This window comes from Oncorhynchus mykiss, chromosome 14, assembly GCF_013265735.2.
Source record: "Oncorhynchus mykiss isolate Arlee chromosome 14, USDA_OmykA_1.1, whole genome shotgun sequence".
NCBI lineage: Eukaryota > Metazoa > Chordata > Actinopteri > Salmoniformes > Salmonidae > Oncorhynchus > Oncorhynchus mykiss.
Window position 1 is genome coordinate 10,787,957 of NC_048578.1, and position 139,278 is coordinate 10,927,234.

Genomic DNA, 139,278 nt, shown 5'->3' on the forward strand with positions numbered 1-139,278 from the left:
GCGGTTGCCATACCAGACGGTGATGCAGCCGACAGGATGCTCTCAATTGTGCATCTGTAAAAGTCTGTCTGGGTTTTAGGTGACATGCCAAATTCGCGCCTTCTTCACCACACTGTTTGTGTGGACTATTTGTTTGTCTGATCAAGTCAAATCTGATCAAATCAAGCCTACTACTGTTGTTGTCGTCTGCAAACTTGATGTTTAAGTTGGAGGCTTGCATGGCAACGCAGTCATGGGTGAACAGGGAGTACAGGAGAGGGCTGAGCACGTACCCTTGTGGGGCCCCAGTGTTGAGGATCAGCGAAGTGGAGATGTTTCCAACATTCACCACCTGGGGTTGGCCCATCAGGAAGTCCAGGACCCAATTGCACAGGGTGGGGTTGAGACCCAGAGCCTCAAGCTTAATGATGAGCTTGGAGGGTACTATGGTGTTGAATGCTGAGCTATAGTCAATGAACAGTATTCTTACATAGGTATTACTCTTGTCCAGATGGGATAGGGCAGTGTGATGGTGATTGGACCTATTGGGGCAGTAAGCAAATTGAAGTGGGTCTAGGGTGACGGGTAAGGTGGAGGTGACATGATCCTTGACTAGTCTCTCAAAGCACTTCATGATGACAGAAGTGAGTCATTGGTCTGCGCATGCTCTGAGGACACGGCTAAGGATGCCTTCTGGGGTCTCCTATTCCGTCGGCTATGTATTATCCTCAAAGCGGGCAAAGAAGTTGTTGAGTTTGTCTAGAAGCAAGACGTCGGTGTCTGCGACAGGGCTGGCTTTTCTTTTGTAGTCCATGATTGACTGTAGACCCTGCCACACTTCTTGTGTCTGATCTGTTGAATTGCGACTCCACTTTGTTTCTATATTGACATCTTGCCTGTTTGATTGCCTTGCGGAGGGAATGATTAGTCTGTTTGTATTCTGCCATATTCCCAGTTGCCTTGCCATGGTTAAATACGGTGGTACATTTGTAAGTCTGCGCCTGTTGTTTATGAAGAATGCGATGAATAAAATTGTATTTGAATTCAATTAATTTGCTAAACAAGATGTGGCTTTCCTGAATATGAGTTGACAATGTATGTATGAATGACAACACAACTGTTCGTACTTATACAAAGGTTCTGAATGGAGCAATTGCACCATCATTATCATATTTGGCAAGACATTACATTCAGAAAAACGTCTCTTATGGAAATGTTGAATACAGATAACAGATTGATTGTTCACATGTAGTTCTTTCATGATTTCTATTTCAAAGGCTCTGAGCGGTGCACTCTGAGAAACCCCTAGTCTGGTGACTGTAACCTGATCTGCTAGTTCCCCTAGTCCCAGCTGAACTCACCACTACCACCTTACTACAGTAGGCCAATGTCATACAAGAAAGACAGCAACATTTTATTTTCCCAAAAGATGTAGGATGTTGAATGGATATTTGAGGAGCAGATCCATTTTTTTTTTTTTTCCCAGGGAAGTTTGATCACAGGACTGACTATCATTATCGTTATTGTCACTTAATTGTAAGACTAAGATAAATTGCGTCAATGTAATAATAATATAACATCATTATGCCAATTATATCAATTATAATATCATTTGATCTGCTTGATCGTTGTATATAATCTAAAAGGGAATTCTATCTCAAATCCAATTTTATTGGTCACATACACATATTTAGCAGATGCTATATTGGGTGTAGCGAAATGCTTGTGTTTCTACCTCCAACAGTGCAGTATTATCTAACAATTCACAACAATATATACATGTAAAATAATGGAATTTAAAAATATATAAATAGATGGTGAGAAAATGCAGAGTTAAGGACATTTTAACCTGGTAGTGAATGGGATGACCTTTTCCCCCCTATAAGTAAGCACCCTCTCACAGCTGATCATTAACTCAGAGTAGACAGGAGTTTTAGCCAAAGATGATGGATCACTCAGGCCTATACCATTGAAAATAATGGTCTGTTTCTGTTTACTTTAGGGGGGTGGCTCTCCCATAGGCACCAATGCCATTGCAGCTGGGTCAAGTATACTCAGGCTGCGTTTACACACGTAGCCCAATTCTGATATTTTTCCACTAAATTGACTTAACCAATCAGAGCTGATCTGATTGTTCAAAAGACCAATTAGTGGAAAAAAAATATCAGAATTGGGTTGCCTGTGTAAACGCATCCTTCCTCTTCTGTCTGTTTCAGCTACTCCAAGCTTCCATGCTTTTCACATGACCTTGGGTCCAGAACTCACCAACCAAAAGCTTGGTTGGTAACGCATAATCAAGGTGTGTCAAGTGTCATGTAGCCTACTTAGCCAGCAACCTATTGAATGACATCACTCAAAATTAGCTATTTTAAACCTTGGATAACTTTAATGTTATCACATTTAATATTATAGGCCCGTCTTTCATGTATGATATTAATTAAATGTTTATTTTGAAAGAAATAAATTATCTTGGACACAGGCCAACAACACAGCTGAATTCATGAAGGCAGGACAAATCTCTCAGGCCAGGGGACGTTCATAAAAACATCGTCTCCGCCCACTAAATCCACCAGCGCACCAATGGCATGCATCCTTTCAGCTCCCGCTTTGTCTCGCGAACACAGTGGTATTAAATCCGCTCTCAACTAAACGTATCGGCCATTTCGACTGAGCCGGCATACCTCAGCAGTCATTGGTTGAGCGGGAAGGTTTCTGTGTATCAACGTCCCCGATAACAACACAAAAATGAATGAGACCGTCGTCTCGTTCGCTAAGGACTTCTTGGCTGGTGGTATTTCCGCTGCAATCTCCAAAACAGCTGTAGCTCCTATTGAAAGAATCAAGCTTCTGCTTCAGGTAAGTTTGACTGGCTTTTCAGAAATTAACTTTAGCTATAGTAACGTTACAGTACTATAACGTTATTAACGTTAACACCGTTGAAAGGTATTCGTTTGGTAGTAGCTGGCTAAGTTAACGTAACTCCTCTCGTACTTGCCATTTAGTTTCTATTCTTTTTTTTTTTAAACCTGGGTTACCTAGCTAACTCACTTCTGTAACTTAGCTAATGTCATTGGTGCCTTGCAAGGTTGAAAAGATGCGAGTGACTCGTCCATTTTGGTTCATCTTGGGACTGTCAGTTCAGCAGCAAACCGGTGTCTGTCTTGTCTGGGTATTTGGCTAACGTTAACTACTTTGCTTGCTGCAAATTACAAACGTTATTATGCAACCACGTAACGTTGAGTTTTTAAAGACTCCTTATGTGTCATGCTCATTGTTATTCCTACTTACTAGTTATTTGTTCACGAGCTAGCTTGGACATTGAACGTCGTTGTGTCCTCCGTCATCAAATTACGTAACTAGCGGTTACTAGGCCCGAGAAGTTGCCAAGGTCGTAGCAAGGGGAGGCTTCATCCGCTGTTTAGCTGAGGCCTAGCGAGAACCAATCTAGTGCTGAGGAGGCGCGTCCTTATGGTGAATGGAATGTGGAAAGGCAAAGTGCTTGGTGCTGATGGACAACGTTACCTAGCTTGCTTCTTGTCTACATGATTTTAGCTACTATTAGCTGTGTATCCACAATGTTGCCAACATTGAATTACTATGACTGGTATTGTTAGGGGTGTTGGCTTATTTAGTTGACCTAGTTGGCTAAAGACATTGAATGCTTGAAGCACACCTGTTACACTTTTATTGATACAGGTAGGCCTTGTCCTCTATTTTTGTCATTAAACCGCTGTTTCCTTTTCTCTTCAAAAATATTGTATGAAGACTGAGTGTTGGCTTTTGATGTGTTTGTGAATACAGGTGCAACATGCTAGCAAACAGATCACCGTTGACAAGCAGTACAAGGGTATCATGGATTGCGTCGTCCGTATCCCCAAGGAGCAGGGCTTCCTGTCGTTCTGGAGAGGCAACTTGGCCAACGTCATCAGATACTTCCCCACCCAGGCCCTCAACTTTGCATTCAAGGACAAATACAAGCAAATCTTCCTGGATGGTGTGGACAAGAAACAGTTCTGGAGGTACTTCGCTGGTAACCTGGCCTCTGGCGGTGCTGCTGGCGCTACCTCCCTCTGTTTTGTGTACCCCCTCGACTTTGCCAGAACCCGACTAGCTGCTGATGTCGGCAAGGCCGGTGCTGGGCGTGAGTTCAACGGCCTGGGCGACTGCTTGAAGAAGATCTACAAGGCTGATGGTCTGAAGGGCCTGTACCAGGGATTCTCCGTGTCGGTCCAGGGCATCATAATCTACAGGGCATCTTACTTTGGTGTCTATGACACAGCCAAGGGTGAGTCCATGGACTGCTCTGAGCACAGGCCTCATTCCTCATGTCGGAGAAGAACTGCAAGTGTGTTTGTTTCACAAATCCTAAAGCCTGTTTTAATCTGCTTGGTTTCTCTGTAGGTATGCTGCCAGATCCCAAGAACGCAAGCATCTTGGTCAGCTGGGCCATCGCTCAGTCTGTGACTGCAGTCGCTGGTCTTACATCCTACCCCTTCGATACCGTCCGTCGCCGTATGATGATGCAGTCTGGACGTAAAGGAGGTAATTGTTAACTTTTGAACACTTGTCTGTATTTTAGTTTAAAGTTATTTATTCACTGTCATGCTATTCACCAACAGTGGGCAACTGCTTGAGAAACATTCAGCCAAGGCAGAGGTATGACCTGTTACTTTTGTTTTGCAGGTGACATTATGTACACTGGCACCATTGACTGTTGGAAGAAGATTGCGAAGGATGAGGGCGGCAAAGCCTTCTTCAAAGGAGCCTGGTCCAATGTTCTCCGAGGCATGGGTGGTGCCTTCGTGCTGGTCTTGTACGATGAGTTGAAGAAAGTCCTCTAAACTATTTTTAGATGTCTCCCCATAAATGTTTAAACTGTAACATAACTTGTACATTTGGAAGGACTGTCAAATTCCGCCTTATTTATATAGGGACCAACTAGTATGTTTGTGCTAGTTGTTGTACTGGAGAAATCGGTTTTGCGCTTTTAATTTGCCCAATGTTTTTCTGTTTTCCCCCCAGAATGTCATTCCCATTTAAAAAAATAATAATACTATGCCAGGTCTTCAAATGTCAACCTGTTTCATCTGGATGGCCTGTTTCTAGTCAATACTGTAAAAATAAAGGCAACCTACTGAATGAACCTACAATGAGCTTTCCACTTGGTTTGTGTTTCTTTGGCAGTAGCATCACTGAATGGCATGTAGTGTTACTCCTGGATTCTCCCTGGTGTGGTTTCTCTTGAGAGCCAGCTGGTGTCTTATTCGTTGAGGTGTAATCTTAAGAGCTGGGTTGTCCTTGACAGTTATGGTTGGGCTCCAGCCAAAGTCAGCTGACTGGTGCTTGGACTGGGTGGGTGTAATCTATAAACTGGTGATAAGGTTCTAAACATGGATGGTGAGAAAGAAACTGCTACAGAATCTTGTGGCATGAAGTTGATGGCTTGTTCTGGCTCAAAATACATATTTGAGCAGAATTTACTCAAACGAAGTAACTGACATCCCCTTCTGAGAGGAATGCTAGGATTATCAGTTGCGACGTGGATTACTTCAGGCTTCTAAATATACTCTTCGTTCTCTCAAGCTGGGTGCTGGACCGTTACCTGTATGCAGAGCCAACTGTTTATAAAATGACAATCCTGCTCAAAGATCGACGTTGAACTTGAGTTTGACTGGGTGCCAATCTACACTGCTCCAGCAAATTAGACTGTAGAGAAGCAAACTCAACTCTCCATTTTAGAGTAGTTAGCTGAATGTCAGAATAAAGTACTAGGAAATAGTGGGTGCTGACATGTTAAATCTGAGACTCGATCCTGCACTAGTGACATTGCTGAGAAATTCCTCCAGATCACGGCAGCTGTTAAATGGGAGCCTATCCAAACTCATGTCATCAAGAAGTCAGAATGCGCCTTAACTTTTCACAACTACACCGTTAAGACTTCGGTACATCAGTGTTGGCTGCAATATCCGGTTGTAATCCCGTCCTTGGGTTACTTTCACCAGCTAATGTCAACGTCATGCTCTTTGTAGACATGGTATTGTCTACGATGTTCTTCAATGGAGGACACTCTTAATTTAGCTCTCAGTGCCTCTCAGATTACACATGATTTACGCAGCAGGGTATGGAGCACCTAATCTTCCTTGGGCTGATGGGAGTTAGGAAGTCATCCTTGGCATCAGCATTGCTTTAGTGACACACCAAATATGGTCCTGACTGGTGATTTACCCAAATCATTGGTAAGTAACTTCTGATGTTTCAGCATGCCCTTTCCACTTCTGCATCATTACAGCTGAACTAGGAGGCATATGTGAGTTGCTTAGGTAACACCCATTTGAGGTCATTGGTGAGAGCTCAGATAAGCATGCTTTCAGTAGTACCACCTTTGGACTTCTAAACTTTAGTGTCTTATGGTCTATTGCAGATTGAAAGCGAACCACACTAAGACCAATATTACAATTACTCACAGCATGGGCTGTTATGTAAGAGGCAGATTATTGCAGTGAGGTTATTTACAGGTGAAACTGGTTTGAGCTGCCCTTAACTGTCAACCTAATGTCAAACAGAGCCTGCTGATGGATCACGTGGTTTTAGCATATACTCTGCTGCGGTTTCATAATCCTTTCCTGCTGAATGACGTCATTTACACGTCTCTGCTCGTCACTGAAATGAAAGGAATGTGATTATGGAACCGCAGCATTGGTTTCAAATCAGATCGATGATAGATTAAAAAAAAAAAAAATATCCAATTAGCTGCTTCACTACAGCACCTTAGACTTAAGTAAATACATCCAAAAACATGAGAGAAACACTGGATAAGAGCCAGGGGGTGCTCATTTAGACTACTTAGTTCATATTTTAATTATACTCCATATTTAAAATGGCATTTTGAATGTTAAACATCACGTAGGATCTGAACGTCTTATGCACCGTTTTACCATTGCCAGTATGGTTTATGGTTACCTGCCAGCTCATCGAAATGCAGAGAGTGCCATCATGTGGTGATTCTGTTATTTGCGTTTTATCTATTCCCTTTACACACTGTTGGTAGAGTGGGTCACCAACAACAAAATCGTAAATGGAGCAAAAGCATTCCTTGACATTTCGCATTTTATTTATATGATAAATATATAGCACTCAAATGAAATTCCTTGAGAGCAATTTTTGGGTTTTCAAATTTATATCATTTTACAAAGTCATGACAAAACAATGGTCCTTAGTTTTTGGGTTATGATAAAGAGTTGTGCTAGTGAGGTATCTTATTGAGAAAGGTATAGTTAGTGTGTAACAGATTCCCAGGATTTGAACTTGCTCAGGATTTGGTATGCTTAATGCAGCCATTAAGCATACCAAATTTAAAAAACCATGCCAACTTTGGTTGGCCTGGTGATCAGTGGCCTCCTTCAAGTTTCCGTGAAGCTGCACTTGTACAACTGTTCATTTAGCCATAACACGTAATTGTTTTCATAGGTCAGATCAGTACCCAGTTCAGGCTGCACATCCTGAACAGTCTCAGATCTCTGTTTGGCATTACACTTGCAATTTGTGGTTAATTAAACAAAAATACTACACAGGCTTGGATCCACCAAGGGGGGAAAAAAAGTGTCATTATGGTCGTAATATCCAATTAACTTTAAAACATTGACGGGAAAACATAAGGATTTTTTTGGGGGAAAAACAAAGATGTTATCCCCCTGTATGTGAATGTACTACTAGACATGGATTTATACGGTATTACAGCCTAACCGAGGTAAAATCTGATTTATTGGATATTTGGTTCTCTTGTCAATAGCTATTGAACCAAGCATGCCATGACTATGAAGATGGTATTTTCTGAATCGGGTGGATGGAGAACAATCCACTTTTTAAATATTTTATTACTATAAAAAGATATTCTGAATCGGGGGAAGATTTACATTTTTTTGTTTTCTATTCTCCCCTGATTGAGAGTATCCTTTTCAAAGTCATGCTTTGTGACCCCCTCCCCAAATAAAAAATATACAAAAGTATGTAGACACCTCTTCAAATTCACTCACACTCACTACCAAGTTCCAAACTGCCTCTGGCAGCAACGTCAGCACAATAACTGTTTGTCGGGAGCTTCATGTAATGGGGTTCCATGGCCGAGCAGCCGCACACAAGCCTAAGATCACCATGCGCAATGCCAAGCATCGGCTGGAGTGGTGTAAATATCGCCACCATTGGACTATGGAGCAGTGGAAACGCGTTCTCTCAAGTAATGAATCACGCTTCACCATCTGGCAGTCCGATGGATGAATCTGGGTTTGGTGGATATCAGGAGAACACTACCTGCCCCAATGCATAGTGCCAACTGTACAATTTGGTGGAGGAGGAATAATGGTCTGGGGCTGTTTTTCATGGTTTGGGCTAGGCCCCTTAGTTCCAGTGACGGGAGAGCTTAACCCTACAGCATACAATTACATTTTAGATGATTCTGTTCTTCCAACTTTGTGGCAACAGTTTTGGGAAAGTCCTTTCCTGTTTCATGACAATGACCCCGTGCACAAAGCGAGGTCCATACAGAAGTGGTTTGTCGAGATTGGTGTGGAAGAACTTGACTGGCCTGCACAGAGCCCCTGACCTTAACCCCATCAAACAACTTCAGGATGAATTTGAACGCTGACTATCCTCCTAATTCCTGCTTACAAGTAAAAATGAAAGCAGGAAACGTCTCCAATCAAAAATCTAATCTAGAATCGGCTTTCTATTTCGCAACAAAGCCTTCTTCACTCACGCCACCAAAATTACCCTAGTAAAACTGACTATCCCACCGATCCTCAAATTCAGCGATGTCATCTACAAAATAGCTTCCAACACTTTACTTAGCAAACTGGATGCAGTCTATCACAGTGCCATCCGTTTTGTTATCAAATCACCTTATACCACCCACCACTGCGACCTGTATGCTCTAGTCGGCTGGCCCTTGCTACATATTCATCGCCAGACCCACTGGCTCCAGGTCATCTATAAGTCTATGCTAGGTAAAGCTTAGTTCACTGGTCACGATAACAACACCCACCCGTAGCACACGTTCCAGCAGGTATAGCTCACTGATCATCCCCAAAGCCAACACCTCATTTGGCTGCGTTTCCTTCCAGTTCTCTGCTGCCAGTGACTGGAACAAACTGCAAAAATCGCTGAAGTCTGAGACTTATTTCCCTCACCAACTTTAAACATCAACTATCTGAGCAGCTAACCGATCGCTGCAACTGTACATAGTCAATCTGTAAATAGACCACCCAATCTATCTACCTCATCCCCATACTGTTTTTATTTTATGTACTTTTCTGCTCTTTTGCACACCAGTATCTCTACTTGCACATCATCATCTGCTCATTTATCACTCCAGTGTTAATCTGCTAAATTGTAACTATTCTTTCCTATGGCCTTGTTATTGCCTACCTCCTCATGCCTTTTGCACACACTGTATATTGACTATTTTTTCTACTGTGTCATTGATTTGTTTTGTGTTATTGGCTTGTTTATTGTTTACTCCATGTGTAACTCTGTGTTGCTGTCTGTGTCACACTGCTTTGCTTTATCTTGGCCAGGTCGCAGTTGCAAATGAGAACTTGTTCTCAACTAGCCTACCTGGTTAAATAAAGACTCCAGCCAGTCTAGTAATAGACTGTTACTTTTATTTCTTATTCTTATCTGTATTTTTTTTAAACTGATTTGTTGGTTAGGGGCTCGTAAGTAAGCATTTCACTGTATGGTCTACACCCGTTGTATTCGGCGCATGTGACTAATAACATTTGATTTGAGCCGGGCCTAATCACCCAACATCAGTGACCGACCTCACTAATGATCTTGTAGCTGAATGGAAGCAAGTCCCTGCAGAAATGTTCCAACATCTAGTGGAAAGCCTTACCAGAAGAGTAGAGGCTGTTATAGCAGCAAAGGAAGAACCAACTCCATATTAATGACCATAATTTTGGAATGAGAAGTTCGACAAGCAGGTGTCCACATACTTTTGGTCATGTAGTGTATATACAGCAAATTCTGAAAGTATTCAGACCCCTTATTACATAGTTTTTTTCCTCATCAATCCACACAATACTCCATAATGACAAAGTGACAACAGTTTTTTTGAAATTTTTGCAAATTTAATACAAATTCCCCACAGATCTGGGGAAGGGTACCAAAACATTTCTGCAGCATTGAAGGTCCCCATGAACACAGTGACCTCCATCATTCTTAAATGGAAGAAGTTTGGAACCACCAAGACTCTTCCTAGAGTTGGCCGCTCGGCCAAACTGAACAATCGGGGGAGAAGGGCATTGGTCATGGAGGTGATCAAGAACCCAATGGTCACTCTGACAGAACTCTAGAGTTCTTCTGTGGAGATGGGAGAATATTCCAGAAGGACAACCATCTCTGCAGAACCACCAATCAGGCCTTTATGGTAGTGGCCAGACAGAAGCCACTCATTAAAAGGCACATGACAGCCCGCTTAGAGTTTGCCAAAAGGAACCTAAAGGACTCTCAGACCATGAGAAACAAGATTATCTGGTCTGATGAAATCAAGATTGAACTCTTTGGCCTGAATGCCAAGCATCTGGAGGAAACCTTGCACCATCCATACGATGAAGCATGATGGTGGCAGCATCATGCTGTGGGGATGTTTTTCAGCGGCAGGAACTGGGAGACTAGTCGGGATCAAGATGAACGGAGCAAAGTACAGAGAGATCCTTAATGAAAACCTGCCCCAGAGCACTCAACCTCAGACTGGGGAGAAGGTTCACCTTCCAACAGGACAACAATCATAAGTACACGGCCAAGACAATGCAGGAGTGGCTTTGGGACAAGTCTTTGAATGTCCTTGAATGACCCAGCCAGTGCCCGGACTTGAACTCGATCAAACATCTCTGGAGAGATCTGAAAATAGCTGTGCAGCGACACTCCCCTTACAAGAATGGGAGAAAGTCCCCAAATACAGGTGTGCCAAGCTTGTAGCATCATATCCAAGAAGACTTGAGGTTGTAATCAGTACCAAACATGCTTCAACAAAAGTACTGGGTAAAGGTTCTGAATACTTATGTAAATGGAACATTACAGTTTGTTGTGTTTATTTTTCATACATTTGCAAAAATTTCCAAAAACAGTTTTTGCTTTGTCATTGTGGTCATTGGATTGATGCGGGGGAAAAAACAATTTAATGTAACATAACAAAAAATATATATTCTATATATAAAAACGGGGATATTTGTTTTTTATCTCTCTCATATATATATAAAAAAAATGTTTTACACAAACCAAAAAGGTCCACACGTCATATAGAATATACCATCTTTATAGTCATGGCATGCTTGGTTCAATAGCTATTGACGAGAGAAACCGGAATATCCAATATAAAACACATTTTACCTAGGTCTCTGACCTAGAGGTCCAGAATTTAAGTACTCACCCGGGGGATCACTGGATTAAGCCCCAGTCCATCTGTTCCAAGTTTGTGGTAGGCAAAAAAAAAACTTGAGAAAGAAATTGAAAAGAAATTGAGCCGGGAAAAATGTGATCTTAAATGTTTTAGTTGTGTTGTTTTCCATTCGCCTCTGAAAAAAATGTGGCGCATGCTACATCAGAATTACCTTTGTCAGTCGTTTTAAATTATTTTTTGAATTTTAACAAATCTTGGCAAGCTCAGTTGATCCAACTATAGCCAATAAATAGCATGCCATGCTATAATCAGTTGCAGATACCCAAAGAGTAAAAAGCATCACTCTGACCAATCAGTGCCCTCCTCTGGGTGCACAGTTGTTTTTTTTCTTCTTAATGTTTTTTTTTTTTTCAAGACGAAGGACAAGCAAATTGAAATGGCTTTTGCCATATCTCCATGAATTAATGTTTTTGTTGCTAAAGATATATATTTTAAGGCTGAAAAGCTACACGAATGGAAACTTCGTAGTGGAAGGAATGTTACTGGTGTCTTGCAAAGATAGAAAATGTACCTTTGGCGCTTCTCTGTCGCCATGATTCTTGGGCTTGTTTGGTATTTCTCGGACTGCGGACAGGTTGTGGCTCAAATAGTTTTGTGTTTACTATTTTGGCCATCAACCCCTAATTTCTTCATAAAGACCGGACGGGAAAGCGGCACTCAAACATACGATGTGGCTGAAGACAACTCATTTCAGGTAATTTAAACCGTTATATACATTTCATACGATTGACTATTCAATTGCAGTTATTTTTTCGTCTGTCTTAGAAATCATCGTCGCAACAATGTAACGCTGGTCACGAGAATCAATGTAACATGGCGTGAGCCATGCACGTTACTTCTGTTTATAAAATGACACAATGAAACAAGCTTATGAATCATGTCATTAATACCAACACACATTTTAATATTTCAACGGATTGTCAGTCTGTGATCTATTACAAATCGTTAGACCATGAACGATTACTGTTGTCTAGTAACTTAGTTGTGGGGTCAAGTGACACTAAACTTATGACAATTTTAATGACATGTTCTTGACATGGACCTCCTCGTGCCCTATAAAGCTGGTGGAAAAATGCCCATATTTTTGCAAGTGGACGGAAAATAAGGTGAGTTGAATATACACATTGGCAATGAAAGGAGTGCTATGACAACAACTGAGAAATAATGGTGTCCCTCATGGTGTAGCCATACACAAAGGTGAAGCTCTACCTTCCATGCACATTACTCTTTGTAGTTTAGCTGGTTTCTTGCTGTGTACTCATGCTATAGGGACTGGACTTGTGCCATCTTTCTACTTGGTTTAATCTACAAGGTAAGGAATGAATGATGTCAAAACACTATAATCCTTTCTGAATTGTTTTACAGGAAACACTAAAGGATGAACATTTAGGTTGTGGTGTGACTGATACAACAAGCACTAAAGCTAAAACATCACAGGAGACACAGTTTCCCCATGTGAAGAGGTCTCTTCAGCAAGGTGTGTAGTTGTGCTCAGCATGAGCTGAGGGCCTTACAGAATTTGCCATTATAATGTAGAAAGTTTTTGTAAATCATCCTGTCAGGCTTTCTTCCAGGGTGAAAGATTTGTAAAGAAGTGTCTGTTCTTAAGATCAGTTAGTAACAAGACAAGGACACATAACGGAAACATTTTGTGCCGAGATTCTGCCTTTTGTGTTAGTGATATATGGTCAGCCAAATGTAGGTCTATATTCTGCGACAGTTGAGTAGGACAGCAAATGCGGCTGCAGACATCTGACGCTAAATGATCTGGGAGGGGCTTGGGTATCAAATATGTTGGGGGAATAGACATTCCACACCCTTTTCAATGTGCTATGTTTTGGAATATGGAAAGCGGAGGTTTTACCAGGTTGTGGTTGTGCATGAAAGAGGAAATGGAACAACGTTGTTTGCATATTTTGTATAAGGCATACTCAGTCAGGTTTGGACTGTTTTCTGTCAGGAAGTTGTTTTGACAATCCTGCTAAAATGAACACAGCTTACTTCAAACTGCACAATGTGTAAGTACAATAAGTAGTCTAGCTTATTGCTTACAATACTCAGGGCTCTTTTAAATGTAAGTTATTTTTGTCCATGGCAGCTGTTTTTTGCTTTTGGGTTGATTTTTGAATGTGTGTTCTCAGTGTTTGAGTGTGCCTACGCCCAGCTAGTCCTCCCCTGGTACTGCGTCCCTGAGCCCTGTGACAGTCAGCTCCTGCACGGGGTGCTGTGGAGGGAGTTTGACCAAGTCATTGATCAAGTCATCAGCAGAGGCAAAGACTTTGATGTCTGCTCAGCAAGTGTGGGCTGCATTCGCATCCTGACCCAGCACCTCCATAGTGCCAAACAGTCTGATAGGTAATGCGGCTCTCCTGAAGTCACTTGTAGAATAGGTATTAAGTTGCTGTTCTCCAGCTATATCACTTGCCTATACTGTTGAATTGGTTTATGTATATTTTAATGTTTAGGATAAATCATTATCAATCAAAGTTCTGAAATTCATTCTTTTTTTTTATTGGGTGTAATGCATGTTTTTGATAGATTTCATGTGACCAAGCTAGGGAACTATGTATGTTTGCACATGTTGGAACAATGGCCTGTATTTAGGTGATAGAATTTATTGCTAATACGTTTGTAATACTCTGTCCTAATGTAATTTATCTACATAGTAATACTCTGTCATTAGTCCAAAAAGGCTATTTTTATTGACTTTGTCTCTGTCTGTTTGGCTCTTTTTGTCTCAGAGAACCATTGTTCAGCTCTAGGGGAGAGGAGGTTGAAGTTCTAAGAGTTTTCTCTGAAGCACTGGTGCGAAACCTTTTCCCTCAGTCTCTATGGGGACTGGCAGTCAGCCACTGTGCCTTAAATGAGATTGTTGCCTTAAAAGGTAAACCCCACAACATAAGCCTATCAGTGCCTCAGTTTTCTCTCATTGCTCAACTTTTGAAAACGAGAATAAATTAGCATCAAACATTATCATTCCATCATGGATAGAGGTACTGCACATACTGTGCTACAACTAAAATAAGGGCTCTCCTTAGAGGACAGCTAAAACAGTGTGTTATCATCGAAACCTACTGATAATGGTTCATGGCTCTGATCACAGGAGTCAGTGAAATGAGTTGAACCATTACTAAGCCATAAATGTAATTGTAAGGGATTTTACTGTTGTAGATAAAATATTAACTTCTATATTCTGTATCTGTAACTTTTATTGGATTAAATGAGCCTCGAAGTGTATCACTTTTTTTGTTGCCCGGGAGACATGGACAGTGGTGGATACTGGAGGTGTCCATTAGTATAACAGTGAAACCAGTGGAAAGTGTCACAGTAATTCTGAGACTAAGTGTGTGTTTTTTTTCCTATGTATATTGAACATGGCTTTGTCCTACCATAATGGTTTACTCTGTATAGCCCTTCACATTGACTTTGTCATCCATGCCCTAAGTGCTGGACCTGCTGGTGCGGTGGCTATCAGACCCAGACAACCTCAACCAGCTGGTGGTGAGTCAGCTGGATGGAGTGACCCCCAAGAGCTCTGTGGAAGAGCTGTGTGAGTCTAACTCTGACGGGGCCTCTCCAGCCGCCCTGCAGAGCCAGACCAGTGACGCGTGAGTGACCCTTTTCTTACCAGGCTGCTTCTCTTTTTTTTCTTTGGTAGACACGCTTCAGTGTTAGGGTGATGTGCCGACAACACCAATAAATAAATTGTGCTCTGATTTTGTTTGGTTGCCATTTTAGAGCACTGGAAGAAACCGAGAATGCTCAAACCGGTGACGGCAAGTCCAAAAAGAAAGGTGTGGGTGTGTTTATTTGGAACAATAACTAGGCTAAATTGAAACACTTTGTTTGGCACAAACAACATTCAATGGACCAAAATAAAGTGAATTTAGTTTGTGTCCAGTTGTTTCTGTTTGTGCCGGGATGTTTTAATTTTTTATGTTTGTTTTTGTTTCCCCTGTGCCTTAATGTTGTTGCAGTTTGCAGTCAACCTGTGACACAGTAAAGGCCACGGAAATGTGGACACTTAGCTAATTGGATATGTGTTGTTTTTCCAGCCAACAAATTGAAGGAAGGCTGGTCTAAAATCCTTGACAAGATGAAATCGAAGAAAGATAAAAGGAAGAAGATGAAGAAAAAGGAGCAGGTGCTGGTGGTCAGAGCCAAGTCTATCCAGGATTGTCCATCAAAGGAAAGTGAAGGTAGTAGCCGGGAGTGTTCCATCCAGAGCCAGCAGGACCCCGACAGCGTAAGGACACTGCACCAGATAGAGCAGGTCTGCAGTCAGCACTGCACTATTCACTCTGCTCTAATCTTTTTCATAGTAAATGTTATAGATTTTATCAGTTTTATTTGATATCTTACAGACAGTACATGTTTTGCCGTCTATCCAATAGAAGGTAAACATGAAAGCCTTATTTCTGGATGCCCTCTGAGGTTGAAACGTAACACGGCTGACATTAGGTTTTGTAATTGTTTTGGTTCACCAGGAGGATGGTGATCTTGAGAGCTACTTGACCAGCGTACAAGAAGAAATGATGGAATTCAAGCTGTCATATGAGATGTGGCGGGTTGGCCACTGGGCTGTCAGCGTCCCTCATGTGAGTCACAAATCACACACAAGTCACTGGAATGCAACTACTGCTCAATATGAAAGTGAGTTTTGTGAAGACATGTCCTTGGTCGTTCTGTGATCTAATAATGATTGTGCCAGAATGGTGTGTAAAGTAAGATGTTACTGTCTGCAGATGGAGAGGGAAAATGAGGAGATGTGTTTTACAGTTCACCTAGAGGAGAGGGATAACCCTGAGAACCTTCACTGGGATGTAAAGAAGACCCAGACGGACATCATCCATTTCCGCAACCTATGGCAGGTTAGAGATGGATGAAGTGGGAGTGCTGTGCTGTGCTGTTGTCAAAACAGACTGCTGTAAAAGTTTGGAATGCATCAGATACTGCACTGTTTAATTTCATCTCTGACATCTTATGGATGTTGTACAATTAGATAAAAACATTGCAGGTTCTAATAGTCTGAGTGCACCCTCTTTTGACAGTAGTCTCTTTTGCATCCTCTATGGAGCCATATCATATAGTTATGTCACACATCATTCTTAAATATCTTTCATGGTTTGTGTTTTTTGTTTTGTAGGACTCTGCTAATTTACCCTCCTTATCCGTGTTAGAGGCAAGCACTGAGAGTAACAGCGAGGATTTTAGAGAAGCCAAAACGTCCCTCAAGGTCTTCTTACAGGTACACTGGCACACTTCAGACACGAGCAGAAATGCACATGGTATAATAAAAAATGCATGTCTTAATCTCCATGCCCTCTCCAGGAGCTGGTCTCTGATGCTCTGATGGGCCACACTCAGCCAGTGTTTCAGTTTCTGTGTCCTCTGGACAAGCTGCTGAGTGAAGAGGAGCATGTGGGGGGAGTGTGGGGTCTCCTCAGTGGCCTGGCCTACTTCCTGTCTCCAGGGCAAGAGGAAGATGAGGTAGGCATTTTAATTACATGTTGAGCAAGGCCTTCAAGATCATCTTGTATCATAATGGGTCATCACAAATGACAAATAATGCCCTCTGCTGGTGCATTAAGAAATCACAGCAGCTGTGAATCTTAAGCAGTCAGTCCGTATTTGTAAAGGTATTGCAATGCACATTGCATTTTTCAGGACAAGCACAACACTCTTCAAAGAGGGACCAAATCAGATGATTCCAACACAACTGAGAATGCAGACTCAACTGCAACTGAGAAGCTGAATGAAAACATTGGTGATACAAGGGATGGTTCTCCTTCAGAACCAAGTCCCATTGAGTGCTGCAGAGGTAAAGTGATGGTGCCAGTAGAGAAATCAGACTGTTTGGTTAATGCAGGAAAAACCGAGGACAAAAAAGAGGAATCGGAGAACCCTGTAACTTCTCACCTAAAGACGATCAACAAAGAACTATCCAGATCAGAGGAGTGTCTGGCCCAAGCAAAATCAGACAACCCTGAAGACCAGACCGACTCTGTCTGTAGGCCACGACATTTCAGTCAAAATGGAGGCTCGCAATATGACCTCACTGACAGTCCGTCATGGTGTTATTTAGTTGGAAAGTCAAATAAAAAGGATAAACTCACTTTCAAAATGTCAGGAGGGATCCACAGGAGTAGAGGAAAGGACATGGGGAGTCAGTCAAAATTAGAAGACTCGCAGTGTTTGAAAAAGAACCAATCCAGCTGGGAGCAAATGGAAGCAACCAAAGCCATTTTTGATTTGTTGAAAGCAATATCTGGTTAGTTTTCTCTTCCTAATTTGTTTGAAATTGTAATTTTGGATGTTTTATATTTTAATCAGTCACCTGTAGTAGTGTGTAATAATCAGCGCCCTACTTTTCCCTCCAGGTAATTCCATCCTGCTGAACATATTTGATGCGATTCTGAAACCCGTCATGCCGATATTGAAAAAGTAAGAGGTGAAATATTCTCCCATTTTCCACTGCAGTCCTGGTTCGTCATAGTGACAGGGTAATAAGATGATCTACATTTGGCCTTTTGAGAATCCCAGCATTACTTTTTATAATCTCCTCTAGGAAAGTGAAAAGCTTCTTGAATAAGATGAACCCAACGGATGCCCAGATGGCCTCCTATATCGATAACCTATGTGACAAACAGTGGCCTGAGGGCTCGCCAGAGGTGACCAGCCCTAAACCCCACCGCAGCAGTCAGGAAAAGAACGAGACCAAAGACCGAGCTCAGCACCTCATCAATGCCAGATGTACAGGATATACGCTGTTTTTCACTCTCATCAACACAGCTGCTAGAGTTATGATTTTCATTCTAAGACGGAGATGTGGGAATTGTCCCAGTTCACTAACATCATGTTCTCCATTATAGATTCAAACTATTTAATCTTGAAGAAGACCGATATGGAGACAGTGTTTAAGCTCTTCCAGGACTGTGAAGAAAACAAGAAGCTGGTCTATGTGAGTGTTTAGCCTCTTGAGTTTCTGTGGCGAGCACTGGAAGAGATGTCAATGTCCTCATTAATGTTGCAGCGCACGCTCTCTATATTTGATGTTTGTCAAATGTCATGAAAATATGTCTAGACTTTCTTGTACAGTTTGGTAGAAACATTGACTCAACTTTTGCTTCTCTTTATTTCCAATAGATGCTGCTTTCATTCCTTTTGAGAGAGCTTCTGCCGGGTGAGGATGCTCTTAATGTGAGTGCCATAACCCTGCAGAAAGTGAACGCCAACTAACTCATTTTAAGATGTTCACAGGTCATGCTTTTAAATTAACTGTAGTTCTGATGTTTTAGAAAATGAAACAATTTATTTGATTGGTTGTCATGCCTTAACAGTCCCATTTAAGTCTACACTTGGTGGGAGTATTATAATAAAGAAATCTTATGATGCATTTCCAGAGAAGTATATTTTACCTCATACATTAAACATGCTGTGAATCATGCCTATTATTTCAAATGTATCATATGTTGACGTGTTATGTATTTGGCAATATCAGCACACTAATGTGTGGTTATTAAAGTTAAAACATCCTCTACCGGTGTAGAAAATAGAAACATTTGCTATCAAGATGATAACGATGTACTCCATTGTCAATCTCAGAGGGGGCATAAATGTACTTTGATTTCACTGGTAGGGACACAGAGCACTTTGAATAAAATGTTGAAGTTTTGACCTAAAGGGTTTTGAGCACTTTGAGCACTTTCATAGTTGATGGGGTTGATGTGTTAAATAAGAAGCTTTTGAGGAAAGTTGTTCATATTTTGTTATTGGGTTTTGAGAATTTCCAGTAATTACACACGCACCTGCCTTCTAAAAGAAAGCTTGCAAGACACTGAATGTGAAAATTAAGTGCCTTGTTAATAAAGCTATTTTATATATATTAGATTTTCCTTGCTTCTTTGGCTGCGTTTACACAGCAAGCCCAATTTTTTTTCTTTTTTACCAATTGGCCTTTGACCAATCAGATCAGCTCTGAAAAAAAGAGCTGATGTAATATGATTGGTCGTAAGACCAAATCACGGAGAGAAAAAATACAGAATTGGGCTGCCTGTGTTAACACAGCCTCAGACATATGCCTGGTATGCTTTAGATTGTGTGGTAGGTATATTCTGACTGTTGATTCTTCCAGTCCTGCCATATAGGATTAATGAGTTTTAACGAGTTTCTCTATGTTGAGCATTTTTATGTTCACAAAAAAATGGATCATTAACTGTTTAGCGTTTCCAGATGTCTATGAAATAGAACCTTTAGAATATTAGTGAAATTGTTTTCCTTCAAAAATGTAAGAATATTAAAAGGCAGCTTTTCTTTGTTGGGATACTGTGTGCATACTCCATCAACAGAATGGTGTGGGCGTATACCGGTTGAGAGAAATATCAACCCATGTAGACGGCTGATTGGCCAGTTCATCCTCTTCAGGAGGATAACATCATCCTCTGAGTAAATGGCAAGTATTTTTAAACTGTCTGAGATGTGGATTCGAAGTGCTTTGGCCACATGAGTATAGGATGAGTCAACAACTTTATTTGGGTATGAGTTAACAGAATATAAACTTATAAAAGTCAGATTTCACTGAACAGTTTCTTTAAAGCCCACATGCAGTCTTTTTAAAATTATTTTTAAATCACTGTATGTGCATGAAAATAACTTTCTTATTAACTTTAAATATATTTACATACACAGCCCTGATTGGCGGATATAATTGTCTAGGCCATGGTTTTCCAAACTCTTATCTGTGAAAGTTTTGGGTTTTGCCCTAGCACTACACAGCTGATTCAAATAACCAACTCATCAAGCTTGAACTATTTGAATCAGCTGCGTAGTGCTCGGGCAAAAACCAAAATGTGCACCCAGGAGGGGCCACAGGACCAAGTTTGGGAAGCCCTGCTCTAGAGAACTGATTCACAACCTTTTTTGGTTACTGTACCCCAAATCACATTACATTTGCTCTGTCTGGAGAACCCACAAAGTACCCCCTCATGTTCATGTTACCAGTAGTCCTATGGTCACTCATGAGTTTTCCCGAGTACTTCCTGTGGATAGCACAAGTACCCCAGGTTGGGAACCACTGCTATAAAACCAACCCTGCTTACCCCATTGAAGAAGGAGGATACATATGCAAATAAAAGATGACTGGTCATTGGTCTGAATAATCAGATCATATTGTGATGTCATGCTGTGGACCAAAAACCCCATCTCACCTGAACTGGCTGAATTATAACATTTTTGCTCGAAAAACTCTTACACTAAAAGAGCATTATCAAAATGTTACAAATTCCAGAGTGTTATTTCTACCTCATAGTGTGGAAATGTCATTAAAAAAATGGAAATCACATTGTTAACTGCACTGCACCTTTAATGCTATGCCTAATGATGATACCCAAGTAATATTTGGGTATCATCAAAATAGTAATATTGATCTAGCTACTCTGTTCAAGCCAGTCAGTGTTGTTTTGAATCTCTTTTTTTGAATGAGAAGAAAGTATCTGAAAATAGTAAAAATACTTCTGTTTTAAACAGCTTCTTTATTTTATTTGAGTATTGTTCTGTTTAGTGCTCCTTTACTCTGCTGAATGTGCAGAAGGGCATGAGACAAAAGGAATGTGTAACATTAGGGAAAGTAGTGGTATGTGTTAATTGTAGGGGTGCCCATGGGGCTGGGGATCAGAAATATGAAGTTCGCACTTCATATTTCTGAGAGGCAGGTTGAGGTTTCCAGGGTTAGAGTAGTGCATACGTTTTCATATGCTGAGGCAGTGAAGAAAGAGGAGGAAGATGGGTCAAGGGGAGGGATCCTGAGAGGAGTGGTGTGAGTAGTAGATCTGTATCAGTACAGAGGGATATGCCAATAAGTGATTTGTTTCAGTAAGATTGGATTTTTAGCATTAATAGCAATGGTTATCAACTGTACTGCAGGGATGGAATGTAAGTCACAGAAAATTGAGGTTGTGGTGGCAGCTGCAGAGTTATTGGGTGTGTGAGACTTGAAGTCAGAAGAGTTACAGGTTGTGTTAAGTGGTGGTGTTCCATCCCTTCAGGTTGTTGACCTGAGGTAGGACTAAATAGATTTAAGTAGTGGAGTAGGGTGGTGTGATTTTTATTTTATATTTGTGAGTCTAGTGTTAGATGGTAGGGTATTTGTTTATATAAAAAAAAATTCAAGCAAAGTATAAGGGGCTTGCTTGGTGGTGGTGGTAATGCATATGGATGCCAACCGCCGTTAAACCTCATCGAAGAAGAAGATGAACGCGATTCCTGTTTCCCTCCAACACAGTAGGTGGCGTGCTCACCAGTATGTCTGGTTAATCCAAGATGGCTGCGCCCTGATAATTAGTTACAACGTGAAGGTTCTTCTGCTTTGGACATTGAATAACGGATAGGTATGGTACAAATTACAATTTGTTACTTACATTGAAGTGTCTGCTAGCTACGTTTTTTCTATTTCGTCATCTCTAATGTGTAGATTTATTTCGCTAGCTTGTTTCAATCGTGCGATTGCTAGCTAACGTTATTTCCTATTCCGCAAAGTAGCAAGCACAAGCTGACACTAACTTGCGAAGGGTAACGTTATTAACTAAATGTTGTATGAGTGTCTGCAATAATGCTCAAATCAGTATTTCCCACGTTATTCATCTTCCTTTTGTTGCAGGCTTTGGTTTTTCCATTTATGTTTTGATGTTGGACTTTAGCACATAGGGCCCACTGATCTGTGTCACCTCGTTGACATCTTGTTAGTGGGAAGGTCTTTCTCTCCCTATTTGATTTATAGAAAAACATTCATTTGTCTGCCCTGTCTTTCGTTTTGATTAACTTTTTGGTTTGCTTCCCATCTTTAAGTTTGGTGTGGGCTTTAATTTTGTTTGTTAGTAGGCACATTTAGTGGGCGCTCATGGCGGGTGTCTTATTAGGTTCCCGTTGTTACAGAGGTTTAAAAAAACAGTTTCAGGTTGGATATTCGCCTGTAGTTTTCCTTACGTCCACCAACAGCAGCTAGGGACCGTCAACATTGTGACAAATCACATTTTCAAATTTCAATAGTTATTTAACCAATACTCCTAAAACTTTCACAACTGGTTCTAGCTAACCCGATGGCATAGACACACATTGCACACTTATTTTTTGTCAGTTTGCATCTCGCACTATTTTAAATTGATTAATTTACATGTTTTTATTCCAATAGGTCATGTGACCTCGCCTTCTATATTGCACACCCTTTAGTTAGTCCATTTTCATCAAGATTTTACATGAATTTTTTACAATGTAACATTTCAATAGCTCCTTGGTCATGTGACCTAGAGACTTCAAACAAGGTTCAGAATGTCCACTTAGTGGGCCTACACATTGCTCATCCTTTGGTTAGGCAATTTTCATCTCACACATTTTTACATGAATTTTTCCAAATGTAAAATTTCAATAGTCCCTTGGTCATGTGACCTACTGACTTCAAACATGTTGCAGAATGTACCCGTCTATATTGCACACACTTGTTTGTGTACTGTAAAATCACATGGTTTAACATACATTTTTCATAGTTTTAAATTTCAATAGCTCCTTGGTCATGTCAATTACACACCTAAGAAGCGTTCAGTGTATATACACCCATATTGCATAACCTCTATGTCTCTTCTATATTGTTGTACATTAAAATTAGTTTGACAATTAGGGGGTTCAGTCCAGTGTTTACCCTTTCCTTTAATATTTATCTATAATAATTGGTAGTTCTTAGTTCTTATTTTCCCTGTTTTTTTATTTTTCCACAGTATTTAACAGCGGTACACAATTGGAGACAGACAGATATTATCTCTTTTCGTTGTTAATATCAACCATAAAGGGAAAAGTACAAGAGTCATGCTATTAATTGTCCAAAGCAGGGATGGAGAGTGAGTCAGTAAGGTCGGCTGCAGTGGGTTTGCTGGTCAATACATATACTGAACATGTAACCACAGTAATGGTGGCCAGTAAATCAATGAAAAAAATGGAATATTGACAAATTAAACTAATTGTAGACCTTTAATCTTTTCCAACATGTCAACAGACACTTAACTTCAAATAAGAATGAAACATTTCACAGTGTTAACTTTCCCTTTATCCCTGGTTGATGTACATTTCAGAGCCTCTTCAGTGTGGATGGGGTATAGCATACATTTTCAACAACAAAGGACTGCACTTCCAGTTTGTGTTCTTTACTTTGTTGAACTATTTTGTCTTCATTCCTTGTTACAGCACATGAAACCAACGTTGGCGTGCATAACATTCAATCTAAAACTAAACAAAGCGTAACACTTCATAAATAATATCAAATATCAATGTAGTCTGACAAATGACGAATTAGCCATCCATTGTGTTATATCATAAATTACATACCAGACATATTTAGTATATCCTCAGCCATTTCTTTTCGCAGTTGCGCCATGTGTTTTTGAAGATTCCATATCAATTTGGGAGGGGATGTTGGAGAAGTTCTGTGCGACTTCCTTGGCCATCTACACCAAAAAAATAAAATAGAGTTTTGACCTAATTGTCACATAACAGCTAACCATTCATTATTGCAAATGTAACTATCAAACCTGCATTACAAAGACCCCCCAGCTGAAGGTGTCCTGCTGCATGGTGTGAGTTATTTCCCCTCCTTTACACTTTATGTCCACCCAGTCGTCTTTTCCATGGCAGGATCTTCTCATTTCGAAGTATTCTCTTTTTTGTGTAAAAATAATGGAATTCTGATTAGTTATAGGCAAATGAATACACAAGCCAAATTTGTATGCTGTTTTCCTTATCACTATAATCTAGTAGTAATTTATTAGTAGAGGTAATTTCCTTTATGCCCCATTCTACACACACACAGCCTAAATTATAGGCACTGAACCATTTACAGGACAATAATAAAAGTAGCATATAGGATCCAACCCTATCACAGAGTGAATAAATGTAGAGTGTTTGTAGACTTTAAGAAAAAAATATTAAGTGACAGTTTCATCAGTACGTGCTTAAAGAAAGTTATATCACAAAGATGACAGTGCCCACCAAATCTATGACAATAGAGATTGAATTGATTGAAAATGTCAGCTATTTGCAATAGCAATTTATGATATATGCAGTTGAGGAATATTCCATGTACCAACACTAAATGTAGGACGGACATAAGACATTCCCACATGAAGGATTTTTTTTTTCTTTTTTTTTCTTTTTTTTCTCACCTTTATTCAACCAGGTAAGCCAGTTGAGAACAAGTTCTCATTTACAACTGCGACCTGGCCAAGATAAAGCAAAGCAGTGTGACACAAACAACAACACAGAGTTACACATGGAATAAACAAACGTAGGACAGTCAATAACACAATACAAAAGTCTATATACAGTGTGTGCAAATGAAGTAAGATTAGGGAGGTAAGGCAATAAATAGGCCGTAGTGGCGAAATAATTACAATTTCGCAAATAAACACTGAGTGATACATGTGCAGAAGATATACTGCGGTGCAAAGGAGCAAAAAAAGTTTTAAAAATATATATATTCAGTGCCTTGCAAAAGTATTCGTCCCCCTTGAACTTTGCGACCTTTTGCCACATTTCAGGCTTCAAACATAAAGATATAAAACTGTATTTTTTTGTGAAGAATCAACAACAAGTGGGACACAATCATGAAGTGGAACGACATTTATTGGATATTTCAAACTTTTTTAACAAATCAAAAACTGAAAAATTGGGCGTGCAAAATTATTCAGCCCCCTTAAGTTAATACTTTGTAGCGCCACCTTTTGCTGCGATTACAGCTGTAAGTCGCTTGGGGTATGTTTCTATCAGTTTTGCACATCGAGAGACTGAATTTTTTTCCCATTCCTCCTTGCAAAACAGCTCGAGCTCAGTGAGGTTGGATGGAGAGCATTTGTGAACAGCAGTTTTCAGTTCTTTCCACAGATTCTCGATTGGATTCAGGTCTGGACTTTGACTTGGCCATTCTAACACCTGGATATGTTTATTTTTGAACCATTCCATTGTAGATTTTGCTTTATGTTTTGGATCATTGTCTTGTTGGAAGACAAATCTCCGTCCCAGTCTCAGGTCTTTTGCAGACTCCATCAGGTTTTCTTCCAGAATGGTCCTGTATTTGGCTCCATCCATCTTCCCATCAATTTTAACCATCTTCCCTGTCCCTGCTGAAGAAAAGCAGGCCCAAACCATGATGCTGCCACCACCATGTTTGACAGTGGGATGGTGTGTTCAGCTGTGTTGCTTTTATGCCAAACATAACGTTTTGCATTGTTGCCAAAAAGTTCAATTTTGGTTTCATCTGACCAGAGCACCTTCTTCCACATGTTTGGTGTGTCTCCCAGGTGGCTTGTGGCAAACTTTAAACGACACTTTTTATGGATATCTTTAAGAAATGGCTTTCTTCTTGCCACTCTTCCATAAAGGCCAGATTTGTGCAATATACGACTGATTTGTTGTCCTATGGACAGAGTCTCCCACCTCAGCTGTAGATCTCTGCAGTTCATTCAGAGTGATCATGGGCCTCTTGGCTGCATCTCTGATCAGTCTTCTCCTTGTATGAGCTGAAAGTTTAGAGGGATGGCCAGGTCTTGGTAGATTTGCAGTGGTCTGATACTCCTTCCATTTCAATATTATCGCTTGCACAGTGCTCCTTGGGATGTTTAAAGCTTGGGAAATCTTTTTGCATCCAAATCCGGCTTTAAACTTCTTCACAACAGTATCACGGACCTGCCTGGTGTGTTCCTTGTTCTTCATGATGCTCTCTGCACTTTTAACGGACCTCTGAGACTATCACAGTGCAGGTGCATTTATACGGAGACTTGATTACACACAGGTGGATTGTATTTATCATCATTAGTCATTTAGGTCAACATTGGATCATTCAGAGATCCTCACTGAACTTCTGGAGAGAGTTTGCTGCACTGAAAGTAAAGGGGCTGAATAATTTTGCACGCCCAATTTTTCAGTTTTTGATTTGTTAAAAAAGTTTGAAATATCCAATAAATGTCGTTCCACCGCATGATTGTGTCCCACTTGTTGTTGATTCTTCACAAAAAAAATACAGTTTTATATCTTTATGTTTGAAGCCTGAAATGTGGCAAAAGGTTGCAAAGTTCAAGGGGGCCGAATACTTTCGCAAGGCACTGTGTATATATATACACAGACACACACACACACACACACACAGTGGGGCAAAAAAGTATTTAATCAGCCACCAATTGTGCAAGTTCTCCCACTTAAAAATATGAGAGAGGCCTGTAATGTTCATCATAGGTACACTTCAACTATGACAGACAAAATGAGAAAAAAATCACATTGTAGGATTTTTAATGAATTTATTTGCAAATTATGGTGGAAAATAAGTATTTGGTCAACTACAAGCATGATTTCTGGCTCTCACAGACCTGTAACTTCTTCTTTAAGAGGCTCCTCTGTCCTCCATTCGTTACCTGTATTAATGGCACCTGTTTGAACTTGTTATCAATATAAAAGACACCTGTCCACAACCTCAAACAGTCACACTCCAAACTCCACTATGGCCAAGACCAAAGAGCTGTCAAAGGACGCCAGAAACAAAATTGTAGACCTGCATCAGGCTGGGAAGACTGAATCTGCATTAGGTAAGCAGCTTGGTTTGAAGAAATCAACTGTGGGAGAAATTATTAGGACATGGAAGACATACAAGACCACTGATAATCTCCCTGGATCTGGGGCTCCACGCAAGATCTCACCCCGTGGCGTCAAAATGATCACAAGAACGGTGAGCAAAAATCCCAGAACCACACGGGGGGACCTAGTGAATGACCTGCAGAGAGCTGGGACCAAAATAACAAAGCCTACCATCAGCAAGAGCATTGAAGATAAAACGTGGCTGGGTCTTTCAGCATGACAATGATCCCAAACACACCACCCGAGCAACGAAGGAGTGGCTTCGTAAGAAGCATTGCCCAGCAACAGCCTCAAAACATCACTGCTCTAGAGGAGATCTGCATGGAGGAATGGGCACAAATACCAGCAACAGTGTGTGTGAACCTTGTGAAGACTTACAGAAAACGCTTGACCTCTGTCATTGCCAACAAAGGGTATATAACAACGTATTGAGATACACTTTTGTTATTGGCCAAATACTTATTTTCCACCATAATTTGCAAATAAATTCATAAAAAATCCTACAATGTGATTTTCTGGATTTTTTTTCTCATTTTCTCACATAGTTGAAGTGTACCTATGATAAATTACAGGCCTCTCTCATCTTTTTAAGTGGGAGAACTTGCACAATTGGTGGCTGACTAAATACTCTTTTGCCCCACTATATATACAGTGGGGAAAACAAGTATTTGATACACTGCCGATTTTGCAGGTTTTCCTACTTACAAAGCATGTAGAGGTCTGTAATTTTTATCATAGGTACACATCAACTGTGAGAGACGGAATCTACAAATAAAATGCAGAAAATCACACGGTATGATTTTTTAAGTAATTAATTTGCACCTCTGGTCGAACACCACATACAGCCATTTGCAGATCTTTCCAGTGTCCATGTAAAATATAGTTATTGCGAGGCTGGAATATTTGTTAACTTAAAAAAAAAAATTGAACACCCATGTGAAATGAAGGCCTGCGAAGCTTACAGATTTAAGTCTAATAGCATGATATGAAAGTAGACAAACTTAAAGGTGTGCAATATAGAAGGGTAGTCAGTGGACATTCTGGACCTTGTTTGAGTCAAGTAGGTCACATGACCAATGAGCTATTGAAATTCGAATGTAAAAAAAAGTTTGTACTTTGTTTACGCTCCCTAACTAATTAAACTAGGAATACACAATGCTGCTCACATTTCCACATGTTTATTAGCTTTGGAAAGCAAATTAATGTCCAAATCATGAAAATAATACCTGTGCAATGTTGTGCGCAATTTTCTTCAACATAATGGCACTTATTTGGAGTCTGTGGCTCAGGTGGTTTGAAAGCTATTGAGGTTTGAAAGCGCGAATATCTAACTTGAAATTGTCTTTACCTCGGTGTTGTTGTTGCTACTTTCAGTGGACACCCCCATGCGTGTCTTTCAGAATCACTCCTAACACCACCTGTTTCGTTTTGGTGGTTGTCAGTGACTCTTTGTTAGTTCCCCCTTCTATTTGAGCGACATATTTTTTCTTGCTGTGGAACATAACAGAATGAGTGCTCGTCTGGGATCTTGTTTCCTATGAGTATGGTAGTCGCTCTAATCGCCTATTCTGAAGCTCCAGATATTTGGGTATTCTACGACACTTTTGTGTTAGAATTCCTGTCACTGACATCCAACTAAAAGTATTTAGTCAGCCACCAATTGTGCAAGTTCTCCCACTTAAAGATGAGAGAGGCCTGTAATTTCCATCATAGGTACACTTCAACTATGACAGACAAAATGAGAAAAGAAATTCAGAAAATCACATTGTAGGATTTTTTAATGAATTTTTATTTGCTAATTATGGTGGAAAATAAGTATTTGGTCACCTACAAACAAGCAAGATTTCTGGCTCTCACAGACCTGTAACTTCTTCTTTAAGAGGCCTCTCATCTTTTTAAGTGGGAAAACTTGCACAATTGGTGGCTGACTAAATACTTTTTTTGCCCCACTGTAAAACGACCACAAACATAGCACCCAGTAGTTGTCCCTACACAAAAAGCAATCCAGAGATTCAGTCCATTTCTACAGTGCCCAAAGATAAAGATCCGCAGAAAACAGGTTTGTCATTACTGCCGTGAGAAAGGGCACACTGTCTCTGTGTACTAAATTGAAGCAGAAAAATTAGAAGGGGAAAAAGCTGTTAATTTTTGTGGGAGCACTCCAGCCCATTAAGTCTCTGGTTGGGATATCTCCTCAACAAGATTTTGGATCAATGTGATTTAGTGTTGTGTTGTCTCGCTTGTTGTGATGTGTGTTTTGTCCTATATTTATATTGTATTTATTTATTTTAATCCCAGGCCCCCGTAAATAAGTATTTGGTCTTAACTGAAAAGCCTAGTTAAATAAAGATATGCATGAACCCTTTGTTTCAGATGGCTTTGTGTGTTTGTAGAGTGGTGATGCTGTTAAGCAGCCAGTGAAGAAACTGAGAGACACTGGGGCAGCCCAGTCCTTCATTTTGCAGGGTGTTTTGCCTTAGTCTGACACTGCAGCAACTGGTTACAGTGTGTGGAGATGGGTTGCATGGAAGGTCCTTTGTATAATGTTGAAGACTGATTTTATTTCTGGTTCTGTTGTCGTTGGAGTGGGGCCTAGACTCCTGGTGAAGGGGGTCTCATTCATTTTGGGAAACAATTTGGCTGGAGGGAAGGTCGTGCCAAATCCTGTCATTTTGTAAGGAACCCAGATTAGAAGTACCTGATGGGTTATTAGAAAAATATTAGGGATGCACAATATATCGGTGAACATATCGAAATCGGATGATATTAGCTAAAAATGCCAACATCGCTATCGGCGAATGTCTAGTTTAAAGCCGATGTGCAAAACCGAGTGAAAGCTGACGTGCATACCTATATAACGTAACATGACGCCATGTAAAAATGTTCACTACACATGCAACGCAGCATTCCTAACTTAGCCCACAATGTCTGCTGTGTGGATCGAGCAGTCATTTGAAAGAGTAAAAACACATTTCAGCGAGACAACTCAAAGGCGAAATCCATTAAAGCCAGGATAATGGAAAGCTAGCAACACCAGCAGTTGCAGTCGAACAACCTGAATATGCCAAAAATGCTGGGCCAATTGTGCGCTGCCCTATGGGACTCCTGATTTTGCTAAACCTCCTGAGTTGACCTCTCCTTTGAAAAACCCAAATGTGAGTGAGTTTGTAGGACCGCTGAAGGAAGAGGGTCCTCACAGTTGATACTTAGATGTCTAGAAAGCAGCTGATTGCAGAACAAAGATGTTTCCCTCTCCCCTCTTTGCTGAGATGCGTCCAGAGGAGGAGTTTGATGAAGTTCATGTAGGTTACTTTGACAGAGATGGTGTTCTAATGAGGAAATTACGTTCTCTCGCCACTTCTGGGCAAGACGATTGGCCCAGTGTATCTTAAATTGTTATAGTTATGCTTCGACAAGAGATACTGAGGTTTGGTCATGATGGTAGTCTGGCAGGCCATCTTGGGGTCAACAAGATGTATGGACCGGATCTTGCATAACTTCTTCTGGTCTGAAATAGGATGTTGTGGCTTACTGTAAAACCTGTTTGTGAACCAAGCTGTACTGGTTGCACCTTTGCAGCCTATTCCTGCTTTTGATGAACCTTTCAGCAGGTTTATGTTGGCTTGTGTTGGTCCTTTGCCCAAAGCAAGCAGTGGTAACCAGTTGCTTTGGACTATCATGTGCGCTATCACTAATTTCCCTGAAGCCATTCTACTGAGGAAAATCCCTAGTGGAAAGTTACTATGGATATTACAGGCGTTTTGACCTTGAAATCAGGCATGTCTGTGTTAAGGACAATTTGGTTGTTATAGAAGAGTACGTGAGTTTTAGGCAGCAAGAAAAGTGGGGGGTGGGGGCCTGTTTTGTCTTGTATTTAGTTGTTGAAATCCACTAGATGCCATTTTTATATTGAAGGCAACGCGTTTAAGTAGTGACGCATTTAAGTTGGCTATGTTGTGCAATGGAAGTTGTTGTTTTCTGTTGGTGATGAGAACTTGTCCAACAAAAATATAGAATATATGTTTGTCTTAAGGGGGAAGGTGTTACAGGCTTTGGTTTTTCCATTTATGACTTGATTACATAAGGCGCACCGATTCATGTCACCTCTTTTGTCAGTGTGCTGGTTGCCATCTCGTTAGTGGGAAGGTGTTTCACCAGTGCTGACCCAGGTGTGGAGGATCAACACCTTTTATTTGGCACTCCCTATTTGATTTTCTAGAAAAACTTTCCTTTGTCTGATCTTCCCTGTTTTTTGTTTGTTTTTGCTACACATGTTGGTTTGCTTCCTGTCTTTAAGTTTGGTGTGGGTTTTAATTTTGTTTGCCTGTTCTTGGGAAAATGTAGTGGGCACTCATGGTGGGTGTCTTTTCGGTTCCAGTTGATGTTGCTAGTGAACTTTCCGTGGACAACCCATAGTGTCTTTTAGGTTCCAGTTGTTGTTGTTGCTAGTGAACTTTCCGTGGACAACCCATAGTGTCTTTTCAGATCCTCTCCTAAAAGCCTACCTATTTCATTTTGGTTGTTGTCAGTGACTTGATTAGTACCCCCTTCTGTTTGAGCAACATTATTTGTTTTTCTTGCTGGGGAACGTAACACTATGGTTGGTGTCTTGTGCAGTCCATGGAATTGCAGGACCACAGTGTTTCAGTTGACAGTGGTCCACAAATGCATTGGTGAGTAGCTAGCTATCCCATTCATAGACGCTAGCTACCTAACATGCTGACCAGGCTGCCAGCGTTGCGTGGGCGAGCGTTGCACAATAAATGTACACGTTTTGTTCTGTCATTTCATCCAAACTGCTTGCGCGTCAACGGGCGACTGCTTATACACTTGGTTCTATTTTAGAAGCTTGACGCGATTGAAAGATGAATGAGGTCCAAACTCAATCCAGTTCTTCTTCAATGAGGATTAATGTCAGTTGCTGTCCAATAAATGTTGCATTACCTTCAACTAGACAGAGGTATCTTACACTTTGCATGGAAAAAGGGAGGGGGGAAAATAAACAAATACCCTACACTCATTATAAACACACCACCCTATTCCACACTACTCCACAATTTAAATCTATTTAGTCCTACCTCAGGCCAACGGCCTGGAAGGACGGGACACCACCACTCAACACACCCTGTAACTCTTCTGAAGTCAAATCTTGTACACCCAAATACTTCTATGCAGCTGCCACCACAACCTCTATTTTCTGCGGTACAGTTGAGAACCGTTGCTGTGAATGCTAAAAGCCAATCTTACACAAGCATATATCACTCACTCATTGCCATATCTCTCTGTACTGGCACAGATCTACTACTCATACGAATCCTCTCAGGATCCCTCCCCTTGACCCAACTTCCTATACTTTCTTCATTGCCTCAGTATACGACACCCTCTGCACTACTGACCCTGTTATTAAACCTCTCGCACCGGACATTTCTGATCCCCAGCCACACATACTGCTTCTTTCCCCCAATACTACACATTCCTTTGTCTCATGCCCTTCTGCACACTTCTCACACCTAGGAACTTCCCTCCTACACTCTGCAGCCACATGCCATAAGCTTGACACCTGTAACAATGTAATGGATTTGGGACGAAAGCTTGTACGGGACAACTGAAATATCCTAACATCACTTTGTCAGGCAAAGACTCAACATCAAAACTCAAAAGAACAGACAATGACTCTTCTGTTTCACAACTCATGCCACCCTTTCTGCGTCGCAACAAAAGACAAGCATCACAAACACTGGGCATCTTTCGTTTCTGTTGGTCTACTTTCACATTTACTGGCACCCTTTTGAGAGCAAAACGCAATTATCACAAGACCACTTTCGGTTACCTTCACTGATTCCACAGCACCCAACTCTGTTTTCACCCACCCTGAAACACCATTAGGGATCAGCAAAAGGCAGGAGTCCGTTTTCTCGAAAAATGTCAATCCTACCGTCACAGACTACGAGAACTTCACCACACCTGCCACCGCTGTTAGTTTACCCTCATTCATTTCCATTTCACCTCCAAATCCACGGAAGAAAAATAGATTAATTAACAAGGATAAATTAATCAATGAACTAACTAAAAACTAATGACGTTTTCCCTTTTATCGGTGGATTAGTTGTCGGAGTAGAGAACAAACGATTTTGTATGACTCAATGGGTAAAAATCCAGCAAAAAAAAAAGGAACATGCATTTCAGGTAAAATAACAACCCAACATTTACCTTTGGCATTTGGAAATTGCTCCCAAGGATGAACCAGACTTGTGGAGGTCTACTATTGTTTTTCTGAGATCTTGGCTGATTTATTTTGATTTTCCCATGATGTCGAGCAAAGAGGCACTGAGTTTGACGGTAGGCCTTGAAATACATCCAAAGGTACACCTCCAATTGACTCAAATGATGTCGAGTAGCATATCAGAAGCTTCTAAAGCCATGACATCATTTTATGGAATTTCCCGAGCTGTTTAACTTAAGGTATAGGGGGCAGCATTTTCACTTTTGGATAAATTGCGTGCCCAATTTCAAATTCCTGCTACTCATGCCAAGAATATAAGATATGCATATTATTCATATATTTGGATGTAAAACACTCTTTCTAAACAGTTTCTAAAACTGTTTGAATCATGTCTGTGAGTATAACAGAATTTATGTAGCAGGCAAAACCCCGAGGACTAACCGTTCAGATTTTTTTTTTTAGATCTCTGTCTGTTCACTGAGTTCTCATTGGCAAACAATATTTCTTAGGAACTTGTTTTCAGTTCCTACTGCTTCCACTGGATGTCACCAGTCTTTGGAATTTGTTTGAGGTTATTCATTTGTGCAATGAAGAAGTAGGGCCACCTAGGAACTGCGTAACACTGTTAAGAGTTGCGCAAGACTTGAAAAGTAGCTTGGTTTGTTGTCTTCCTGTATTGCACACAGATAGACCCGTCTTCAATTTGATCGATTATTAACGTTTAAAAATACTGAAAGTTGTATTACAAGAGTAGTTTGAAATATTTTTCCAAAGTTTATAGGCAACTTTTGAAATATTTTGTAGTGACGTTGCGCATTTTGGAAGCTGTTTTTTTTTCTGGATCAAACGGGTCAAATAAATTGACATTTTGGATATATATGGAAGGAATTAATGGAACAAAAGGACCAATTGTTATGTTTCTGGGACATATGGGAGTGCTAACAAAAGAAGCTTGTCAAAGGTAAGGCATGTTTTATATTTTATTTCTTCGTTTTGTGTAGCGCCTGCAGGGTTGAAATATGCTACTCTCTTTGTTTACTGTTGTGCTATCATCAGATAATAGCTTCTTATGCTTTCTGCTTTTTTTTTGAAAAGCCTTTTTAAAATCTGACATGTTGGCTGGATTCACAATGAGTGTAGCTTTAATTTAGTATCTTATGTGTGATTTAATGAAAGTTAGATTTTTATATCAATTTATTTGAATTTGCCGCGCTGCATTTTCCCTGGTTTTTGGCCAGTTGGGATGCAAGCGTCCCCTATACCATAAGAATTTAAAGGCACAGTAAACTTCTGACCCACTTGAATTGTGATACAGTGAGTTAGGAGTGAAATAATCTGTCTGTAAACAATTGTTGGAAAAATTACTTGTGTCATCACAAAGTAGATGTCTAAACCAACTTACAGAAACTGCAGTTGAAAAACGAGTTTTAATGACTCCAACCTAAGTGTATGTAAACTTCCGACTTCAACTGTAGGTGCTCATTGGTGTGTCTAGAACGGTACTTATTGTTAATGATGTTCATAGTGGAGAGAAAAGACTCACAACTGTATGTGTAGCCAAACATGGTCAAGGTGTGTAGTGCTACTTTGTTTTCCCTGGTCTCACCAGCCTGCAGACAGAAAGTGTCATGATCAGTTAGTTGAAAGTGCTCTCTCTGCAACATTTGCTTGCAGATCAATCAGTTCCATCTGTAGAGATCCAGCATGTGCCCACTTGAAGGTCTGTGTCACCTCCTTTTGAAAATCCCCTGACATCTGTGATGAGGAATGGATTCTCAAGTAGAAGAAGGAGCTGTTGTCCAAGGCTGAAGCTGTCAAAGCCATTTTTCTGAAGTTTCCAATCAGTGTATCTATGAAGTCAACATGAGGAGAAACATCTCTCTCACCCTGAATCTGTTCCTGCACTTTTGGGGAGTGTGCACAGTCTCCTTGTTTTCTCTGGAAGGAGCTGACTGATGTCATCAAATCACAAACGGAATTGTTCTTGCCCTATAGTTTCACGTTGAGCTCATTAAGGTGTGATGTCTACCAAAAAATCAACATCAATTTTGCTCTCGTCTTGCAAAAAAAGTTGAAACTGTTGTCTTCTGACTCCTGAGCTGTACTACGAAAGCTGTTATTTATTTTCGAATGGACCACAATGTTCCAACACCCTGCCTTTACTGAGCCATCTTACGTTGTTGTGCAGCAGTACTTCATTTGCCTCAACTTCTTTCAGGAATTTTCTCAGCAGGTGATGTTGATGAGGTTAATGAGTTTCATCACTGTATTCATCACTTCAGCATACTCTTCTGACATATTGGTGAACAGGACAGACTGAATGATGCAGTGGTAAGCTGTGAGATCAGGGTTGTCCTCTTTCAGCTGTGCCACAGCTCCTCTCTCCCTGTCATGGCAGGGGCCCCGTCTGAGGTGATAGAGATCACCTGTTTTAGATCTATCCCCCTCTTTCTCAGCATCTCCTGTATGGCCATGTAGATGTCCTTTCCTCTTGTGTGTCTTGAGTGGAGTTACACCTAACAGATCTTCACATAATTCCTCCTCCTCTATGTGGTAAGATCTAATATACACCAGAAGCTGGTCATTATCACTCACATCAGTAGATTCATCAACAGCTAATGCTCTTTTAAATAATTATAGGCCAATCTCAAATAGAGGTCGACCGATTATGATTTTTCAACGCCGATATCGATTATTGGAGGACCAAAAAAGCCGATACCGATTTAATCAGCCGATTTTAAACATTTCTTTTTTTTTAAAGTAATAATAATAAATAATAATGATAATTAAAAAATAAATAAAAAAATGCTTTTGTAATAATGACAATTACAACAATACTGAATTAACACTTATTTTAACTTAATATAATACATCAATAAAATCAATTTAGCCTCAAGTAGATAATGAAACATGTTCAATTTGTTTTTTTATCATGCATAAACAAAGTGTTGTAGAAGAACGTAGAAGTGCAATATGTGCTATGTAAGAAAGCTAACGTTTCAGTTCCAAGCTCAGAACATGAGAACATATGAAAGCTGGTGGTTCCTTTTAACATGAGTCTTCAATATTCCCAGGTAGGAAGTTTTAGGTTGTAGTTATTATAGGACTATTTCCCTCTATACCATTTGTATTTCATTAACCTTTGACTGTTGGATGTTCTTATAGGCACTTTAGTATTGCCAGTGTAACAGTATAGCTTCCGTCCCTCTCCTCGCTCCTCCCTGGGCTCGAACCAGCAACACAACGACAACAGCCACCACATCAAAGCGTTACCCATGCAGAGCAAGGGGAACAACCACCCCAAGGCTCCGAGCGAGTGAAGTTTGAAATGCTATTAGTGCGCGCTAACTAGCCAGCCATTTCACTTCGGTCACACCAGCCTCATCTCGGGGGTTGATAGGCTTGAAGTCATAAAAAGCGCAATGCTTGACGCACAATGAAGAGCTGCTGGCAAAACGCACGAAAGTGCTGTTTGAATGAATGTTTATGCGCCTGCTTCTGCCTACCACCGCTCAGTCAGATACTTAGATACTCTTATGTTCAGTCATATATGCAACATAGTACACGACACGCTAGATATGCAACACAGGACATGCTAGATAACATCTAGTAATATCATCAACCATGTGTAGTTAACTAGTGATTATGATTGATTGTTTTTTATAAGATAAGTTTAATGCTAGCTAGCAACTTACCTTGGCTTGCTGCATTTGCGTAACAGGAAGTCTCCTTGTGGAGTGCAACGAGAGAGAGGCAGGTCGTTATTGCGTTGGACTAGTTAACTGTAAGGTTGCAAGATTGGTTCCCCGGGGTAACAAGGTGAAAATCTGTCTTTCTGCCCCTGAACAAACTCACTGTTCCTAGGCCGTCATTGAAAATAAGAATGTGTTCTTAACTGACTTGCCTAGTTAAATAAAGGTGTAAAAATAAATTAATAATCGGCAAATCGGCGCCCAAAAATACCGATTTCCGATTGTTATGTAAACTTGAATTCGGCCCTAATTAATTGGCCATTCCGATTAATCGGGCGACCTCTAATCTCAAAGCTGTCACCCTGGTGAAATTACTTGAAACCCTTGAGTGAACAGCTAAAATAGTTTTTATTTACTAACTATCTTATCAATGGACCAATCGGGCTTCAAGAAGAAGCATAGCACAATTACAGCAGCCATGAAGGTTTAAATTATATCACTGAAGCCCTTGACAAAAAACAGCACTGTCTCACTTTTTATTGATCTCTCTAAGGCTTTTGATACAGTTGATCATGCAATACTAAGCCAGAGATTGTCGAGTGTAGGTCTTTCAGAGCATGCAGTTGCATGGTTTGCTAACTGTCTGATAGAACTCAGTGCACTGAATTTGATGGGCTTATGTCTGTTAAATTGTCTGTCTTTAATGGAGTGCCCCAAGGCTCTGTACTTGGTCCTCTCTTATTCACTATTTATATAAATGATTTAGACAAAAATGTCCAAAATGCGCAACTTCATTTTTATGCTGATGATACTGTTATTTACTGTTGTGCCTCGTCTCTTACAAAAGCTTTCCAGAACTTGCAAACTGATTTTTTATACTGTTCAACATACCTTGTGTCAATTGAAGCTTATCCTCAATACTGACTAAACTAATGGTGTTTTCTAAAGAAAGAAATAGACCTCTGAACCTTTCACCTATTACTACCTGTCAGGGCAAGGAGATTGAGGTTGTAACCTCATAAATATCTTGGGATTTTAATTGATGACGGCCTCTCTTTTAAATTGCATATAAACAACTTACAAAAAAATTGAGGCTGAAATGTGGATTTTATTTTAGGAATAAGGCCTGTTTTTCTTTTGAAGCCAGAAGGAGGCTAGTAATCAGCTACATTTATGCCTTTACTAGACTATGGGGATATTTTATATATGAATGCTTCCGCTCAGTGTTTGAGATCAATTGACACCCTTTACCATGGCATTTTGAGATTTATTTTAAACTGCAAAACTCTTACGCACCATTGCACTTTGTATACCAGGGTTGGCTGGCCTTCTCTAGTCACTCGTAGGCTCAGGCACTGGTATACTTTTATTTACAAAGCCATTTTGGGTTTACTACCTTTTAATTTGGGCATTTTTATTGTTCAGAAATGTGGTAGGTACTCTCTTCGTTCGCTGGACTTTATCCTGCTAACTGTTCCAAATGTCCGAAGTGAATTTGGAACAAGGGCTTTTATGTACTCTGCGCCATCGTCTTGGAACGCCTTACAAAATACTTTTACACTGGAAGAACTTGTCCCGATTGGTATTTTTAAATCACTGATGAATGATCTTGAGACTGATTCCCTGACCTGTCAATGTTTTTAATGAGCTGTTTTTAATTTTGTTACACTCTTGTGAATTCTGTGGGTTTTTACTAGATTACGTGTAGTTTTCATGTTGTTTGTCTGTCATTTTTATGACTTGGTGCTGCCTATCTTGCCCAGGACGCTCTTGAAAAAGAGATTTTTAAATCTAAATGAGCCCTTCCTGGTTAAATAAAGGTTCAATAAAAAAAATGCTATGCATGGTGCCCCCCAAATAGCTTCATCAAGCTGTGTTAATACATCCTCTGCTAGTATTTCACTCTTTCTTGCTGCTGATGTACGTGACATTGGGATTTGCTTGATCTTTTCACACTGCTCGTCTTTTGGTTTACCGTCAAGTAAAGTTTCAGCAACAGCATTCATGCACTCCATCCCCACTCCCCCATCATTAAATTGCTCTTGGTGTTGACCCAAAATCCAAGCTATTTTTAGTGAACATTAATTTGCATGTTGTTGGGCAGTGAATGCATGGAAGAGGACTCTGGTGGACCGATCATACTGGGCTTTGAGTTTGTTTATTTTATATGCCCTCACCTCAGACTGCTGTGGATATGTTTGCTCAACAGATCTGCTTTGTCTCGTAGTGGCGCTTAACATTGGCACTTTTTATTACAGCCACGGCCTCTGAACATATCAGGCAGAGTGGTTTGACACTCGCTGCAGGAATGATAACGGCATATTTGTCTGTCCACCCTGAAAGCTTGACTTTTCTGACTTTTGCGCATGCCATTCTATAATTTCTCTCGATTTTGCTTCTCTCGCTGTCTCGCTCTCTAACATAACTCTCCTAACATGCATTGTAAAAGCTTTGATTGGCTTTGTTTTGGGAAGTGATTTAAATAAGGCACGTGATTTGAACAACACACAGTAGTATGGAGCGCTGTCTGGGACCTTCCCAGCTGCGCTGAGCCAGCGCAGTATGTGACATTGGAAAAAAGGGTTGCTTCATCAATATTTAATTGAACAATTATTTATGAGTAATGTGTCGAGGTCCGGACCCGGACCGAGGCCCACCAATTGTGCACCTCTGTCCTAGGACAAATTGGCAAGCAATAGCATGCTAGCTAAATGTCAATTAATTTGTGTTTTGATGAGTTATATAAACCCTGAATTGATAATGCTATGTATTAGCCATTGAGAGGCTTTGAAGCCACCAGTCAGCCATATTGGCATTTATTTTTACAGTATTTCAATTAAATATTTCAATGACAAAATGACATGTATGTATTTTTGTTGTGGGCACTGTAACATTAGTATAAACTGTTTTTTTGTTTTGTTTAGTTTCCATAATCTAGTTTAAATATATGCATTAAGATGTCTAATGGAATAAATGTATCAAAAGCAGATGTACACTTTAATAAATGCATTTCTATAGCTTCCAAAATAACTTTTTACAATTGAGTAGGGGTGCCAAGATGGCTGTGCGGTGGCTTCAATACAGCGCCCCCTGTCAGTCATCCACGGTTTATACAAATCATTGGTTTTGACCTGTCCCCAAATTATATTGAACAAAAATATATAAACGCAGCATGCAACAATTTCAAAGATTTTAGTTAGTTACAGTTCATATAAGGAAATCAGTCAATTTAAATAAATAAATTAGGCCACTAATCTATGGATTTCACATGACTGGGAATACAGATATGCATCTGTTGGGCACAGATACCTTTTTTTTTAAAAAGTAGGGGCATGCATCAGAAACCAGTCAATATCTAGTGTGACCACCATTTACCTAATGCAGCGCGACACATCTCCTTTGCATAGAGTTGATTGTGACCTGTGGAATGTTGTCTCACTCTTCAGTGACTGCAAAGTTGCTGTATATTGGTGGGAACTGGAACACGCTGTCATACACGTCAATCCAGAGCATCCCAAACATGCTCAATGGATGACATGTCTGAGTATGCAGGCCATGGAAGAACATTTTCAGCTTCCATAAATTGTGTACAGGTCATTGCGACATGGGGCTGTGCATTATCATGCTGAAATATGAGGTGATTGCGGCAGATGAATGGCACAACAATAGGCCTTAGGATCTTGTCACGTTATCTCTGCATTAAAATTGGCATAGATAAAATGCAATTGTGTTCGTTGTCTGTAGCTTTTGTTTGCCCATACCATAACCCCACTGTCACCATGGGGCACTCTGTTCACCACATTGACATTAAAAACTGCTCCCTCACACAACGCCATGTACGCTATCTGCCCGGTAAAGTTGAAACCGGGATTCATTCATGAAGGGCAAACTTCTCCAGGGTGCCAGTGGCCATGAAGGGGATCATTTTCCCACTGAAGTCAGTTATGATACCAAAATGCAGTCAGGTCAAGACCCTGGTGAGGATGAAGAGCATGCAGAGGACCTTCCGTGAGACGGTTTCTGACAGTTTGTGCAGAAATTATTTGGTTGTGCAAACCTACAGTTTCATCAGCTGTTCGAGTTGCTGGTCTCAGACGATCCCATAGGTGAAGAAGCTGGATGTGGAGGTCCCAGGCTGGTGTGGTTACACATGGTTGTAAGGCCATTGGATATACTGCAAAAGTCTCTGAACAACATTCGATTCTCTGGCAACATTCAATTCTCTTGTGGCTTCTGAATGGCGCAGCGGTCTAAGGCACTGCATCTCAGTGCTATACTTTTGCAGTATATCCAATGGCCTTACAACCATGTGTAACCACACCAGCCTGGGACCTCCACATCCAGCTTCTTCACCTATGGGATCGTCTGAGACCAGCAACTCGTCACTACAGACCCGGGTTCGATTCCAGGCTGTGTCACAGCTGTGATTGGGAATCCCATAGGGCGGTGCACAATTGGCCTAACGTCGTTAGGGTTTGGCCGGGGTAGGCCGCCATTGTAAATAAGAATTTGTTCTTAACTGAGTAGTTAAACTCCTAGTTAAAATACAAATATTCCTGCAGTCAGCATGCTAATTGCATGCTCCCTGAACTTGAGACATCTGGGGTATTGTGTGACTACAACTGCACATTTTTATTGTCCCCAGCACAACACCTATGTGGTCGTGCTGTTTGATCAACTTGTTGTTATGCCACACCTGTCAGGTGGATGGATTATCTTGGCTAGGAGAAATGCTCACTAACAAGCAGTGGTGTAAAGTACTTAAGTAAAAATACTACTTAACTACTTACTAAAAGTACTACTTAAGTTGTTTTTTGGGGTATCTGTACTTTACTTTAATATTTTTGACAACTTTTACTACATTCCTAAAGAAAATGATGTACTTTTTACTCCATACATTTTCCCTGACACCCAAAAGTACTCGTTACATTTTGAATGCTTAGCAGGACAGGAAAATGGTCTAATGCACACTTATCAAGAGAACATCCCTGGTCATCACTACTGCCTCTGATCTGGCGAATTCACTAAGCACATGCTTCATTTTAAAATGATGTCAGAGTTGGAGTGTGCCTGCCCCTGGCTATCTGTAAATAAATAGAAACTAGAAAATGTGGCTGTCTGCTTAGTATAATGAATTCGAAATTATTTATACTTGTACTTTTGACACTTAAGTACATTTGAGCAGTTCCATTTACTTTTGATACTTAAGTACATTTAAAACCAAATACTTTTAGACTTTTACTCAAGTAGTATTTTACTGGGTGACTTACCTTAATAGAAAATGACTCAAGTAAAAGTATCTCTTTACGTGTTCTCAAGTATGACAATTGGGTACTTTTTCCACCACTGCTAACGAGGATGTAAACACATTTCTGCAGAACATGTTTGAGAAATAAGCTTTTTGTGTGTATGGAACATTTCTGGGGTCTTTTTATTTCAGCTCATGAAACATGGGACCAATACTACATGTTGCGTTCATTTTTTTGTTCAGTGTATTATAGTTAGTTCACAGTTGGTTTTGGTATTTTAACCTGCGTGTCATGAACTCGTCTCGTGGGATAGACAATTAACATCCGTAGACGCATGCGCAGAGCCGGTTTGGTCAGCATGTTGGAGCCTACTGATGAAAATATCTATTTACTGGGGGACTTAAGTTGACATGCATCGCTTGCAGTATGTGTTGGAAACATAAGGAACTTATCTATCTTATCAGCGAGGAAAAATAATTAAAAGGTTAAATTATTACATACTAGTGTTGGAACGATTGCTGGAGCTACGATGCAGTTTTCAAAGCACTACTGATCCAACACAATGTACGGATGCTCGTTTCAAAGTAACGTTATCAATGACGTCCGAAGCTTCGTTTGATCACGTGGTTTTTCAAACAGTTTTGCATAAGACGAGATCCCACCCAAGGGGCCAGGGTTCCGGTCTAGAAGCACGTTTTCCATCGCTCCTACTGTTCCGCTTCGGTACTGCAGTTTAACTGACGCCCGGCCTAGAAATACAATTTCCATAGACCGCCACATAGGGAAGTCATATTTAAAATTCCTATAAGACAATAGTCATAACCCTTGTGCACAAAACATCCTATGTATTAGTCAAATTGTCGCAGAGGCAGACATCACTCACAGCCGAAGATACTAACATTGTACATCAATACAATGTCTGCCATATTTTTGGATGACATCATCACTGCTCACACTGCTCTCTGTGCTCACTATGTGCTAGTGTGGATGTGATGTTGGTCCTTATAAACCGTATGCAACCCGGATATACAGTAGACAGTCCATGATGATTACTCTGCGTCCGACCGTTGTTTTCAGTCTCTAGTTCTTATTATACCTAAGTGGATCAATCAAATGTATACTGATTAAAAATGTAACGCAACGTGCAACAATTTCAATGATTTTTCTGAGTTACAGTTCATATAAGGAAGTCATTCAATTGAAATAAATGAATTTGGCCTTAATCAATGGATTTCACATGACTAGGCAGGGGCGGGGCGCAGCCAAGGGTCGGCCTGTGAGGGCATAGGCCCACCCACTGGGGAGCCTGCAGGTGAAGAAGCCGGATGTGGAGGTCCTGGGCTGGAGTGGTTACATGTTGTGAGGCCGGCTGGACGTACTGCTAAATTCTCCAAAATGACGTTGCAGGTGGCTTATAGTAGAGAAATGAACATTAAATTATATGGCAACAGCGCTGGTCGACATTCCTGCAGTCAGCATGCCAATTGCACGCTCCCTCAACTTGAGAGATCTGCGGCGTTGTGTGACAAAACGTCACATTTTAGAGTTGCCTTTTATTGTCCCAAGCACAAGTTGCACCTGTGTAATGATCATGTGGTTTAATAAGCTTCTTCATATGCCATACCTGTCAGGTGGATGGATTATTTTGGCAAAGGATAAAATGCTCACTAACAGGGATGTAAACAAATTTGTTCACAAAAAGCTTTTTGTGAGTATGGAACATTTCTGGGATCTTTTTCAGCTCAAACATGGGACCAGCACTTTACATGTTGCGTTTTATATTTTTGTTCATTGTGTTTTATAAAGCCTTTTTTACATTAGCCCATGTCACAAAGTGCTTATACAGAAACCCAGCCTAAAACCCCAACGAGTAAGCAATGCAGATGTAGAAGTATGGTGGCTAAGAAAAACTCCCTAGAAAGGCGGGAACATAGGAAGAAACCTAGAAGAACCAGGCTCTGAGGGGTATCCAGTCCTCTTCTGGCTGTGCCGTTGGAGATTATAAGAGTACATGGCCATTAAGTTGAGATCCTTCATCAAGATGTTCATAGATGACCAGCAGAGTGGTTAACAGGTCAGCACCTCAGGAGTAAATGTAATTTGGCTTTTCATAGCTGAACATTGAGGTCGGGACAGCAGGTGTGGGAGAGATGGTTGAAAACAACAGGACTGGGATAAGGTAGCAGGTCCGCTGAACAGGTCAGGATTCCATAGTCGTAGGCAGAACAGCAGAAACTGGATCAGCAGCTCGACCAGGTGGACTGGGAACAAGACACCCAGGAGTCGTCAGGCCAGGTAGTCCTGAAGCATGGTCCTAGGGCTCAGGTCCTCCAGGAGGGGAGCGAGAGAGAGATGGGAGCATTAGAAGGAGCATACTTAAGATCACACAGGACACCAGATAAGACAGGGGAAATGCACCAGATGAGATCTCCACCACCACACAAACCCGGTAAGACCGGACAGGAAAATAATATCAGTGACACAACCCACTCAAGTAGAGTATAGAGAAAAAAGCCTGGCAAGTCATGATGCACCCCCTCCTAGGGATGGCATGGGAGAGCACTACCAAGCCAGTGACTCAGCGCACGGGGCATTTCGACTACTTTGAAAAAATACTTTATTCGGAGTTGTGCCTGTTGTCATTTTTTTAGCATTGCCATTGACAGCGTCCAACATTTTTAAAGTAGCCAACTGGGTGGGGATGACTACTTTAAAATGGTGATAGCGTCAATGATAACACAAAAACAATATGGTGGCTGCCTATTGGAAAATAGCTTTTTCCTGCTTCTCAGCTCATTCTCATCAGTGTAGATGAGGGAAAGGAGACTAGGAGGAAGCCTGATGTGCACACGTAGTTATAATATCTGATCAGGACCCCTTGGGCTTGTTCAGGTAATAGAAACATGCACAGCATTGCAGATGGAAATTTAAACTGCTGGAGCAGCCCCTGGAGGAGACATCCCATCCCCGCCCCATGAGGTTGTTTCACCTAGCTATTTTAAGATTTGTCGCTCTGATTAAGAGTGTATGCTAGATTACAAAAATTAAGTCAATATTTTAAGTTTAGGCTTGGTAGAGTGATCTATGGCCTTGTCAGTGAACATTTTAGAGGATTTCTTCAAAACTTTACTTCTGGGGTGCTTTGTCTTGTATCCAGACTGCCTGACACTTTGACTTAACTGCAATCGATATTCATCTTTGGTGCTGGAGAGTTTGAACTTGGTCTGAATGCTAATGTGTGACAAGGCAAACCGAATAGTTATCTTTTAACTTGACATCTTAAGACAGTCTTATCAGGATAGCATCACAATATCAAATAGGTACAGCATATGCTAGGTGTGTTCACATGTGTTTTGAAATGGCCAGTTTGTTGTTTTGATAGACCATGCCATCTGTGCCAAAATCCAGATTTCTTAGTTGACTTTGAAAACCACTGATTTTGAGTTTAAGTGTGTAGATCGTGACCGCTCTGGTCATCACAGTTTAAACTTCGATGCAAGCTGTATGTCTGGGGATAACATGGCATGGACTGCAATGAATTGTGATGTACTCAATGATGCCCCAACTTGTTTGTCAGTTCCCACTTCCAAATCAGTTGCAATATGGCTTTAACAAAACAGATATTGCCACTGACACCTAGACTAGTTGCCTCAGTTTCCTGAAGTTCTCATCTTGGTCGTCTGCCAAATTCAGAGACTAAAATGGCAGGCTGTCAAAATAAGTTTCAGGCATTTTGAGGTGGGAGAGACCATATAAAAGACTAATCTCTTCACAATATTGTTGTCGCTTATCTCTGTTTTCACCTTACCCCTAAAAAGTACTTGGCGAAATCAGGCTTTGATGGATTTCGGTTTGAAATGTGCTGCTTATGCTATTTCTGTCTTCAAATAGGCAATTGCCTGAAAAATGGGTTGCACTTGGAACAAACTTGTAAGCAGCTGGGGGTTGGTGCCCTTGCATTTGATGTGCTCGTTTGTGGAAATATAGCCTAGCCTGCAATCTACAAACTACAGCTTTCAAGGGGAATTTACCAGCGGGATTACTTTGTAATTGGTGGTTTGTCGCTATTTTTCTTCTGTGCACTATTATCAGCTTTTAATCATGATTATTCTCTTCTGCATTTTGTCTATGTTCGTATCTGTATATATCACAAGATCTCCTTTTAGCCTTTGTTTAGTCCAATCTTAATCTCATCTAGACCTATTGTGTGACTCATTGGGGTTCTATTGACTTTCAGGCTCTGCATAACGTCACAGTGTTTGACTTGCAAAGCTTTTTTCCTCTGAGGACATATGAAACTGGTGTCCGTCTCTCTGCCTTTGACTGATTACTAGGCTAAGAGGGTACAGGCCAAGTTCACATTCCTTTTGTGTGTTATTTACAGAAATTAGAATATTCAGACCCCTTGAATTCTTCCAAATTTTTACTCTAAAATTGTTTAAATCGTTTTTTCCACCTCAACAATCTACACACAATACACCATAATGACAGAGCAAAAACAGTTTTTTTAGAAATGTTTGCTAATTTAATATTTTTTTAAGCTGATCACATTTACATACGTTTTCAGACTAGAGGTCGACCGACTATGATTTTTCAACGACGATACCGATTATTGGAGGACCAAAGATGCCGATTTAGCTGCATTTATTTATTTATTTATTTATTTATTTATTATTATATATACACACACACAGTTGAAATTGGAAGTTTACATACACCTTAGTCAATTACATTTAAACTCAGTTTTTTGCAATTCCTGGCATTTAATCCTAGTCAAAATTCCCTTATCAGTTAGGATCACCACTTTATTTTAAGAATGTGAAATGTCAGAATAATAGTAGAGAATTTATTTATTTCAGCTTTTATTTTTTTCATCACATTCCCAGTGGGTCAGAAGTTTACATACACTCAATTAGTATTTGGCAGCATTGCCTTTAAATTGTTTAACCTGTGTCAAATGTTTTGGGTAGCCTTCCACAAGCTTCCCACAATAAGTTGGGTGAATTTTAGCCCATTCCTCCTGAAAGAGCTGGTGTAACTGAGTCAGGTTTGTAGGCCTCCTTGCTCGCATACACTTTCAGTTCTGCCCAAAACTTTTCTATAGGATTGAGGTCAGGGCTTTGTGATGGCCAATCCAATACCTTGACTTTGTTGTCCTTAAGCCATTTTGCCACAACTTTGGAAGTATGCTTGGGGTCATAGTCCATTTGGAAGACCCATTTGCGACCAAGCTTTAACTTCCTGACTGATGTCTTGAGATGTTTCTTCAATATATCCACATAATTGACCTCCTCATGGTGCCATCTATTTTGTGACGTGCACAAGTCCCTCCTGCAGTTAAGCACCTCCACAATATGATGCTGCCACCCTCGTGCTTCACGGTGGGGTTGGTGTTCTTCGGCTTGCGAGCCTCCCCCCTTTTCCGCCAAACATAATGATGGTCATTATGGCCAAACAGTTCAAATTTTTGTTTCATCAGACCAGAGGACATTTCTCCAAAATGTACGATATTTGTCCCCATGTGCAGTTGCAAATCGTAGTCTGGCTTTTTTATGGAGGTTTTGGAGCAGTGGCTTCTTCCTTGCCGAGCGGCCTTTCAGGTTATGTCGCTATAGGACTCGTTTTACTGTGGATATAGATACTTTTGTACCTGTTTCCTCCAGCATCTTCACAAGGTCCTTTGCTGTTGTTCTGGGATTGATTTGCACTTTTCGCACCAAAGTACGTTCATCTCTAGGAGACAGAACACGTCTCCTTCCTGAGTCTCAAATTATGTCAATTAGCCTATCAGAAGCTTCTAAAGCCATGACATCATTTTCTGGAATTTTCCAAGCTATTTAAAGGCACAGTCAGCTTAGTGTATGTAAACTTCTGACCCACTGGAATTGTGATACAGTGAAATAATGTCTGTAAACAATTGTTGGGAAAATTACTTGTTTCATGCACAAAGTATATGTCCTAACCGACTTGCCAAAACAATAGTTTGTTAACAAGAAATTTGTGGAGTGTTTGGAAAAACAAGTTTTAATGACTCCAACCTGAGTGCATGTAAACTTCCGACTTATGTATGTATGTATGTATGTATGTATGTATGTATGTATGTATGTAATAATGACAATTACAACAATACTGAGTGAACAATGAACACTTTTCTTTTAAAATTACTATGCCTAAATAAAATCTATTTAGTCTCAACTAAATAATGAAACATGGTCAATTAGGTTTAAATAATTTAAAAACACAGTGTTGGAGAAGAAAGTAAAAGTGCAATATGTGCCATGTAAAAAAGTTAACGTTTAAATTCCTTGCTCAGAACATATGAAAGCTGGTGGTTCAATATTCCCAGTTAAGACGTTTTAGGTTGTCATATATGATTTATGACGCGTTGACTATTTCTCTATACCATTTGTATTTCATATATCTTTGACAATTGAATGTTCTAATAGACACTTTAGTATTGCTAGCCTAATCTCAGGTGTTGATAGACTTGATGTCATCAACAGTGCTGTGAATCAAGCATTGCTAAGAGCTGCTGGCAAACTCAGTAAAGTTTGAATGAATGCTTACGAGCCTGCTGCTGCCTACGACCGCTCAGTCAGACTGCTCTATCAAATATCAAATCATAGGCTTAATTATAATATAATTAACACAAAAATACTAGCCTTTGGTCATTAATATGGCCAAATCCGGAAACTATCATTTAGAAAACGTTTATTCTTTCAGTGAAATACGGAACCGTTCTGTATTTTATCGAATGGGTGGCATCCATAAGTCTAAATATTGCTTTTACATTGCACAACCTTCAATGTTTTGTCATAATTATGTAAAATTCTGGCAAATTAGTTGGCAACTAGCCAGGCGGCCTAAACTGTTGCATATACCCTGACTCTGTGTGCGATGAACGCAAGAGAAGTGACACAATTTCCCAAGTTAATATTGCTTGCTAACATTAATTTATTTTAACTAAATATGCAGGTTTAAAAAAAAATACTTCTGTGTATTGATTTTAAGAAATGCGTTGATGTTTAGGGTTAGGTACATTCGTGCAACGATAGTGCTTTTTTTCACGAATGCGCTTTTGTTAAATCATCCCCTGTTTGGCGAAGTAGGCTGTGATTCGATGATAAATTAACATTGATTACATGCAACGCAGGACAATCTAGTTAAACTAGTAATATCATCAACCATGTGTAGTTAACTAGTGATTATGTGAAGATTAATTGTTTTTTAATGCTAGCTAGCAACTTACCTTGGCTCCTTGCTGCACTCGCGTAACAGGTGGCCAGCCTGCCACGCAGTTTCCCCGTGGAATGCAATGTAATCGGCTTCCAAAAAATGCCAATTACTGATTGTTATGAATCGGCCATGCCGATTAATCGGCCGACCTCTAATTCAGACCCTTTTAATCAGTCCTTTATTGAAGCACCTTTGGCAGCGATTACAGCCTCGAGACTTCTTGGGAATGACGCTACAAGCTTGGCACACCTGTATTTCAGGAGTTTTTCTCATTCTTCTCTGCAGATCCTCTCAAACTCTGCCAGGTTGGAAGGGGAGCATTCCTGGGCCTAGCACCCTGCACAGTCATGTGAAATCCATAGATTTCAAGTCCGGGCTCTGGCTGGGCTACTCAAGGGCATTGAGACTTGTCCTGAAGCCACTCCTGCGTTGTCTTGGCTGTGTGCTCAGGGTTGTTGTCCTGTTGGAAGGTGAGCCTTCGCCCCCGTCTGAAGTCCTGAGCACTCTGGAGCAGGTTTTCATCAAGGACCTCTCTGTACTTTGCTCCGTTCATCTTTGCCTCGATCCTGATTTGTCTCCCAGTCCCTTCCGCTGAAAATCATCCCCACAGCATGATGCTGCCACCAACATGCTACACCATAGGGATGGTGCCAGGTTTCCTCCAGATGTGACGCTTGGCATTCAGGCCAAAGAGTTTCATCTTGGTCAGCCTATAGCATCTTGTTTCTCATGGTCTGAGAGTCTTTATTTGCGTTTTGGCAAACTCCTAGCGGGCTGTCGTGTCTTTTACTGAGAAGTGGCTTCTGTCTGGCCACCCTACCATAAAGGCTGCAGAGAGGGTTGTCCTTCTGGAAGGTTTTCCCATCTCCACAGAGGAACTCCAGATCTCCGTCAGAGTGACCATCGGGTTCTTGGTAACCTCCCTGACCAAGGCCCTTCTCCCCCGATTGTTCAGTTTGGCCAGGCGGGCGGCTCTAAGAGGAGTCTTGGTGGTTCCAAACTTCTTCCATTTAAGAATGATGGAGGCCACTGTGTTCTTGGGGATCTTCAATGCTGCAGAAATGTTTTGGTTCCCTTCCCCAGATCTGTGCCTCGGCACAATCCTGTCTCGGAGCTCTACGGACAATTCCTTTGACCTCATTGCTTGGTTTTTGCTCTGACATGCTCTGTTAACTGTGGGACCTTTTTATATAGACAGGTGTGTGCCTTTCCATATCATGTCCATTTTAAATTGAATTTACCACAGGTGGACTCCACTCAAGTTGTAGAAACATCTCAAGGATGATCAATAGAAACACAGGATGCACCTGAGCTCAATTTCTAGTCTCATAGCAGGGTGTGAATACATATATAAATAAGGTATTTCTGTTTTTATTTTTAATAAATGTGTTAACCTCGATAAACCTCCTTCGCTTTGTCATTATGGTGTATTGTGTGTAGATGGCTGAGGATTTTTTAAAATCAATGTTAGGTTAAGGCTATAACTTAACAAAATGTGGAAAAAGTCAAGGGGTCTAAATACTTTCTGAAGGCCCTGTATCTTCAAATTATGTGCCAATGTGGCTGTTCCATTGAGGTTATTGCTCCCCTTTTTAATCAGTGTTTGGCCAGAGAAAACACATTTCATTCCTAATTTGGTAAGGATTATCCATCCTCAAGTATTTTAGCATGCTCATCAATGGTAGGTTGACTAGTAGTAGTTGCAGAAATAGCAATAAGTATCACCTTCTAATAGTGTTTCAGCTGCCTAGCTCTAAAATAGAGAATATTGAGTCAAATATGATTTCGGAATGCACAATGCAGTTCTGTGAAATGTGTTGTCAGTTGTTGCCGTTATCTAGGTCAGTGCTTCAAGAGCCCTCTGCGCTTGGCCTTCTGATAAACAATTTCATTTTGAGAGGGAACTGCTGTTTTCATTATTCATACTCTGGAGTTGTGGTGTATCCACAGTGGTACTTGAGAAGACTCCATTAGACCATAGGCTTACTGGTCAAATGCACATGAGGGGATACTTCAGGGGTACTCCGAGCAGAGCAATTTAAATTCATTTGGTGGTACAGTAACCGAAAAGGTTGTGAACCACGGCATTAAAGCATGACACCTAATTTCCACATACTACAAATGTATACTGAACTAAAATAAAAACGCAAAATGTTGGTCCCATGTTTCATGAGCTGAAATAAAAGATTCTAGACACTTACCATATGCACAAAAAGCTTATGTCAATCAAATTTTGTGCATATGTGTTTACATCCCTGTTAGTGATCATTTCTCCATTGCCAAGATAATCCATCCACCTGACAGGTCTGGCATATCAAGAATGATTAAACAGCATGATCATTATACAGGTGCACCTTGTGCTGGGGACAATAAAAGACCACTCTAAAATGTGCAGTTTTTTCAAACAACACAATGCCTCAGATGTCTCAAGTTGAGAGAGCATGCAATTGGCATGCTGACTGCAGGAATGTCCACCAGAGCTGTTGACAGAGAATTGAATGTTAATTTCTCTACCATAAATCTCCTCCAACGTCGTTTTAGAGAAAATGGCAGTACGTCAAACTGACCTTACAACCTCTGACCACATTTAACCAGGCCAGCCCCGGACCTTCACATCCAGCTTACTCACCTGCGGGATCGTCGGAGACCAGCCACCTGGACAGCTGATGAAACCGAGGAGTATTTCTGTCTGTAGTAAAGCCCTTTTGTGGGGATAAACACATTTTGATTGGCTGGGCCTTGCACCCTGCACAGTCATGTGAAATCCATAGATTTGGACCTAATTCATGTATTTCAATTGCTTGATTTCCTTATGAACTGTAACTTAGTCATATCGTTGAAATTGTTGCATGTTGCTTTTCATTATTTTTAAGTATAATTCCCAAATTATACAAATTACACATTCACTGCCATTCCTAATTTATTTTCTATTATGTGGTAACATAATTCCACATCTTGCCTTGCATTTCACCGGCTGGTCAATGTGTGTTGGCGTTTGTGTATCTCAGGTTGAATACCATTCTAAGGCAGTTTGTCAGTTTCAGCACTCGTGCTATTTCTTTGGTCATTGCGCATTGCTTTTTTCCCAACCTGAAATTGGGGAGATTACCTTGCTCGTTGATGCATGCTGGACTCCTCTCGATTTCTGACTTGTTCACAAATCGATTTAAACTGCTACATGATTCTTTAACAGTGGAGTTGCAAGTTAGATGAGTTGCACAAAATTGACTGCTGAAATGTAGTGGCGGACGTGAGTGACATTTTATAGGCAAGGGGTAGAGTTTCATTCTTAAAACTTAAAGGGTATTTGTTGCCCCAAAGTTAGCCAACCAGTTTAATGCCATTTAACATTTTTTACAAAGCCCCACAATTACTTTTCACTTCAACAACTGCAGCTAGAATACATACAACCACAACTTCTTATTGGAAAAGTTTCTGCTACTTTGAAACACCAAAGCGCTCAGCTGTATCTTTTCGATTGTTTCTGCTCTTCATCTCTTCTTAATCTAATTGGTTACCCTCTGTTGCCCAAACTGAATTGTTTTTAGGTCTCCTCTCCACTCCTTTGAAGCTTTAACTTCTATTGAATGCGGGTCTCACCCGATATCACCTGGCTAAACCTTAAAATTCCCTACTTGTCTCTTGTCTACACCCATTGATCTCTGGGTTTTTACAGCTGTGGTATTTTCCAAGTGGGGATTACAGTCTACAGGCTTGCTATTTATGTGTTCTGCCTCCTTCCGTGGAGCAGAGCCAAGAGTTCAGCCCACTCTCCTCACTCCACTAACGACTGGTAATTTGGTAAATGCATTTGAAGGTGGAATGAAAAAGACCCCTCACTGTGGAGTGATGATGCCTCCAACTCCTTTTTATTAATTCTGTCACTTATCCGCCTGACCGTGTCTTGGCTGGGTTCCAAATGACCCCTGACCTCTGCTGGTGGGGGCTATGCAAAAATCAGTATAGAAAGACATGGTGGCTATAAGTCATACAGGCTACGTGGTTCTATACTCTACACTGCTCTGGTAGTGGTATCAGATTAGATGCAGTGTAGAAAGTCCTCATCCCAAGGCCTATATTTTCATTCAGACACTTACTGATCCACATCACAAACGCCCTTCAGGAAACCAGGTGACTCTCGCAGGGAGATCGAATGCAAAGATTTGTTTAATTACTCGACTGCTACGAAATAGAAAACCAGGGTTTAGCCCAGGGGTATATCCTATCGATTTGGACTGTGTGGGATATTTTAATGAACCCAGCATGTTTGTAAATTAGTTGTTTAAAAGTCTCTTTGGTGGGTGAAGTTGATTGCCTTTTCTGCTCCGGTTTCTAACTCTGTAGTCTCTGTTTCTCCTTACAGACGGGCGGATAGAGAGCGATCGAGACAGACCACGATGTCCAAGATCTCCAAGGCCGCTAAGGCCGTGAAGAAGGTGGACATGGGGGGTGTGATCCGGGCCATCGTGAGGTCAGGGCAGGCTGCCCCCGGACCACCTCTGGGTCCTGTCCTGGGACAGGTAAACTCCCTGTTTAGACTTCCCTTCCTGCCTCTCCTATTCTATTTTCTTCAAAACAAAAAGAGAAACATAGTGTCAAGTTCTTTACGCGTCTCCTCTTGAATGTCTTCGAGTGTCAGGCTCTTGTGCGTCATCGGTTGGCAGTTGCGCTTAAAATATACTTGTAAGTTCCAGACAAAAATAAGTGGTGTTGGTGCCTTTTGAGAGCTGAACCATGTTGAATGATTTAGATTCCCTTCTGTTAAGTGTATCCCTCTCCCACACAGTGGGTTGAAGAGCCCAGGAAAAGATGAAGAGCATGGTAATGAGGTGAGACGGGTTGCGTCCAGGCAAAGCCCAGCTGTATGTCTGAAGGGACCCTCTTTTTAGAGTGGTTTGGTATGCCATTGTTGCGGCGCACCGTGCGAGTGTGTGTTTCTTTGCTGCCTTGCTCCATCAAGCTCGGAGTGTGTATGTGGTAGGCTAAATTGTAAATAAATGCCAGTCGGCAGCCGATCTGCTTTAGGCACCGGCCTTTTGGCCCTAATCTTCCCTCTCTCCTTGTTTTTTTCCCTTCCTCTCCTCTGTCTAACCACCCCTGACAGAGGGAGCACAAAGAGGTAGGTTGCCTGTCGGCCGCAGGGCATATTTAAACAAACGAGAGCAATAAAAGGGCGAACGGGAGACAAAAGGGAGAACCTGACGGCTTTGGTGGGGGAGAAGTAATTACAGTCCAGAGTGAAATTAGCACACCCCAATGGAGGCGAGTAAAGAGGGAGAGGAGGAGGAAAGAAGAGCGGCGCCACTATATCTTCGGAACCTCAGGAAAATGCTGAGGGTTGTACATGGGGCTTAACAGGTGTAACAAATCCAAGGAAGTAGTCATTTGCTGAAGCGGCGGCTGATGTAGTTCCTGACGTTATATTTGAAATATGAGACAAGTTGCCCAACGGGGAGGGCATCCACAATGTGTAGTGTTTGAAATGGAGAGTGAGTGAGAGATGAAAGAGCGCGAGACGGAGAAGCAGACTCCCAGCCTACTCTAGTTCACATCCCTGCCGATTCTCTCAGAACTACAGAGAAACTCCCTGGAGGAATGGCCTTACTGTGTGTGTGTCAGGGTTGGGCTCAATTCAGAATTTTGGAATTGACTTCTGTTATGGAATGGGTTAGGTAGTATAGGTTTTAGGAGTATAAGTAGACGCAACATACTACAAAAAATGACATCCTACACTTCCACACCTCATCCCCAGGGGGCAGCAGCAACCAACCGGGTCAAGGGCTGTGCTTTGCTAGGAAGCCTTGATGAGCACGTTAGGTGCTGCCCATTAAGGTGATTGACCGTCAATGTCCCAGCTGGGAAATCTGTGAGGTTGATGGTTTTCTTTGGTGGCCACGAGGCCTATCGTTTTTTTTTTTTGTCTTTTAGTTTGGCCATGCCTTTGGTATTTATTCCTTGTTATAACAGTTTGATCCACCATCTGAACAAATAATAATCTGCTTGGACTGGCTGACCAAGAGGTCAAGAGAGACGAGCTGGTGTCTCCTGGGTAAATGCATTCAACACCTGGTCACATACGCTTGTTTGTCACATTAATGGACACGTCGAGTCAGATTACAGAACCGTTAGACATGCCTAGAACCCCCTAGACTTATCGAGCACCGTGTTCACAGTTAGCTGTCTAATCGGTTTCGTAACACTCCCATTCAACTCCAGTTGAAATTCTAATTAGAATTGGCGACCCCGCAGGATGCAACATTTAGGTTTGAGTGACATGAAGTAAAATTAAATTCAGTGCAATTCAAAGAAATGAATCTCAGTCATAGAACATGAGTTTAATTGAATCTGACGGGTCACACTTTCAGATAGTAAAGAATATCACTTTTCTCTGTAAACAATGTTCATGTACAGTTTTTGTACTTTTTTTTTTACTTTAGTGCTTAGAATAGCCAATTTATGTTTCCACCAACCAATTTAATTTGTTTGGCTTCTTTTTTTGAAGGCCTCGGGTGAACTTGAAGGTTAAACTAATGCATTCTGGGAAATGTCACTCACCCCCCCATATTGAACAACATTTAAGGGATTCATGAAATATGCCTTTAGAATATTAGCATACATATTTTGTTTTCCTCATTGATTCACTTTGAGAATGTTCGATTCTCTTTTCTTTCATTCAAATTGCAATTCTGTATCCTGCTAACTACTTTAACTCTAATTCAAGAATTTAATTGGAATTTGAGGCATTCTCAATTCAATTCTGAATTGAGCCCAACCCTGGTGTGTTAGCGCATTCTGTAAATATGCCCTGTAAACCAAGTATAAAGCTATCTAAGCTATTAGCATTTAGACAAATAGGCCCCAATTTCAATTAATAATAGCATTAATGGTTAGAGCGGAGGCAGACTGGGTGCGGAGTGCATTAGGAACCGCTGATGGAGATTGAATAGACCCTTGCCTATCCTCAGAACAGCACTTCCTCTCACACACACCCTAGCCCATCTGCAGGCTCCCCTGTTGAAACATTCAAGTCAGACCAGCAGACAAATGGCTGGCTGAAGGATCACTGCATGCCTACCAGGGCTGGTGCTACTGGTTAAATTGTGATTATATGATAGCTTTTCCTCTCTGTCACTCTGTCCTCATAGCACATTACGCTGCTGCACTGCCTGCCTCAGATGTGCAGAGAGTTGGACAGCTAGTATGTCCCCTAGCTGTGATTGATCGACCTATGATCCTGTTTTCTCCATTTGTGGTGACAGGCTGCCAATACCCTCCTACACATGGCCAATAAAGTGTCGGAGCCTGGGAGAATGAAAAACTTTATTTCAGTTTGTAAGCTGTCCTGGAGGTGTCGCTGACAACAGCGCTGGAAGAGCTTTCACAGGAAACACACTGACAAACACCACGGGATTATGTCCCATATGACACCGACGTCTGTGTGGAACCAGTACTAATTGTAGCTCCTTGGAAAACAATGCAGTTCTTCGCTTTACATTTCTCACGCCGCCCCAGCCCTCTCTCAAATACTACACGTGTCCGGGACTCAGGGGATGGATAAATCATCCCTTTAACCAAAGTGAGCTAATTGGATGAGTTACTGCTGTGATTGCCTGGGTTGGTTGCCTGTGGTTTTTAGTTTCTTTCTCAGTGTGAGCCCAACCGTCTTCTCTTCAGTACTAAATGCTTCCCTGACCTGAGAGCTCTGATGAGCTTGACGGCTGATGCCGAGCTATCTTTCTCTCTGGTCAGTTTCTAGAGTTCATGGGAGATGGAGGGGCCCATGGAGGTCTCTGTGGGATCCAGACTGACGTGGGACAGGGAGTAACCGTGGCTGTGGGAGTGGGACGGTATGTGGTAGCGGGAGGGCGGCCCAGGGGTGGTTTTTCCTGTGGCTTGGTCCTCCGTCTGCTCTGAGCTCTGTGTTGCCAGGGTGGATTCCCCCCCTGCCTCTGCTCCGTCCCCAGCCCCCATCCCTCTGTCCCCACCCTGCTTGTGCCTCTCCCAGGCTGAGCTCAGCTTCACAGCCAGAGCCAGCAGGTTCTTCCCCAGGAACACTGTCGAGACCCGGGGGTCCCGATACCACAGCATGCCCGTTCCCCTGAGGGCCAGTGTGAACACGTTGATGGTGACCAGGCTGAGCCAGGGGTACAGGGGCTCCTTACGGGCCCCCCTCTGTCCCGGCATGGCGGCGGCCCCCAGCTCTGTGAGGGCCACACAGGGCAGCAGCAGCAGCAGGGCGTAGCAGTAGAAGAACACCAGGCCTTCGGCCCACAGGGGCACCCTCAGGTCAGTGGCCCCTGCGTGGGCTTCCCACAGCCCGGCCTGCAGGTCCAGAACGTCCAGCAGGTCCACCACCACCCAGAGCAGCCTCCCTCGAACCTCCTGCTTCCTCCGCATTGGTGTCATGTTGTCAGCCCCAGTCAGGATGAGGAACAGGGAGGGAAGGCAGATAGACAGCAGCAGGGTGAGTGTCTTCCTGGCCAGGGGGTCAGGTGGCCGACGTTCCGTCCGGTAGTTCTGGCAGACGAAGAAGAGTTTGAGCTGGAGCAGGGACAGGAAGAGGAACCAGAGGGCGTTGGCGAAGCCGCGGCGGGGGGAGAGCGCCTCCGACACCACGCCCGCCGACACGAACCGCAGCGCCAGCAGGAAGCCCAGGTCACCTAGCAGCACGGCGGCGCATGGCCACACGCTGGGCCCTGCCTTGCCGCGGGCTCCCAGCATGCTCTGCTCCAGCAGGTAGAGGTCGACCACTGCCATTGTGCTCACTGTGACCAGGGTTGATACGCACACCTGGGGCGTAGGCACCATGCCTGGGAGAGGAAACAGAAAGATGACAAGTCAAGACAAAATGTACTATATTCAGAAGAATGGCTTTAGACTATGTCCTCATTCACCAATGAGAATTTCACTTGCATGATAGACCATCTTTCTTCAAGATGCTTGCTTACCTAACAGTGATGCCAGTCATACTTTTTTGCTTGTTGCTATGGATAAATATCATTTTAATGCCAATTCAGCGGTGAGCTTTTCCATCTTTCAGTCAGAGGCTGTTCTTCCTTGACCATGCATGCTGAGGAACTGTGTACATTTTCTCACTCCTCTGTAGATATGTTATTTCAATGTGGCTCTTCAGCTATGTAAGTTTTAACCCTGCTCGGCACCTTGTCTAAAACTCAAAATTACCCAGGTTTTCTGCTGTGGCGTTTTGCTTGTGTGCCCTTACCTTATTCATTAATAATGAATTGTGTTGAAGTGCAGCCAGGCAGGCAGCTTGTCTACTTGTTTTCCTTGCTGTTTAGTCGGCCTCATTGTTGCTGCGTGCTGCAATCTTAAGTCAGCGGAAAATTGCCTTCTCATTTGGGAGGAATATTAATAATGCTTCTCTTTAAGATTTGTTCTGAGGATGTTTTTTGACGGTAATTGCTTGCTTGTGTGTTCATGAACACGTGTTTGTCACCGTGCGTGTGTCCCTGCGTGCAGGCCATTCTAATGGGCTCATTTGCCCATTTATGGAATACCAATGTGTACATTCTTTTGTGCGAAGCCATGTTTTAAGTGGACTGTATAAAACCCCAGTATTGATTTGGGAGTGAGAAATGATCACTGATTTTTGTACGGTGAAATGCCTCTCCTTGACGTATTGAGGCTAAGAGACTGTAGCGTATGGTTCTCAGAGCAGACCCAGCCAGGAGCGCTGAGGAGAAGTGTTAGCCATCTGCCTACAGCACCACCAAGGGTGTCAACCACTCCACGGGATCGATGGCATTTTAATATGAAATCATTACCACCTCCAGATATGCCATAATGGCAACACTTGAGTCTGATCGAGCGAAACGATTGCGGGCTCTGCGGCCAGCGAGGAACAGATGAACAGATCTGCCTTTTAATAACGTGTGCTAACGTGTGCTTCTGATTGACGACAGGCATCAATCTTTTCAATGCAGCACTCATCTGAGCCCTGTCATCCATGGCGCGAGAGAGACTGTCAGTGTCTGCAGGAGAGACTTGTGGGAGAGAGGGAATTGAAAGTAAGAGATTGATGCTCTTGGCTGTCCACATTCCTAATAAAGTATTACTACAACATAACAGTTCATAAATTAACTCAGCCTGGCAAGGAGGGGAGATGAGCGCAGGATGGAAGGTAAAGTGAGGAAGACGAAGCGGTAGACAGAATTTGGTGGGAAAAATATACATGGTTTCTTACGCGAACTCTGAGATCAGAAGAAATGAAATGCATTACTACTTCTTGTGGAACAGATAAGTGAAAATGGATGACTGAGGAAACAACCTAGACTGACTGATCCTCCGAGGGGCATGGTGGAGGAGGAGCCCAGATGTCAGAATCACTCATATATGATTATCAGATGACGGGTTTTTTTGTTTCGCTGCAACCCACAAGCTGATTTATCATTGCTGGAAGTGAATGGATTCTAGTGTATCAATTCGCTGACTTTGAGAATATTGGAATTGAAAATGGTGCTTTAGCTGAACAACCCCCCCCCCCCCCCCCCCCCCCAGTGGTGGGAGAAAGGTAATCTGCCACCCCAGATGGTGTGTTTTTTTGCCTTTCTCAATCCCACCACGCCTCTTGGTGATTCCATATGCGTCTAAAATTGTACCCTGGAACCCCGGCGTTCCTCTGTCAGCCTGTGTTTGTGTTACGGCTTGACAACTCTCCCAATTGATTCTGTTCTGAGTGAGCGTGCCGGATGACGGCTATGAGTGTGCTCACTCTGCTCATCAATAGTGACCAAATTCATCATCACTATGATTAGAAAAGGATACTGTAGCTGATCCAGGCTTTTCCACTGCACCGGTAAGGAAAGGGCCTGTAAAGGTGGACAGGTAAATGATTTGCTTGGGATTTCTCAGCCCAAGGTGTGTAATAGGGCCAAAATAAAGGCTACTTTGTTGTGTGTATTGTGTGGTGGAGAAAGGAGTGTTTTCACCAATTACCCAGGGTAATCTGTTATGGCTTTCGAATTGCCTCCCTCACACACACACACACACACACACACACACACGTATCATTTTGAAATCAGGCTCGCCTCCTTGTTTGTCACTTGTGTTTTTCTCTTTATATTGGAGGTCTACCAGGTGTGCTGGGCTGAAGGTAAAAGGAATATGAATAGCTCTAGACCTGTAATTCATCTATAAAAACATTCTGCCTGGAATGTTTGTCTTACTACAAACTAAATCAAATGCTTGCTTGTACCAGCAAGGGATGTGTGAGTGAGTCTGAGAGGACTGCTTGTTAGAGAGAAAGAGGTGATTAGGTGTGTGCAATTAAACTGGATGAATGAATGGGGGTGAAATCTGTAAGTCTAATGGAAAATCCTGTCTAATCCTGGTGACTGAGTTGCCCTTGAGCAGTAACATCTGATGCCTCAAGAAGCGTTTGTAAACCTGTGGGAACAGCTATTATAGGATTTTACACGTGTAGGGGGTGAATATGTGTTGGTGCATGTCCTCCAAATGTAATATTTATTTTCCATGATAATTTCAACAGATCTGTTTTAAATCCCTTCTCTATGGGGGATTTTGTCTTCCATTATGTTGATGCAGCCCCCAAAATTTAACCTAATCATCTAGTCTTATGCAAAAATGTGATGCACCACCTGTAACATAATGACCTTTTTTATTAGTAGATGGATACATAATTCAACTCTTTGAAAGTGGGGGATAGTTACCCAAAGCATGCGTTCTTGCTTTGCCTCTCCACTTGGCTTGATTGAGATCCACTTCGTCTATTAGTAGAAGTCGAGTGGTCCCTGGATGAACATGAAGGTCCAAACTGATTCCTTACATCGATTGCTTTGTTTGTTATATGTCCCAAAATGTTTGAAATGGCTCCCTCTCTGCTATGATGGTCTTATCCTGTTAAACAGGGAAAAGTCATTGCCCTCTGTCGATCTTTGAGTTTGTCCAAATTAAGTTCACATTTAAGCAGTCAAGACTCTTTTCTTTCTTCTGAGTCGGTCAAATAAGCTTGTCATTTTGCTGAATTATTCCACGGTCACCGCGGCTGCAGAATTCTCCATCTCTCGGTATGTCCGTCCTGAATTTGACACCTCGGGTCTGGCAGCCGAAGATCCAGTGAGTCACGAAGGAGCTGTGCGGGCTTATTGGCCGTGCTCTGAGCTGTCGAAGTCGCTCAGAAGTGGAATACTGCTTGACGCGGAATCATTATCAGGAATAGACGACCCCCCCCCCCACCCCCCAAAAAAAATCCACATAAGGAAGTATCGACTGTAAAGCAAACCTTGAGGACACGAGAGCCATGAATAAACTCACCAAGCCACTAGACTTTGATAGTGGTGTTCATTTGTAGGCAGGTTACGTGCTCTCAGCTCTCCCTCTCTTCCTCGCTCGTTCTCCCTGCTCAGCTCTCCCTCTCTTCCTCGCTCGTTCTCCCTGCTCAGCTCTCCTCTGCCACCTCCTCCTTTTTACCATCAGCTCAGCTGTATAACTTTAAGATCCAGACTGGAATGCATGAATATTTAGGAGCCCACGGTTATGTCCATCGGTTATGGTAATGATCATGATGCCACTTTGCTGAAATTATAACTAGCTTAATGGCTTTGTATTACATGGAAGTAGATTATGGCTTTGATTGCCCTGCCAGTAAAATATCAGATATACACAATGAACCCTTACTGAAATGTCACTCAGATATATGGAAGCAAGTAGAGCAAGAGATGCCTGTGGACACGCTTCAAAACCATCCTGTCTTTTTGTTGTACTGTACATTTGAAACGGGTCCCAGTCGGCTGCAGTATAGCCTAAGGGTTTCCGAATGGAAGTCTTTTAGTGTTGGAGAGATTGTTTTGATGGTCAAGGAGAGTAGGTTTGCGTCACCTTGTCATTGTGTTCCGTTAAGTGCATAGGCAAATCATCAATCTCCACCTTCTCAGGGTCACATCTAAATTCAAAGACTCATTTGTCCCCTCTCCCTCTTATTCTCTCTGTTCTCCGTGTGTGCGGGTCATCTCCAAGTGAGAGCTTTAGTCAGACCAGTGAGAAAGGGGAAGGAGAGTCATATATTTCTTGTCACAATCAGCTACGCGCTCCACTGGCTTCCACAGAGATTTCCATTCCCTGGGTTCAATTTGAGGTTTTTCCTCTATCCTTCTACTCTCCTGTTCTCTCTCTTTATGCCCTCCAGTTCCATTCACTCTACCTCTCCTCTCTATCATTCCTCCCTCACTCTCCCCCTTTTCCTTTGGTTCCCTGTGGGTGTGGTTGAAGGTCACCCGGCATTGGCTCTTTCAGCGTGGAGAGGCTGAGCAGGGTGGGAGGTGGAGACAGACAGAGGGAGGGAGAGGGAAGGCAGCCTGTCCACAGCACTGCGCAGTCATCACTTCCCCTAGACATGAGTGGGGAAGGATGTGGGGTAAGAGACCGTCCAAGATTCCTAAGGACTGATTGGTACCAAGCTGATGTCCACCAGTGGCAGAGGCCACCAGTGGCAGTGTCTCTCTCTCTGCTTTCATGTTTCCTTTCTGTCACTCCTCTAACTACTGCATAATTTAGTTTAATGTGGCAATTGGAGTGCTTTCTAAATCAGTTATTTGAAATAAATTCATTAGGCCCTAATCTATGGACTTCACATTACTGGGAAGGGGCGCAGCCATGAGTGGGCCTTGGAGGGCATAGGCCCACCCACTTGGGAGCCATGCCCAGCCAATCAGAATGAGTTTTTCCCCACAAAGGGCTTTATTACAGACAGAAATACTCCTCAGTTTCATCCGCTGTGCAGGTGGCTGGTCTCAGACGATCCCGCAGGTGAAGAAGCCGAATGTGGGGGTCCTGGGCTGGCCTGGTTACATGTGGTCTGCGGTTGTGAGGCCAGTTGGACATACTGCTAAATTCTCTATAATTATGTTGGAGGTGACTTATGGTAGAGACATTAACATTCAATTCTCTGGCACTAGATCTGGTGGACATTCCTGCAGTCAGCATGCCAATTGCACACTCCCGCAAAACTTGCCATCTGTGGCATTGTGTTGTGACAAAACTGCGCATTTTAGAGTGGCCATTTATTGTCCCCAGGACAAGGTGCACCTGTGTAATGATCATGCTGTTATATCAGCTTCTTGATATGCCACACCTGTCAGCTGGGTGGATTATCTTGGCAAAGGAGAAATGCTCAATAACAGGGATGTAAACAAATTTGTGCACATTGTTTGAGAGAAGCATTTTGTGTGTACAGAATATTTTGGGAATCTTTTATTTCAGATCATGAAACATGGGACCAGCACTTTACATGTTGTCAAAAAGAAAGGAGCACCAAGGCATTCTAAATATGATTTAATAAAAATATCTTTATTTGTATGGCATGTTCAATGGAAACAAAGATTTAAACTCCTTCTACTGTGCTGCTGCTTCTACTGCTGCTGCTACTGTACTACTACTACTAGTAGTAGCAGCATACTGCCACTTCACTCCAGTGAAACACTCAAGTCAATAGCCCTGTAATACAGTTCCTGGCTCTCCCACTCGCTCCTCCAGAGTTCCTGATGCGTCTTGTTGATGCCTCCAGTAGACCATTCAGCCTGCTGCTGCCGCTACACATGATTAATCATGAGGCGCACCACCGCCTCGCGTGTGAGGAGAACGTAATGGAGTTGAGAAATACCATGTTTTCTTTGCTATGATGTAATCACCTTCTTTTTTTTTTGTCCTGCCCTGCTGCTCATCTGATTCAGCAGGTTCTCTGTAGTGTATAAACTGTCCAAGACCAGGCCAATATATATACATCCTTCGAGGAGAGCGGTGTTGCTGGATGATGCTCACCCATTTCACTTGTTATGGAGATGAGCTCTTTGGGAGTTTGGCCAGCACTGTCCGTTGTCATCTTCCTTGTCATTTGGAAAATGTGCTTGAAGTAGCCATTTCTATTTCAGTACGGTATTGTGTCAAGAGTTGGCTGTGACTCAGAGGCCCTGTGCTGATATGATTTTGTTGTCCTATTTTGCGTACCTTGAGACATCCATGTCTTCATCACTGGAAAAAGATAAACAAGTTGAGTTTGTCATTTTAAAAGCTTACAAACAGGTTTGTTTGATGGATGTCATAGAATTCAAATGTAACTTTAAAGTTGTACCACAAAGATGGTTGATGGTCAACACATCAGAGAACGTTGACTTGAATGGAAATATTTGTTAGTATTAAATTTCAATGGTGCACCAGCTAAATTGCAGTGGTCTGACTGAAGGGATTGGGCCATTCTAAAAATTCTGTTTCTATGATGGAAATGACATTCAAGAACGTGTCTCAACCGAGGGCAGGCACAACATTAACACCTGATGTGAAATGGTCTAAGCTACAACATGTGAATATAAAAATGGACATTCATTTTTTTTTTTTTTTAAGTTTTATAACGCTTTTAAGTAAAATCAAACTCAACCGTTTATCATTTCCAATGATGAAGACATGGATGTCTCGTAGTAGGGTCAGATCTGCAAAATGGGTCAACTTTGAGCACCTCTATCTAAATGTTTTGCCGTTCAGGTCTAAAAAGTCACTTTCTTGACACTTCTACCATTGGCAAACACGTATGGAATTTGTTTTTTAGGATCAATTTTTGTTGCAAAAGGGATGCTGTCAAGTGATTGAATTCAAATGGATTTACCCAGCAACGATTTGTTTCTGAAAGATACACATTAATATGACGTATTAGGACATTCGCTCTCCCTCTGATCGTCTTGTCAGGCTCAAATGAGGGTAGAGACACACCCATATATATGAGTATCTCCTGTGGCACGTCTGTCTTCTCCCCTTGTTCACCTTGGTCAAATGAACCTTTTTCATTGTTCAAATATTGACGATGAACACTGTTCACACCGAACACTCAAACCTACCTCCCAGCCATCTCTTCCTCTGCTTTCACTCTTTTCATTCTGTCCATATACACTCACAGCCATCCTAGCTCGCTCATGTCGGTGCTCGCTATATCTTGTTAAAAATAGTTAGTGAAGCTGAAAGGCCAATCACATTTTAACTTGAGGTGTGCCAGAAAGAGTGGAGAATAGGGTGTCAAATCAAATCAGATTTTAATCGCATATGCCTAATTGCTCTCTTAATTGTTTATCATAACCCTCTGATCTGGAAATAAATTGGAGCAATTACTCACTGATGTCGCTGTGGAGTTAGACTGCTGAAATACCGCCGTAGATTAGCAGTTAATCCTGATGCACAGACAGGATCTCAGAGAAACTCTTTGAAGGTGCGGGAGTTAAATACTCCTTCCACTAGATAATGTGTCGGCCCGCCTTGGGTGATGGGCTGCTGCCATTTTGCACTCTGGAGCCTAATCAGTCATGGTGCAGGAGGAGAGGATTTAGCTGGCTGCTCGTCTCTTACTGTGGGATGATTAGATGTTCAGATGGAGTGGAGCAGGGCCAGGGTTGGCTATTTGACCAGGGTGCAAATGCTCAGTGTCTCTTCCGCGGCCGTCAGTTGCTCTCCCTCTCTCTGCTATAAATGTCATGGGAAGTCAGGGAGCCAAGCGAACCTTGCTTTCATGGCATGCCAGACTCCACTGCCAGTTTAAAGAGCCTCATTACAATTACCATCACGGCTCAATCCCAATAATGACTTCAATTAGGCTATTAGAAAGTGCGGGGGCGAGAAGGACACAAGCTCACCCTGTCATCGTCAAACGCCCCACTGACTGGCCCCTCATGTAATGTATTAATTAAAATGATTACCTGATATAGTTTACCTTGTGCCCACCTTCACTGTCTGCCATTTCATTGTCTGGTCAGTCAATTTGCCTTTAACTTTCCAGAAGTCTGTCTGCTCCAGAGTATTATATATATTTTTATTTTACTAGGCACGTCATTTAAGAACAAATTCTTATTTACACTGACCGCCTAGGAACAGAACAACTGATTTGTACCATGTCTGCTCGGGGATTTGATCTAGCAACCTTTCTGTTACTGGCCCAACACTCTAAACACTGCGCTATCTGCCTAGTGGTTAGAGCTTGTCCAATTTGGAGCTGAGATTCCCATAGGCTGGAGCATCGACCTTCTTGCCCGCTCCAGTAGCGCTCACTTTAGGAGCTCAGGGCACGCCCGGCCAGCATGCATTTGTAGTCTGCTTGTGTGCTGCTTGCTTTAGCTACTGCTAAATATTTTCATAAAGAAACTGATAAAACACACAGGTGCTAAATCAAGGTGACTTACAAAGATGAGAAGCAAGAGAGGGACTGGGGTGTAGTGTCCACAACTAAAGAATCATTGTCTGAAAAGACATCCCAAAAGCATGATGGTGTACTTACTACGTGCACATGCTAAAAGAAAGGAATTAAGGTGGGTAGATAAGTGTCATCGTAGCAAGGTATTTATAAACTAAACATCTTTTATTTTTAGTTTAAACGAAATGTTTCATTCATTTTTGTTCTATTATACTAGGCCATCATTGATTTTGGCCCAATAGGCCTGGCATATTCCCACGTTCAAGGAGCTTTCTGTTTTGATGAAGTTATTTTGCCTAAACCTTTAGGCCTAAATATAGAAACATTTTAAAACAACTCCACATCCCTGCCCAGCCTGGTAAGTGTGGCCAAAAGGGTGTTTAGCATCCCCAGTGGCTCTGCAAGTGTGGAGAGGATATTCTCCACTGCTCACCTGGTGTGACAAATCTCCCCCCTGCCAGAAGTCTCCCGTCCCCCCCCCATCACTCATTTTCTTAATTTTGTAAACATCAATAAACATTTCAGAACAACTATGGCTGAATTAGTATCCTTACACTTTCAAAAATACTAATCGAATAAGACATGGGAGAGATGACGAATTTTGACAGAGATGTATTAATAGACTAGTACAAAATTCAGTAGCAGATTTAGGTACGGGCGACTCTGACAGTCGCCGGGGTCGGCACGAGGCGCCCCCTGGTGCGGGCGGGCGGGGACACTAAGGACGGGGGTTCACCCAGCACGCCTTACAAGCTAGAACCGCCACATACACTTGAAACAAATAGCCAAACCAAATCATTCAGTGTATTTCTTGGTAGACTATAGCCTTGAAATAATACAGCCTAAATAATTCATTTTCATTCCTTCTAGGCTCCCTGTCTGGCTCCTGACCTATATGGAGTGTTTACATGCTGTTTAATATGACATGTAGCCTTCTCATGTTAATTCAAATACTTTACATTCAAATCCATATGGTTTGGTTTCGATACTTAAATACCAATTGGTAGGTCAAGGTAGTCACAAAAATAGATGGGTGTTGGTTAAATTGTGATTTTTAATGATTGGAGCGAATTTGGAGGGCCAGTTTTTTTTTTTTTTTTTTTTTTTTTCTTGTGTGTGTGTAGAGTGGTTTTTAGTGGAGCGTAGTAAAGCACATGGAGCGCCGCGCAAGCACCTCTCCATGAGCGTTGTTTCCAACTGCTTAACTCTGCTCACATGCTCCCTCTCTCTTTCTATATATACCGTTGAAGTCGCAAGTTTACATGCATTTAGGTTGGAGTCATTAAAACTAGTTTTTCAACCTATCCACAAATGTATTGTTAACAAACTATAGTTTTGGTAAGTTGGTTAGGACATCTACTTTGTACATGACATAAGTCATTTTTCCAACAATTGTTTACAGGCAGATTATTTCACTTATAATTCACTGTATCACAATTCTAGTGGATCAGAAGTTTACATACACTAAGTTGACTGTGCATTTAAACAGCTTGGAAAATTCCATAAAATGATGTCATGGCTTTAGAAGCTTCTGATAGGCTATTCGACATAATTTGAGTTGTACCTGTGGATGTATTTCAAGGCCTACCTTCAAACTCGGGACCTCTGCTTGACATCAGGGAAAAATCTAAAGAAATCAGCCAAGACCTCAGAAAAAGAATTGTAGACCTCCACAATTTCCAAACACCTGAATGTACCACGTTCATCTGTACAAACAATAGTACGCAAGTATAAACACCATGGGGACCACGCAGTCGTCATACCACTCAGGAAGGAGACGCGTTCTGTCTCCTAGAGATGAACGTACTTTGGTGCGAAAAGTGTAAATCAAACCCAGAACAACATGCTGGAGAAACGGTTACAAAAGTATCTATATCCACAGTAAAACGAGTCCTATATCAACATAACCTGAAAGGCTGTTCAGCAAGGAAGAAGCCACTGCTCCAAAACTGCCATAAAAAAGCCAGACTACGATTTGCAACTGCACACGGGGACAAAGATTGTACTTTTTGGAGAAATGTCCTCTGGTCTGATGAAACAAAAATATAACTTTTTGGCCATAATGACCATTGTTATATTTGGGGCAAAAAGGGGGAGGCATACTCAGTTACACCAGCTCTGTCAGGAGGAATGGGTCAAAATTCACCCAACTTATTGTGGGACGCTTGTGGAAGGCTACCAGAAATGTTTGACCCAAGTGAAACAATTTAAAGGCCATGCTGCCAAATACTAATTGAGTATATGTAAACTTCTGACCCACAGGGAATGTGATGAAAGAAATAAAAGCTGAAATAAACCATTCTCTCTCTTATTCTGACATTTCACATTCTTAAAATAAAGTGGTGATCCTAACTGACCTGAGATGGAATTTTTACTAGGATTAAATGTCAGGAGTTGTGAACCTGAGTTTAAATGTATTTGGCTAAGGTTCATGTAAACTTCTGTCGTGTCTTTGGCTGTGCCGGATTAAGTGATATGACATGCTTTTCTATAAAATAATTTCTCTGTAATTAATATTACCTGATTGAGCTAATAATGTACATGTAATTAACTAGAGTCGGGCACCACGAAATAATATTTATAGAGCTGTTATCTTCCGAATAAACTCTTAAAGACCTAGTAATATTTTACGTGAATAGCAGTCAATATTAATCATCATCTTAATTCAGTCTCATCTGAAAGTTGTATCTGCACGAACCCTGGCTAACAAGTTGAATCAGCAATACAAAATTGGGTTTAATTATTTATTTACTAAATACCTAACTAATCACACAAAATTACACATACACATATTTAAATCATAACTTGATTACAAATTACGTCATAAAGGAAAACGTCCCTAGCGGGCGGAACAGATATGACAGCTGGTTACACAAAAGAAAAGGGGCTGGGTTTGAGTGAAAGAGCGGGAAGACTGAGGAACAAAGGGCGAAGCTGTGCCATCATAAATACAGTATCATTTGGAAAAGGAAAATGCAATAAATATTTACTCTGAGCTGCGCTTCGGTAGGTTGGTGGTAGATGGAAGGCCGTGTTGCCCAACCAAGTCCTTTGAAGAATGTCTCTGCTGGTAAATTGAATACGTTGTAGTAAGGTCGTTGTGTGGTAGACGGGATACTCTGTCTGTTCCTTCCTTGCTAACTCAACGGCTAGGAGGTATCACTTCTGTAGTGAATAAGAGTTCAAAGTTCATACCATTCGCAACCAAAGCTCATGCTGATGTTGGCTTCGTTCTGTAGTTATTATCTGAACCATTCTGACATAGGACCGTCGTTCTCGGAACAGGATGTTATATTGTCGTCAAAGGCTTTTATAGGAAGGGAGAAGAGGGCCTATTTGAAAAGTTTTATAGCCCATGTCCCTTCACAGGGGCGGGCCACTGATAGGGCTCAGCTCAATCTTATGAAAACCCAAATCTCACATTTTAGAAGCTAAAATCACATTTCATCCCATCACGAATAATTTCATATTCAAACATTTAAATTGAACAACAATTCCTTGTGAATCCGATAACTCTGATGTGTAGACTTTCCACTGTAGAGTTTGTCATCTTATCATTGATGAGAATGTCTCAGATGACAACCGAACTGACATCATATTCATTAAGTACCACCGCATATGTTCCATTGGTCGGATTACCAGAATATAGTTCATTTCCCCCCACCTTCCGATGTTCCCAGAATCTCTATGTTAACCAAGGGTTTTGCAAATGTAACATCATTAGGGTAGAGAGAGGAAAAAGGGTGAAAGAGGTATTTATGACTCATAAACCTACTCCCAGGCCAACATCATGACACTTCCGACAACTGTATCTATCGCTCGGCAATTCAATTTAAGGGCTTTATTTGCATGGGAAACATATGTTAACAATGTCAAAGCAAGTGAAGTAGTTAATAAACAAAAGTGAAATAAACAATAAAAATGAACAGTAAACATTACACCCCCAGACGTTCCAAAAGAATAGACATAATGTCATTATGTCTATTTGCAGATTGTTACAAGTACCATAGGGCAAATAAACATATGGACTCTATTTACCATGGTGTTTGTTCTTCCCTGGTTGCCCTTTTCTTGTGGCAACAGGTCACAAATATTGCAGCTGTGATGGCACACTGTGGTATTTCACCCAGTAGATATGGGATTTAATCAAAATTGGGTTTGTTTTTTAATTATTTGTGGATCTGTATAATCTGAGTGAAATATGTCTCTAAAATGGTCATACATTTGGCAGGAGGTTAGGAAGTGCAGCTCAGGTTCCACCTCATTTTGTGGGCATTGTGCACATAGCCTGTCTTCTCTTGAGAGCCAGGTCTGCCTACAACAACCTTTCTCAATAGCAAGGCTATGCTCACTGAGTTGGTACATAGTCAAAGCTTTCCTTCGGTTTGGGTTAGTCACAGTGGTCAGTTATTCTGCCGCAGTGTACTCTCTGTTTAGGGCCAAATAGCATTCTAGTTTGTTTCATTTGTTTTTTTTCAGTGTGTCAAGTAATTATCTTCTTGTTTTCTCATGATTTGGTTGGGTGTAATTGTGCTGCTGTCCTTGGGGCTCTGTGGGGTGTGTTTGTGAACAGAGCACCAGAGCCAGCTTGCTTAGGGAACTCTTCTCCAGGTTCATCTCTGTAGGTGATGGCTTTGTAAGAGACGATTTGGGAATCGCTTACTTTTCGGTGGTTGTAGAATTTAACGTCTCTTTTCTTGATTTTGATAATTAGCGGGTATCGGCCTAAATCTGCTCTGCATGCATTATTTGGTGTTTTACATTGTACACAGACATTTTTGCGGAATTCTGCATGCAGAGTCTCAATTTGGTGTTTTAACCCATTTTGTGAATTCTTGGTTGGTGAGCTGACCCCAGACCTCTCAACAATAAAGGGCACAACAATATGAGTTCTATAACTGATTCAAGTATTTTAGCCAGATCCTAATTGGGATGTTGAATTTTATGTTCCTTTTGATAGCATAGAATGCCCTTCTTGCCTTGTCTCTCAGAGCGTTCACAGCTTTGTGGAAGTTACCTGTGGGGCTGATGTTTAGGCCAAGGTATGTGTCGTTTTTTGTGTGCTCTAGGGCAATGGTGTCTATATGGAATTTGTAAACGCAGCAAAAAAAGAAATGTTTATGACCCTGTCTTTCACAGAAAATTTGTAAAAATCCAAATAGATCTTCATTGTAAAGGGTTTAAACACTGTTTCCCATGCTTGTTCAATGAACCATAAACAATTAATGAACATGCACCTGTGGAACGGTCGTTAAGACACTAACATCTTAGAAGGTAGGCAATTAAGATCACAGTTATGAAAACTTAGGACACTAAAGAGGCCTTTCTGCTGACTGGAAAAACACCAAAAGAAAGATGCCCAGGGTCCCTGCTCATCTGTGTGAATGTGCCTTGGGCATGCTGCAAGGAGGCATGAGGACTACAGATGTGGCCAGGGCAATAAATTGCAATGTCTGTACTGTGAGACACCTAAGACAGCACTACAGCAAGACAGACAAACAGCTGATCGTACTTGCAAGACCACGTGTAACAACACCTGTACAGGATCGGTACATCCGAACATCACACCTGCGGGACAGGTACAGGATGGTAACAACTGCCTGAGTTACACCAGGAACACACAATCCCTCCATCTGTGCTGTCCGCAATAGGCTGAGAGAGGCTGGACTAAGGGCATATAGGCCCGTTGTCTGGTGAGGACCTGCCTTACATCACCAGCAACAATGTCGCCTATGGGCACAAACCCACCGTCTCTGGACCAGACAGGACTGGCAAAAGGTGCTCTTCACTGACGAGTCACGGTTTTGTCTCACCAGGGGTGATGGTCGAATTTGTGTGTATCGTCTTAAGAAATGAGCTTTACACCGAGGCCTGTACTCTGGAGCGGGATCGATTTGGTGGTGGAGAGTCCATCATGGTCTGGGGTGGTGTGTCACAGCATCATCGGGCTGAGTTTGTTGTCATTGCAGGCAATCTCAACGCTGTGTGTTACAGGGATGACATCCTCCTCCCTCATGTGGTACCCTTCCTGCAGGCTCATCCTGACATGACTCTTCTGCATGGCAATGCCACTAGCCATACTGCTTGTTCTGTGCGTGATTTCCTGCAAGACAGGAATGTCAGTGTTCTGCCATGGCCAGCAAAAGCCCAGATGTCATGTCTGGGACCTGTTGGATCGGAGGGTGAGGGCTAGGGCCATTCACCCAGAAATGTCTGGGAACTTGCAGGTGCCTTGGTGGAAGAGTAGGGTAACATCTCACAGCAAGAACTGGCAAATCTGGTGCAGTCCATGAGGAGGAGATGCACTGCAGTACTTAATGCAGCTGGTGGTCACACCAGATACTGACTTACCTTTGATTATTCCATTCCTGTAGTCACATGTCTGTGGAACTTGTTCAGTTTGTCTGTTGTTGAATCTTATGTTCTTACAAATATTTACACATGTTAAGTTTGCTGAAAATAAATGCAGTTGACCCCCCCCCCCCCCCCCCCCCCCCCCTTTGTTCAGGGACACATTATTCAATTTCTGTAAGTCACATGTCTGTGGAACTTGTTCAGTTTATGTCTCAGTTGTTGAATCTTGTTATGTTCATACACATTTTTACACATGAAAATAAATGTAGTTGACAGTGAGAGGATGTTTCTTTTTTTGTTGACTTTTTTTGGTCCTGGCAACTGGACCTTTTTTGGGACAACATTATTTTTGTCTTGCTGAGATTTACTGTCAGGGCCCAGGTCTGGCAGAATCTGTGCAGAAGATCAAGGTGCTGCTTTAGGCCCTCCTTGGTTGGGGACAGAAGCACCAGATCAAGCAGTTGATAGTTGACTTCAGATTCTAGTAGGGTGAGGCCGGGTGCTGCGGACTGTTCTAGTGCCCTCGCCAATTCGTTGATATATATGTTGAAGTGGGTGGGGCTTAAGCTGCATCTGTCTCACCCCACGGACCTGTGGAAAGAAATGTGTTTTTTGCCAATTTTAAGCTCACACTTGTTTATGTACATGGATTTTATGTCGTATGTTTTTCCCAACACCACTTTCCATCAATTTGTATAGCAGACCCTCATGCCAAATTGAGTCAAAGGCTTTTTTTGAAATCAACAAAGCATGAGAAGACTTTGCCTTTGTTTTGGTTTGATTGTTTGTCAATTAGGGTGTGCAGGATGAATACATGGTCTGTCGTATAGCAATTTGGTAAAAATACAATTTGACATTTGCTCAGTACATTGTTTTCACTGAGGAAATGTACCAGTCTGTTAATGATGACGCAGAGGATTTTCCCGAGGTTGCTGTTGACACATCCCACGGTTGTTATTGGGGTCAAATTTATCTCCACTTTTGTGGATTGGGGTGACCAGTCCTTGGTTCCAAATATTGGGGAAGATGCCAGAGCTAAGGATGATGTTTAAGTATAGCCAATTGGAATTTGTTAGTATTTTATACTTGATTCTAAGATTTGTATTTAGTCATATGTTTTTGCTCTTTGTTATAGGGCCAAAAAGATTGGAGAAGTGGTTTATCCATACATCTCCGTTTTGGATAGATAACTCTTCTGTTGTTTGTTCTGTATTTTCTAATTTTCCCAGAAGTGGTTAGAGTCTATGGATTCTTCAATTACATCGAGCTGATTTCTGACGTGCTGTTCTTTCTTTTCCCCTGCTGTATTTCTGTATTGTTTTAGTGATTCACCATAGTGAAGGCAAAGACTCAGGTTTTCTGTCTCTCTGTATCTCTCGCTCTCTCTCTCTCTCTCCCCTTTAGTATGTTGCTAACACCATGGGACAGCATCTCTGCCGGTCTGTGGACCCTTTCATGTCATCCTCTGTGTCGATGTTAAGCAGAAATGCTTATCTGTCTGTCTGACTCGGTGCATGTCCCTCTGTCTGTGCTTAAGCACTTTATAACCACATTAGACCCATCTCCTCTACTCCCTGCTAGTCTGTGTGGATTTTCATGTCATTGTTCCTTGGCCGTAGAGTCTCTGATGGATCATTATCTGCTGGGGGAGAACAGAAGAAAGGGGAGCCCGGATCTGTGTGAGGCAGCGCCTTGCTTCGACTTGCTCCCCAACATCCCAACCTTTTATAGTAATCCATATTTAATTAGACATTCTCTCTCCATCCTTCCTTCCTCCCCATTTGTTTGTTTAGCTCTGTTTTTTATACGGGGGGCAATAGATGGCAGTGAGGTTGGCATGGGATTCCTCCTAATCAAATCAGAGGGAGAGGCTCCAGCGACTTTATGGTTTCATTTCATGAGAGATATAATTCAAATGGGCCTCATCTGCTCTGAAACAATATCAGCCGTGAGAAAGTTGTGACTTCATTCAGGTTGGGTTTTTTAAAGGCTGAGAGAAGATGCATAGAGGCAGTAATATTGATTGGATGGATTGACAGATCAATTCACACAGGAGTTTTTGAATGTCATTTTTTATGGAGTGAAGCTAAAAATAGTTTTTTTCTGCTCCTTTAGTCCCAAATAAAGGTCATACTCCTCCTGTCATTGAATAATGTCTGTTGGGATGAATGGCTTTTCATTCGAGACATTTAAGATCTGCAGGCAGTGTTCAACACGGTCCATCACGGCAGCACATAAGCTCCATTCAACTGTAAAACTCTGTTTTTCTCGTTCCTCGCATACTCTGAAATGAACATTTCAATCAGAGCTTGTGTGTTGCCCTAGGATAAGGATGGCGGGTGGTCAGTTTACATTTCAGCAGCGGTAATTAGATTGCTTTATATTCATTGCCTCCCAATGCAACTCTGAGGAATGGCTTATTGTGCTGTGTTTGAGTGTGGAGGTAGGCTAGGAGAGTGTGGAGGTAGGCTAGGAGAGTGTGGAGCTAGGCTAGGAGAGTGTGGAGCTAGGCTAGGAGAGTGTGGAGCTAGGCTAGGAGAGTGTGGAGCTAGGCTAGGAGAGTGTGGAGCTAGGCTAGGAGAGTGTGGAGCTAGGCTAGGAGAGTGTGGAGCTAGGCTAGGAGAGTGTGGAGCTAGGCTAGGAGAGGGAGTGGGGGTGCTCGTCGACTTAATGTCACCCATCCATTTCGCTTTCTCTGTTTGCCTGGCAGGCACTGGAAACAGGAGGCTCATTTATCACATGGTCTCCCAGGCACCGGCCAAGCACATGCATTCTGTCATACCCTGACATACACACACACACACACAGTTGAGTACACAACCAACACAAAAACAACCACCCCCACAAAAACTACAGAAACAATGACTCAACCACACTTGCAGATGCTCTCACTCCCCGGGGCAGCCATGCGTGCTCATACACTCAGCCCGCTCTGAGAAGCCCTGTGATTGATTGACAGACCCAGGCTAGTCATTGGTATTCCAGCAGCTCGCTGCATCTACCGTAAGTGACACTCTGATGGATGTTTGCGGCTCCAGACACCTCATCCATTTAAAAAAATGTTTGCCCGTCTCGGTCTGTCTTCACTGTATTCTCTCCTGCTGTCTCCATCAGAAGGGCATCCCCATCGGCCAGTTCTGCAAGGACTTCAACGACAAGACCAAAGAGCTCAAGGAAGGAATCCCTCTGCCCATCAAGATCCACGTTAAGGTGTGTTTTATTTTAAAGTTGTTGTTTTTTATACCAGACTTAGGGCCTGCAACCTACTCAGTGTACCCGCCCCTGCCCCCTACAGCGTGCCCTTTCAGAGATCCTGCCTGATTTCACTGGCTGCATACATTACCCAAGAACCTCCATTATTCATACTGTTACACTGAAGAATGCTTTTCCATTTGCATTCATTAAGCAGTATCCAGGGGGATGTAAAAGTCGCACAGAATTTAGAGCATATAAAAGGATAGAATCATTTTTGCTACTCATGGGCTCCATCTGCTGGTCACTACCAGCATCTCCTCAATACACAAATGTCCTTTTGTGAACAGTAGAATTTCCCTTGCCATGTCAATCTCCACAGAGTAATTATCATTCATGCACTTTGTTTGGCTTCATATATTACACTATATATACATAAGCATGTGGACATGCCTTCAATATAATGGATTTGGCTATTTCAGCCACACCCGTTGTTGACAGGTGTATGAAATCAAGCACACAGCCATGCAATCGCCATAGACAAACATGACTTTCAATGTGGCACCGTCATAGGATGCCACCTTTCCAACTAGTCAGTCAGTCAAATTTCTGCCCTGGTAGAGCTGCCCTGGTCAGCTGTAAGTGCTGTTATTGTGAAAACATCTAATAGCAACAACGGCTCAGACGCGACGTGGTAGCCACACAAGCTCACAGAGCGGGCCGTCTGTCCTCGGTTGCAACACTCACTACCGAGTTCCAAACTGCCTCAGGAAGCAACGTCAGCACAATAACTGTTTGTCGGGAAGCTTCATGAAATGGGTTTCCATGGCGAGCAGCACACAAGCCTAAAATCACCATGCGCAATGCCAAGTGACATTGGAGCAGTGGAAACGTGTTCTCTGGAGTAATGAATCATGCTTCACCATCTGGCGGTCCGACCGACAAATCTGGGTTTGGCAGTTGCCAGGAGAACGCTACCTGCTCCACGATGCATAGTGCCAACTGTAAAGTTCGGTGGAGGAGGAATAATGGTCTGGGGCTGTTTTTCATGGTTTAGGCTAGGCCTTAGTTCCAGTGAAGGGAAATCTTAACGCTACAGCAGAGCATATAACTTTGTGGCAACAGTTTGGGGAAGGCCCTTTCCTGTATCAGCATGACAATGAACCCGTGCACAAAGCGAGGTCCATACAGAAGTGGTTTGTCGAGATCGGTGTGGAAGAACTTGACTGGCCTGCACAGAGCCCTGACTTCAACCCCATCGAACACCTTCGGGATGAATTGGAACACCGACTGCGAGCCTGGCCTAATAGCCCAACATCAGTCCTGACCTCACTAATGGTCTTGTGTCTGAATGGAGCTAAGTCCCAGCAGCCATGTTCTAACATCTAGTGGAAAGCCTTCCAGAAGAGTGGAGGCTGTTATAGCAGCAAAGGGGGGGACCAACTCCATATTAATGCCCATGATTTTGGAATGAGATGTTTGACAAGCAGGTGTCCACAGACTTTTGGTCATGTGTGTGTATGTATGTAATATATATATATATATATATATATATATATATATATATATATATATATATATATATATATATATATATATATATATATATACATATACTGCTCAAAAAATAAAGGGAACACTTAAACAACACAATGTAACTCCAAGTTAATCACACTTCTGTGAAATCAAACTTCTGTGAAATCACACTGTCCATTTAGGAAGCAACACTGACAATAAATTTCACATGCTGTTGTGCAAATGGAATAGAGAACAGGTGGAAATTATAGGCAACTAGCAAGACACCCCCAATAAAGGAGTGGTTCGGCAGGTGGTGACCACAGACCACTTCTCAGTTCCTATGCTTCCTGGCTGATGTTTTGGTCACTTTTGAATGCTGGCGGTGCTTTCACTCTAGTGGTAGCATGAGACTGAGTCTACAACCCACACAAGTGGCTCAGGTAGTGCAGCTCATCCAGGATGGCACATCAATGCGAGCTGTGGCAAGAAGGTTTGCTGTGTCTGTCAGCGTAGTGTCCAGAGCATGGAGGCGCTACCAGGAGACAGGCCAGTACATCAGCAGACGTGGAGGAGGCTGTAGGAGGGCAACAACCCAGCAGCAGGACCGCTACCTCCGCCTTTGTGCAAGGAGGAGCAGGAGCACTGCCAGAGCCCTGCAAAATGACCTCCAGCAGGCCACAAATATGCATATGTCTGCTCAAACGGTCAGAAACAGACTCCATGAGGGTGGTATGAGGGCCCAACATCCACAGGTGGGGGTTGTGCTTACAGCCCAACACCGTGCAGGATGTTTGGCATTTGCCAGAGAACACCAAGATTGGCAAATTCGCCACTAGCGCCCTGTGCTCTTCACAGATGAAAGCAGGTTCACACTGAGCACATGTGACAGACGTGACAGAGTGTGGAGACGCCGTGGAGAACGTTCTGCTGCCTGCAACATCCTCCAGCATGACCGGTTTGGTGGTGGGTCAGTCATGGTGTGGGGTGGCATTTCTTTGCGGGGCCGCACAGCCCTCCATGTGCCCGCCAGAGGTAGCCTGACTGCCATTAGGTACCGAGATGAGATCCTCAGTCCCCTTGTGAGAACATATGCTGGTGCGGTTGGCCCTGGGTTCCTCCTAATGCAAGACAATGCTAGACCTCATGTGGCTGGAGTGTGTCAGCAGTTCCTACAAGAGGAAGGCATTGATGCTATGGACTGGCCCGCCCGTTCCCCAGACCTGAATCCAATTGAGCACATCTGGGACATCATGTATTGCTCTACCCACCAACGCCACGTTGCACCACAGACTGTCCAGGAGTTGGCGGATGCTTTAGTCCAGGTCTGGGAGGAGATCCCTCAGGAGACCATCCGCCACCTCATCCGGAGCATGCCCAGGTGTTGTAGGGAGGTCATACAGGCACGTGGAGGCCACACACACTACTGAGCCTCATTTTGACTTGTTTTAAGGACATTACATCAAAGTTGGATTCGCCTGTAGTGTGGTTTTCCACTTTAATTTTGAGTGTGACTCCAAATCCAGACCTTCATGGGTTGATAAATTTGATTTCCTTTGATAATTTATATATATATATATACAGTGCCTTGCGAAAGTATTCGGCCCCCTTGAACTTTGCGACCTTTTGCCACATTTCAGGCTTCAAACATAAAGATATAAAACTGTATTTTTTTGTGAAGAATAAACAACAAGTGGGACACAATCATGAAGTGGAACGACATTTATTGGATATTTCAAACTTTTTTTAACAAATCAAAAACTGAAAAATTGGGCGTGCAAAATTATTCAGCCCCCTTAAGTTAATACTTTGTAGCGCCACCTTTTGCTGCGATTACAGCTGTAAGTCGCTTGGGGTATGTCTCTATCAGTTTTGCACATCGAGAGACTGACATTTTTTCCCATTCCTCCTTGCAAAACAGCTCGAGCTCAGTGAGGTTGGATGGAGAGCATTTGTGAACAGCAGTTTTCAGTTCTTTCCACAGATTCTCGATTGGATTCAGGTCTGGACTTTGACTTGGCCATTCTAACACCTGGATATGTTTATTTTTGAACCATTCCACTATAGATTTTGCTTTATGTTTTGGATCATTGTCTTGTTGGAAGACAAATCTCCGTCCCAGTCTCAGGTCTTTTGCAGACTCCATCAGGTTTTCTTCCAGAATGGTCCTGTATTTGGCTCCATCCATCTTCCCATCAATTTTAACCATCTTCCCTGTCCCTGCTGAAGAAAAGCAGGCCCAAACCATGATGCTGCCACCACCATGTTTGACAGTGGGATGGTGCGTTCAGCTGTGTTGCTTTTACGCCAAACATAACGTTTTGCATTGTTGCCAAAAAGTTCAATTTTGGTTTCATCTGACCAGAGCAGCTTCTTCCACATGTTTGGTGTGTCTCCCAGGTGGCTTGTGGCAAACTTTAAACGACACTTTTTATGGATATCTTTCTTGCCACTCTTCCATAAAGGCCAGATTTGTGCAATATACGACTGATTGTTGTCCTATGGACAGAGTCTCCCACCTCAGCTGTAGATCTCTGCAGTTCATCCAGAGTGATCATGGGCCTCTTGGCTGCATCTCTGATCAGTCTTCTCCTTGTATGAGCTGAAAGTTTAGAGGGATGGCCAGGTCTTGGTAGATTTGCAGTGGTCTGATACTCCTTCCATTTCAATATTATTGCTTGCACAGTGCTCCTTGGGATGTTTAAAGCTTGGGAAATCTTTTTGTATCCAAATCCGGCTTTAAACTTCTTCACAACAGTATCACGGACCTGCCTGGTGTGTTCCTTGTTCTTCATGATGCTCTCTGCGCTTTTAACGGACCTCTGAGACTATCACAGTGCAGGTGCATTTATACAGAGACTTGATTACACACAGGTGGATTGTATTTATCATCATTAGTCATTTAGGTCAACATTGGATCATTCAGAGATCCTCACTGAACTTCTGGAGAGAGTTTGCTGCACTGAAAGTAAAGGGGCTGAATAATTTTGCACGCCCAATTTTTCAGTTTTTGATTTGTTAAAAAAGTTTTAAATATCCAATAAATGTCGTTCCACCGCATGATTGTGTCCCACTTGTTGTTGATTCTTCACAAAAAAATACAGTTTTATATCTTTATGTTTGAAGCCTGAAATGTGGCAAAAGGTCGCAAAGTTCAAGGGGGCCGAATACTTTCGCAAGGCACTGTACATACACATGTATTGATGAGCTTCACCCTCTAATGCGATCTCCCAGACAGACCTGGTTTAGCTAGTGTAGTGGATGTGTCTCTCCCTAGCATGCCACAGTGCGTTTGGAACCTTTGCAGCCTTGATCTGTCTTGTGTTCATTTCTCTTTCCCCGTCTAACTCATCCTGTTCAACAAAAAGAAAGAAGTAGCAAATCTTATTTTACAAAGTCACCATCCCTAAATCAAGAGTAATTATTGAATGTCTACCGGATCCATGCCAGGATCATTGGGCCGTCCCAACTAATGGCTATTTCATAGATGGGGACAAATGGTGTCATTTCAATGTGAAGTCGCTAATGATCGATCATTCCATTGACAAGGTAATGCAGAACCGAGGTTGGGAGAGCAACTTTCCACTTCATAAAGCGTCCATTCCTCTTTTGATCACACCTTGATTGATGGATCAAAAGGCATCTAAAACTCTGTCCCTCACCATCTCTCCCCCTCCCTGCAGCCTGACAGGACGTATGACCTGACGATTGGCCAACCCACAGTGTCCTACTTCCTCAAGCAGGCGGCTGGCATCCAGAAAGGAGCCAGCAAAACAGGTAAGGTTTGGACCTTGTTGACTGGTGCCACTCTGTTCTTCCGTTTACTCCATCGCTGTAAATATCTGTCTGTCTGAGGCCAGACTAGCCCTGTACCGGAGGGACGGACAGACAGACGACGTCTCCCACAGGGCGTTAGGGCTGAGATTGAATGTCTTTGATTGATGATATATTTATGATCAACGGGGGAACTTTAAGCCAGGCAATTACAGGCAGGAAGGTAGTGGGAGAGGTGGTGGGCTGAAGAAAGAGAATTATGGATTTCCCCCGTCTGCACCGGCTACTCCCTCCCTCCGATCGCTCCTTCATTTCCTCCCGCACTCGGCTCTCCTTTGCTCCCCAACTTTTCTTTCTTCCACCCTCTGCTCCCCTTGGTTTCTTGTCTATCGTTTCCCCTCAGTTTCTTAATCTTATTCCCATTCTGGACTCCATCTCTTTCTCCATCTCTAGGCCATGAGATCGCAGGGAAGGTGTCTGTAAGGGCGGTGTATGAGATTGCTCAGGTCAAGGCCCAAGACGAGGCCTTCAAGATGCAGAACGCTTCTATAGAGACTGTCGTCAAGAGCATCATCGGCTCGGCTCGCTCGTTGGGCATTGAGATCGTCAACGAGTAAGACCCTCCTCTCTCAAAGTGCCCAGTGTCATTGATGTCATAAATGTGATTCAGCACTAAAGCACTGTGACGCACACATGAATAATATTGGTACAATACATAGTAATGAACAACTATAGGGTCATACTCTATAGAGCCCCACAGTGGAGTTGTCATAATACCCATAAAACCTTGTGGTCTAACAGGGAAATGGTTCCAATCAGTTTTCCAACATTAATTTTCCCCATAGGGAATTTTAGAAACACAAATAAGGGCTGTGTTTCGTGTAGACTTACCTTAGCATGACGTGTTGATAACTGTGTAAATCTCTGTCGGACAAGGTGACTTTTATCAGTATATAAAGGTTATATTTACTCTGATTTGAAAATGCTAATTAGCATCATCATGCAAGACAAATCCCTGCAAGCTCCTGCACGTCATCTCTAGCTGACATCTTAGCTAACAGGTATTTTGTCAATTTAAGACTTGCACAAGACAGTTTTCAGATTTGTCCATTTCAGGAAATGTAGCCAATTTATGAATTCCTAATGTAGATAACATTAGTTAATCCAGAGATTCTTACCTTTGCCTCGATTCGGCAGTCTCATTCAGATCATGGCATTTGTAGTTCTTTATGATGGCCACATTAGCAGCTAATTTGCGTTTCATTTCTGGGGGGTAAATACAGGCGAATATATTGGTAAAAGTTGCCTTGTCCAAGAGCTTTACAGGTTATCAAAACATAATGCCAGGGTCAGCCTACAGGAAACACAGCCCTTATTTTTAAATGTTTTTAAATCCCCTATGAGAGAGATGAATGGTGGGGGGGAAAATTGGAACCATTTCCTTGTTTGACCGCTAGGTTTTATGGGTATTATGACTCATAATTTGGTCCTCTATTGTACTCTCATATGCATTGATAGACTGGAAATAAGTGTCATTGTCATCATTGGCACTGTTATGGTTCTGTTGTGACGCACCGTTATTCAGTTAGGACTACTTCATTTTTCCTCCCCTCTTTTGATCCCTCTCTCCTTCCCTCCCTCTCATCCCACCTGCAGTTTATCGGCCGAGGAGTACAATACTTTCCTGGAGGAGAAGGAGGAGAGGTTGAGAGCGGAGGCAGCAGCTGCAGACGAGGCAGTGTCAGTGAAGAAGAAATGAGAGCCGCCCTCTATGCTACCGATGTGTATATATACTGTCCCTGTAACCTACACATACCACTCACACACATTCTGTCATAACTGTCATTCTGCTCTGTATTGCTAAGCGTAATAAACGTCTGTTATTATGAATGATTTCAAGTGTATGACTGTACTTATGCCAGTTTTCTCAGCAAGATTCATGTTTTGCCTCCAGAGTTTAAATATTTGATTTAAGGAATGCATCTCCTCTCTTGATAAACCAAGCCCAACCAGTTTTATTAAAGGAGTTTGTTATACAAATTGCTGCATCTTCTTTTGCTTGCCATCTGTCAAACCTGAGTGTGTGTGGCTAATGGCATTCTGGCTGTGCTTCTGGAGCCATGTATTTGCATTCCCACCACAGCGTTGTACTCTTCACACCGTTTGATGAGGGTATCAAGGAAGGAAGAGGACACCTTGAACACGGATGGATCTGGAAACTACTGTACTTGACCAAACATTAAGAACACCTGCTCTTTCCCTGACTGACTGACCAGGTGAATCCAAGTGAAAGCTAGAATCCCTTATTGATGTGGCTTCTCCAAATGCTGCAAGGTATTTAAAAGTGTACTAATTTTCTTGGCCACAAGATGACAGGCGATAGCTGAACTGCTCCATTGTCTCTGCTGCGCTCACATCCAGGCGGCTCACTGCAGTGACTGGTATGGTGCTGGAACAAAATGTTCGGTTGCAGGAACCAGCATGGTATGGCAGGGCTTTGTCTCTCCAGGTTTAGTTTTTAAGGTGTTGAAGGTCTCCTATTTGTACCCTGTTCCTGCAGCTCTGCTGCTGAGATTAGGTTTCAGGTACCTGGGGGGTGACTGTAATAAATGTCAAAGGAGACGAGAGAGGTGGCAGGATTCATTTACACTGTAACATTGCCATGCCCATCAGTCATCTAATGATTTTTACCCAAATGTACCCTCCATGATGTGAAAAGCACAGTACTTGCACTGGGTACTAGTCAGTGATTGATAGTACATGATTTATCCACCTGCTGTATAATTAGGTTCTGAAGCATTATTTCTTCATAACTGTCCTCTCTCTCCCATCTGAATTGGAGGCTGAGGAAAGGGAGGGCTGCTTGGATCAGAGCTCTGACAGGAATGCCTATATATGGAGTCTGAAACCATCACAGCGCGCTGTCAGTGTAGCAGGTACATTGAGTGAGTGTGGGCAGCTGCTATTTGTAAAGGGGGGGGGGGGGGGGGGTCCTATTGTGTGGGTGTCTCAACGTCAGCGCAAGCACGCCTGCTTAAGTGGGAGGCCATGTGTGAGTGAGAGCCTCGGTGTGGAGCGTGTGCGTCAGTCTGAGTCAGATGGTATGAGACACTGTCTCCTCGTGTGTGTGCGTCAGTGCTGTTGCTGAGCGGAGCTCGCTCCAGGGGAAGAAACGAGGAGAGAGGAAGGAGGGATGATGATTGTAGGTAGGAGGATGAGGAGGACTGACAGTGACGACAAGAGATCCAACCGCTTTAAGTGCACTTTAATATAAATGCATTTGTTTGACAATCAAATACACTTATCAGCAACACAAAAGAACACTGATCCACAATGTCCATTCTTCAATATATCACCATGTGTGTATATAGACCCTCTTAAACAATAGAAATGTCTATGTACAGGCTGATGTATTCATACAAATGTACAAATGTGTACAACCCTTCAAGAAAACGGTATGTGCATATATCCACAGACATAATGCTTTATGCATTGAACATCAATAATTGTTTTCAATATAACACATACAATAATATACCTACACTTATGTTCAACTTAGCATTTAATAGCTAGAACGTAGGAATCAATCCTTTACTTGACCGTAGACAACTCTACGTTAGCATGTTGACACCATGGGAATAGTACCATTCTCAACCCGTGTCACTTAGGAGGAACTGAATAGAAATGGCACCCCATCACACTATTTTCAGGTCATTTTTTAAAACAAAACTTCCATTTTTTTTTTCTTCCAACCCCTCTCAAAAAAGAAGAATCACATTGTCATTCACGTAGTCGTGTTGTGTCTCACTACACCGTAACTCCATTCGAGCTATGATGTGACTGTCCATTGGTTAATGGACATGGAGAAAGAGTTCAGTTAGAGTTCAGCAGGCCATGGCCATGCCAGGCACACAGGAGCCGCTATAAACTGCCAGCATTGCAAATATTAATGCTGCAAGAAAATCCAGCAGAGCTGCCCTTCAAGCCAAGCCCAAGAGAACGGTGACCTAAAGAGCCCACATTCAGAGTCTATTGTACAATGTGCTGGTCCTGTACACAACAGAACCACACACAGTTGTTGAGTAACTTCCAGACGATTTCCATTCGGCAACACCTAATAAATACCGGAAAACCTTTGTCATGCGTTCCTGCTTGTGGACATTCCAAGATCTCTTGTCTTCTTATGTTTTGTATTGTATTTTCTTTGCACATCACATTGATACACAAGTTTGTAATGGAGAAATAACATGAAGTCAAATGTTTTAAAATGTGCAGCCTGCAAACTCAAAGCTCAAAGTGTCTGAAGTATTAGCTTAGTTTGACTACGGTATCTGTACATTTTGATATGACCTTAAAGGCCATGACTAGAGAGGAGTACCAGAAGGTCAGAGTAGAACTATGTGTCTCTCTGTGGAAACTAAATATTGAAGATGTGAGTGAGGAAATCGGATCCCCTTTTGTCAGCTACTGTCAGCGGTTGTACCAGGTCAGTAGAGTTTTTGTAAACATAGACTTTCATCACATTTGTGATTTGGGTTTGCGTTGCTGCATTACAAGCAATAATGCTGTTAAGTCATTTCCCTATTGAAATGTCAAGGAATGTGTTCTTTTTTTTTGTTCACAACAGGTTTTTCACTACGAGTGAATACAAATGCGCGTCTGGAAGTTAAACGGGGCTTTACAAGGTCAGAGGTTTTGTTTACGTCTCTGTCTGATCCAATCTGAAGCTCATGTTACAGAAAAGCTGAGAGGCACCAAATGGACCCAAAACTCAGTCAGTTGTGGGTCCATTCGGTTGGTAAATGTTGCACCATTATGTATATATTGCACCATTATGTAAACGTTGCACCATTTGTTGAAATAGAAATACAGGAATGAATGAATGAACAAAAATATGAAGTCAATCTTTGTTCTCGGTAGACATGTAGGAGTTCAAGTCCTTCAGTAGTATACATTATGTATATATTTATACACTTAAATCATTTTTACTTTTCAGTAAAATAGCTCCACGAAATATGACAATATGCCATACTTAATGAAGTAAGTCACAGACTTATTTAGAACGGGGGAACACTTCCACTCCCATCTGAAAAACACAAGAGACAAAGAGGAAGGGGACATTAGTCTGGTATGTTCAGGTTTAAAACATCTTAATTCATTTCTCAAACAGAGAAAGACGGTAGAACAAGTGAACTGGATGATTCTCACCTTTGTGGAAGCACTGTGGCGGCTGGTGACACTGGAGTTGATACAACTCAGGTTGTTGACCCAAGCCGGGGGCGATCGAGGCACCTGCCCCAAACATGGGTTCCAGGGCGGCCAGCTCCTCCAGGAGGGACTGAGCGCAAGGCACGGCGGGTGTAGAGTGGTCGACAGGCGTGGAGGGGGCGGAGGTGGGGGAGGCAGTGAGTCGCAGGGGAGGGGATGCTGGGATGGAGGAACAGGAGGACAGAGGTGATGACGCCACCTCAATCTCCATAGGCTCCTCCACCAGCCCCTCCACTTCTGCCATCGCCCCGGACTCGCCGGCCAACGTCGCCCCGCACCCGGCCGTGGGGTTACAGTGCGCCGATTGGACGCTACAGAAGTGGCTGACCCCCTCAAAGTGGGAGGGTGAGTGCCAGCACATTGGGTTGGGGGGAGAGGACGGGTTGGGGGAGAGGGGCGGAGGGGTGGAGAAGTCCTGGAGAAGGGCTTCTAAGATGCTCTCTTCAAACAGAGATTCATCATCATGGAATATGGGGAAGTCCAGGCCTCTCCACGCTTTAACCGGGTAAAACTCTCCCAGCATGTGGCTAGAGTCAACACCAGCGGTGTCTAGGGATGGGGAGAGGGAGGGGGAGGGAGGGGAGGAGGAGGGGGACATGGAAGGAGGGGATAGCTTGGATAAGAGAGGATCCAGGTAGAATCCCTCTGCTAAGGAGCTGATGTGCTGAGCTAAGAGGGAGATCTCTGCTCTCTCCTTCTCCCTCTCTCTCTCCAGGGAGAAGAAAGAGAGACAGGGCTGTTTACCGGGGGAGGCCTCTGGGGTGAGGAGGCCCTCGAGGTTGTAGTGAAGGGACCCTAAAGGGACATCTACATACAGGGGTCCCCGAACCTCAGGCAAGGTCATCACTGTGCAGTCCCCATCCCCAGGGCTGTCAGGGGTGGGGGGTAGCTTCTCATAGAGAGAGCCACTGCAGGGATCAGCAGGGAAGAACAGGTCGGTGGAGGGGCCAGTGAGGCACAGGGAGGAGGGGGGAGCAGGACTGGAGGCTGTGGTGGGTGGGGCGGGTGGGGCGGAGGGGGAGAGGGAGGTGGCAATGGAGGTGGTGGCTGTAGCTGTGGTGGTGGAGGGAGGGGGTGTGGTGGTGCCAGTGGGGTCGAAGCTAAAGAGGGGCTCGCCGAACAGGAAGCTGCCACCGCCCAGCTGGGGTGTGTAGGGGGGCGTGCACACAAACTCTTTGGTCTGCTGCTCCTGAGAGGTGGGTGCTGGGGGGAGGGGCAGGGGAAGGGCAGGCAGCGGAGGTTCGAGCTGGAAGGAGGGGGGCAAGAGAATGTTCTGAGTGAGGAAGTCCAGATCTGCTACCGTGGCAACGGTAACCGGGGTGGGGGAGGAGGCAGCGGATGGGCTTTGGACAGGGGCAGGCATCTGCTGCTGCTGGAAGAAGCTCTCCTCCTCAATAGAGGAAATACTGGAGCGAGGGTCACCCTCCACTTGCATGGGTTCAGTGGTGGCACCCCCTGTCTCATCGGAGGAGCCTACACTCGACACAGTCATGCTGAAGTCAAAGGACTGGGCTGAGAGGCCACTGCTGCTGGGGGTGAAGACTTGGTCTGGGCTGGACAGGCTCAAGCTGTCCTGGCGGGACGTACTAGTACTCAGTACCAGGGTCAGCTGGGTCTGCTCTGTGCTCAGCTGCTGTCTCACTGACCACCCCTCTGCTTCACTGAGAGAGAAACAGAAAGAGTGAGAGATGAAAATGGTTAGTAAGATTCCCTTATGCTTATTGCAATCCGTCATCTCCTTTATATCTCTTAGCGATGTGTTATGATGATCTGTCATAGGGTAGAGCTAGTACCTAAGTATGTAGTTGTTGCTGCTGATGGGGCTGTCTCCTGCCTCCAGCTGCATTACCATGTAAAGCCAGACCCAGGACTGGTCTGCAGACTCCACCCGTACCACCATCTCAGATCTACCTTCTCCTCCTTCTCTCACTGTGGGGGAACAAAGAGGGAACAACAACATCAGACATCGGGTGTAAGTGGATACGGTGTAATTGTGTGGTGGTTGTGTGGTATCACTGAATTGGTACTTACACAGGCTGCAGTGCTGAGCAGAGGCGTGTGACAGGTCCTGTGGGTGGAGGAGGCTGTACCAGGAGCGAGACCTCAGGGCTGACACATCGAGACCTAGGTAAACACTGACACTGCAGGGAAGATGGAGAGAAGACATGGTAAGTTTATGATATTTCAGAACTATATTATCACTCAGAAGATCTAATGGAACAGTTGGCGCTGCCTTGTTAGTGGGTGTGACCTCACCTGTCCTGTGCATTCTGGAGCCTCATGTCTCGGCTGTGTTGAGACTGGAACGAGGCTAGGAAGAAGTTGTTCTCAGCAGCAGGAGGGATCAGAGCAGGAACTTGGTCCCCCCCAGGGCCAAAGCGGGTGGGGATTGCCTCCAGAGGGGAACAGAAGCACATCCAAACAGGGTTGGATGTCCAGTAGGAGCTAGGGGTGGAAGAGGAGGAGGGAGGGGACAGGCAGCGCGCCCGGATCAGAACCAGCTTGTTCCCGGCACTCTGCCTGCGCACCGACTTGGAAGTGTTGAAACGACAACGGAATAGACGATCTGAGGGAAAGAAGAGGCAAGGAGGGATTGTGAGTATCAACAATGATCTGAGGGAAATAAATGCAAGCCATTGGTAACGCTGTTCTGTACCACTGGAAATATGGAGGCATGTCTTACCTGTGTCAGGTGACGTAGGAGGGGCCAGGTTGGTCCTCATGATGAAGTGGTCAGTAGAGTCAATGATATCATACACACTGTCACCCTGGGCAACCAAATCCACCTGAAAGAGGAGTTCATATTAAACATATTGTCATTAAATTTTTATTAACTTATGAGCTTAATTTTGAGACATTATATGGTCTCCCGTGGACCCACCATGGAGTGGCCGAGGTGCTCGGAGACGCTGTCTGACAGGTAGAGCAGCTTGCCTTCCCCGGTCAACAGGAGCAGAAACCCAGGTAGCTCCTGCACCAGCTCTGACAGCTCGTGGAAAGACAGGAACCTCGCGCTTTCTTCGAGACTGCCAGCAGATCCCGATTCTAAAAACAAAAGATTATGGGAAAAAAACTATTATCGTTTCTGTCTAGCTAATGGATGTCATCATAGCACCAGTGCAACCGGTTCTGCTCCCAGCAATAGCTATAGAACAACCGCATTAGATTTCAGTCCCATGGATAGCGATAGAAGCGTTTCAGAACTGGATAGCGACACACGGCTCTAAAAGCGTTTTTCACCCAAGAACTTCAAACCAAACACAATAATGTTCCATTGTATGTATTTCTAAATGACATTATTCCCATGTAGATATGAAGTTCATTAACTGTCTCTTTCGACAATACATATGGCACCTGTTGATTCAACACATAAAGCTCACGGTAGCATGCCACTAGCTCAAACAGATTGAAGCAAAAGTCTGTCAGTATATGTTTCATTCACAAATGTTTGTAGCTATGTATAGGTAGGCTATGGATTATACAGTGAGTTTGAACTGTCGATTATAAACTAAATCGGGCCTTACCTTGAGAGAAGAAAACCGATTTCCTGGTGTACATGCTGGCAAGGGACATTATATGTAGGTATGAGAGTCGTGCCTTGTCCGCATCGGAGATAGGAAGCAAGTCCTTCAGGTTCCGAATCTCCGCGTTGATTTGGTCCCTCCGAGCCTTTGACGCTCCCTTCGTTGATCGATACATTGTAGACTGTGATGGTGATTGACTAAATTCCCTGCAGTTTAAATTGTAACTTAATGGAATAGTATTGACCGTGGCGTCAGATGAGGTCTGGGTATTTTTCCCTCAAGATGAGGTGTCAGAGATAGGCTAGTAGTAATAACCTTGTCGTAGTACTATTGGACTTTCATCTCAGCTCATTCCAGAGTAAGGCTTCAGACCTTCTCCTATCAGTTATTTTTTCCTCTTCGGTTCCGCCACAGCGTCCAGCAAGGTTGCTGGCTAGCCGTTGAATGTATCTCCCCCGTTCAGAGTGTGAGTGATTCGGCGGCTGTAGTAGCCGTCTCTCGCCCAGATGTCCGGATCCCGTAAATCTGGTGGAGGGACTCTGCTCTCGAGTAAGTTATATAGGCCGGGATTCCGGTGATGAAGGGGGGCTCCCAACGCGCCAACACCGACGTAGTAGGGAGAAGGGGGGCTAGAGGGAAGGGTGGACGAGGGGGATTCAATGCTAGCAATGGTGAAATTCTCTGCTTCTGCCGCTCCCCCTCCCGCTCATACCCTCTCCCTTTGGTAGCTATTTTCTGACGTCAGCCCTTCCCTCTACCAAGTGATGACGTTGGTTTGATTTCGGGAGCTCCGGCGACGCAAAAAGCCCGATTTGGACAAAACCGAGGAATGGGCGGAGACAAGCGTAAAACGTAGACGGAGTCACCGGACCACTGTGTACTGGGGGAGGGGGGGACTGAGATGCATACGAAAGAGACTGTGTGTTTCTATGTCTGGCACCCGAGGAACAATTTATCCTCTCTGAAAAGTAATAATTCCTAATATAGTGTAGGTTTGGTTATCAGTAGCCTACATGATGCAAATGCGTCCTTTCCTAGCCAAACTGGCTCATAATATGTTTATGTGATTATGAGATTATGAAGGATGCGATGCATTTCGTAAAACCTTCCACCGTCGATCTCTAGGGTAACACAGATGCATGCCAACGTTATCCATTAAATATGCTCCAGCGAAAAGCTAGTCTGGCATGGGTGGAAGTCTGCTTGAGGGAGAAACGCGGGGCAGAGTTACAGCAACAAATTCAATCGCTTTTTATGAATGGAATCCACCATTCTGACTGTAATTCAGTTGTCAGGCAGCGCAGTGCCTCCAGGGCTAACAGAGGAGGGGGTCGGTAATCCTAAAGAGCATACTGTAGGAGAGGCATCGGCTAATCGCGCTGTATAGTCTATATCTTACATAAACTGCAACATCCTTCCTTATAAGGCAATTTGAGCGGAATGTGTAGCTAAGGGCGATGCTGAGCCATGTCTAGTCTTTGCATCGAACCCTGGCTGGTAGCATTTTAGTTTGAACAGATAAGACCAGAGTTTGATCTTACCCAAAATACATAATTTTCAATGAAACTATCATACAAAACGTCGCCAAAATCATAGTCTTGGAAGGCTTGGAGATGTGCAGCATGTATTCGTATCTACGTGTAAAAATCTGTGACAGACGACAGTCAGATCCAGTAAATTGTGAAAGCTCAATTTGAGATGAAATGTGATGTTTTCTGAAACAATTTGAAAGGAATTGTATGAAGGTATGTTGCAAATGTTTTGCCATGGTGTTCTTACCACGTGTTAAAGTTGAGCAAATAGTCTATGTAACACTTGAAGCATACAATCTGTTTTGTAGTCTTAAATATATTTTATATGATGCTCGAAGAGTAGACACACACATACACACATACACAAGCACACCTGTTGCTAACAGTGCTTGAGTGCAGAGATGAATCTCGTTGTTTCTATAAATAGCTCTCACCGGTGACTGACATATGCACTCAGTGGCGCACCCCCGCTTACATCTCCAATCGTCCCTATTTTTTACCACATTTCTTCCTATTTTTAGACAGATGTTTTTGTTTGAGGCTCAAAATAGACATATATTTACGAGTCATAGGTGTCACGCGTCTAACATGTTGCATGTTCACAAACTTTCACGATTTCACGGACCATTAATGTGGTACATTTGGAAAGGTGCAGTAACAATGTTGTGACAAAATAGCATAAACAGCTTCCCACAATTGGATTGACATATATACGTTTGTATGTGGCTAAAATATGCCATCACATCCTTACCTCTCCCTGCAAGTACTTTAGAGCGACCGCAATAGATTTCAGCACCATGGACAGCGACATAGCTTTTTCAGCACTCCGTAGAGATTCACCGCTCTCTATGAGCGTTTATTGTGCCTAAACATAAAAAACACGATCATTTATTTATTCCTAAACAGCAATGTTCACATAGAGCGATGAAGTTCATCAGATGTTGCTTTCTGCAAGGCATATGTACGATCCAATGGATCTGCATTGCATCATTGGTCTTCTTTATTCATACCTTCCTCTCTAGTCACACCTTGCTTTCCCCTAACAGACTGTTGACCTGTGATGTTGTATTGTGGATAAAATCACAGACAGTTCTCTGAATTAAGATAACTACAACCCCTACTTTCAGCACTGGGTAGAGTGAAAAGGGATTTTTCTCCCATGTAAGTTACTAGGCTGGTAGGCGCAGGTGTCTCGCATCCCGAAATGTTTGAGGAATCTATGCTCTGGTCTGTTGGTTGTTGGTAGGTTTCTATGGATTTTTACTCCAATGTAAGATCTTAGGAAGTCCTTTTTGGATCACAATTATTCAAAATACATTTAATAGATATTTTTATCCCATATTTCACCCAAAATATTAGTCATCTCTATGCATGTACTCTCAATGTAAAATTACACATTGGCCTACACTCAAAGTTGTTTTTTCTGCCAGGCAGTCTCAGAAGCACTTAACGTGTCCCACACACTGTGTTAGCTCAGCAGTGGCCCAGACAAATGGCCATCATTTCCATTACTGTGCTTGTCATGATAATGGAAGCCATTATGAGATGGGCCTGTGTAGGTATCACTGGTGGGTGGGAGACGTGAACCAGAGATGGAAGAGGAAGCGAGACACCTCACTTGCTTCTTTCTTCTGGTTCAAACAGTCAATGAACTACGCAGACCAGACCCAGCTGCTAACGCATTGGTGCCCATGGGAGAGCCACCCCTTAAGCAGACCGGAATTATGACAATTTCTTTCAATGGTAAACAGCCCGAGTGGGACATCTTCACCATTTTTGACGGGAACATGGCTGTGCCAGGCGGTTGTAAGAGGGGAGGAGGGTCACAGGGATGACTGGCCTGTCTCTTAGAAATGACTTCCATTAGGCCGTCTCATGGCTCAATGACAGACAGTGATGCCTCCACATTGACAAACTAACACATACAGTGGGGCAAAAAACGTATTTAGTTAGCCACCAATTGTGCAAGTTCTCCCACTTAAAAATATGAGAGAGGCCTGTAATTTTCATCATAAGTACACTTCAACTATGACAGACAAAATGAGAAAAAAAAATCCAGAAAATCACATTGTAGGATTTTTTATGAATTTATTTACAAACAAGCAAGATTTCTGGCTCTCACAGACCTGTAACTTCTTCTTTAAAAGGCTCCTCTGTCCTCCACTCATTACCTGTATTAATGGCACCTGTTTGAACTTGTTATCAGTATAAAAGACACCTGTCCACAACCTCAAACAGTCACACTCCAAACTCCACTATGGCCAAGACCAAAGAGCTGTCAAAGGACGCCGGAAACAAAATTGTAGACCTGCATCAGGCTGGGAAGACTGAATCTGCAATAGGTAAGCAGCTTGGTTTGAAGAAATCAACTGTGGGAGCAATTATTAGGACATGGAAGACATACAAGACCACTGATAATCTCCCTCGGTCTGGGGCTCCACGCAAGATCTCACCCCGTGGGGTCAAAATGATCACAAGAACGGTGAGCAAAAATCTCAGAACCACACAGGGGGACCTAGTGAATGACCTGCAGAGAGCTGGGACCAAAGTAACAAAGCCTACCATCCTTAACACACTACACCGCCAGGGACTCAAATCCTGCAGTGCCAGACGTGTCCCCCTGCTTAAGCCAGTACATGTCCAGGCCCGTCTGAAGTTTGCTAGAGAGCATTTGGATGATCCAGAAGAAGATTGGGAGAATGTCATATGGTCAGATGAAACCAAAATCTAACTTTTTGGTAAAAACTCAACTCGTCGTGTTTGGAGGACAAAGAATGCTGAGTTGCATCCAAAGAACACCATACCTACTGTGAAGCATGGGGGTGGAAACATCATGCTTTGGGGCTGTTTTTCTGCAAAGGGACCAGGACGACTGATCTGTGGAAAGGAAAGAATGAATGGGGCCATGTATCGTGAGATTTTGAATGAAAACCTCCTTCCATCAGCAAGGGCATTGAAGATGAAACGTGGCTGGATCTTTCAGCATGACAATGATCCCAAACACACCGCCCGGGCAATGAAGGAGTGGTTTCGTAAGAAGCATTTCAAGGTCCTGGAGTGGCCTAGCCAGTCTGCAGATCTCAAGCCCATAGAAAATCTTTGGAGGGAGTTGAAAGTCCGTGTTGCCCAGCAACAGCCCCAACACATCACTGCTCTAGAGGATATCTGCATGTAGGAATGGGCCAAAATACCAGCAACAGTGTGTGAAAACCTTGTGAAGACTTACAGAAAACGTTTGACCTCTGTCATTGCCAACAAAGGGTATATAACAAAGTATTGAGATAAACTTTTGTTATTGACCAAATACTTATTTCCCACCATAATTTGCAAATAAATTCATTAAAAATCCTACAATGTGATTTTCTGGATTTTTTTCTAATTTTGTCTGTCATAGTTGAAGTGTACCTATGATGAAAATTACAGGCCTCTCTCATCTTTTTAAGTGGGCGAACTTGCACAATTAGTGGCTGACTAAATACTTTTTTGCCCCACTGTACGTAATGCACACCTGTATAACAAACACATAACTTGTAGATAAAGAACAAGTTGTAGCCTACATGTTGGTTATGTGAACTGCAGTCATACACTGACGTGTTTAATGTCCATAAAGGGCCAAATGGTTCGGCATCACCCATGGCAACAAGTATCTCTCTGCAGTTTCCACAGTGTAAATATAATAGGGAGAATGTGTTGATTATGGGATAGAAAGCAAACCTACAATCTCTCTGGTCATCTGACCTAAGAAAATAATTTGTAGTTCACCTGTCTTCTCAGAATTATTGTTTAACCAAGTATTTAAAAACCAAAAAGAGAAGTGTTTATGGAAGAACTGTTAGATAAGTTGTTCGAAAATAAATTACTCTTACTGTCATAGATTATTGTTACTGAAATAGCGATATCTATAGAGTTATCTATATTCCATGACTGTACGTGCATTATGTCTCACCTTCTCTGGGAAAGTAGAGTTTTTTTTTTTTTTACCAGACGCTTATATCCAAGGCTACTTACAGTCATGCGTGTACACATTTCACGTATGAGTAGTCCCGGGAAGCGAACCCACTACTCTGGCATTTCAATAGCCATGCTCTACCAACTGAGCTCCAGAGGATCACAGCAAATAACTGTCTGGGGAAAGACAATGTGCGCCTCTAATAGCAGAGGTGAAGGCTACTTGTCCTTTTCCTTACGACTCTTTCTTTTCACTGGTGTTTATTTTTACACCCAGAGAATCAAGTTCTGCGCTTCGCTTCTTGAAAGAAAGGAGCTAATCTGTCGCCTAGCAACACCTCCCACTCCTGCGTCGAAGCCCAAGCGAGAGAAGATAGGGAGAGAGGGAAGGAAGGAGTGTGGATTAAAGAGACTGTGGGACGTACAGAGAGGTTTAGGGCTACAGCAGTTAAGATCAGGTATGATGACTTGGAATATTGACGTAGTCTAATAGGACAGAAGACAGCGATATGGCTGGACAGTCTGAGACATGCATGGTAGCCAGAGTGTGTGTGGTGGTTAATAGGATGTGTGACACCATAAGCTTTTATAGTACAGTGCATGCTTTCACATGTATAGCATGCAGGTAAAGTTGTCTCACACAACTTCTGCATGTTTGTCTGGTGTAAATGCAGCCAGATTCATAAACAGTACCAACCAGTAGAAGTGAAGCGAACAAACGCCCACGCACACCCACTCTCTGCTTCCAATCCCCCATCCTCCCTCAGCCCCCCTCCCTTCCTCTGTTGATGATGATGCTTCCAGAGCCTGTAGCCTTGTACTTTTTTCTTTTTTCTAGTACTCAGTTTATTTTTAGAAGTTTGGTCTCAGAAGAGCGGGAGCAGTCGCCTAGTGCTGGGGGTGTCAAGCTCATCCTCTCTACCCCCTCCCCTCGTGGTCTTTAAGCTATCTGAACCCACAGGGAATCACGAGGACAATAGTTCTGATGATATAGTTTGAACGAAAATATAGTTATTTTCCATTCTTTGTTCTTCCACCATCATAAAGGGTCTTATAACTAATACTTTCTGGATACATTTCATGGTAAATATGAGTATCAGAATGATTTGTCAACATTATTATATTCTAGAAAGACCATCAATATGATTGTTAGCATTGTGATGAGCACTGACATTAATGAGAGAAAATGTTCACCTGTATTGTGATTTAATTGAATTTGTGCAATCCACATTGTATTATAATATGTAATATGAAATGCATATGTATATATTATGTAAAACCATCACACTGTTACATACCACCACAGTCCATAGAAATAAAATAATTATATTTCTATGCCACAGACATTCTCATCCTCTCTGTCTCTCTCCTTTTTTAGTAAGTTGGTGCTGATGCTGGGTTGCTATGGTGATGTGATGTAGATGTGTGACATCATCAGAGACCTCCTAGCAGCAGTTGTTTTTTTTCATTCACCCTCTGTCAGTCTTTCTCTCTATCTTGCACTTATTTTGGACAAAAGGTTAGGAATGGGCAGACATGCAGTGGACCAGAGATGATTGTGTATTTGCTTATTGACAAGAAATCTGATGTTCACTAAATAGTGAGAGAGTTGGGAGGAGAGGGCCAAAAAGGGGAAACCAATGAAAAATTCCTGAATGTTTTGTCTTCCATTTTCTGTAAATATAAAAAAGTCAGGCAAAGACATGTAATCAACAATGAGAATCAGCAAAAATGGTGTTGGTGTTGTCGAAATGTTGCAGAATTGTTAATGGAAGAGCGAGAGTGTGTAGTCAGAGAGGCACAGTACAGACAGGGGAAAAGAGAGAGTGAGGAAGGAAGAGAGATACTAAAGTGCACTTCATTTTGGCTTTAGAATGAAGATCTTCTTTTTGAATTTGTCATAATTTTACTCGAGGTGCAGTGATAACCACCTTTCTATTTGTCCAGTTCACTCATACACTTATTCATTCACACAGAACATTCTGTATTTTCATCTCTCTCTCTCGGTGCCCTGACCAGATGCATGAATGGACTGAGTCAATTACTTTTCACCCCCCCCCCCCCCCCCCCCCCCCCTCCCTCCCTGTTGACAAAAACACAGTGCCCACATACTCTCCTATAAGCTTAACGTTGCATATAGGCATCTTGTAATGATGACTTACCTTTTAACTCGTTCTATCCATCAGCACCCTTCTCTCTCTACAACCTGCTCATCATTGCCATTGTGTTTTATAACTGATATTATGGTGGAAGTGATGAAACCTGAGAAATAACCACTTTAGAGGTGGATACTAAATTGGCCATTGATCACGGTAAGGATGTTTGTGTTGTGTTTGTACAACAGCCAATATGGACATTTACAACACTGTCAAAGGGTATCAGAATCGTTTGGCAGAACTAAGGGGTGTCCAGTTGGTGCGTGGGAGACTGGCATTCGTTCATTCTAGAGAGGTGCGCCTCTCATCCCTATTGATAGACTACTGATTTGTCTAGGCAAAGTGCAAATGACAAAAAAAAAGTTGCATTCTCTTTTAAGTGACATTTTTAACAGGGTCTCCAAATCCATGGTGAAATGTTCAGGGGGACTATATGGATATCCAAGCCAGCGATTTGTTTAAGGTATCAACTGAACGTTTGCACTCGTCAAAATACACTTCAGCTTCCTTTCAATTACATATCTTTCATAACCGTTTTTGTTTTCTGTTATGTATTCCTGTATAGCGGAATATTCTTTCAGCTCAAGCCCTTTTGCCTCCATACGCCCACGTGTCCATAGCAACTCGTTGTCGTATCTTAGTAACCACGTTTACGCACGGAGTAAAGAAATGGAAGGTGGGGTAGATATGGAATGGGTTATTATTCAAAGAGACCACTATGAAGGTTGGAAGTATTTGCAACGTTTAATGTCTGACCTTGTGAGGGAAAGGGAGAAAAGTTATGAAAACCTTTTCTCAAACCAGCGAGAAAACACGAGAGGTGCAGAAAGGTGTGTGAATAAAACCTAACATCCACTCAGAGGTCCCTAGTCACATAACTGTATGAATCTCAAATTCACTGGTGTACTGTAGAATTTTAGTATGTTCTGTATGTTATTCTCTGGTATTTTTCTCCATCTAGCTGGTTCCAATCCCGTACACTGGACAGCTGTGCACATGGCCTCTTAATGCATTGGTCCATTAACTTCATTGAGATATTCAACGTGTGTTCAGGATATTACACTGACCTTGTGTAATTAACATATACAGCAATTAAATCACTAATTGGATAAAGGTGATGAGCTAATGGGTTACAAATTAGGGAGATTACTTGTTGTTAATGTCATTTGTAAGCCCTAGGCTATGTGGTATCTAGAGGTCAATTCAATTCTCTACAAACGAATAGTGCAATTACCTCTCACCAACCGGTCTATCTTAGAGCAGGTTTTTCTATTTGACCTCACAGATCCATTCATGGCTGCCTACCTTAATGAAGTTTGAATACAGATGAAGGCACATCTACTTAAGAAGATAATGACCATTCAATTCATCCGGATTCAAATTCATTAAGCATCTTTTGATTTGGTTTTAATTTACTTACCTGGTTGCTATTTTTAGATAACTATTCGTGATTGTTATCATTTTGGGTATCTATATAGGAGTACTCTCTCTATATATACAGGGCCATAGAGACCCCAAAATAGAATGATCATTTCCTGTCCCACCCCCCTACTCATTCAGAGTTGTTTGTTTGTGTTGTCATATGTAGCCACTATTATTTATGACACTCACAGATTCCATAGCACTCTCCTGATTTTTATTAATGGACTCATTTCAACGATAGGGCGGGGGCTGAGGGCAATGACATTACCTTCCCTTCCTCCCCTATTGATAAAAATATCCACAACCATAGTGGTTAAAGAGAGTAAGAGAGTGAAATAAGTTGCAATATCCAATGAAGCTGAAAGGCTTTGTTCTATTTTACTTTTCAGGGTTTGTGCACAGAAGATGGTATCTTATCAATTATGCTTAGTTGGAGTTTATGTCTTTAGCCTGGGTACAGAGCAGGTTATGTCTTTAGCCTGGGTACAGAGCAGGTTACGTCTTTAGCCTGGGTACAGAGCAGGTTACGTCTTTAGCCTGGGTACAGAGCAGGTTACGTCTTTAGCCTGGGTACAGAGCAGGTTACGTCTTTAGCCTGGGTACAGAGCAGGTTACGTCTTTAGCCTGGGTACAGAGCAGGTTACGTCTTTAGCCTGGGTACAGAGCAGGTTACGTCTTTAGCCTGGGTACAGAGCAGGTTATGTCTTTAGCCTGAGTACAGAGCAGGTTATGTCTTTAGCCTGGGTACAGAGCAGGTAATGTCTTTAGCCTGGGTACAGAGCAGGTTATGTCTTTAGCCTGAGTACAGAGCAGGTTATGTCTTTAGCCTGGGTACAGAGCAGGTTATGTCTTTAGCCTGGGTACAGAGCAGGTTATGTCTTTAGCCTGGGTACAGAGCAGGTTATGTCTTTAGCCTGGGTACAGAGCAGGTTATGTCTTTAGCCTGGGTACAGAGCAGGTTATGTCTTTAGCCTGGGTACAGAGCAGGTTATGTCTTTAGCCTGGGAATAAAGCAGGTTATGTCTTTAGCCTGGGTACAGAGCAGGTTATGTCTTTAGCCTGGGTACAGAGCAGGTTATGTCTTTAGCCTGGGTACAGAGCAGGTTATGTCGTTAGCCTGGCAATAGAGCAAGATATGTCTTTAGCCTAGGTACAGAGCAGGTTATGTCTTTAGCCTGGGAATAGAGCAGGTTATGTATTTAGCCTGGGTACAGAGCAGGTTATATCTTTAGCCTGGGTACAGAGCAGGTTATGTCTTTAGGCTGGGAATAGAGCAGGTTATGTCTTTAGCCTGGCAACAGAGCAGGTTATGTATTTAGCCTGGGAATAGAGCAGGTTATGTCTTTAGCCTAGAAATAGAGCAGGTTATGTCTTTAGCCTTGGTACAGAGCAGGTTATGTCTTTAGTCTGGGTACAGAGGAGGTTATGTCTTTAGCCTGGGTACAGAGCAGGTTATGTCTTTAGCCTGGGTACAGAGCAGGTTATGTCTTTAGCCTGGGTACAGAGCAGGTTATGTCGTTAGCCTGGCAATAGAGCAAGATATGTCTTTAGCCTAGGTACAGAGCAGGTTATGTCTTTAGCCTGGGAATAGAGCAGGTTATGTATTTAGCCTGGGTACAGAGCAGGCTATGTCTTTAGCCTGGATACAGAGCAAGTTATGTCTTTAGGCTGGGAATAGAGCAGGTTATGTCTTTAGCCTGGCAATAGAGCAAGTTATGTCTTTAGCCTAGGTATAGAGCAGGTTATGTCTTTAGCCTGGGAATAGAGCAGGTTATGTCTTTAGCCTAGAAATAGAGCAGGTTATGTCTTTAGCCTGGGTACAGAGCAGCTTATGTTTTTAGCCGAAGTACAGAGCAGGTTATGTCTTTAGCCTGGGAATAGAGCAGGTTATGTCTTTAGCCTGGGAATAGAGCAGGTTATGTCTTTAGTCTGGGTACAGAGGAGGTTATGTCTTTAGCCTGGGAATAGAGCAGGTTATGTCTTTAGCCTGGGTACAGAGCAGGATATGTCTTTAGCATGGGTACAGAGCAGGATATGTATTTAGCCTGGGAATAGAGCAGGTTATGTCTTTAGCCTGGGTACAGAGCAGGTTATGTCTTTAGCCTGGGTACACAGCTGGATATGTCTTTAGCCTGGGAATAGAGCAGTTTATGTCTTTAGCCTGGGTACAGAGCAGTTTATGTCTTTAGCCTGGGAATAGAGCAGTTTATGTCTTTAGCCTGGGAATAGAGCAGTTTATGTCTTTAGCATGGGTACAGAGCAGTTTATGTCTTTAGCCTGGGAATAGAGCAGGTTATGTCTTTAGCCTGGGAATAGAGCAGGTTATGTCTTTAGCCTGGGTACAGAGCAGGATATGTCTTTAGCATGGGTACAGAGCAGGATATGTATTTAGCCTGGGAATAGAGCAGGTTATGTCTTTAGCCTGGGTACAGAGCAGGTTATGTCTTTAGCCTGGGTACACAGCTGGATATGTCTTTAGCCTGGGAATAGAGCAGTTTATGTCTTTAGCCTGGGTACAGAGCAGTTTATGTCTTTAGCCTGGGAATAGAGCAGTTTATGTCTTTAGCCTGGGAATAGAGCAGTTTATGTCTTTGGCATGGGTACAGAGCAGTTTATGTCTTTAGCCTGGGAATAGAGCAGGTTATGTCTTTAGCCTGGGAATAGAGCAGGTTATGTCTTTAGCCGAAGTACAGAGCAGGTTATGTCTTTAGCCGAAGTACAGAGCAGGTTATGTTTTTAGCCGAAGTACAGAGCAGGTTATGTCTTTAGCCTGGGTATCAAGCAGGTTATGTCTTTAGCCTGGGAATAGAGCAGGTTATGTCTTTAGCCTGGGAATAGAGCAGGTTATGTCTTTAGCCTGTAAATAGAGCAGGTTATGTCTTTAGCCTAGGTACAGAGCAGGTTATGTATTTAGCCTGGGAATAGAGCAGGTTATGTCTTTAGCCTGTAAATAGAGCAGGTTATGTCTTTAGCCTAGGTACAGTGCAGGTTATGTCTTTAGCCTGGGAATAGAGCAGGTTATGTCTTTAGCCTAGGTACAGAGCAGGTTATGTCTTTAGCCTGGGTACAGAGCAGTTTATGTCTTTAGCCTGGGTACAGAGCAGTTTATGTCTTTAGCATGGGTACAGAGCAGGTTATGTCTTTAGCCTGGGAATAGAGCAGGTTATGTCTTTAGAATGGGTACAGAGCAGGATATGTCTTTAGCATGGGTACAGAGCAGGATATGTCTTTAGCCTGGGAATAGAGCAGGTTATGTCTTTAGCATGGGTATAGAGCAGGTTATGTCTTTAGCCTGGGAATAGAGCAGGTTATGTCTTTAGCCTGGGTACAGAGCAGGTTATGTCTTTAGCCTGGGAATATAGCAGGTTATGTCTTTAGCCTGGATACAGAGCAGTTTATGTCTTTAGCCTGGGTAAAGAGCAGGTTATGTCTTTAGCCTGGGTACAGAGCAGTTTATGTCTTTAGCCTGGGTACAGAGCAGTTTATGTCTTTAGCATGGGTACAGAGCAGGTTATGTCTTTAGCCTGGGAATAGAGCAGGTTATGTCTTTAGCCTGGGTACAGAGCAGGTTATGTCTTTAGCCTGGGTACAGAGCAGGATATGTCTTTAGCATGGGTACAGAGCAGTTTATGTCTTTAGCCTGGGAATAGAGCAGGTTATGTCTTTAGCCTGGGAATAGAGCAGGTTATGTCTTTAGCCTGGGTACAGAGCAGGTTATGTCTTTAGCCTGGGAATATAGCAGGTTATGTCTTTAGCCTGGATACAGAGCAGTTTATGTCTTTAGCCTGGGTAAAGAGCAGGTTATGTCTTTAGCCTGGGAATAGAGCAGGTTGTCTTTAGCATGGGAATAGAGCAGTTTATGTCTTTATCCTGGGTACAGAGCAGGTTATGTCTTTAGCATGTGTACAGAGCAGGTTATGTCTTTATCCTGGGTACTGAGCAGGTTATGTCTTTAGCCTGGGAACAGAGCAGGTTATGTCTTTAGCCTCGGTACAGAGCAGGTAATGTCTTTAGCCTGGATACAAAGTAGGATATGTATTTAGCCTGGGTACAGAGCAGGTTATGTTGTTAGCCTGGGAACAGAGCAGGTTATGTCTTTAGCCTCGGTACAGAGCAGGTTATGTCTTTAGCCTGGGTACAGAGCAGGTTATGTCTTTAGCCGAAGTACAGAGCAGGTTATGTTTTTAGCCGAAGTACAGAGCAGGTTATGTCTTTAGCCTGGGTATCAAGCAGGTTATGTCTTTAGCCTGGGTACAGAGCAGGTTATGTCTTTAGCCTGGGAATAGAGGAGGTTATGTCTTTAGCCTGGGTACAGAGCAGGTTATGTCTTTAGCCTGGGTACAGAGCAGGTTATGTCTTTAGCCTGGGTACAGAGCAGGTTATGTCGTTAGCCTGGCAATAGAGCAAGATATGTCTTTAGCCTAGGTACAGAGCAGGTTATGTCTTTAGCCTGGGAATAGAGCAGGTTATGTATTTAGCCTGGGTACAGAGCAGGCTATGTCTTTAGCCTGGATACAGAGCAAGTTATGTCTTTAGGCTGGGAATAGAGCAGGTTATGTCTTTAGCCTGGCAATAGAGCAAGTTATGTCTTTAGCCTAGGTATAGAGCAGGTTATGTCTTTAGCCTGGGAATAGAGCAGGTTATGTCTTTAGCCTAGAAATAGAGCAGGTTATGTCTTTAGCCTGGGTACAGAGCAGCTTATGTTTTTAGCCGAAGTACAGAGCAGGTTATGTCTTTAGCCTGGGAATAGAGCAGGTTATGTCTTTAGCCTGGGAATAGAGCAGGTTATGTCTTTAGTCTGGGTACAGAGGAGGTTATGTCTTTAGCCTGGGAATAGAGCAGGTTATGTCTTTAGCCTGGGTACAGAGCAGGATATGTCTTTAGCATGGGTACAGAGCAGGATATGTATTTAGCCTGGGAATAGAGCAGGTTATGTCTTTAGCCTGGGTACAGAGCAGGTTATGTCTTTAGCCTGGGTACACAGCTGGATATGTCTTTAGCCTGGGAATAGAGCAGTTTATGTCTTTAGCCTGGGTACAGAGCAGTTTATGTCTTTAGCCTGGGAATAGAGCAGTTTATGTCTTTAGCCTGGGAATAGAGCAGTTTATGTCTTTAGCATGGGTACAGAGCAGTTTATGTCTTTAGCCTGGGAATAGAGCAGGTTATGTCTTTAGCCTGGGAATAGAGCAGGTTATGTCTTTAGCCTGGGTACAGAGCAGGATATGTCTTTAGCATGGGTACAGAGCAGGATATGTATTTAGCCTGGGAATAGAGCAGGTTATGTCTTTAGCCTGGGTACAGAGCAGGTTATGTCTTTAGCCTGGGTACACAGCTGGATATGTCTTTAGCCTGGGAATAGAGCAGTTTATGTCTTTAGCCTGGGTACAGAGCAGTTTATGTCTTTAGCCTGGGAATAGAGCAGTTTATGTCTTTATCCTGGGAATAGAGCAGTTTATGTCTTTGGCATGGGTACAGAGCAGTTTATGTCTTTAGCCTGGGAATAGAGCAGGTTATGTCTTTAGCCTGGGAATAGAGCAGGTTATGTCTTTAGCCGAAGTACAGAGCAGGTTATGTCTTTAGCCGAAGTACAGAGCAGGTTATGTTTTTAGCCGAAGTACAGAGCAGGTTATGTCTTTAGCCTGGGTATCAAGCAGGTTATGTCTTTAGCCTGGGAATAGAGCAGGTTATGTCTTTAGCCTGGGAATAGAGCAGGTTATGTCTTTAGCCTGTAAATAGAGCAGGTTATGTCTTTAGCCTAGGTACAGAGCAGGTTATGTATTTAGCCTGGGAATAGAGCAGGTTATGTCTTTAGCCTGTAAATAGAGCAGGTTATGTCTTTAGCCTAGGTACAGTGCAGGTTATGTCTTTAGCCTGGGAATAGAGCAGGTTATGTCTTTAGCCTAGGTACAGAGCAGGTTATGTCTTTAGCCTGGGTACAGAGCAGTTTATGTCTTTAGCCTGGGTACAGAGCAGTTTATGTCTTTAGCATGGGTACAGAGCAGGTTATGTCTTTAGCCTGGGAATAGAGCAGGTTATGTCTTTAGAATGGGTACAGAGCAGGATATGTCTTTAGCATGGGTACAGAGCAGGATATGTCTTTAGCCTGGGAATAGAGCAGGTTATGTCTTTAGCATGGGTATAGAGCAGGTTATGTCTTTAGCCTGGGAATAGAGCAGGTTATGTCTTTAGCCTGGGTACAGAGCAGGTTATGTCTTTAGCCTGGGAATATAGCAGGTTATGTCTTTAGCCTGGATACAGAGCAGTTTATGTCTTTAGCCTGGGTAAAGAGCAGGTTATGTCTTTAGCCTGGGTACAGAGCAGTTTATGTCTTTAGCCTGGGTACAGAGCAGTTTATGTCTTTAGCATGGGTACAGAGCAGGTTATGTCTTTAGCCTGGGAATAGAGCAGGTTATGTCTTTAGCCTGGGTACAGAGCAGGTTATGTCTTTAGCCTGGGTACAGAGCAGGATATGTCTTTAGCATGGGTACAGAGCAGTTTATGTCTTTAGCCTGGGAATAGAGCAGGTTATGTCTTTAGCCTGGGAATAGAGCAGGTTATGTCTTTAGCCTGGGTACAGAGCAGGTTATGTCTTTAGCCTGGGAATATAGCAGGTTATGTCTTTAGCCTGGATACAGAGCAGTTTATGTCTTTAGCCTGGGTAAAGAGCAGGTTATGTCTTTAGCCTGGGAATAGAGCAGGTTGTCTTTAGCATGGGAATAGAGCAGTTTATGTCTTTATCCTGGGTACAGAGCAGGTTATGTCTTTAGCATGTGTACAGAGCAGGTTATGTCTTTATCCTGGGTACTGAGCAGGTTATGTCTTTAGCCTGGGAACAGAGCAGGTTATGTCTTTAGCCTCGGTACAGAGCAGGTAATGTCTTTAGCCTGGATACAAAGTAGGATATGTATTTAGCCTGGGTACAGAGCAGGTTATGTTGTTAGCCTGGGAACAGAGCAGGTTATGTCTTTAGCCTCGGTACAGAGCAGGTTATGTCTTTAGCCTGGGTACAGAGCAGGTTATGTCTTTAGCCGAAGTACAGAGCAGGTTATGTTTTTAGCCGAAGTACAGAGCAGGTTATGTCTTTAGCCTGGGTATCAAGCAGGTTATGTCTTTAGCCTGGGTACAGAGCAGGTTATGTCTTTAGCCTGGGAATAGAGCAGGTTATGTCTTTAGCCTGGGAATAGAGCAGGTTATGTCTTTAGCCTGTAAATAGAGCAGGTTATGTCTTTAGCCTAGGTACAGAGCAGGTTATGTATTTAGCCTGGGAATAGAGCAGGTTATGTCTTTAGCCTGTAAATAGAGCAGGTTATGTCTTTAGCCTAGGTACAGTGCAGGTTATGTCTTTAGCCTGGGAATAGAGCAGGTTATGTCTTTAGCCTAGGTACAGAGCAGGTTATGTCTTTAGCCTGGGTACAGAGCAGTTTATGTCTTTAGCCTGGGTACAGAGCAGTTTATGTCTTTAGCATGGGTACAGAGCAGGTTATGTCTTTAGCCTGGGAATAGAGCAGGTTATGTCTTTAGAATGGGTACAGAGCAGGATATGTCTTTAGCATGGGTACAGAGCAGGATATGTCTTTAGCCTGGGAATAGAGCAGGTTATGTCTTTAGAATGGGTACAGAGCAGGATATGTCTTTAGCATGGGTACAGAGCAGGATATGTCTTTAGCCTGGGAATAGAGCAGGTTATGTCTTTAGCATGGGTATAGAGCAGGTTATGTCTTTAGCCTGGGTACAGAGCAGGTTATGTCTTTAGCCTGGGTACAGAGCAGGTTATGTCTTTAGCCTGGGTACAGAGCAGGATATGTCTTTAGCATGGGTACAGAGCAGTTTATGTCTTTAGCCTGGGAATAGAGCAGGTTATGTCTTTAGCCTGGGAATAGAGCAGGTTATGTCTTTAGCCTGGGTACAGAGCAGGTTATGTCTTTAGCCTGGGAATATAGCAGGTTATGTCTTTAGGCTGGATACAGAGCAGTTTATGTCTTTAGCCTGGGTACAGAGCAGGTTATGTCTTTAGCCTGGGAATAGAGCAGGTTATGTATTTAGCATGGGTACAGAGCAGGTTGTCTTTAGCATGGGAATAGAGCAGTTTCTGTCTTTAGCCTGGGAATAGAGCAGGTTATGTCTTTAGCCTGGGAATAGAGCAGTTTATGTCTTTATCCTGGGTACAGAGCAGGTTATGTCTTTAGCATGTGTACAGAGCAGGTTATGTCTTTATCCTGGGTACTGAGCAGGTTATGTCTTTAGCCTGGGAACAGAGCAGGTTATGTCTTTAGCCTCGGTACAGAGCAGGTAATGTCTTTAGCCTGGATACAAAGTAGGATATGTATTTAGCCTGGGTACAGAGCAGGTTATGTTGTTAGCCTGGGAACAGAGCAGGTTATGTCTTTAGCCTCGGTACAGAGCAGGTTATGTCTTTAGCCTGGGTACAGAGCAGGTTATGTCTTTAGCCTGGGTACAGAGCAGGTTATGTCTTTAGCCTGGGTACAGAGCAGGTTATGTCTTTAGCCTGGATACAAACTAGGATATGTCTTTAGCCTGGGTACAGAGCAGGTTATGTTGTTAGCCTGGGAACAGAGCAGGTTATGTCTTTAGCCTGGGTACAGAGCAGGTTATGTTGTTAGCCTGGGAACAGAGCAGGTTATGTCTTTAGCCTCGGTACAGAGCAGGTTATGTCTTTAGCCTGGGTACAGAGCAGGTTATGTCTTTAGCCTGGGTACAGAGCAGGTTATGTCTTTAGCATGGGTACAGAGCAGGTTATGTCTTTAGCCTGGGAATAGAGCAGGTTATGTCTTTAGCCTGGGTGCAGAGCAGGTTATGTCTTTAGCCTGGGTACAGAGCAGGTTATGTCTTTAGCCTGGGTGCAGAGCAGGTTATGTCTTTAGCCTGGGTACAGAGCAGGTTATGTCTTTAGCCTGGGTACAAAGTAGGATATGTCTTTAGCCTGGGAATAGAGCAGGTTATGTCTTTAGCCTGGGCACAGAGCAGGTTATGTCTTTAGCCTGGTTACAGAGCAGGTTTTGTCTTTAGCCTGGGTACAGAGCAGGTTGTCTTTAGCCTGGGTACAGAGCAGGTTATGTCTTTAGCCTGGGTACAGAGCAGGTTATGTCTTTAGCCTGGGTACAGAGCAGGTTGTCTTTAGCCTGGGTACAGAGCAGGTTATGTCTTTAGCCTGGGTACAGAGCAGGTTATGTCTTTAGCCTGGGAATAGAGCAGGTTATGTCTTTAGCCTGGGAATAGAGCAGTTTATGTCTTTATCCTGGGTACAGAGCAGGTTATGTCTTTAGCATGTGTACAGAGCAGGTTATGTCTTTATCCTGGGTACTGAGCAGGTTATGTCTTTAGCCTGGGAACAGAGCAGGTTATGTCTTTAGCCTCGGTACAGAGCAGGTAATGTCTTTAGCCTGGATACAAAGTAGGATATGTATTTAGCCTGGGTACAGAGCAGGTTATGTTGTTAGCCTGGGAACAGAGCAGGTTATGTCTTTAGCCTCGGTACAGAGCAGGTTATGTCTTTAGCCTGGGTACAGAGCAGGTTATGTCTTTAGCCTGGGTACAGAGCAGGTTATGTCTTTAGCCTGGGTACAGAGCAGGTTATGTCTTTAGCCTGGATACAAACTAGGATATGTCTTTAGCCTGGGTACAGAGCAGGTTATGTTGTTAGCCTGGGAACAGAGCAGGTTATGTCTTTAGCCTGGGTACAGAGCAGGTTATGTTGTTAGCCTGGGAACAGAGCAGGTTATGTCTTTAGCCTCGGTACAGAGCAGGTTATGTCTTTAGCCTGGGTACAGAGCAGGTTATGTCTTTAGCCTGGGTACAGAGCAGGTTATGTCTTTAGCATGGGTACAGAGCAGGTTATGTCTTTAGCCTGGGAATAGAGCAGGTTATGTCTTTAGCCTGGGTGCAGAGCAGGTTATGTCTTTAGCCTGGGTACAGAGCAGGTTATGTCTTTAGCCTGGGTGCAGAGCAGGTTATGTCTTTAGCCTGGGTACAGAGCAGGTTATGTCTTTAGCCTGGGTACAAAGTAGGATATGTCTTTAGCCTGGGAATAGAGCAGGTTATGTCTTTAGCCTGGGCACAGAGCAGGTTATGTCTTTAGCCTGGTTACAGAGCAGGTTTTGTCTTTAGCCTGGGTACAGAGCAGGTTGTCTTTAGCCTGGGTACAGAGCAGGTTATGTCTTTAGCCTGGGTACAGAGCAGGTTATGTCTTTAGCCTGGGTACAGAGCAGGTTGTCTTTAGCCTGGGTACAGAGCAGGTTATGTCTTTAGCCTGGGTACAGAGCAGGTTGTCTTTAGCCTGGGTACAGAGCAGGTTGTCTTTAGCCTGGGTACAGAGCAGGTTATGTCTTTAGCCTGGGTACAGAGCAGGTTATGTCTTTAGCCTGGGTACAGAGCAGGTTATGTCTTTAGCCTGGGTACAGAGCAGGTTGTCTTTAGCCTCGGTACAGAGCAGGTTATGTCTTTAGCTTGGGTACAGAGCAGGTTGTCTTTAGCCTGGGTACAGAGCAGGTTGTCTTTAGCCTGGGTACAGAGCAGGTTGTCTTTAGCCTGGGTACAGAGCAGGTTATGTCTTTAGCCTGGGTACAGAGCAGGTTGTCTTTAGCCTGGGTACAGAGCAGGTTGTATTTAGCCTGGGTACAGAGCAGGTTGTCTTTAGCCTGGGTACAGAGCAGGTTGTCTTTAGCCTGGGTACAGAGCAGGTTATGTCTTTAGCCTGGGTACAGAGCAGGTTATGTCTTTAGCCTGGGTACAGAGCAGGTTGTCTTTAGCCTGGGTACAGAGCAGGTTATGTGAGTTCTAGGAGAAGCCGGTCATGTTGTAGATGTCCTTAGATTGAGTGCTCTATATCTTCCATTAGATGTTTTCTCTGCGCTAGTGATTGTATTCGGGTTTTTTCACAAAATGAAGTAAGATTTTTTTTTAAATGAACATTTATTTCACCTAATTTTAATAAAGAGCCCATGTTCAACTTAATAAAAAACACATTTACCTATTTCAACAGGTAAAACAAATGACTAGAGTGCCAAAAAAAGTAACAGAATTAACCATAACAGGGGTGACCATTGAATCCCCCCATGAGAGGGGGGATGGAAGCTTGTTGTGTGCAACAGAGATTGGCAGTTGAATGCAAGATTCACAAAAACATTTAAATAGTGAAAACATGTATAGCCTGTCTATCTATGGGTAACAGGGATGATGTGTTATGCTCAACCCATTCAGTTTTACACCACAAAACACCAGAAAATGGCCTAAAAGAGAAGAACCAGCTCACCTGGTTTTACACTATGATTTGACTATTAGATGTTTGTTTCGAAAAATTAATTATAAAGGAATAGTTTCATCCTATTCAAATGAGAGTTCAGTTCACGTAACAGGGTTGATCTTAAAATCAGGGATATGTTCTTGTTTTTTTTACTTTGTACATATTTGTGTGTGTATCCATAGTGTCTTTAATCACATCTTCAGAAATGACTTTGTCAAAGTAACAAAATATAAAATATTGGTGCACAGTTTCTACTTAGAATTGAAATGGGACGTGAAAGGGACACATTCCGTGGAACAACCCATTACTGTCCCATTGACTCCCACCCCCACACCTGGCCCGCCCGCGGTGGAAGGCTTGCCCAGGGAAACAAGCTCAAAACTTAGTGGAAGTGGCAAAGAGAGGCTCACTGTTCCGCTCCCTACTGCCACCCCAAACACTCCTCCCCACGTCTGCATACACTCACACACACACACACACTCACAGTTTTATTACTCATACACAAACAAACACCCTCGCACATACAAATGCCCATACACGCCCACCCACACACAACATAGTGCCATCCTTCCCCGTGCCCACTGTGCGGGCACAGTACAGTCTGATCCCATTTCACTCAGGTCATTTCTGTGTCTCAGTGCCAACAGGAAATGCCATGGGACTTGTACCACTCTGTTCCTCCCCTGTAACCCACACACTCCTCCCACATACATCACTCCCCTCTCCTCCATATCCCGCAACAACATCACGTTGTTAACTCTGATCTGACCACTAAGCCCTCAGCTAAGGCTAACATACTGATGCCATATGTTTTGGAACATCTTTTAATCATGGGCATTAATATGGAGTCGGTCCCCCCTTTGCTGCTGTAACAGCCTCCACTCTTCTGGGAAGACATTCCACTAGGTTTTGGAACATTGCTGCGGGGACTTGCTTCCATTCAGCCACAAGAGCATTAGTGAAGCCGGGTACTGACGTTGGGCGATTAGGCCTGGCTCCCAGACTGTTATACCTACTCCACCAAACTTTACAGTTGGCACTATGCATTGGGGTAGATAGCGTTCCCCTGGCATCTGCTAAACCCAGATTCATCTGTCGGACTGCCAGATGGTGAAGCATGATTCATCACTCCAGAGAACACGTTTCCACTGGTCCAGAGTCCAATGGCGACGAGCTTTACACCACTCCAGCTGACGCTTGGCATTACGCATGGTGATCTTAGGCTTGTGAGCAGCTGCTCGGCCATGAAACCCATTTCATGAAGTTCCCGATGAACAGTTGTTGTGCTGACGTTGCTTCCAGAGGCAGTTTGGAACTCTGTAGTGAGTGTTGCAACCGAGGACAGATGATTTTTATGGGCTTCGCGCTTCAGCACTCGGCAGTCCTGTTCTGTGAGCTTGTGTGGCATACCACTTTGCGGCTAAGCCGTTGTTGCTCCTGGACGTTTCCACTTCACAATGACAGCACTTACAGTTGACCAGGGCAGCTCTAGCAGGGCAGAAATTTGACAAACTGACTTGTTGGAAAGGTGGCATCCCACATCACTGAGCTCCTCAGTAAGGCAATTATACTGCCAATGTTAGTCTAAGGAGATTGCATGGCTGTGTGCTCGATATTATACACCGGTCAGCAACGGCTGTGGCTGAAAAATCCACATACTTGTGTACACTTCACATTGCTTCTGCATCTCTCAAGCCTAGGAGTTCACTGATAGGGAGAGGGAAGGCAGGTTCAGTAGTCAGGTTACAAAACCAGCAGATTCCATCACCTCGGGTTGTTACTATTCCGGTCTCAGCCTGGGAGAGAGAGCTGTGTGTCACACTGCCCCCTTGTGGCTGTACTGGCTACAGACTACACCCTCGGCTCCTTGTGTCTGTACTGGCTACAGACTACACCCTCGGCTCCTTGTGTCTGTACTGGCTACAGACTTCACCCTCGGCTCCTTGTGTCTGTACTGGCTACAGACTACACCCTCGGCTCCTTGTGTCTGTACTGGCTACAGACTTCACCCTCTGCTCCTTGTGTCTGTACTGGCTACAGACTACACCCTCGGCTCCTTGTGTCTGTACTGGCTACAGACTTCACCCTCTGCTCCTTGTGTCTGTACTGGCTACAGACTTCACTCTCGGCTCCTTGTGTCTGTACTAGCTACAGACTACACCCTCGGCTCCTTGTGTCTGTACTAGCTACAGACTACACCCTCGGCTCCTTGTCTCTGTACTAGCTACAGACTACACCCTCGGCTCCTTGTGGCTGTACTGGCTACAGACTTCACTCTGGGCCTGATTACGTAAGACTGTGTGGCGTATGAGTCATCACCATTGAGCTGAGGATAGAGGGGAGGGGAGGGGAGGGGAGTGTGTGTGTGTGTGTGTGTGTGTGTGTGTGTGTGTGTGTGTGTGTGTGTGTGTGTGTGTGTGTGTGTGTGTGTGTGTGTGTGTGTGTGTGTGTGTGTGTGTGTGTGTGTGTGTCAAGGTGGAGGCTGGCTGGGCAGAGTGAGCAGCAGCGGAGGCGATGGACGGTGCATTAGGGCTTTCCCCTGTTTTTTTTTGTGGACTGGAGAAGAATCACTACCCAAGCAATATGGCTTTAGTCACCCAGGGGAGAGGCTGTGGCTGTTCCATCAGTATGCCACTGCAGAGCAGGTCACCTTGTTATGCCCCACATATTAAGGCTAATGAGTCTTAAGTGAATATTGACCCGTATAATCCAGCTGATTTCTCTAGCGAGACCTTCTGCCTTCTCTCATTGTTCAAGAGATCTTTTCCAGTGGTTGTCACACAAGAAGCCCAGGCATGTTCTGCAGCTGTGGAAAGACAGAGTGCCACTGGCACTGGAGCACAGTGGACCTGGGGGGATACATTCAGAAAGGTCAACTGGCTACGACCATAGCACGCTGTGGGGGAAATTAGGACATACTGGTTGAAGGAAAAGGAGAAACAGGAGTTGAAGAAGTAGGAGAGAAATGGGACTATATTAAGAAGGGTGACATGGTGAAATAATATGCACAAAAAGCTATGGTTAACACGTGATTTAAATGTATATCGTTTTATTTTGTATCAGCTTTCTGATACAGCTTTCTGTAATGTTACAAAGCTACAAACGGTGTGTGAGTGAGTCAGAGCTTCAGCACCAGGACTAGGTATGATTCAGGAGCGGGATGGATGCGGGAGCGACAGGGCGGATGAAGAGGTTTGATCTGAGTGGTTATTGAGTCGTGTCCATGGATGATAAGGGAAACTGTCATAAAGGAATGGGAATAGCACGAAAACATAGGAGTGATAATGAGTCTGTTCAAAGCAAGGGAACGACAGAGTCGGGATGAGAATGATTATGATACAATGATAACGTAATACGTTTTTTTGGTTCTCTCTAGATCTTCAATTGGAGGGTGTTTGGTTGGTACCAAAGGTGACTAGGGTAATGGGCAACGTGGAGCGGTTGAGAATGATACTCTAGGAGGCAGGGAGCAAACATGTACAGTATATCAATACTACTTCGTAGTATTCATATTTATCAGTTATACGTTATTGATGCAGTATTCCTTTCTTATGAATGTGTTTTTATCTCACTCTATCTTAGCTTTCCCAAATGATTGGGATTTGACAGAGTTACCTTGGACATCATGTTACATTATCTGACTGTTCTGTTTCTGACCCCTTTCAATTCTAGATTGTTCTGTGTTTCCTGTTTTTCCTCTCTTGTGTCTATACTGTGTCTTCCCCCCCCCCCCCACCCCCTCTTTCTGTCTCTCTCCCCTTCCCCTAGAAGGCATGAGGCCCTACGTAGATGGACAGTCGCAGGGCCGAACTGGTCTGGTAGCTCAGGAGGGGATTGACTGACACCATCTCCAGGTCCAATGTGTACTCCAGGGGTCCTGTCACGGCCCGGGCTAAAACCAACATGGCGCTGATGTTGTTGATTTGCTGAGGGAGACACAGAGATGATAGTGAGGTTAGTCAGAGTCAGTCACACTACATTAGGCAGAAAAAGTGGGGGTTTGTTTGACATATTTCTCCTAGTCTTCTAAGTGTTGTTATGATGCAAGGTCTCAAAACTGCAATACAATACGTTTCTAGACCTCCACTGTCATCAGAAATTCACTAGTCTATCATCATATATTCACAAAGTGGATGGGAGGGTGACTCAGGCTGGTGCTATACAAGGGTTGTTACACTATATCTGTGCTCACTCTGATATAGAAGTCTCCGTTGTCGTCTCCAGAGCGGATACGGAAGGTGTTGTAGGCTCCAGGGTAGACGCTGGTGGCCTGGATCTGAAAGATGTCTGAGGGGACGGAGCGTTCCGACGTGATGCTCATGTAGCGGTGGACGATAGAGAAGGGTAGGTCTCGACAGGCTGGCTTGGTCACAGGACAAACACAACGACTAGACACACAGGAGAGAAAAGTAGCAGTTTTGAGTTTTTACTCAAATTGTCAAATTTCAGGAAGTGACTTCCACTATGACAAAACTCATATACAGTCTCTCTCTCTGAGTGAGTGAGTGAGTGAGTGAGTGAGTGAGTGAGTGAGTGAGTGAGTGAGTGAGTATGTGAGTGAGTGAGTGAGTGAGTGAGTGAGTGAGTGAGTGAGTGAGTGAGTGAGTGAGTGAGTGAGAGAGAGAGACTGTATATGAGTTTTGTCATAGTGGAAGTCACTTCCTGAAATTTGACATCATGAACTAGATGGCTTAATGATTCACTTTTGATTCCGTTTCATTGAAATTAAAACAGAATATTTGTTCATCAATATTGTATATTTAGTGATGAATATGTCCTCTGAAATGCTCATGCCTCTAGATAAAATGTTCAAAAGAGTAGTTCATAACTCAACCACTAGAGGGGTATATTGCAATACAGAAGGAGCACTGGCGAACTATCCTCAAACCAAGACGGATTACATACAACTGTATTTGAACAGTGGCCATTTCCCCAAGTAATTTTCTGAAACATTTTCATAGAGCCAAAACAAGTTGAGGGAAATACACCACTGTCCACACCTGTTATCAATTTAACACTTGTTTCCCTCTTCTAACAGCGTTCTAATTGTACTGGAACACGTTAAACTGAAAAGGGCACAGAATTGGACAGAAATATGGAAAAAGTAATTGGAGCAATCTTAGAAATAATGTGAGCTGTGCTCCATGCAGAGCGAGGCTGATGATATGGACAGAGGTTGATAATGGGGGAAAGATGTGTGTGTGTGTGTGTGTGTGTGTGTGTGTGTGTGTGTGTGTGTGTGTGTGTGTGAGCGAGCGAGCGAGTGTGTTTTAATAAATGTTCACTCACTTGTCAGTTATTTGGATGTAAGGGTCCTGACAGAGGTTGGTGTCCACACACTGATAGGCACCGTGGATATTCACACAGGTCTGTCCTGTAGTACACTGGTGCTCTCCGGTCTCACACTCATTTATATCTGGGGGGGAGAGGGATAGAGAACAGGTTGGGGAAAGGGAAGGTTCGAATACAATAGGACACAGAATCTAAATTAATAGAATAGAATCAAGTTGTCCACTAACGAGGACAACGAAAGAACACAGGTACAATTAGCTGACGTTGAAGTGAAAGACGGGCAAAAGGAGAACAGATGGAGAGAGTGCTTACCCTGACATAGTCGGGTGCCCAGCAGCTGGTAGCCTTCTGGGCACTGACAGGAGAACTTCCCGGGTTCATTGACACACTGGAACTGGCACAGGTAACTGGAGTAGCTGCACTCGTCTACGTCTGCAGAACGCAGGAGGGAGAGGGAGGGGAACAGCGTTTCAGATCATAGCGCAGCTGTTTTAACCAAGGAAACAGACAGAGAGCTTTTAAATAATGCAAGAAAGAAATAGATGGTTTCGTAGATCGTAGCACTGTGATTTTAATGGCACTATAGAGACAGACAGACAGACAGACAGATCCTCTCACCATTGCAGGCGAAGCCGTCAGGCCCCAACTCGTAGCCCTGGTCACAGCGACAGAGGAAGGTACCGTAGGTGTTATAACACCTCTGCTGACAGGGGGCGCCCATGTCACACTCATTCACATCTGGAAGGAGGAGGAAAGGGAGAAGTCTATCAGTATATACACATTCTAACATCAGTCTGGATAGTGTGGGACTCTGTACTTTTGTCCGGTTGTAGCTATTAGTTTGACCATGCCTCACCAATACAGGAGCGGTTGTTGCCGGCCAGCTGGAAGCCTGGTTCACACTGACAGGAGAAGGAGCCGGGGACGTTGACACAGCGATGCTGACAGTACCTGTATCTGCACTCATCAATATCTAACAGCACAGATGGAAGGAGAGAATTCAGAAACAGTTCCAGAGAAAGGAGATTGCTTTGACCAACCAGGTTGTTATGGTAAAGGACAATTTGATCCAAGGACTTGCCTGGTTAAATAGAGGTCAAATAACATGCTACAATGACTAAGCTGAACCACAACAATGCAGTGAGACCACAAACAGTGAGTTGGTGTGACTCAGGCCAAGGGGTAGGCTGGTTAGAGAGAGTCCTATGGAGAGTGCTATACATTCTTAGAAAGAATGGTGCTATCTAGAACCTAAAAGGGTTATTTGGCTGTCCCCATAGGATAACCATTTGAAGAACCCGTTCTGGTTCCAGGTAGAACCATTTCCCCAGAGGGTTCTAGGTGGAACCCAAAAGAGTTCCTACAGGGACAGCCGAAGAACCCTTTTATAGAACCCTTTTTAAGAGTATAGTTTGACCTACCAATGCACTCGGTGCCAACCTTGCGGTAACCATCAGGACACTGGCAGGTAAAGGCTCCAGGTGTGTTGATGCACTGCTGGCTGGGCTGGCAGTCGTGTTCATCTCTCTCACACTCATTCACATCTGTGTGTGTCATATGGCAATGAGACACACCGTTTTAAGTAACATAGTAAGTTAATACATTTGATGCACCAACAGCTGAGAATTCCCCACATTGCTGAATTGTTATTCCTGTCTCATGCATTCCCCATCAACAACACCTACCACCCCGACCCCAAGGACAACCGGACAAACAGCTCTTTCACCACTCTCCGTCCCATAAAACTAAGAGCAGCTGTCCTCGTGAAATCTACACATTCCAGTACCAGCTATCCACGTACACACACACATTATCCCTCCCCTGTCTCATCCTCCAGCCGGTACTCACCCACACAGCTGTCTCCCTGGGGTTCGTAGCCCAGAGGACAGGGGTTGAAGGGCTCTCTGGCAGTGCTCTCCAGGTTGGTCCCAGGCTGGCTGGGGGGGTCCTGGGCTGGGATGACTGAGGCAGAGCGGGGGAGGCACAGGTAGCCCCCGTAGTGGTTGAAGCACTTCATCTCACCCTTACAGGCCTCCGGAATGGTCTCACACTCGTTTATGTCTGACGGGAGAGAGGGAGAGACAGCGAGAGGCTGAAGGAAAAGGACTGAAAGACAGGAGTGGTTTCAAGTTGTAATGCTCTCACTCAGGACACGGACATGGGGACATGAGGATAAGCGAGAGCCTTTACCTTTGCAGTGCTGAGTCTGGGAGTCCCATTGATACCCATCTGTGCATTCCTACAGATAGCAGGAGAGAGAGTCTCATGTACTGTATCATCCAAATAACCTTTCATGTACAGCTATTATATGCACTTTAAATCATGGCTGTCCACTGTCACACCAATAGGATGAGAGGGAGGAGGAGATGATGACACATAGTCATGAGCACAGAGAACAGGTCAGCGGAGGTCAACTGAAAAGAGAAGAGCAGCTGCAGTACAAAAAGGGGTCAAATCATGAGTCTGGTACATGGTGGGAGGGGGACGAAAAGATAGCAAGGTAGGAGAGAGGGATTGAGAGAGTGAGAGAACGAGAGTCCTGGTTTGCACGCCGAAATACCCATCCTTACCGTGTAGGTGTCACTTTCTGTAGGTGGCTGTGAAATAGCACTGCGGAGGATCACAGACACACACAGGATGGACACACACACGCCCCGCATGCTCACGTACTGACTGGCAGATAGAACAGGACCACACGTGTTAACACACACTGGCACAGCCGGCGGGTCACACAGGTAACGGCGCCTCAGGTCAGGATGAAAGAAGCTTCCGACCTGTTGTGGTGCTCAGAGCAGTTCAGTGGTATCTGTAGAGAGGGAAAGAGAGACAGAAAGAGAGACAGAAAGGGGAGAGAGAGAGTGACAGAGAGAGAGAGAGAGAGAGAGAGAGAGTATATGAGTTGTGTCGTAGTGGAAGTCACTCAGAGTTAGATACTCTGGCGACTCATTGACCTGGGTTGAGAACACTTCAGAAAGAGAGAGATAGACTCAGCAACCTGAGTGGTAAATCATCCACCTCATAAACTTCTCAAAACACTGAGCTGTGTGTTGACATCTTTTCTAAAGCCAGGCCCAGACACAGAGCAGAAGTCAGGTCAAACAAGTGACATGTGACATTATTTGCTAATCAAACATCTTTCCCCCTGAATCCACGCCAGTATAATGGAGAGGAAGTACGTCTCCCCCTGCCGGTGAAAGATAAATATAAGGGTGTACTCCATCCATCAGCTAAAAATAAAGTCAACAGCAAGGAAATGCTTTCATTATAGCTCTACACACACAGCCATCCATTTCCCTAGACAGCCCCACTGTAACTGGGACTAGGAACACGCACGCACGCGCACGCGCACGCACACACACACACACACACACACACACACACACACACACACACACACACACACACACACACACACACACACACACACACACACACACACACACACACACACACACACACACACACACACACACACACACACACACACACACACACACACACACACACACACACACACACACACACAAAAAAAGCCCGCTGGGACTTCACATTGAAAACTTGTGGAGGCTGAACCTGCAGTATACCAGAGTGGGCCACTAAACACAGTAACCCTGTAAGAGGTCCAAAATCTCAGGATATTATCTGTCAATTTCAAGACATTACTTTCCGTTCTCCCAGACGCTGCAGGCTCTCAGACAGGTATCTGCTCTGTTCATCCATCTACATCACTGTTACTAGTACCACATAATCCATTGTTGTCTTTATCTGAGCCTGGCTTCATTCATCATCATGGCTAGTGTTATTAATCACTGAAGTACTGCATATGGAGGTGGAGAAGTATACAGACAGGGCTTTGCTGCCCATTTCAGGAGAACCCAACCATCCTCCATGTAATGTTCTTGGCACGAGGAAGCACAGCTGTTTAAGTAGAACATGTACCTAGACAAATAAATCCTCAATTCCAGCTCCCCATTTCTCAGTAACCGTTGTTCGTGCAAAACTGTCAGCAGAGGCTCCAGACAGAATAGATAAAGGGGAAAGCTATAATCACTGCTTTCTTTATACGTGTACACACACGCACACACTTTAAATATTTGATCGAATCCACCAATCACATTACATCACAAAGGACCCATTTCAAGAGTCACTCACGTGAACAAAAATAGGTTCTCCTCCACACAGCTAGGCGGCCCATAACTGCCGAAACAGAGAAGTACCTAGCCACATCTACTGTACATGCACACACCCACACACACACAAACCTCATGCCGAGTGTGTTGGCTATTATGCTAATTAACAAAAAAGAAGCCACAGAGTGACGTGCGTAAATACTGTCTTACATCACACTCCAAATGTAGCCTTACCTTCGCTCTGAAGCACCAAAACCAACAGCAGATGTTCCACTAAGTTCCCAGGACAAGTACCCACTCAGTACACACACAATGCACTTGTCACACAACTTCACAATCTTTCATACACTCACAAAAGTCTTATAGTGGGCCTTGCGTCATATCATCTGTCTGCATCATAAGCAGGAGGACACTTATATACAGCCCCGATATGAGGACACGTCAGAATCCTTGTGTAGACACTGTGGTACTCTTACAGCCAGGGCGGGGGGGATCTGACCTAAAACCACCAAAAAACAAAAACTGTCCGCCAGAGTCCACTCAGTCACCCAGGACTGTGGGCAGCAGGGAGACGTGGGTATGTACTGCCCCGCCACCGCTGACCAGTGAGCACCAAGTGGTGTTTGGACCTCTGGAATGCCCGTGGCAAGGATGTGGGCTGCAGTTCCCAGTAGGGATACCCTACTATCAGTGTTTCCCAGAGTATCAGGTTCTGGGAAAGCCCCCCATGGTTCATGTAGGACAGCTGCTGCCAACCCTACAGCCTCTGGTCTCTGAGTGGGCGGATGGTTCGTCACTCTGACAGCCCTCCACAGGTCAACCACTGGTCTGTTCATTGTTTGTGGTTCTGGTAAAGACAAGCGTTGTTGAAGAAATATATGATTTCCTTGACTGTCATTGAAATGGAATTACAGTTGTATGACTAAAGGAAAATGGGTAGCGTGACAAACTTGCCATTTAACAGAAGTGTAGAACCACGTAGTTTACCATTTTTCACAGAAATATACATAAAGTTGAAGTCGGAAGTTTACATACACCTTAGCCAAATACATTTAAACTCAGTTTTTCACAATTCATGACATTGAATCCTTGTAAAAATTCCCTGTCTAGGTCAGTTAGGATCACCACTTCATTTTAAGAATGTGAAATGTCAGAATAATAGTAGATAGAATGATTTATTTCAGCTTTTATTTCTTTCATCACATTCCCAGTGGGTCAGAAGTTTACATACACTCAATTAGTATTTGGTAGCATTGCCTTTAAATTGTTTAACTTGTGTCAAACGTTTCAGGTAGCCTTCCACATTCCTCCTGACAGAGCTGGTGTAACGGAGTCAGGTTTGTAGGCCTCCTTGCTCGCACACACTTTTTCAGTACTGCCCACACATTTTCTATATGATTAAGGTCAGGGCTTTGTGATGGCCACTCCAATAACGTGGCTTTGTTGTCCTTAAGCCATTTTGCCACAACTTTGGAAGTATGCTTGATCATTGTCCACTTGGAAGACCCATTTGCAACCAAGCTTTAACTTCCTGACTGATGTCTTGAGATGTTGCTTCAATATATCCACATAATTTTCCTCTCTCATGACGCCATCTATTTTGTGAAGTGCACCAGTCCCGCCTGCAGCAAAGCACCCCCACAGCATGATGCTGCCACCCCCGTGCTTCACGGTTGGGATGGTGTTCTTCGGTTTGCAAGCCTACCCCTTTTTCCTCCAAACATAACAATGGTCATTATGGCCAAACAGTTCTATTTTTGTTTCATCAGACCAGAGTACATTTCTCCAAAAAGTACAATCTTTGTCCACATGTGCAGTTGCAAACCATAGTCTGTTTTTTTATGGCAGTTTTGGAGCAGTGGCTTCTTCCTTGCTGAGTGGCCTTTCAGGTAATGTCGATATAGGACTATTTTACTGTGGATATAGATCATTTTGTACCTATTTCCTCCAGCATCTTCACAAGGTCCTTTGCTGTTGTTCTGGGATTGATTTGCACTTTTCGCACCACAGTACGTTCATCTCTAGGAGACAGAACACGTCTCCTTCCTGAGTCGTTTGACGGTTGCGTGGTCCCATGGTGTTTATACTTGTGACTATTGTTTGTACAGATGAACGTGGTACCTTCAGGCATTTGGAAATGGCTCTCTAGGATGAACCAGACTTGTGGAGGTCTACAATTTTTTTTTCTTAGGTCTTGGCTGATTAATTTTGATTTTCCCATGATGTCAAGCAAAGAGGCACTGAGTTTGAAGGCAGTCCTTGATATACATCCACAGTTACACCTCCAATTAACTCAAATTATGTCTATTAGCCTATAATTAGCCTATAAGAAGCTTCTAAAGCCATGACATAATTTTCTGGAATTTTCCTAGCTGTTTAAATGCACAGTCAACTTAGTGTATGTAAACTTCTGATCCACTGGAATTGTGATGCAATTTCTTTGCTTTTTAATGCGTTTGAGCCAATCAGTTGTGTTGTGACAAGTTAGGGGTGGTATACAGAAGATAACCCTATTTGGTAAAAGACCAAGTCCATATTATGGGGCAAAAACAGCTCAAATAAGCGAGAAATGACAGTCCATCATTACCTTAAGACATGAAGGTCAGTCAATGCGGAAAAAGTGCAGTCGTGCGGTCGCAAAAATATTCAAGCCCGATGATTAAACTTGCTCTCATGAGGACCGCCACAGGAAAGGCTGCAGAGGACAAGTTAATTAGCGTTACCAGCCTCAGAAATTGCAGCCCAAATAAATGCTAAGAAGAGACTTGCTTTGGGCCAAGAAACACAAGCAATGGACATTAGACCGGTGGAAATCTATCCTTTGGTCTGATGGGTCTAAATTTGAGGATTTTGGTTCTAACTGCCGGGTTTTTGTGAGAGACGCCGAGTGGGTGAACGGATGATCTCCACGTGTGTAGTTCCCACCGTGAAGTATGGAGTAGGTGGTGTGATGTGCTTTGCTGGTCACACTGTCATTGACTTAATTAGAATTCAATGCACAATTAACCAGCATGGCTAGCAATACGCCATCCAATCTGGTTTGCGCTTAGTGGGACTATCATTTGTTTTACAACAGGCCAATGATTCAACACACCTCCAGGCTGTGTAGTTGGCTATTTGGCCAAGAAGGAGAGTGATGTATTGCTGCATCAGATGACCTGGCCTCCACAATCATCCGTCCTCAACCCAATTGAGATGGTTTGGGATGAGTTGGACCGCAGAGTGAAGGAAAAGCAGCCAACAAGTGCTCAGCATATGTGCAAACTTCAAGACGGTTGGAAAAGCATTCCAAGTGAACCTGGTTGAGAAAATGCCAAGTGTGCAAAGCTGTCATCAAGGCAAAGGATGGCTATATTGATTAATCTAAAATATAAAACATATTAAAAATAACACTTTTTTGGTTACTACATGACTCCATGCGTGTTATTTCATAGTTTTAATGTCTTCACTATTATTCCACAATGTAGAAAATAGTAAAAATAAAGAAAAACCCTTGAATGAATAGGTATGTCCAAACTTTTGACTGGCACTGTGTATACACTACCGTTCAAAAGTTTGGGGTCACTTAGAAACGTCCTTGTTTTTGAAAGAAGAGCACATTTCTTGTCCATTAAAATAACATCAAAGTGATCAGAAATAAAGTGTAGACATTGTTAATGTTGTAAATGACTGTTGTAGCTGGAAACAGCAGATTTTTTATGAAATATCTAAATAGGCGTACAGAGGCCCATTATCAGCAACCATCACTGTGTTCCAATGGCACGTTGTGTTAGCTAATCCAGGTTACCATTTTAAAAGGCTAATTGATCATTAGAAAATGATTTCGCAATTATGTTAGCACAGCTGGAAACTGTTGTTCTGATTAAAGAAGCAATAAAACTGTCCTTCTTCAGTCTAGTTGAGTATCTGGAGCATCAGCATTTTGGGGTTTGATTACAGGCTCAAAATGGCCAGAAACAAAGACCTTTCTTCTGAAACTAATCAGTCTATTCTTGTTCTGAGAAATGAAGGTTATTCCATGCGAGAAATTGCCAACGCTGTGTACTATTCCCTTCACAGTATAGCGCAAACCGGCTCTAACCAGAATAGAAAGAGGAGTGGGAGGCCCCTGTGCACAACTGAGCAAGAGGACAAGTACATTATAGTGTTTAATTTGAGAAACAGATACCTCACAAGTTCTCAACTGGCAGCTTCATTAAATAGTACCCGCAAAACACCAGTCTCAACGTCAACATTGAAGAGGCGACTCCGGGATGCCGGAGTCGCAAAGAAAAAGGCAGAGTAGCTAAGAAAAAGCCAAATCTCAGACTTGCCCATCTTAATATTTTATTTTTATTGGCCAAAAAACACAGACACTGGACAGAGGAACTCTGCCTAGAAGGCTAGCATCCCGGAGGAGTCGTCTCTTCACTGTTGAAGTTGAGACTGGTGTTTTGCGGGATTTGCAGATTGGCCTAGCCAATCGGGTGATTGTGGAGGCCAGGCCATCTGACGCAGCACTCCTTTAGTATTGGTTTCTTTGCAGCAATTCGACCATGAAGGCCTGATTCACACAGTCTCCTCTGAACAGTTGATGTTGCGATGTGTCTGTTACTTGAACTCTGTGAAGCATTTATTTTGGCTGCAATTTCTAAGACTGGTAACTCTGAGTCTTCCTTTCTTGTGGTGGTCCTCATGAGAAACAGTTTCATCACAGCGCTTGATGGTTTTTGCAACTGCACTTGAAGAAACTTTCAAAGTTCTTGACATTTTCTGCATTGGCTGACCTTCATGTCTTAAAATCGTTGCTCTTTGCTTATTTGAGACATAAAATGGACTTGGTCTTTTCCCAAATAGGGCTATCTTCTGTATACCACCCTTAACTTGTCACAACACAACTGATTGGCTCAAATCAATCAATCAATCAATCAATCAAATTCATTTATAAAGCCCTTATTACATCAGCTGATGTCACAAAGTGCTGTACAGAAACCCAGCCTAAAACTCCCAACTGCAAGCAACGCAGGTGTAGAAGCATGAACCTTTACAGGATCGGTGTCACCCCGCGGGATGGTTGAGCTAACGTAGGCTAATGTGATTAGCATGAGGTTGTAAGTAACAAGAACATTTCCCAGGACATAGATAAATCTGATATGGGCAGAAAGCTTAAATTCTTGTTAATCTAACTGCACTGTCCAATTTACAGTAGCTATATCATGCTATTGTTTGAGGAGAGTGCACAGTTATGAACTTCAAAATGTATCAATAAACCAATTAGGCACATTTGGGCAGACTTGATACAACATTTTGAACAGAAATGCAATGGTTCATCGAATCAGTCTAAAACTTTGCACATACACTGCTCCCATCTAGTGTCCAAAATCGACATTGCGCCTAACATGAAATAGTACATTGTGACCTTTCCTCTTTCATTTCAAAGATAACGGAACAAAAAATAAGAAAGAAACACTTTTTTTCTTTGTTTGACCTTTTACCAGATCTAATGTGATACATTATCCAACATTAGTTTATTTCCACAAACTTCAAAGTGTTTCCTTTCAAATGGTATCAAGAATATGCATGTCCTTGCTTCAGGTACTGAGCTACAGGCAGTTAGATTTGGGTATGTCATTTTAAGGGAAAACTGGGGGAAAAAAGGGTGTGATCATTACGAAGGAAAGAAATTCCACAACTTAACTTTTCACAGGGCACACCTGTTAATTGAAATGCATGAAGCTGGTTGAGAGAATGCCAAGAGTGTGCAAAGCTGTCATCAAGGCAAAGGGTGACTACTTTGAAGAATCTCAAATATAACAAAATATATTTGATTTGCTTAACAATTTTTTGGTTATGACATGATTCCATGTGTGTTATTTCATAGTTTTGATGTCTTCACTATTATACTACAATGTAGAAAATAGTAAAAAATGTAATTAAATTTAACCACCATGCTCCACTGTAGGGATGGTGCCGGGTTTCTCCACAGCATGATTCTTCAACCACCATGCTCCACTGTAGGGATGGTGCCAGGTTTCTCCACAGCATGATTCTTCAACCATCATGCTCCACTGTAGGGATGGTGCCAGGTTTCTCCACAGCATGATTCTTCCACCCCCATGCTCCACTGTAGGGATGGTGCCAGGTTCCTCCACAGCATGATTCTTCAACCACCATGCTCCACTGTAGGGATGGTGCCAGGTTTCTCCACAGCATGATTCTTCAACCACCATGCTCCACTGTAGGGATGGTGCCAGGTTCCTCCACAGCATGATTCTTCAACCACCATGCTCCACTGTAGGGATGGTGCCAGGTTTCTCCACAGCATGATTCTTCAACCACCATGCTCCACTGTAGGGATGGTGCCAGGTTCCTCCAGACGTTACGCTTGGCATTCAGGCCAAATAGTTCCATCTTGATTTCATCAGACCAGAGAATGTTGTTTCTCATAGTCTGAGAGTCTTTATTTGCCTTTTGGCAAACTCCAAGCAGGCTGTCATGTGCCTTTTACTAGGAGTGGCTTCCGCCTGGCCACTCTTTCATAAAGGCCTAATTAGTTCAGTCCTGCAGAGATGGTTGTCCTTCTGAAAGGTTATCCCATCTCCACAGAGGAACTCTAGAGCCCTGTCAGAGTGACCATCGGGTTCTTGATCACATCCCTGACCAACGCCCTTAACCCCTGATTACTCAGTTTGCCCGGGCGGCCAGCACTAGGAAGAGTCTTGGTGGTTCCAAATTTCTTCCATTTAAGAATGATGGAGGCCACTGTATTCTTGGGGACCTTCAACGCTGCAGACATTTCTTGGTACCCTTCACCAGATCTGTGCCTCGACACAATCCTGTTTCGGAGCTCTACGGACAATTCCTTCGACCTCATGGCTTGGTTTTTGCTCTGACATGCACTGTCAACTCTGGGACCTTATATAGACAGGTGTGCCTTTCCAAATCATGTAAAATCAATTGAATTTATCACAGGTGGACTACAATCAAGTTGTAGAAACATCACAATGATGATCAATGGAAACAGGATGCACCTGAGCTCAATTTCGAGTCTCATAGCAAAGGGTCTGAATTCTTATGTAAAATAAGGTATTTCTGTTTAAAGCTGTTTTCTCTTTGTCATTATGAGTGATTGTGTGTAGCTTGCTGTGGATTTTTTTTGTATTTAATACATTTTAGAATAAGGCAGTAATGTAAAAAATGTGTGGAAAAATCAAGGGGTCTAGAAACTTTACTTGGTTTGAACAAGGAATTCAACTACTCTTGGGGGACAATGTGATGTCTTTAATTGGCCCAGGTGCTTACTTATGTTACTGGCATCAGTAGTATGTTAACTCGTGCAACAGGAGGCATCACTCTCCCTGAATCCACACCATCAGCAGAATGACTAAGCAAAATATCCACAGGGTCAAAAAGAAATGACCTCATGGGGACTAGGCAAAGCACACACCGAGACCACACACACAGTTATACACACATACAACTACATCTACACACACACACGTGGGAGAGCCAACCAGAGATGGTCCTGTCTTGAGATGTGCATACTGTACATAGCCAGCTTTGTTCTGTTCTGCTCAGTAGCGCATGGATTTGCTCTCTCCCTAACATGGTGGCCCGGTGGGCTCAAGTTGTGCTCTGCTCTCCTCGCTGCACTGAACCTGCCACCCAGAGGCCAGAACTTCTTACATGTGATACCACTGAACTCCTGTGATGGGAGATTTCTCTCATATTGCCGGACAGTAGCTCTGCAGAAAAACACATAACAGTTCCCTATGGAGTTAGCCTGTTGTCCCATTAGCACAGGGCGGCAGTCTGCTGGGGAGTACATTGCTGTAGTAAATGGATGAGGTGAGGCGTGCCGAGGGCAGGAGATAATGGACACAGGGTGGGTCAGAGGGGGGAGTTTGGTCCTCTGGGGTGCAACTCTCTGGCCCTCCTTGGCATGCTTCTGCGCTTTCCCCTGAATCACTGTAGTCATTCCAGCCTCATGCAGGCCTATGAACAAACTATTCTTTCTGTCAAACGTTAGTTATTAAGAGTATATAACCAAAGCGACAAAATGGGGCCCTGCTCTGCACAGAAGTGGTACGTATGTAACGGAGTGGGAAGGCAGTGTCCTGCACTGTGATGGTGTGCGTATATAGGAGTGAGGGTGTATACAGGGTGTGTTTAGTGCACCTGTCTCTCTAGTTTGATGTGGATGTCTTAGTGTGACCATATGGTAAAGAAGGCCTGGCTGCTCTTCCTCACACTAATGGAAGACTTTCCAACAAACAAATCCTGAACTTAAGGTTCTCTCTTAACTGACCATGTTGTCTGGCAGGATTTGTCATGCAAAAGGTTTGCAGGGGATTTTAATAGACTTTGCGATTGTGACATTAAATAGTTGTGAAATAGTAGCTGGATCTGTAAGAGAGTTTTGTAATACATTTCCATTAACAAATACACCTACTATATTACACATGCTCTCTGTCCCTCCCTCCCTCCCTCTCTCCCTCTTTCTCTAACACACACACATACACAAGCGCAGGGCCTTGCCACCTCAGCTCTTGTAAGGATTGAACTGCAGCTGTGGAGGTTGAGAGGAGAGAATGGTTTAACTGTGACGTGTCCACCCCCTCCAGGAGCAAACAGAGGGTCAGAGGCATTACACACTTTTTTTCCCCTTTTCTTTGTGACACACACACTTGGTTACTCACTCGCAAACACTCTCGTAGACACACACACAACGCTCTTTCAAACCTGCACACACTGTCATTGTAAAACATGGTGAACTCACAGACAAGTCTTCTTTCCTGTGTGAAATCTTCTTCTTCTTGCTATCTTCAGGTCCCTAGTTTGTGTCCCTGTTGCTCTGTGCTCAATGTGCTGTTCTAGTCTGCTGGTGGTGGTAGTCCCTGGTGTGTTGTGAGCATGAAGAGCTGAAGTGGTCCTTCTGTCTGTCCTGCTCCTGCCTCTATGGCCCTGAGAGAGTGAGTGGGGAGATCGACAGCTGGAGCAGCTGAATGCATGCAGGGGAGGGAGAGAGAAAAAGAGAGAGGGAGAGAGGAGAGAAGGACAGCCCATTTCTACCCCCACTCTGGCCCCCTGCACTGCCATCCTCCACCCTCCCACGACCCCCCTCCCTGACCCCCCAGGATGCAAATTCCTGGTCTGCGGCCCAAATTCCAAATCTGTCCAAATCACAGGCGGAACAACAACTTGCATAGATTCACACATACTCCCACCTCCCCCCTGTGCCCCCACTCACTGGTCACGCAACGCACCTGGTTTCATTTCAAATCACCCTCCACAGCTTCACAACTCACTCCCCCACTCACCCCCCATCTATCTATCCTTACCTCCCCCATCTTTTTCTCTCTTTCTGTACAGCCACTTAGTTTCCTTCACTCTCGTCCAATCTGACACAGACAGATATTTATAGCTTGGGAGAGAAGTTGGTGGAATGTGGACAAAAAAAATTGCGAAGGAGAGAGGGAAAGAGACAAGCCCTCTTGGAAAAGTGGTTAGCTTTTCTAACTACCAATAAATATTTAAACTGGAGGTCCTTTCTGGATGATATACAGAGACAGACATGTTTATATGTAAAAGCATGGAAAGAGTGACTGAAGTAATCATCCATTTCTTCAAGCGGTTTTGTTGTAACTACAGTACTACTACTTTGGCAACACAGTATCTCTTCTAACAATTACATGAAAGCTGTGTACTCCAGGACAGCTCTACTACCGTATACAGAGAGAGAAATACGTTCATCCTTTTTACAATATTATTATCGAAGTGTCTAAATTGTTAGTTATAATTTCAAATTCCTAGTTGACAAGGAAATGAGCAGTGTCATTATTGTCATTACACACACCTAATCATGGGTTGCTTGTGTGTGTGTGTGGGGGGGGGGGGGGGGGGGGGGGGGGGGGGAGAGCTGTCGTCACAGGAGACATCACTGTCAGAAATCCCCAACCCTCCCCCAGCTGACAAATTGCGCCCCCTCCCGTTGCTGCTACCCAACCCCCAGTGGCCACACACAGACACAATTCACTACGGTCTTAGCATTTCATAATCCACTCAGGCTTTTTTTTACTATGCAGATGCATTCCCAATATAGTCATTACCAATATTCATTCATCCATACTGGGGTGTATGAGATTCTAACCACTTCCTTGGCATGTTAAAACTGTGAAAGATCGAAGCGTTACATTAAACCAAAAGGGTCCCAACACCTGCAGCTGCCGTCAGTTTTTAAATCGTAGTAAATTTGCATCTGACATTGTAACACAAACAAGCACTCACAACATATGCCCAAATACACACCTTATCTCCTTCACAGATCTGCAATACAATCAGCACAGAGACACCGTCGGTATAAAATCAAGTTGACTTTATTTACAATAAAAATGAGGTGATATACATGATGACGTCGCAAAGTAGGTCGTCAGAAGAGACAGAGGGGGGGGGGGGGGGGGGGGGGGGAACTGCATAACGGCATGAAGGACGGAGAAATGTGGGCACTGGCATTAGAGGAGGAAGACATCTGACAGACAGAGAGCGGAGGATTTACATGATGACTGCAGACAGAAAGAGGGAAAGAAGACATGACTCCGATATAAAAGAGGACAGAAAGTTCTGAGCAGATAGTTGAGCGAGGTCTACGTCTCAGTCATGGTACATTTTGAGGATGCAGCTTTTTATCACTCCCATGTACCTGTCCCACACTACCTGGTGTCTGAGAGAGAGGAGGAAGAAAGAAGAAGACACATTCTCATTATGAGAACTGGCCAAGGTTCCTAATATGGAGCGATTCTTTGTTAATTCACTTTAAGGAGAGGCCTATGTTTTAATATGGTTGTCTGATGAATATGTCTTTGCTGAGTGTGCTGTGGTGCAGGGTTGTGTAAACCGTTAACTACATTCCAGAATGGCTGCGCTAGAAACAAGGTAACTATAGTTTAAAGAAACGTGGAGAGAGATGCAGTGACACCCACTGGTGACAACTGGGATGTGAATATGAAGAAAAACATAAAACAGCCTGTGACCTTGATGAGTGCCAGACAGCACAATATGCATAACAATTATATTATACTCACTTGAATGTGTCGAGTACGTGTGCAGAGTTAGTGTAGTGAGTGAGGTAGAGTCTCATGTCTCCTGCTGTCCATTTGTCTGACCGACACGGCTCAATGAACTGGCAGGGAGGGAGGGGGAAAGATGACATCAGTCTCATGGGCAGCAGAAATGTCTGTAGACCTTATTGGCCTCGTAACCCAGAGCCAGTGTTGAATATAGAGACGAAAGATGTACTACTACACTACTAATGATTTATAAATGTACCTTTTCCACCAGATCAATGAAGAAGTCTCTGACTTCTTTTGTGTTGGTTAGTTTGGCAGCAATGTTGACAAGGCCTCTGGAGAGATTCTTTGGCGAAAATAGAGAGAAGAGTTTGTTTCAAATATTTATCAAATAATGAAAAGCTTTTTGATACTGCAGTTTAGAAATAATTGATACTGCAGTTTAGAAATAATTAAACTCAAGTGAACTGATTGAATTAGACAACGTACATGCACATTTGACCCCATATAACCATGGTTACCACAATTACTATTGACTGATTTACAGATTGTTGTAGTAGGCTGGACATCACCTATGAAACTGGGTGATGTCCAGCCATGTTGGATAAACACAAGCATGTGTTGTCACTCACCTTGAAGTTGGCTTCCATCTCATTAAATGCTTTGGTCTTCCCCCGGAGAGCCGTGCACACCAAACTGAGTGGAGCAGAGGGGACGAGAGAAAACAGGAGCAAGGGCATGAGGGACCTTACCAAATATTATCATTCATAATAATAGAACACACATAATATGGAGAGAAATAAAAATCTTTGTGAATTCTTGACAGGAACTTAAAAAAAAATACAAAAAAATCAATAACATACACATCAGGCGATCAATAACAAATCAACCACACTCTCATGCCTCTTGTGCTGGTCCAGCAGATCCCTGTCAGTGATTAAAATCTTCAGTTCTTTTAGATCTTGTAAGAACTCCTTCTCAAGATCCACGTCCATGTCTTCCACCATGTTATCTGAGAAGACAAAACTACTTCAGACCTCTGATGTTGCCATATTATATTACAGTGCTGGGATCGTATAATTGTTTGCAGAACTTCAATTATAATGCGGGTCTCATAGGGAATCAGGACTGATTGCACTGTACAACTGCAGATCTGATAGACCAGGCAATCACCCAATGCTCCCACTGTCCAGTTGCTGATGAGCTGCCCTGCACAGAAGGCAAAGTCCTGGAATGTAAGATAGTGCAGCTTCTTCTTCCCTGTCTCAAAGCGATTATTGGCAAAGAAAACGATGGCAGCGTAATCCCTGAGAAGAGGAGACACAGGGGAGTTTTATAGAAATAAAAAAAACAGATAGATACAAGATTTAAATTCCACTATTTTTTACTCTTACCTGGCCAGCTTGTCAGAGAGAAGGAAGTGCTGACGAATGTTCTCCACCAGGGGTCCCTTCAGTTCCTCCACAACTTTGAATACACGCTTGAAGTTATCAAACTAGGAGAAAAAGGTGATAGTTCAGAAGTCCACTTGTAGAAAAACAGTTACATTTGGCCTTAAAATTGCAGGGTCTAGAGCTCATAGAATCTGTACAGGCAAGACAGTTTCACTAATGTTACAGGTCAGAGATATAGTCATTGTTATTGGGAGAGTCCGTCTTAGGTTTTTGCTACCTGCCGCCTGCAGCTCTTCAGTGTGACACCAGTCTTTGCACTGACGTCATCAAGGTCCTTCTTGGTCCCCTTTGAGAGCTTCTTCCCAAGGACCTCTCGCACAAACACGCTATCGAACGCATAGTACCTTTACACAGAGGAGAGACAGGTGATGTTTAAGCCAGAGGAAGATAAGATATAAAGATGTGTATCAGGAGTTGGTAGAGCACCTCTCTATGAGCATGACCTGGCGATGAGGTGGGATCTGGAACAACAACTGATTGGCCAACTTCACAGGGCTGTGTAGAAGGCGCTCACACATCTGGAAGGTTCTGTACTGGTCCATGGTGTCACTGTGCAGAACCTCAGCACTGGCCTCACACCCCTCCAATACCCCTCCCTCCATACGAACCTTCACTGCATCATTCACTGAGGATGGGGCAGAAAGGTAACAGGATTCATAACTTTGATGGATGACTGTGTCTAGTATATCTATGTGTGTGAGTTGGTTAATGTTGTGGCCCAAACCTGTGTAGCCATCCAGCCATAGCTGATAGACTTCCTCATCCATAATGGTGGTGTTAACCACAAACACATCAAGTTCAACTGACATCTATGCAGAAACAAGAAAATTTGTTTTAATAAGCTTCAAAGTTTTCATTTAACTTGTCACAATACCTGTGGAATATCATTAACCATAACTACTGTACTAAGTTATCAAGTCAAGGTAGCTAGCTACTTATTATATTAACTAAAGTTACATACATTATCTGACTAAACAAGAAGATACTTACCCTTTTAAATTATAGTTCCAATATTCTATATTGTTATACTGCAAGTTTTTTAAAACTAGGAGTAATAATCCATAGGCTGTCCAAAATTGGTAAATGAACGTTGGTTAAGGTGGCTAGCGAGTTGACCAGCGATTATCACCCAAGATAAAACAGGTGAAATATGAATTAGTATCTAAAAACATATCGGATAATAACCTCATATAAAATATATATTTACTACAGGAGACATTTCCATCCGTTGCTAATGCTGTAGTGATGCCCTTTAAAAAAAAACAACAGAAAAGACCTGTCAACAACAGACTTGCTTCCATACAGCTGAGCACTTCCGTGTTTTGTCACGCAGATGGAGTCGTAGGTCCTTCTTCTTCTTCGGTGGAGTTTAACGTCGGTTGGCATCCAATATGTGCATTGCCGCCCCCAAAGGAACTATAGTGTACATCCCTTCAATGTTCCCTCAAAAAACGTCACTGAGCAAATGTTAGGTCTGCTGAGAGCAAACTTGAACGTTGTGAAAATTCTGTGCAACTTCCAGCGCACGTTTACTGTGAACCCTGAGGCTGTACCCACTTTAAATTACAGTTTTAACAGTGGCCAAGTAGGCTACTGTGTTTTTTTGATCACAATATAGGCCTAACAGAGTGGCCTAAAATAATAAACTATGGAGAAAATGCATCCCATAACAGTTTAACATGGAAATAGCTGTTCTATCATTCAGCCTACAGTAGCAGCCAATGTGTGGCATTCAATGTAGGGCTACAATCCATGAGACTTTTGAGAGAAAAAAAAACATGCAGGGCTTGACATTAACCTTTATCCACTTGTCCTTCAGACAAGGAGGTGACTGAAAATGTTTGTGTTGTTTGATGCAAGAAACCACTTTATAAACTAAAATACATTATTCACATACCATTATTACAGAGAATCAGACAAATGATTCTACCCTCTGCCTATTGGCTTATTCAAGCCTGTCTCAAAATACAACACTGCCTCTTTAAGACAGAAATGTACATGTTTTGTGCTCATTGCTGACTACAAATGATATATAACTGGGCTAATAAGTCACTAACTAGCAAAGGATATGAACAAAATGTGCACAGGTACATGCAGCTCTTGCTTTGATCTCAAAACAAGCACACTACTAAAGACCACAGCTGTAAAAACCGTCCAGTCCTAAGTAAATGGAACAGATTCAGTTATGGCAATGGTCTATTTGCATATAGGCCTACTGCAGCTCTGATTGGTTATGCAGCACCGGTCTTTCTAGACTACAGGCTGTCATGAGCAGTAGAATCCTACTCGGATGCGTTCTGCCTACAAGAAAATCTATTGCATAGTTTGTTTTGTTTTCGGTATGTTGAATTGAAGTAGCTCATATTGCATTTAATCAATCACAATTGCCACAGTAAAGGGAAATGTTGATATTGTTAACTACCGAACAGGGAAAACTATAGAAAGTTGAGTGAAGTTCAATCTTATGCTTCTCTCTGTGGGCTTCTGTGCTCTGCACGCAGTCCTGAATGCACACACACAGCTTAAAGGGAACATTGCATCTATTACACTTTGTGATACAAAAGGGGGAACCGGAAAATAAAATACAAATATATTTTTAATTACCTTACACATTTCACTACTTCGACCCTATCTGCCACTGCACCATGCCAAAGGCCTGGGAGAACAGGACACCACCAGTCAACACACCCTGTAACTTTTCTGAAGTCAAATCTGGTATACCCAAATACTTCTCTGCAGCTGCCACCACAACATCTATTCTCTGTGATTCACGTTCCATTTCTGTGGTACAATTGACAACCATTTCTATGAACGCTAAGAAGCCAACCTTACTGAAGCATACTGTATATCACTCGTTGGCCTATCCCTCTGTGCTGGCACAGATCTACTACTCACAGGAATCCTCTCAGGATACCTCACCCTTGACCCATCCTCCTCTACTTTCTTCACTGTCTCAGCATATAACATCTTCTGCACTACTCTAGCCAGCTCAACCTGCCTCTCTCGCACTGGACAATTCTGACCCCGCCTCTACCATACGTCCTATTGGCCAACGTGCAATCATTGGAGAATAAACTGGATGAGCTCCGTTCGAGACTATCCTACCAACAGGACATTAAAAACAGTAATATCTTGTGTTTCACTGAGCCGTGGCTGAACGACGACATAGATAATATACAGTTGGCTGGGTTTTCCTTGCATCGGCAAGACAGAACAGCTACCTCCGGTAAGACGTGGTGGTCTGGTGGTCTGTGTCTATTTGTCAATAACAGCTTGTGGGCAAAATCTAATATTAAAGAAGTTTTAAGGTTTTGCTCGCCTGAGGTAGAGTAAGCTGTAGACCAAACTATTTACCAAGAGTTTTCATCTAGATTTTTCGTAGCTGTCTATTTACCGCCACAAACCGATGCTGGCACTAAGACGGCAGTCAACCAGCTGTATATCGCCATAAGCAAACAAGAAAATGCTCATCCAGAGGCGGCGCTGCTAGTGGCCAGGGACTTTAATGCAGGGAAACTTAAATCCGCTTTACCTCATTTCTACCATCATGTCACTTGTGCAACCAAAGGGACCCCCTTTTTTCACAGAGATGCATACAAAGCTCTCCCTCACCCTCCATTTGGCAAATCTGCCCATAATTATATCCTCCTGATTCCTGTGTCAGAGGAGGCCTTAAAAACTTCCAAAGACTCCAGTCACCCTATTCATGGACTGTTCTCTCTGCTACCGCACAGCAAGCGGTAACGGAGCGCCAATCTAGGTCAAAAAGGCTCCTTAACAGCTTCTACCCCCGAGCCATAAGACTGCTGAACAGCTGATCAAATGGCTACCTGGACTATTTGCATTGACCCCACCCCCCCCCCCCCCCCCCCCCCTGTTGTTTTTACGCTGCTGCTACTCGCTGTTTATTATCTATGCATAGTCACTTTACCCATACCTACATGATCATATTACCTCAATTACCTCGACTAACCTGTACCTCCGCACATTGACTTGGTACCGGTACCCCCTGTATATATAGCCTCGTTATTGTTGTTTTATTGTGTAACTATTTTTTACTTTAGGTTATTTGGTACATATTTTTTGTTAACTATTTTCTTAAAACTGCATTGTTGGTTAAGAGCTGGTAAGTAAGCATTTCACAGTAAGGTCTACACCTATTGTATTCAGCGAATATGATAAATACTATTTAATTTATTTTGTTTGGCTGCTGTGATTTCAAACTTTCCATGTGTGTGGTCTTGGTCGGGAGAGATGACGGTAAGGAAGTTCAGTTAGTGTCACGCCCTGACCTTAGAGAGCCGTTTTATTTCTCTATTTGGTGAGGTCAGGGTGTGATGTGGGTTGGGCATCCTATGTTTTGTATTTCTTTGTGTTTGGCCGAGTGTGGTTCCCAATCAGAGACAGCTGTCTATCGTTGTCTCTGATTGGGAATCATTCTTAGGTAGCCTTTTTTTTCCCACCTATGTTGTGGGATCTTGTTTTTGTACAGCTCTTGTAGCCTACGGAACGTCGTTTTGGTTTCACTTTGTTATTTTGTTGCTGGTTCTCATTTAAATAAATATGATGACCACAAATTACGCTGCGCCTTGGTCCCCTTCAAACAACGGACGTTGCCTTTCACTTTGAGCTGTGTCTTTGGTGTAGCTACCTAAGTTCTTCGTAGATGTATACTAGCTTGTTATTGCTGTCTAACATTCACGTGGCTATAATCTACCAAGCTAACATTAACTAAACCTAGGCTGTTAAAGTAGCTATCATCATTGAGAGTACTGTTTGCTGTGCGCGACTGTTAGCTAACGTTATCAACTTATCTAGCTAGCTAGCTTACTAAACTATTTGTAATTTATGCTTGTGTTTGACAGCATATCACAGTTTTTAAAGCTGCTGATAGCTGCATAGGTTTATGTTATCCCAATGCCAATTGTATTGTTGTCCCGTCTGCCCCCTCTCATATCATGCCCCGAGACTATGCCCCCTCCCATATCATGCCCCGAGACTATGTGAGTGCCGCATAGAGGTAAGCACATGTAGCTACAGTAATTGCGCCATAATATTTAAATCTAAATCAAATGGAAAATGATGATTTCCCAGTAGGGGAGCAGTGTAAAAAAAAAGGGGGGGAGGGGTAATAATAGGCCTAGCCACATAAAGCCTAACATTAATTGGACTAGGTCATCCCCTGTCATCACATGATAACCTTGTTTAATATAGACTAGCCAGGCTATTTGCATCCCCTTCCGTTAACACTTAGTGTTTAAGTTTTTGTCATTTCAGAGGGATCTGTGGATGCTGGTGGCGTCTCTGCGTCTGAAACCATTCGACATGAGAGAATGGTAAAACAGAGTCATAGGACCGGCCTTCAGAACCTGCATGCTCTGGTGAAGTGTATCACGCTGCGTTGTACAAAGACCAGCCATGTGTGTGGGCAGCCTCTGTTCTCTCTGCCGGAAAGGAGCATTAGTATAGAAGAGGTGGTGATGGCACGCACAGAGGGACGCACCACCATCCACAGGCACGTTGTGGAGGGGTCCTTCCTCAGGAACTACGTGGATGTTTTGGTTATTCTGGTCATGCTGAGACGGTTCTGCTGCTACCCCTACTGGGCAAGACCACTAAACACACAGGTGTGGTAGCTGTGACTCCTGCAGAGTTGAGAGGGCATCTGATAGAGATGCTGAGGCTGGTGCTGGGCAGTGGCTCTGATGAGGAGTGTGCTGTGTGTCTGGACTGTCCTTTTGCCCTTCACCACGCACTGTGCACACAGGTCTACTGCAGACTCTGCAGCGCAGAGGTCGTACGTACCAAGCAGGAGCAGACACGGTGCCCTCTGTGCAGAGGCCAGATCAATGCCAATGAGCTGGTGGAGTTTCCTCAGGAAGAGGAGGAGGACGAGAGCAACCTCTCAGAGAACTGGAGGAGCAGCTCCAAGGTGGAGGCTGTAATGTCTAGCCTGCTCAGACACAGTGAGGAGAACGGCATCCAGAGTCAGAAGCAGAATCTGGTGGAGAAGGCTTTTGGCTTCCCCAGAGAGAGGAAGACTTCATGCGTAGATGATATCCGAGCCCTCGTGGAGCTCTAGACATCTGGCTGTTAAAAATACTGTTTGAAGAAGACTGTTCTCACTGTTCTTTTGTTCTTTAATATCCTTTAAGTTCAGAGGGAATGTACACAGACACAAACACAACAAGGCCCATCTTTTACAGCAGTTGTTTCGAAAATGGTAAATGTGGGAATACAGTTTGTGACAAACCATGAAAAAAAGAGTGAATATCACCAGGGACCACACAATACAATATCACGATACTTAGGTGCCTACACGATATGCATTGCAATTCTCACTATTCTATATATGGCATATTGCGTTTCTGCAATTCAATGTTCTAAACATATTGCTCACTATATGTCTGCTGCAGTGAGACAAGAGAGCCATGAGAAAATCCTTTTTCATCAGTCATGGAAATGCAAGAAAAACTGCAAAAGGCCTCTTGTGTTATTTTCTTTCTGGCTTTCATTATAGTCCTGTTGCCATGCCAAGCTAGAATTGGTACATTGTATTCTCAGAAATGTCACGTGTAGAAAAAGGGGTCTGTGGGGAGGGGTGGGTTTCTTTAGGATTCAGATTAACCCTAGATGCTTGTGATGTCCAACTGGTTTAGTCATGATGATAACATGATACCCCTCCAAGTCAAGACCTAAAGCACCTTCTGTA

General features: G+C 43.1%; 7 protein-coding genes across 7 annotated transcripts; 3 read left to right on the plus strand and 4 right to left on the minus strand.

The window, feature by feature from the left end:
- The first annotated feature begins 2,583 nt into the window (after positions 1-2,583).
- slc25a5 (solute carrier family 25 member 5) lies at positions 2,584-5,129 on the plus strand. The gene is made up of 4 exons (XM_021561140.2): positions 2,584-2,835; positions 3,781-4,264; positions 4,381-4,521; positions 4,663-5,129. Exons 1-4 carry the CDS (start codon positions 2,725-2,727, stop codon positions 4,818-4,820), a joined length of 894 nt encoding a protein of 297 aa, XP_021416815.1. The 5' UTR covers positions 2,584-2,724; the 3' UTR covers positions 4,821-5,129.
- Positions 5,130-11,392: 6,263 nt separating this feature from the next.
- On the plus strand, positions 11,393-19,755 carry si:rp71-46j2.7. Its single transcript, XM_036942932.1, has 18 exons — positions 11,393-11,452; positions 12,072-12,128; positions 12,496-12,540; positions 12,800-12,911; positions 13,576-13,789; positions 14,176-14,318; positions 14,880-15,042; positions 15,173-15,228; positions 15,490-15,707; positions 15,922-16,032; positions 16,180-16,305; positions 16,581-16,682; positions 16,766-16,924; positions 17,102-17,705; positions 17,815-17,878; positions 18,003-18,187; positions 18,307-18,395; positions 18,581-19,755. Exons 9-18 carry the CDS (start codon positions 15,531-15,533, stop codon positions 18,671-18,673), a joined length of 1,710 nt encoding a protein of 569 aa, XP_036798827.1. The 5' UTR covers positions 11,393-11,452; positions 12,072-12,128; positions 12,496-12,540; positions 12,800-12,911; positions 13,576-13,789; positions 14,176-14,318; positions 14,880-15,042; positions 15,173-15,228; positions 15,490-15,530; the 3' UTR covers positions 18,674-19,755.
- A 1,920-nt stretch (positions 19,756-21,675) lies between these two features.
- On the plus strand, positions 21,676-83,575 carry mrpl11 (mitochondrial ribosomal protein L11). Its single transcript, XM_021561147.2, has 6 exons — positions 21,676-21,819; positions 53,861-54,017; positions 76,169-76,264; positions 81,445-81,538; positions 81,989-82,148; positions 83,192-83,575. Exons 2-6 carry the CDS (start codon positions 53,895-53,897, stop codon positions 83,292-83,294), a joined length of 576 nt encoding a protein of 191 aa, XP_021416822.1. The 5' UTR covers positions 21,676-21,819; positions 53,861-53,894; the 3' UTR covers positions 83,295-83,575.
- LOC110488774 (transmembrane protein 121) lies at positions 56,799-61,896 on the minus strand. The gene is made up of 2 exons (XM_021561145.2): positions 61,188-61,896; positions 56,799-58,307 (listed from the first exon to the last, which is right to left on the minus strand). Exon 2 carries the CDS (start codon positions 58,303-58,305, stop codon positions 57,250-57,252), a length of 1,056 nt encoding a protein of 351 aa, XP_021416820.1. The 5' UTR covers positions 58,306-58,307; positions 61,188-61,896; the 3' UTR covers positions 56,799-57,249.
- A 1,209-nt stretch (positions 83,576-84,784) lies between the features above and the next one.
- LOC110488776 (neuronal PAS domain-containing protein 4A-like) lies at positions 84,785-90,961 on the minus strand. Its single transcript, XM_036942933.1, has 8 exons — positions 90,328-90,961; positions 89,685-89,848; positions 89,487-89,589; positions 89,060-89,369; positions 88,835-88,944; positions 88,597-88,732; positions 86,744-88,464; positions 84,785-86,621 (listed from the first exon to the last, which is right to left on the minus strand). The coding sequence occupies exons 1-8, from the start codon at positions 90,500-90,502 to the stop codon at positions 86,593-86,595; spliced, it is 2,748 nt and encodes a 915-aa protein (XP_036798828.1). The 5' UTR covers positions 90,503-90,961; the 3' UTR covers positions 84,785-86,592.
- A 21,377-nt stretch (positions 90,962-112,338) lies between these two features.
- On the minus strand, positions 112,339-129,058 carry LOC110488777 (EGF-containing fibulin-like extracellular matrix protein 2). Its single transcript, XM_021561149.2, has 11 exons — positions 128,826-129,058; positions 118,508-118,743; positions 118,128-118,176; positions 117,786-117,998; positions 117,359-117,481; positions 116,794-116,910; positions 116,556-116,675; positions 116,250-116,369; positions 115,935-116,061; positions 114,838-115,033; positions 112,339-114,571 (listed from the first exon to the last, which is right to left on the minus strand). The coding sequence occupies exons 2-11, from the start codon at positions 118,595-118,597 to the stop codon at positions 114,410-114,412; spliced, it is 1,317 nt and encodes a 438-aa protein (XP_021416824.1). The 5' UTR covers positions 118,598-118,743; positions 128,826-129,058; the 3' UTR covers positions 112,339-114,409.
- Positions 129,059-130,429: 1,371 nt separating this feature from the next.
- LOC110488778 (acidic fibroblast growth factor intracellular-binding protein B) lies at positions 130,430-133,952 on the minus strand. Its single transcript, XM_021561150.2, has 11 exons — positions 133,557-133,952; positions 133,291-133,375; positions 132,993-133,191; positions 132,784-132,910; positions 132,507-132,607; positions 132,286-132,419; positions 132,016-132,124; positions 131,745-131,808; positions 131,372-131,458; positions 131,128-131,225; positions 130,430-130,766 (listed from the first exon to the last, which is right to left on the minus strand). Exons 2-11 carry the CDS (start codon positions 133,373-133,375, stop codon positions 130,697-130,699), a joined length of 1,074 nt encoding a protein of 357 aa, XP_021416825.1. The 5' UTR covers positions 133,557-133,952; the 3' UTR covers positions 130,430-130,696.
- Positions 133,953-139,278: the final 5,326 nt, after the last annotated feature.

Excerpts from the sequence above, each read along its gene's own strand:
- LOC110488777 (XM_021561149.2), bottom strand. The coding sequence starts at position 118,597 with ATGCGGGGCGTGTGTGTGTCCATCCTGTGTGTGTCTGTGATCCTCCGC. Across the intron at positions 117,482-117,785 it reads CCAGGGAGACAGCTGTGTGG|ATGTGAATGAGTGTGAGAGA; the intron begins GTGAGTACCGGC and ends TGACACACACAG. Across the intron at positions 116,676-116,793 it reads CAACAACCGCTCCTGTATTG|ATGTGAATGAGTGTGACATG; the intron begins GTGAGGCATGGT and ends TCCTCCTTCCAG.
- LOC110488776 (XM_036942933.1), bottom strand. The coding sequence starts at position 90,502 with ATGTATCGATCAACGAAGGGAGCGTCAAAGGCTCGGAGGGACCAAATC. Across the intron at positions 88,465-88,596 it reads AGCAACAACTACATACTTAG|TGAAGCAGAGGGGTGGTCAG; the intron begins GTACTAGCTCTA and ends TTTCTCTCTCAG. Across the intron at positions 86,622-86,743 it reads GCCACAGTGCTTCCACAAAG|ATGGGAGTGGAAGTGTTCCC; the intron begins GTGAGAATCATC and ends TGTGTTTTTCAG.
- slc25a5 (XM_021561140.2), top strand. The coding sequence starts at position 2,725 with ATGAATGAGACCGTCGTCTCGTTCGCTAAGGACTTCTTGGCTGGTGGT. Across the intron at positions 2,836-3,780 it reads GAATCAAGCTTCTGCTTCAG|GTGCAACATGCTAGCAAACA; the intron begins GTAAGTTTGACT and ends TTGTGAATACAG. Across the intron at positions 4,522-4,662 it reads GCAGTCTGGACGTAAAGGAG|GTGACATTATGTACACTGGC; the intron begins GTAATTGTTAAC and ends TTTGTTTTGCAG.
- LOC110488778 (XM_021561150.2), bottom strand. The coding sequence starts at position 133,375 with ATGTCAGTTGAACTTGATGTGTTTGTGGTTAACACCACCATTATGGAT. Across the intron at positions 132,911-132,992 it reads CAGGTCATGCTCATAGAGAG|GTACTATGCGTTCGATAGCG; the intron begins GTGCTCTACCAA and ends CTCTGTGTAAAG. Across the intron at positions 131,459-131,744 it reads AGATGGAAGCCAACTTCAAG|AATCTCTCCAGAGGCCTTGT; the intron begins GTGAGTGACAAC and ends TTTTCGCCAAAG.
- LOC110488774 (XM_021561145.2), bottom strand. The coding sequence starts at position 58,305 with ATGGTGCCTACGCCCCAGGTGTGCGTATCAACCCTGGTCACAGTGAGC.
- si:rp71-46j2.7 (XM_036942932.1), top strand. The coding sequence starts at position 15,531 with ATGAAATCGAAGAAAGATAAAAGGAAGAAGATGAAGAAAAAGGAGCAG. Across the intron at positions 15,708-15,921 it reads CACTGCACCAGATAGAGCAG|GAGGATGGTGATCTTGAGAG; the intron begins GTCTGCAGTCAG and ends TTGGTTCACCAG. Across the intron at positions 17,879-18,002 it reads GTCATGCCGATATTGAAAAA|GAAAGTGAAAAGCTTCTTGA; the intron begins GTAAGAGGTGAA and ends AATCTCCTCTAG.
- mrpl11 (XM_021561147.2), top strand. The coding sequence starts at position 53,895 with ATGTCCAAGATCTCCAAGGCCGCTAAGGCCGTGAAGAAGGTGGACATG. Across the intron at positions 76,265-81,444 it reads CCATCAAGATCCACGTTAAG|CCTGACAGGACGTATGACCT; the intron begins GTGTGTTTTATT and ends CCCTCCCTGCAG. Across the intron at positions 81,539-81,988 it reads GAAAGGAGCCAGCAAAACAG|GCCATGAGATCGCAGGGAAG; the intron begins GTAAGGTTTGGA and ends CTCCATCTCTAG.